Source organism: Vulpes lagopus, chromosome 24 (assembly GCF_018345385.1).
Source record: "Vulpes lagopus strain Blue_001 chromosome 24, ASM1834538v1, whole genome shotgun sequence".
NCBI lineage: Eukaryota > Metazoa > Chordata > Mammalia > Carnivora > Canidae > Vulpes > Vulpes lagopus.
Window position 1 is genome coordinate 53,720,050 of NC_054847.1, and position 144,179 is coordinate 53,864,228.

The window sequence follows — 144,179 nt, forward strand, 5'->3', positions numbered from 1 at the left end:
ATAATAGATAAATCAAACATGAAGTACAATACTGCATTAAATTTGAAATACATGCAGAAAAAAGGCACCATAAATAAATTGAAAAGCACAGATTGTGAGATGGTATTTGCAATGCGAATAAACCACAAAGTATTTTTGTAGAATATTCATAAGCAGCCCCTTCAAACCAATAAGAGACGGACAAACAACCCAAGGGAAAAACAGGCACAAATATGAGCAAGGCAAGAGGGAAAGGAAGGGAAGAGACTTGAATGACCAATAAGCATATGGGGGGAGAAAGATACTAGTGTAATCATCTGGGAAACGCAAGATAAAAGTGAGATACTTAAGACACCTGTCAGCTATGTAAAAATTTTAAATATGATAACTAGAAATATTCATTAGGATGTGGGAAATGGAATTATACTTTGTAAAATAATACCAACAGTTTTGGGCAACTTGACAGTACTAGCAAAGTTAAAGTTGACTTGTGATCCAGCAGTTCCACTTCTATGGGTCTCCCCTAGAGGAATTCTCACACATGTGCATGAAGAGACTCCTCCGCCAAAAAGTGAACACAACTTAATCTAACTCAGGAGGGGGATGGATCAAAAAAACCCATGATTTATTCAGTGAACCACTGCATAGTGGTTAAATTAAGGTACTAAACCTACAAGTATCAACATAGATTAATCTTAAAGACATTTTGTGATCAGAACAGAAAAGCCAAGTTGCAAAAGTACCATATATAGTACCATTTGTGTGAAAATTTCATACTCGGGTTTACATGAAAACTATATGGAGGGGATCCCTGGGTGGCGCAGCAGTTTGGCGCCTGCCTTTGACCCAGGGCGCGATCCTGGAGACCCGGGATCGAATCCCACGTCGGGCTCCCGGTGCATGGAGCCTGCTTCTCCCTCTGCCTATGTCTCTGCCTCTCTCTCTCTCTCTCTCTCTCTTTCTCTCTCTCTCTCTGTGTGACTATCATAAATAAAAATTTTTTAAAAAAGAAATCTATATTGGTACATAAACGTGTGATAAATATAGTAATTTGGAAGTAGGCTTAATACAAATCAATTTAAAAACAGTAATCGATTTTGGAGGAGAGCAAGCTAATGAGAACTGGTCACCCATTCAACAAGTGTGTATTAAGGACTTACTAAGTGCCACACACATAGGTATGAGGGATGCTGTGGAGAACAAGTCAAATTTAGGAAGTTTATATTCCAGGTCCAGGGATGTGAGAGAGACAAACAATAAATTTGCAATGATCTCAGTTGTTTATATATACAATAAAAAAAGAGGAGCTGAAGGAGAGAATTTCAGCAGCAGTGCAGGGGATCCATGTGGGAATGTCTCCCAGAGGACGTGCCATCAAGCAGGGATCTGAGGGAAGGAAGGGTGAGGGTTAGTGAAGATCTGGGGAATAAGCTAGCCAGACAGAAGAGCCCAGAGCAGGAATGAACTTGATGTGCTCAGGAAGCAGCAGCTAGGCCGGGGCTGGAGGGGGACAGGAGGCCAGACAGGCCACTGGTCTAGATCATGTTGGACCTTGGTAGCCACTGTGATGAATGTGGATCATTTCTGAATGTGATATGAGGAGTGTCTCGGTCTGTTCAGGCTGCTCTAATAAAATACCACAGACTATATGGCTTATAAACCACAGACATTTCTTTCTCACAGTTCCGGAGGCTGAGAGCCCAAGATCAAGTTGTGGGTAGATTCAGGGTCTGAAGAGAACCCCCTCCTAGATGGCCATCTTCTCCATATGTCCTCAAGTGGTGGAGGGATCTAGGGAGCTCTGTGGGTTCTCTCTTTAGGGCCCTAGTCTCATTCGTGAAGGCTCTGGCTTCATCCCCAAAGGCCCTACCTTGGGGATTAGGATTAAGCTTCAACATGAATTTTAAGGCACAGATGTTCAGTCCACAAGCTGGCAGTGAGATGATGTAATTTGCTCTTTAGGCAGCACTGGGTTTCTGTGTGACAGACTGACTGTAGAAGGTGAGTAGAAACAGGGGGGCAGCTGGGAGGCCACCAGTGAAATCTGGGGAGGGAGATGATGAAGCAGGGAGGTTATGGATTGGGAGAAATCTTGGATCAACTGGTGCACTGGGCAGGGGAAGGGAATACGAAGCAAAGACAGGAGTAAGGGAGAGATCTGATCATGCTAAGCAAGTGGGGGAATGTGGGCACCTTTTATAGAGATGGAGGAGTCTGAGGGATGAACATAACTTCGTCAGAAATCAGTTTTGTTTTATAAAGTTGATTGATCCGGGGTGAACGGTAGAGTCTCAGCCTAACCTGAAACACCTAGTTTCTTAATTTAAAAGTTATTGGGGAAATACCACAGGATAGTAAAACACGTTAAAAATCTCAGCAGTGGGGTCACGAGGGTTATTCAAACTATTTCATTTGGAACAAAAGGAATGGTTGAACTAACAATGGAGTGATGCTTTCCTGGTATGGGCAGCTGATTTACCCATGCCACGGAAAGGTGCATGAACCATAATGCCTTTTCTATCCAGGAATTAGGAAGAAGAGAAGGAGGCGGGAAGAGCAGAGAGGACGGCAAGTAGCCGAATGTGGCTACTCCACCTGGTGCAGTGGGCAGTGGCAAGGAAAGCACGTCAAAGCTGGCGGGCAGAGCTCCTCCACGTGTGCTCTTCAGGGCTACTGGGCAAGGCTTCAGCATGAAGCCTCTCTTGTCCCAGTGTCAGAAATCACACCATCCAGCCCCATGCTCATGACCCCTATAGACCCATCTGTAAAACCACAGGCCTCTGTTTCCGGTTCAGTCCTGGAGCAAGAAGCCTGACTTCTGCATGGCTCGGCCTTCTCATCTGGAGACAGACCTCGCTCCGAAGGGCTGCCACTGGGATGTGTGTGCCGTGAGCCCTCAGTAGGATGCCCCCCACCCCCACCCCGCCCAGAGGAAGCACTCAGAGAATGTCAGATGCAGGAACCATTGCCATGAATGATGCTGCATTTGCTGTGTCGCTCCCGTAGCCAACACCAGATCAATAAAATGGGAGAATTATGAGGCCATCTGACCTAAATGTGCCACCAAGCCGCCTCAGGAAAGCAGTCTCGTGGGATCACATCACGACATATTTACAGAGAAGGGGCCTTGAACTCAATTCTTGCTCTGTCTCTGCCAACTCTGTGATCCTGAACAGTCACTAACACGTTCTCAGAACCAGCTGCTTAATCCGAAAATGAAGATACAATCTGCCCCATCTCTTCTTGGGGCTTTGGGTATCAGGAGATAGGGGATATTAAAGCGTTTAAAGAACAAGTGGGAAAGCATGACTGCCTCCCCTGTCAGAGTTTGAGTTTTTGCGACAGAACACAGACAGGTGTGCCCAGAAGTGCCTCAAGCGCACCAACAGCCAGGTGCACACAGCACTGACTTGAGAATCAGTAGCTACAGGTCCAATTCCTGCCTTTCCACAGAAATCCCAACATGGCTTAGAAATGCCCTAAACTTCTATCTCCCCACCCCACACCCAGCATAGTGTTCTCTCTCTGCAAAAGAAAAAATGTAATTCTCAACATCATGACAATGCGAGGAGAAACCTGCAGCCATCGGCCCAATATGGCAGGAGCCAAACCTCCATAAATAAGAGGTTTGAGATAAGTTATCAATTGTTTCCAAATTCCATAAATGGGGAAAAGTGAAACTTCACATATAGGAGAGTTGGAGGTACTAAATATAATAGTTTGGGTGGATCGTTTTGGGTCATGTTTAACACGTACTAAGTTCACAATAAATGTGTGATCCCTTCTCCTGAAAGCCGATTGTGATACTGTCTCTTATCGTATTCCATAACCAGGGATTTCTCTTTTCTTTAGGTTAGGTAACCTAGCTCTGGGAATGCCTTCTTTAGAGATATAGATAGATGGTAGATAGAGATAGATAGAGATAGAGATAGAGATAGAGATAGAGATAGAGATAGAGAGAGATAGAGAGAGATAGAGAGAGATAGAGAGAGATAGAGGTATATGTGTTCGATTTGTCAACATATAGTATAACACCCAGTGCTCATCCCGTCAAGTGCTCCCTTCAGTGCCTGTCATCCAGTCACCCCATCCCCCCGCCTGCCTCCCCTTCTACTTCCCCTTGTTCGTTTCCAAGAGTTAGGAGTCTCTCGTATTTTGTCAGCCTCTCTAATTTTTCCCACTCATTTTCCCTCCTTTCCCCTATAATCCCTTTCACTATTTCTTATATTCCCCATATGAGTGAAACCATATAATGATTGTCCTTCTCTGACTGACTTACTTCACTAAGCATGATACCCAGTTCTAGCCACATTGAGGCAAATGGTGGGCATTCATCCTTTCTAATAGCTGAATAATATTCCAGTGTATATATACCACATCTTTTTAAAATCAAAGTGAAATTAAATGAAGCCAACACACACCTACTGGAACAGCTAAAACTGAAGAGCATGGTAACATCACTACCAACATAAAACAACGGGAACGTCGGTAAGAGTACTATTGATAAAACTGTTGAGAGATGACTCTCAGGAGAAGTATGAGGTCATCAGTACGCCATCAGTAAGCCATCTTAGCTTTCAACCTGTTTATCACATTCTTTTCTAGCATTTGCCATGGCTGGGGGCAAAAGCTGAAAGGAATGACGTTTGATGCTTTTGTAGTGAGGGTAAAAGTTCTTCTAGATGGAGCAAGAAAGGCTCAGATCACAGAGAAACAGATGGGTGAAGGGAAGAAATCCTTCATAGGTACCAAAGACAGGAGACAGCAGGTGGGGAGAAACATGAAAATGGGCATAGGCATCAAAAGGGAGGAGGTGAAAGCTGAGAAGGAAAGTACCCAACACCAACTTGACAACCCAGATGATCTATGACGCACCCCCAATTACAATGATAAGAAAATCAGTATGATACACATTCCTAGGTTGAAAATATTTTTTGTGCACAACCCAGAAAATAAATGACAATTTGAAGAGCTTAATTTACATATGCACAGTGCTTTACAGTTTACAAAGTATGGTGTACACTAATTTCTGAATGCTCTGAATAATGGTCATTAGTTCAGTTTCATAGATGAGGAAACTGGAGTTTCCGGGGCCCCGGTTACCCATGATCACAGAGTTAGTAAGTGGCAGATATACCCTCGAGCAACCTGCCAATCCTAAACCAGGGATTCTTTCTTCTGTGCCTTTGGTTCTCAACTGGGGGATGATATGGCACTGCAGGGGCCACTGGCAATGTCTGAAGACATTCCTGATTGCCACAACTGGGAAGGGGTGGTGAGTGATGTTACAGTCACCTGTAACAGGTGTAACAGGTGTAACTTGGCTGATGTTACAGCCAAGTTTGAGAAACCTTGCTTTATACAACACCTCGCTTCCCAAGTATATGTTGCAAAACTGGTATTATAAACTGCCTTTTCTCCAGCTTCCAAGCAAAAACAATAGAAGAATAACCAAAATATATGAATTTTTGCTTCTTCTTCCCTTTCTTATTGGTTTCACCATCACCCAGGACCAATGCTAATCTCTATTTTCTTCTACCTTTAAATCACAGCTAGTAGCTGCTGTGTGGTTGCACATACTCCCGTGGACTGTGAGTCAGCCCAATGGTCAAGATTAAATGGCAACAAAATAAAAAAACAAAAACTAAAGTAGTACAAAGATTAATTCCTCATTCACATTATATGTCCAAAACGTGTTGATGGGGTCCCCATTCCACAAATATTCAGGGACACAGGACATGAGAGGCTTCACCATCTGTAGCATATGGGTCCCTCAACTGCATGACAGGAGACAGCCTGAAGGCTGCACACTAGTCTTAAGACTTCGCAGCCCACCACCCAAAACTAAGAGAGTACAGGGAGACTGGAAATAAACACTGGGGGGCGCTCCCCTCTGATACAGTGAATACTTTAGACTCCTTTAGAGATGGAGTCAGAGCCCAGAGTGACACAAGGAAAGGATGTTCTCTCTGGGCCGAGGTGGGTTAACCCAGTGCGTGGGGGCACAGAATGAATCCTTGTCCCTTGTATGTCTATGGCTTGGCCCTCTGACCAACCAGCAATGGCTTGCACCTCACAGAAGTCGAATCTGTAGCTGTGCACTCAGGACAACATCGCTGAACACCCTGTGTGTACAAGGCAGTATGTGCTTCATAGGAACATACAAGGAACACGGGATCTCCATAAAGTACACGAAGGAACTGGAAGTTTACAACTGCATAGAAATGTGATGATGTGATTTTAGAATATGTGAATAATTGCAACAGGTAATTTAAGTAGGAGCTGGGCATTTCTCGGCAGAGAAATTTTAAGCACAGGAGTTCTAGAAGAGGATAAGAGCTGCAAACAGTTCTCAAATGCAATTCTGACTGCTGTAGAGGCTGCCTGGGGCCTTGTGCTAACAGGACTCTGAGGCTGTGCTCCAGACCAGCAGGTACCTGGACTCAAAGTCCAGTTAAGGGCACTGCCTTCCAGGCCACAACATCTGTCCAAGACTTCTGCCACCAGCCACAGGAGCTCAGCTTTCCCGCCGACAGCCTCCCTGCAGACCAGCTAGCTGCAAATTCAGGCATGCCCATGGACTCTCTCAGGTTTGATAATTTGCTAGAATGACTCACAGACTTCAGGAAAACACCGTACTCACAATCACAGGGGCTTTTTATAGCAAAGGGATAACAATCAGAGCCTGCCAGAGGAAGAGATGCTACAATAGACTGTACATCTGTGTCCCTCAAATTCATACATTGAACACTTAACCCCCAGTGAGATGGTATTAGGAGGGAAGCCTTTGGGAGATGACAAGGTCATGAGGGTTGAGTCCTTATGAATGGTTAAGTACTCTCATTAAAGAGGCCCCAGAAAGTTCCCTCACCCCTTTCACCGTGTGAGGACATGGCAAACATCTATGGTCCAGGAAGCTCTCACCAGATACCAAATTGCCAGTACCATGATCTTCGATTTCCCAGAGTCCAGGACTGGAAGAAATAAATTTCTGTTGTTATAAGCCACCCAGTCTATGGTATTTTTGTCATAGCAGCCTGAATGGACTAAGACACATAGGGGTTAGGAGAGTTCCATGCCCTCAGGGATGCCTCACCCTCCTGGCATCTAACTATGGCACTTTGCACACACAGCATTAACACCTGGGGTCCCACGAGTTCGGTGTCCATAGTCTGTGCTGGAGTTTCATTAGACAGACATGACTGAATCATTGCCCACGTGGCTATCCAAAGTGCCTTCCCTTAAATCACATGGCTGGCCTTTCTGGTTTGGCCAGCCCCCACCCTGAGTCATCTACTTAGCATGAGCCATCAAGTGTGGGCAAGGAGCCCACCATAAATCACGAAAATCCTCCTATCACTCTGATAATCCCACAGGTTAGAAGTTACCTCCAGGCACCAGGGATGAGCACCAGACATCCCTTTGGGTAGAGCTAATTCTTCACTAAGCAGCAGAAAGTACGAAGAATGTTAGTAAGGATTTTATTATTAATGAGTTCACATGTAAATAATTTCATGTAAATAAATTTCATTTATCAGTGATACAATTTATTAAGAGCAAATTATATGCCAGGTCCTGTGCTAAATATTTTATGCAGTGATTTCATTCACTCCTCAGAAAAACCTTCGAGATGGGATTATCTGCAAATGAGGAGACTTAGTTTTGTAGGGTAACTTGCCCACCTATTGTTAGAGGAGGAGTGGTCAAAGCCACAGGCCTGACTCCAGAACATGTGATCTTAACCACTCTGCTCTGCGGCCCTGACCAATGACCACTGTCCACCTCCGGCACAGGAGTGGCACACAGCTGCTGTGCCTCGGGCAGGTTTCTAGAAGGCAAGAAGTGGATGTGTGAGGCTCAGTGCCCAGGCTCACACCAGCCCCTTGTTTCCTTTCAACTCTGCAGTGAGTCTTCGTCCCGCGATCCCACAGTATCTCAGGAGGCAGCACAGCCCCTGCCCCCACCAGCTAACAGTCTAGACATGCTCAGAACTGAGGAGAAGGGGCTCTGAACTGTGTCACACAAGGCAGCCGCTTGGAGACTCCTTTTTCCTCTGTGCACATGGTCTGTAAACCTGGATCTTTCCACCTCTTTTTTACATGTCCCTGGAACCCCCACCCTAGTCAGTAGCTGGGGTCTGATTTCCTGGCTCATCTCCAGCCCCTTATCTTCTAAGTTCCATTTATCCTCCTCCCTTCATTCCAGGAATGCCCAGAGTGACCTACTCTAACAGAGGGACCTCCCCCCTTTCGAGAAGATTTTCCTCTACCCCAGAAGCAGTGCTCCCCCCCACTGCCAGGCTCAGCCACCACCCTGCTCACTGAATATCTCCCACTGAACTGAGTCTTCCCTGATGTCACCTGGACGTGATCTCTGCATGCTGCCCCTCCCCATGGCTGCAGTCTGCACGCTAGCTGTCTGTGCACTCCTGGTTGGTTTTCTCCTACCTATCCTTCCCTTACTCTCTCTGTGCCCTGAGTCTATGGCCTTTGCCTTCAGCTTGTACTGGATCTCCAGACATGCCAGGGTTTTGACCCCTTTGGAACAGAAGGTGGGTGAGAAAAAATTAAAAGATGAGAATGTTTTCAAATTCACTCCCAGTTTATGCCAGATGCTGGAAAATCATAACCATAACCATAATGGCCAAAGAATCAAAGGTCTCCTTAGACTTTCCAGCATGCCTATCTCCTAGTCCTGTGGGAGATTATGCACATCAGCTGGGCCCTCATTCTGCACAACTCTTTCTTCCACACTTACTTGCCTACCTTTAGACATGTGAGAGCCTACCTTGTAGGAGAGCAGGCTTTCCATGGACACACTCGGACCTCGCAATTTAATTCAGCAAAGAAACAAAAGATCATATCACAGCACATGGAAAAGAAAAAGGATGTTCATATTCTGACATTTTGCTCTAGTGAAATAATCTCCAAATGCACAGGATGGGTATGTTGGAGAAAAGAAGCCAAGAGTGGGCTCTATTGGGCCAAGGATTTCTTCTGTGCTCCCACACCTGTTCAGGGGGTTACCCATGTCATCAGGGATGAGTTTGAGAAATCAGCCCAGGCCACATTTGCCATTATCTTTGATCTTCAGAATTTTCTAGAGGTTGGCATTAGGGACCCTAAGTATTTCTGTCTAAGAGTTGAAGCACTTCTAAGAATCCCTCCTGGCTCAAGCAGCTATTTCAAATCTCCTAAAAGCAGCAAATTTGGCAACACTGTGAAACAGCCCGAGGTTAATTGTTTACTTTGGACAGATGCATCAAAGATTAATCCGGAGTGGCATTTATCTGTTGTTCATTGGACACTAGTGGTCAAATGTGCCCAAGATGGGCAAGATACCCACAAGGGGAAGAGATCCCAAAGACCACGAACCACAGTAATCCTCAAAAGAAAGCTATTTTCAGTCAAGACTCAAAAGTCTATCTTCCCATCCTATTTTTTAAATCATGATACGCATTTTAAAAGTTGTTCTTTCCTCAAACCCAGGCACAGCCTGAAAGCTGAAAGCACTCAGAAAATTGTGCTTTTGTTGTATCCCATCCATGGGGCTGCTCCCTTCCTCAGAATTTTTCTGATTATGAGAAACTGATTCAGTCATTCTTTCTCAGCATATTGTCAGAGTTTCTTGGAAATAGTCCTTTCCTGAATAACTAACATAAGAATAAAAATTGGCAAAGGTAAAAGATGGTAGGGAAGACAGTGGAAATGTGTCTGCCGTCAATTCACAGCCCTGTTCCAACTTGCACAAGACCTATTGCAATGAAGGTTATCTGGGTTTTCTATATCCAAGATAATGTATGACATGGCTTCACATTTAGTGTTCATTGGAAGAGTGGCAAAAGTCATGATAGAGGTCTGGTCTGGTCGACAATGTTCCCTTTGGATTAGAGGGAAGATTTCCATGGATGCTACTTTCAGTAGAAAGCTGTAAGAAACAGAATGGGGAGCCCTAGATTCAAAACTAGGGCTCTGAGCATCAGAATTAGGACCCAAGGAGGAGGGTGGCCTGGCAAGGAAGGAGTGAAGGGCAAGACAGAAGATGCAGCCCCACTTGGGAAGAGCGACTCATTGTTAGGAAGGCCTGGGTCTGAGTGTGTCTCGCATACCTGCCCTTCACACACTAGCTCCTCACGCAGCTCTGGGGAATTTGCCCCAAGCTCATAGTTGGCATTTCAACTGGAAGTGCCAGGCTCCTCTGTAGGAACACAAAAGCTAACTCAGGGGGCAGCTGGGGGGGCCCTGCAGGAAGATCCCTGGGTCAGTCAGAATTGGCCCTTTATTTCAGTAAATCCTGGGGGATCATGAATGCCTGCCTGAGAGCCCCCAGAGACAGAGACAGTAGCTGGGACAGTCAAGTCACCAGGTGTGCAGCTCAAGTCCTTCCAGAGAGAAGTTGGAAGGCTGGGGGGGGGGGGGGGTATTCCCTGGAGCAAGCAGAGGATGGGGAATCATGCAGACTGTCAACATCATTGGGGATGTCTGAGGTCTTTCTGCTCAGTGGAGGAGATTTCTCTCCAATGGCTAAGGGATCAATGATGGTAAGAAGTGGACTGAGCAAATGTGTGCACGGTGTGGCCAGGAAGGAATGGCACAACCACGGTGGTGGGAAAGCCTCCAGGCCCAAGGCTGAGTCCACCTCCTGGGACCCATGTGAGGGAGTGGGAGGGACAGGACAGCCCCAGGAATCCCACTGAATGTCTCCCACTGTCACAGCAAAGCTATTTCCCCAGGAGGGCCTCAGTTTGGAGACAGGGCTCATCAGGAATAAAGAGGACAGAATAAGGATCAGTTAGATCCCAGACAAGAGCTTTCTTTTGATATGACTCATTGTACATCTTTTATTTCTTTTCCCATGGGACGAAAGGGACACATTTAAAAACTACCATTTTATTATTTTATTTCCAATAGATACCTTTCATCATAAGCATCTGTAGTGGGTTGAGTTGTGCCTCCTACAAGGATGTGTCCAAGTTCAATCCCCGTGGAATCTCTGAATGTGATCGTATATGAAAATGGGATCTGGGATCCCTGGGTGGCTCAGCAGTTTAGTGCCTGCTTTCGGCCCAGGGCGTGATCCTGGAGTCCTGGGATAGAGTCCCACATCGGGCTCCCAGCATTGAGCCTGCTTCTCCCTCTGCCTGCGTCTCTGCCCCTCTCTCTTTCTGTCTCTCATGAATAAATAAATAAAATCTTTTTTAAAAAGAAAGAAAATGGGATCTTTGTAGATGTGATCAAGTTACAGTGAGGTTGCAGGAGCTTAGGGTGGGCCCCAATCCAGTGATTTTCCTGATAAGGGGAGAAGTTCAGGTGCAGAGACACACAAAGAAAAGACCTGGTGAAGGCCGAGACAGACTGGAGTGTTGGGTCTGTATGAAAGAGAATGCCAGGGTGGCCGGCAACCCCCAGAAGCTAAGAGAGGCATAGAAAGGATTCTCCGGAAGGAAGAAGCAACCTGCCTGACACTTTGATTTCAGATTTCAGCCTCCAGAACTGTGAGAGAATAAATTTCTGTTGTCTTAAGCCACCCAGTTTCTGATCATTTGTCATGGCAGCTCCAGCAAACTAATAAAATGTCATTTGCATTTTTCTCAAAACTCATAAATTATAGGGTTATGAAGCAGTGGTTAACTCAGTCATCACTTAGGTGAATTTAGTGCATGTACTTGTCACCCACCGTTTTGTCCATTACTTTACCTCTGTCCTCCGTAATTCCTGTCTCTGACCCAGCTGTCACCCCGGCCTGAGACATGGTACTTCCCTGTGTCTCTGTCTCTCTCTCTCTCCCTCTATCTCTCTGTTGCTGACTCTCTGTCTCTGTGTCTTTCTCCCTTCTCTGTGTCTCTGTCTCTGCCCCCTTCTGTCTCTCTCTCTCCCCCTCTCTGTCTCTGTCTCTCTTTCCCATCTCTCTATTTTTGTCTGTCTCTGTGTCTCTCTCCTTGCTCTGTGTTTGTCTCTGTCTCTCTCCCCCTCCGTGTCTCTGTCTCTCTTTCCAATCTCTCTGTTGCTATCTCTCTCCCTTCTATGTGTCTGTCTCTGTCTCTTTCCCACTCTGTTTCTCTGTCTCCCGGCCCCATGCTGCATGCTGAATGCAGGGGCATAAAAACAGGGGGCTCAGCTCAGCCCTCAAGCAGCCTATCCCTGGAAGTTCTTCCAAGCAATATCTCCATCTGTCAGGCCGGGGGTGGAGCATGAAAAAGTCATTCTGTCTTTATTTCCAAAACAGAAGAGAAAGCATATACATGACAGTCCTTTTATCAACAGGAAATAGATGCCAATCGCTATCTTTCTCTTAAGATAGCTCCTTTTTAAAAGAAGGCAGGTGAAGAAAGGTTCAGATGAGTAACAAAGGAGTAACACGGGTGTGGAAGCAGAAGCAGGGTTGGGCATGGCTGCTGTGGGCCACCAGCACCTCCCAAGTGTTTACTTGGAGTAGTTTACTGGGCACTGGGCCCAGAGGGAGGAGAGATTCCAAATAGATCAGAAAGTAGCTGATACTTACAAGAAAGTCACCACTAATACAGAAGGAAGAATTCCATCAAATTAAGTTTTTCTGAACTTGAGATGTCCTTGGGGACACAATAAACAAATGAAAAAGAGAACACATGAGAATACTCACAGGAGAAAACCAAAAATAAGCACAAATCAATATGTACAAACCCTTGCTGAGTCGGGCTAACTGAAAGGCCAATATTAATTAGTGAAAGGTCTGAAAGATAGAATCTCACCTAAAAATATCTGTTCATGGCTCTCAGGTTCACCAACCTGTGCCTGCCAATAACAGGAACCAGAAACCAGTATGCCCAGTGATCTACAAGTTTAACTGGATCTGGGTTCTAAAGAGTACATGAAGAGAGTGTGGGGTGGCCCTGGCAAGAACTCAGGGTCTAGACCGGAAGCACTGGGATTCCAACAGCAGGGCTCCAGGAACCTCACACGCCTCACAGAATGAACCAAAGCCATCAGGCAGTTGAGAGTCCAGGCCAGGAGGCTGAGGTGGGGTTCCAATCCCAGCTTCCTTGTAGCCAGCTGTGTAAATGTGGGCAAGTTGACTAACTGCTCTTTGCCTCAGTAGATGGCCATGATGGTAGCACCCTGGCCCATGGGGGTGCTGGGAGCCACACAGTAAAGTTAGCCACTTCAGCACCGGCTCTGTGACATCTTTGTAGCTGTGGCTGGACAAAGATATCCAGCCAGAGCAGTGACTGTAGTAACCCCACAGGCCTACTGTTCACAGCCCCCCTTGAGCCAACTGTGATCCCAAAGCCTCTCCATAGAACTGGACTTTCCCCCCACCCCTGGGACCCTCTCATCCAGTCTCCTGGCAGAGTAAGCAACCCACAGTTATCCCAACTAGGGCAAAGCTGGCCCACAGTGTACCATCTGCCGCCAAGTGGCTGGCCCCGAACAGAGGCCACCAGACAGCAGTGGTGGTGGTGTCTAAACCTGCCGTGGTGTGGGAGCCATGCTGACAGCTTGTGTCTGGCCATCATGCCCAATGCCCTGGACACTCCATTCACAGCCCACTCTAAAACATTGGAATCAAGGACAGAGGCTGGCTGACACCCATGGAGCAGGCCTCCTTCAGGACAGATGTCGTGTCCTCAGTGCTGTGTTCTTGGGCACCATCAGCATTTCACAAGGTGCTTACATATGTTTCTACTGCTATGAGACCACTGACATTCTCTTCCTTCTCTGGTGTGCCACCTGTCCTCATCCTTCGGGTCCTTCAACAATAGCCAAGCCTGACATGGGCTAGAAATTTGCAAACACACTAGTACCTGGAGCATATTCACTTCATCCAAAGGGGATGACTGAGTGCCCCACACTGCCCCTGACTCAGGCCCCAGTGTGGCCCATTCTCTTCTAGCTCCCCGGTATTAAGCCCACTATCTGGGAACTGGGCCCAGGTGTTTCTTAGCCACAGCTGTGAGCTGAGGTGTCTGTGCAACAGAGACACACAAGTGCACGAATGTGTTCATGTAACTGGGCCTCTAGACCTGCTTGGTAGTGATCTCCAAAGAAACCTTTTCAAGGTAGGATGTGATCCTACACCTGCCTGGCCCAGTGGCTTGACGGATCTGACAATACCCAGGCCCCCACAGACGCCTCCAGCCATGCTTTCAGACCAGCAACGTGGTGCCTTTCAAAGTGGAGAGTGACTCCCTGCTGCAGATGTGCTCTTGCTCCAGATCTTGAGGGGTCTGCACTGACTCTTCCGTTTGGGGATTCCCAGACCTCTACCCAGCACCTCCATCTACCATGGAGACCTCTTGAACCATCAGACTTGCTGAGTCATACACTATGATCAACAGAGCTGTTTGCACTGCAGCTGGACCTGCTGCAAACCTCAGTTTTGTTCTGGGAAAGTTTCAAAACTGCAAACATTTGAGTCACCTGATAAATGGGTTGAAACAAGACTCTGCTTCCAAATGCCAGAGAGTCTCACCCAGCAAGATGCCTCCTTCTTAATAGCAGGGAAGGTGAATGCAATCACTTGCCACTGTCATTTATCTGAAAGAGGATAAGGCGATATCCCCCCAGACAATGGGCCCCCTAAAGCTTCCTCGATGTGGCAGGCCACTGACTCCGCATGGGGTCCATCTCCTGCCTCATGCATTTGTGTCTTCTTGAGGTTTTGCAGGATTCTTAAAGCACCAGTGTTTGTCCGTCTTGCTTGGGTTCCCATACTACTTTATTGAAAGGTGTGTCCTCTGAGCCCATTCAAGGAACATAATTCTGATGATAGATTTTCTGCTCTCAAATAATCAACACATCCCCACATCTTTTCCACCCTGAGCCTCCCTTCTGCTCCCTTCTCAAGACTACACCTAGGCATTTGGAGATCTTTAGGTCAATGTCTGTAGTGCGTGATGTGTCTCAGCTTCAAGGGCATACTTAGCAGCACCGTGGGACCTGCCCCAGTGTCTGTGGAAGGATGCTAAATCACAAAGCAAGGCAAATGCTCTCATGCCTGTCATCGTCTCTTACCTGCAATTTATCCCAATTCCTTGTCAGCACAGCCTTAATCATTGTGATACATGTGATCCAGTTCTAGAACACCATCCCTACCACCACTTTCCCCTGGCCTTTTCCAGAAAGCATACCCAGAGACATACCTCAGTGCAGGTACTACTTGGAGACACATGATATCAGAAACAGAAGTGGGGGCTGAGAAGAACAGAACAGGGAAAGAAAACTAACACACAGCAGTGTTTTTGAGCTGTTCACCATTGTGGACATGAGCTCAATTCCGCTGGGACCCCCTGAAAAATGATGTGGAAAGTGCATCAGAACTGTGCAGAAAAAAGGAAAGCTTATCCACCAGCTCAGACTTCATTTGTCAGTTGTGACCCAATAGGTGTGAACCCCTATACTGTTGGGTTTGCACCTGAGTCCAGGTGTGAACCCCTCACACTGCCAGGTTTACATCTGTGCCCCACACCTCGCCTCAGATAAGCCATGGAGCAGAAAGAGTATGTCATGAATCCATGTGAAATTTCATTAGGTTACATTGTGTGGAGTCATTTCCAGCAATATGAATGGAGTAGAAGATAAGCAAACAGAGAGGATGTGAGGCACAAGCCATGTCTGAGCTAGGAGTATAGAAAATTAGATATAAGAAAATCAAAGAGGCAAAAAAGATAGTAATAGTTTTTTTTGTACCATCCAAGTCTCATAGCAGAAGGAATCTATTTGTGGACCTAGATACAGCAGGTTACCCTCATGTGCCATGAAAATTTGAGTCATGTGACTGACTCCCCTTGCTCTCAATTCCATGCTCACCATGCTCACTGTCTAAATATAATTTGGCCTCCATGTGACTCAGCTTCAGGAGAATGCACTAGAGAGAATGTGATTTTCTTGTCCTTATGGCAATTATAGTCTTCATTATAAATTAATTAGGGCAATAGGATTTGATACATCAGGCTCTTGTGAACTATGAGACTGAGTCAGCACTCTCAGGGCCAAGAACCACAAACAAGATTGACTTTTGAGACCAAAATGCTCTTGCTGTGAGCAGGGAGAGAAGGGGGAAGAAAAAATTTTCCAGGGGTCCAAGTTACTAAGGTTCTAATGAGCCTGGAGGAGAGGGACTGGTGAAATTGCATCATTTGACTTTATCTGGGTCGGTGGATTGTTAAATCTTAGAAAATCTCAAATTATAACAACCATACATAGTGACTCAGTTTGTCATTAGCTAAAAGCCTCCTTTGAACTCTGTAGGTAAGGCCCAAGAGAAGGTAGCATGCTGTATACAATGACTCCAGAGAAGAATTCTGTGCATGTGTGTGTGCAGAACACTTAACAGAAGATCTACTCTCTGAACAAATTCGTAAGTGTGCTCTACAGCTTTGTTAGCTACAAGGTGGAGCTCCAGGGCTTATTCATCAGGCATCACTAGCACTTTCTACCTGCTGGCAGTGACTTCCAGTTCCCTCGCCCAGGCCCCGTATCTACCAACCTACCCTCCTGTTTCGGTGAGTCTGACTACTTTCGATCCGTCACGTAAGAGGGACTGGGCTGTACTTGTGCTTCTGTGTCTGGCTTATTTCTCTTAGCACAATATCCTCCAGATTCATCTGTGTTCCTACAAACAGCAGGATTTCCATTTTTTAATCCCCTTTGCATGGATGTACCACATTCTCTTCATTCATTCATCTGTCCATGGATATTTGAGTTGTCCCCGTATCTCAGCTATAGAGAGCAGAGCTGCAAACATGAGAGTGCTAATATCTCTTCAAGGTCCTGATTTCAATTCTTTCAAATAACCAGATATGGAACTGCTGAATGATATGGTAGCTCTATTTTAATTTTTGAGGAACCTCCACATCTGTTTTCCACAGTGGTTTCACTATTGTACATTCCCCATCAGTGCACAAGGGTTTTAACTTCTCTACATTCTAACACTTGTTATCTTTTGCTGTTTTTTTTTAATGATAGCCATCCTAATTTGCATGAAATCATCTCTCATTGTGATGTTGGTTTGCATTTCCTGACAATTTTCCTGATGATACAGGACCATTGTTTCATATATGTGTTGTCCACTTATATATCTTCTTTGAAGAAATGTCTATTCAAGTCCTTTGCCCATTTTTAAATCAGGTTCTTTTTGCTGTTGAATTGTTGGATATTCACCTGTTATCAGATACATATGGTTTATAAAAAATCTCCCATTCCATAAATGGCTTTTTCACTCTGCCGTTTCCTTTGCTGTGCAGATTTTTAGTTTGATGCAGTCCCATATGCCTATTTTTGCTTTTGTTGCCTGTGTTTTTGATGACATATTCAGGAAACTTAATCATTGCCTAGACCAAAGTCATGAAGCTTTTCCCTAGATTTACTTGAAGAGTTTTATAGATTCCTTTAAAGCTTCAATCCATACTGAGTTGATTTTTGCATATGGTGTAAAAGAAGGGGAAAAAGAATTTCCTTCTTTTGCATGTGAATATCCAGTTTTCCCAACACCATTTGTTGACTATGGATGAGGATTCTTGAAGGCTAATACATTGGCCTCCCCTGGCCTTCAAGTGAGTCTTTTAATCGGTGTTTTTACAACCTGAGAATGTGCAAAAACAAGCCAGAAAGGAGTCAGAACTTATTATATGCAAAATACTACACATAAAAGAAGGAAAACACAAGAGCAGAGGGAAAGAAAAAATACACACTGTGAGGTGAAGATGTGAGTATGAACAGCATCATATTGGGGTTCCAGACATTCTGATTTATGTTCAGAATCCTAGGGCCATAGCACATCAGCCTTCAGAGTATAATTTGCAATTCATATAATAGCCATGAGAGCTTTAGATCCATCCTATCTCCCCTTGCTTTCACATTTCCTCCTGTTTCCATTACAAAAGAGTAGCCACCTTGGCCAGAAAAGAAAGAAAGGGGAAGGGAAGGGAAGGGAAGGGAAGGGAAGGGAAGGGAAGGGAAGGGAAGGGAAGGGAAGGAAAAGAACTCATTTCCCAGATCCTTATAAGAGGATTGAAGTTCTTTTGGTAAGTATAGATGTTTTGTCGCTACTACAGAAAAGGGTCCATTTGCCAGGAAAACGACCATGCCCCTCTGCTATCTACAAGCATCCTACACTTCTGGGTATTTGGGCATAAAGGGCTATTTAAACAAGCACTTCTATTGCTTTTAGGATGTGAAGCAATAAACAACAGCTGTGATTATTTAAATGCTGAAGTGGAACTGAATCAGTTTAATTAATCACAAAAGACATTTACTGCAAGTAAGCTGCAGAGGCAAAGACATGACTGTGATTATACCAAATGGGGGAAACCAGAGAACGTTGCCCTTAAATTCCTTGGAAGGGGTTTGAAAATACAGATGTATCTGCCCTTCTCATTTGCCCTGGTAATTTATTGTACATATTTCGAGAATATATTGAATGCAGTCAACAATGTTAACTGGGTAGGAATGAGTGAAAATCACAAGAATTTCACCAAGGTAGAGAGTTTCTTCCTCTATAATTCAAAACGAAGAGTAGAGATGAGCCTTCTTAGCGAAGATCTTGAGAAAAATTATGATGGTTAACCTGACAGAGGATGAAGCAGAGAGAAAAGAATCCTTATTGTCAAGATATTCTTAGACAAAGTGTCTCATAGAGTCTGTTTGGGTATTAGCTGTAGAGGTAGGATTGCTAGATAAACTTAAAATTTTAAGGGGCAAAACATGCTGTTTGTTGCTTATCTAAAATTTAAATTTAACTGGAAGTTCTGTATTTTTTCTGTGCTATACCTGGCAACCCGACTTAGAGGTCACTTAGTCTAACTGGATGACTCTCCCAATAAAAGATAACATGTACTGAAAGGGTTGGTACACTACTTTAGTATTTCGGCCACTTCCAAGAGTAACATGTGTCACAAAACAAGAAGGGAAATATTACATGTGCAGGGTAAATTAAGTGCATCCTGTGGAGCAGTAAATGGAGCGAACCTAGTGGAGTCACCTAATGTCCCTGTGTCTCTCTTAGCTGGAGGATCTTACGATAGTCAGGGTAAGTGGGTTACCCCTGATGTAGGAAGCAGGTGAGCGAGATGTTTACCTCTTATTCCTGGTCTTCATACTCTGGCTCCATAAAACACAACCTAACTGCAAAAAAGTCAGACTTGGGCAGTCTGGCCACATGCCCCTATGGGAGGCAAGCAGGTGACAGAGCAACAGAGAACCTAAGGTCACTCAGCATAAGCTGAGAAAGAGAAAGGAAGCTGGGTGCCACAAGAAAATGAGATGGTTCCCATGACATTTCATAGAATAGGCCTTGAAGCATGTCTGAGAAGTGCCCTCTGTTGCAGCAGAGTGAACAGTTTGCTGTGGAAGGATGTGCAGAGAACATCAAGGCTCTTCTTCCTTTGACCTCCTAAGACACGGGAACTTGGGGCTTATGATTATTCGCTTGATTCCCTTATAGCTTTGCAAGGAAAGCCTAGGGATCTCCATCTGAGAATCAAAGGCATAGGGCAGGGATAAGATGACTACTCCATGTGATGATGTGACATCTGGAAGAAGTCAGGAGATGAAAAGCAATGGGCCCATCCACAAGACCTCTTGTGACCAGGGAACATAAAGGGGCTTATTTGAAGACAGGCTCCCAAGTCCACGGTGAAAGCCAGTGAAGGCTTATGTTTAAGTGTATTTAACTAACTTCTGTTTCAGGAAATTGCTATACAAACATTTGAAATAGTCAGCCTCCTCGCCATAAAATCCCAGAGTTTGTTAAGGAATCCTGCAGCTACTGAACTCAAACTAGTCCCGCCCTGACACTCTACAAGCAATCCAGTCTCCCTCTGGCACATTCTCCACAGCTCATTTAATCCGAATATTGTCAGACATCGAGGACACCGTGGAGATTGGCCCAGCCCAGCCCCACTGCAGCCCTGTGCCCCTTCCTCACCCCTGGGAGAGCCAGGTGCCAGGCAGCGTAGGTTGGCTAAAACAGCTAGTCTTAATAGAGTCACAGCGGGGTGGGGGGAAAGGGAAAATACATTATGGAAAGACAGGTAGCTTGGCTTATTCATTTAATGAAGGAAAAATCAAGAAATGTGCCTAAAGGAGAAAATATGCTGAATGGCTGATTCTGTGCATCTTAACATGGAAAAACAGTCAAGGTTGTAGCCAACTTGCTAGCCTTGACTTAGAAGTCATTAAAAGGGCTATCCTTGATAAGGCTGGGATTCTCTGGCTTTGGCCACTCCATAAAAGGGCATCACCGTAGCCCTGGCTGTCTCTACTACTCGACAGGTCTTGTGAGCAGCCCCCCCCCGCCCCCCCAGTGAAAGACAGGCTCCTGTTACCACACCAACTAGAATCAGGCCCTCTCCAGCCTGTGCCAGCCAAGACTGCCCATCAGCTGACACGGCCTGTCTCAGAGTCCCCAGCTCGAACCTGCTGGCTGCAAATTGCTCACATGGCCCAGAACACCTCTGACAGGCACTGCGTCTGTGCTGCAGGTTTGGGGGGAAAAAAATAGGGCAGAAGTAATTCTAAAAAATGCTTGCAGCAATTGCCATAGAGTTGGAACTCAGTGTGGATCTGCCCCCCTCCCCTCTTTCTTAATGTGGTCATTATGGAGCTAATGGTCTAATTAGAACATTCATGTTGCCCAGCACTGTGCCCTCCTGGCATTGAGAACTCTAGGTTTGCAAAGCCATAACTTTCCAGAGTCTTAACTCAGCGTTAAATGTAAAGAAGGAGTAGCACAAACTTGACTTGGAAAGTCGGAAGGCAGCTCAGAGCATCACATGCATTTCGGTAACAATCCCTGTAACCTTGGAAGAGTCAGCAAATCCCCATGTCCCTCGCACCATATTGCAGCAGGGCCTTGAGTCAATAAGCGATGAGGTTAGTGATGCATCCTCCTGGGGAGGTTGCGGGCGAGGCATCCATCATGTCGCTCCCTCAGCCTGTTCCAAGGAGTGAGCCTCAGAGAGCTGGAAAGCTACTTCCCGAGGCCCATTAGGCTTCTGTCCCATGGAGAGGTAGCAGCTGTCATCCTGCACAGAGGCCAAGGTGGGGCAGAGGGAAAGGCGGGTACACAAGCTCATACCTGGAGGCGAGGCAGGGCCTGGGCCTCAGAGCACAGAGAGGCTAAGCCTTCCTCTGCTCCTCAGGATTGGCAGGTTAGAGTCAGCCCTGATCGGGGCTCCAGTCAGGTCCGGGGAGGCAGTGGTCATGTATGCAACCCCCTAAACCATACGGGGATGCTCCAGACACTGCTGCTGCATTTAGGGAATAACCCAGCCGAGTGCCCACTTTGTTTTACAAATAATGCACTTACAGGATACAAATTATATGATACGAATAGAAGACGAACAATATAGAGGAACAACACACGGAAAGTAAAGGTGCATGCCACTGCTTCCCTCTGGCTCCATTTCCTGAGGGGAACAGCTGTACTTTTGTGTTCATTTTTTTTCCAGACTTTTCTATGCCATCCAAGCACGCACACAAACATGTATCTACACAATTAATGGAGCCTTACTTTTTATATAAATGGTAACATGTCATCAACGCCATTCTGCATTTTTTTCCACTTCTTAGTTCTTGAATGTTGTTGAGAGATATATCAGTATATGGATGGTGTTTCGGCAAATATAAGTCATTGTAATCCATCTGTCTGAGTAACAGCACTGCATTCATTCCCTTGAATGCATACACCCTCATTCATTTAATCAATCTGTTGGTGGTAGACGTTTAGGTTAGGTTGCTTCTAGACTTTTGTTCTTACAAGTGATGTTGTAATAGAAAAATCTTCTCATGTGCCTTTGACTTCTGTGCAAGGATGCAGGTAGGTTAAATCCTTAGCCCTGAAATTGCTGGGTCAAAGGATAAGTGCTTTTTGAGTGCTTGCAGGTGCCTAGTTGCTCTGCAAAGAGTTCATACCTCCTCACATCTACCCATGATAGTGGCCACGCTCACTATTGAAGAGGTGCCTCTTCTGGCCAATAAAAGGGTCTGTATCAGTAAAACGTTAAATAAAGGCATTGAGAAGGTTGACAAACATGCCCTAACCAATAGCAACTGGCTAAATACCTGAATCAAAGCTTAGACTGGACAAGCTCTAAGCAGCAGTTATCTCGAGCAAAATGAAACATTTTGTAGGTTAGAGTAGGGAATGAGAGCAGGGCACATGGAGAGCGGTCCATGGTCTAATCTCAGGGTGTGTTTGCTTCACTGGGATCCAGAGATTCTGTGCTTTGTCTTTCAGCAATTGTATGCCACTGGCCCAATCATTATCCATCAATAAAAATGCTTGTTTAATGGGAGATAAGTGCTATACATTGAATATGTATTGAGCATCACAAATATACCCAGGCTGCTCATTGCCTCTATTACTAGGGAGATAATATCTTGCATGAAAAGTTTTTACTACCTTAAGCTTAAAGCCAAGCAGGATAGAGACCTCATGGGGAAGGTTGCATTCGTATATACAAGTGAAGACAACAAAGAATTATTCTTTCATTTCTTTAACTTCTCTTTTGCCTTCAGAAAAGTAGGAACTAGTCTAATTAAAAAGTAAATAAAATAAAGTGAAATAAATAAAATAAAATTCATGCCTAAATTTGAATCAGAAGTCTATGTCCTCCTAATATGCTTAACTAGAAATGTAATTAATTTTGTCCTGGACAGATAAGAAGCTGTCAGGCAGACATTTTATTCCCAAGATCTCTACCAAAGTTGTCAAAGAAGGCAAACAGTCATTACTTTATCCACAGACCCATCAAGAGCCCCATTATTTATTTCTTCAGTCATTTCGAAAGCTGAATGCAAATGCTTTCTCCAGTTGCTCCATCTAGCGGATCACGCGGACAATCGCAGCTCTGATTGCTCCCTTGAGGCAAAGCCCCAATACCAGAGAGCAATCTTGATCAGTGTAAAAATGACATCATTTGTTTAATTTTGATAAGTATTCAATAACAAAAGTTACAATCTCAGGTTGAACTAATACCCACCATGAAGATGAGTTTGCATTGCCCTTGGAGAGAAGAGAAATGTTGTTGTCAAGATAGCAAGAAAAAAGACTGCCTTAAGCTTGTGTGGTAACCAGAGTTCCCTAAAGAATCAATCAAGAATGTCATCAGAAAGTGAATATAAGATAGTTGGCATGGTAACTGGGACACTGAGGCAGCTCTTTGTCATCTGCACTCACATTCATTTAGAACCCACGAATCATCATCCCAGGCAAGCAGGAGGAAATGCTAATTAATAAAATGCCGTCCAAATATTATGTATTCCATAAGCACCATGGCTCGTGCTAGCTATACAAAGAGTGATGATTGGATAATTGCCCTGTTTTCTAATCGAATGATATTATGATCATTGCTGCGATTCCACAACCAACGTGTTCACTATTGTCTCCAAGTAGAACAAAATAACAAAATGGGGCAAGTTTGATAAACTCAAGCTACAGGGAAGAAGCAACAGGCTGCATTCCACTCGAAAGTCCTGACACAGTGGATCACAAATGAGATGCAAGCTTTAAGCACACAAGCAATCAAGCGTGCACAGCAGGAGTCTAATGATTCCCATAAATGGCAGTTTAATCAAATGCTTTATTCCTGCCTGGAGTGAACTCGTCCACAATTCACAAATCAAATTTCACCAGTTGCATTTTTTACCTGGTGCAGCAAGATCTTCACTCTCCTGCCCACTCGAGGCCTTGTCCCCATCAACCGGTGCACCCCCTGCAGAACTATTTTAAACAGGCAGCTGGACTGGGCCCCAAAATCACCACAAGGAGGATGGACCAAAAAGTCACTGCAGGTAAAAACCAAACGTGAAATGTCCTCTGTAGCTCAGTTTCTAACACAGAAGAATCATGGCATCAAAAATACAGACTCACAATCAGTTCTGACCGAAGAAACTTCCTGTTGCAAAAGCATACAGATGACAGCAAAAGGACACAAGAAAATAACCTCTTTCACTAGTGGCTGATACAACCCTGAGATGTACCTGCAGGCCCTGCTACAGAACAGGACAGAGGGAGAGCTTTCCATGTCTGCTAAAACATTTGTGTGCCCACCCTGATGAAACAAAAGAGAAGGCACCAGAAGATTGTTTAGATCAATATATGTCTATGTTTTTTACACTATTAAACTTGAGTTTCTGAGGCCTTGTACGACTAAGGATACTTGTCTGCATGTAGAATGATGAAGATAAGCAGAGGATGTGACTCGAAAATGCTCCTGAGCCATAGTATTAGCCTGGGAGAGGGGTCCTGCTGTTACAAAGTACCCCGGATTAGGCAGCTTGAAGGGCACACCCTTGTTCCATCACGGAGCTGGAGCCTGCAGGCCTGAGATCGAGGTGGCCACAGGGATCCTTCTAAGACCTTTTCTCCTGGCTTGCAGTCTTCACTCTGTGTCTTCATGTGGCCTTCCCTGGGTGTGTATCTGTCCTAATCCCCCTTGCAAGGACACCAGTTATGCTGGGTTAGGGCTGACAGTGTTCAGAAGATGCCACGTTAGTGTGTGAATTATTTTGAGTTAAAGGTGATGGGAAACCAGAAGACACAGAAAAAGCTCTTTACCTCCCCCTAACTGCTTAAAATAAAGCCTGTGTCTCCCCTTTTGTAAAGGAAATTTCCATTAGTCAAGGTGTCTGTTCCAGAAGGGGGACAACTCCCAGAGATAATTTTGTTACCTGAGAGACTCTCGTCTGCAAGGCAAGGTAAACTCTGTCATAATCTCCTCTCCCCCTACAAACTCCAAGCCCCTATTCTTCACAGTAGCTCAGGGTGGCATGTGTCTCAATCATCTGGCCACCTGCCTCCGAGTCGCATATTTTTGTGAAACTCCCATGAGTATGTGTATAATTTAAACTGATTTTTTTTCTCCTGCTCATCAGTTTTATGTCAACTTAGTTCTTGGACCAGCCACAGGATCAAAAAGAGTGGAAGAAGCCTTTTGCTTCGCCGGAAGGGCCCACCCTAAATTAATTACCACTCTAAAACTACTCTCTCCAAATACAGGTGTATTCTAAGGTCCTGGGGGTTAGGATTTCAACATAGGAATTGGAGGGGACATGACTGAGCCTATAGTCGTTCACTCACATGCCCTGGGAGTCTGGAAAATGGAGAGGGGAGCTAACTAAAGATGGTGTGGGGAAAGGATCCCTCCCCAGGAAATGTGGGGTGTAGGCACAGACCATCTGTCTCAGAGAGGGTCCTAGAAAGAAGACTCGGGGAATCTGAGTGGAGCATGTTAGCACCCTGTCCCCCGGTGCCTTAGATGCAGCCAGGGAAGAGAGGCACGCACAGATGGAAACATGAGGACCTCCTCCTAAGACTCCACAGGAGTCTGGCTTCTCTCTGCCAATAGGACCAGTACTCCCCCAGACGCTCCCCTATCCCTGGTTGGGGAAATAGAAATAAAAGCAAAATCTCCTCCCAACCCAGAAGCCCTCTCTGCAAAGGTAGAAAGGAAAGAAAACACCTATATTATTGAGTTAGCATGAAACCAGAATGTGATGCAGATCATAGCAATCCGCTAAGAGATCCCAAAAAGAGAAAGAAATCTCACCTGGAGCATGGCCAAGCAGATACAACACACTACATAAGTGTTCTCAAGGTAAACGATAACTAGTCCTCAGGTAGAGGTCTTGACAGTACCATGTGTCACACAGAGTTCCTCCTAGAGTCCCTGGCCCTGGGGTGACCATCTGTGTTAGGTAGGTGGCTCTAGTTCAGAGGAAGAACAAGCTTCTCATACTTTTATGACAGGAGGTAGCTTTGCAACTTGGAGCAAGCTCCTGCAGGAGTTAGACTCCTAGCCTCCCCCAGGAACTGGGAGATGGGGGTGCTTCTTCCCTTTCCAGTGCTCAAGAAAGGCAATCCTGGGAATTAATGCTGGCCAGAGACCTTTTTGGTCTGTGAAAGGATTTATACACACTTTAAAGAGAGGAGAAAGAATTTATAATGACATGTTTTCTAAGGTAACTGATCTAAAACAAAAAGAGGGGGGTATAAGTCTTTTCCCTTATTTTCAACAGGGAGGCTTAAACCTCTTCTTTATAATTTATATTTGTCCTTTGCCAAGTCCCCCCAGGAGGCTGTGGGGGCCATGGACGCTGGCTCCAGGTGTGTGTGTGGGGGGACGTGAGGCATGGGCAGGATCTGGTGGGGGTCAGCTGCACCCCTTGGAAAGCCCTCAGTGGGCACAGGTGGCAACACATCACTGCTTTCAGAAGCTTGAGTAGGAAAGAAAGATGTGACTTGATCAATGATTATTTTGATGTTCAGAGAAATGCCTGGAGTCATTAAATACCAAGTCTTATGCTGATCAATTTAGGGATGCTGAATAAAATAAAACTAGACGCGGTGTGGAGCCAGTGCTGCTGGGAGTCGGCCTCTATCCAGTCTGGTCTGGGCTCTCCCAGGTGTCTGCGGGGTCCTCCATCCATGTAAGGGGCTGCAAAGCTCCTTCTTCCCCAAGGCAGATGAGAGAGGGAGAAAGAGGTAGGGAGAGAGAGGGAGAGAGACAGAGGTGGAGAGAGAGAGAGAGGCAGAGATACAGAGACACAGAGAGATAGAGAGACAAAGAGAGACATAGTGAGAGAGAGAAGCCAGTAGATAAAACCAGGAATCAGCTAGAGCATCCTCAAGGACATCAGGGATTGACAAAAGGGTTGTGCTAAATCAAAGACATTCAGTGAAAATTACATATTCTTTTAAGATTGAAGAGGGAGCTTCTGTGGCTCACAAATGTAGCTTTCATTGTAAGCCCGTTGAATATATATACACTGGTGCCTAACGTATGTCTTATTCTCCAAACAGAAACCCAGACCCCACATACCTCTTTTAAAATGGTCTTTGCTACTTCTTGAGGATGTTTAAGATAGGAATCACAACTTCTAATTTATTTTGTGAAATGCATGAAAAATGTTTTGTTTTTAAATCAGATTATAAGTTTCTATAGAATAGAAATATAAGTTTCTATAAATAGAAGATATCTGCTTGTTCTCTCCCCAGCAAATTCCCACATATTTATCTTGGGACCCACGTAGCATGTTCAGGCAAAGCACTATCAGAAGACCCCATACCACAGCTAGGAGTGAGCTGATGGGCTTAGACCCCAGCTCTCTGCTCACGACCACAAGGCCCGGGTTGTGATGTCTTACCCAGCCTCAGTCTTCACAATCTCAGCTATGAGTCAGGATGACAACACAAATCATGAGGTTCTCAGGAGGACTGATTGAAATAGTACCTATTTTATGAATGGTGGGTACTGAAATTATAAATATCCTGTTTATAAAACGTCTAGTACAATTACATTAAACACATACATGAGCATTCTTTGAAAATGTGTTCGTTTACCCAAATCCTACCTCAGTGCTGTCTCCATAGATGCTGCTCAGTTTCTATAAGAATTGGAACAGACATACCTTGATGGTGGGGTTTGTTTTTGTCTTTTCTGAAAGTATGTTTTCTTTTCCGCAATTCCACATTTGTTGATCAAATCTCAAGTTTTCTCCTTGCTTTTCCTCTGACCCTCACCATGTATGGCAGTGTTCACTCACTCAAGCAACCACCGTTTATAGGCTTCTTTCTTTGAATCATCCCACGATTTCATGAATATCGAAATAACCTCATCTTCAAAGTACTGCGTGTTAAAATTGAATTCGGATAAACACAGCTACCTAAAATGTAGGTTAGAAAGAAAAGGGGATGATCAAAGGAAAAGTCCATGTATTCTGAAACCGTGACGTGGATTCTCTGAACCTCATTGGAAGTGCTTAGCCCTGGGGACAGACAAAACCATGGAGGAGTCTAAGAGATGGGCAGTAGGGTCTCACCCTCCCCTGACTTCCCACAGACTGGGATGTGAGCAAGGACATGAGGAGGGGCCACCAGTTAAAACATTTACAGGCTGATGCAACCAGAAGGCAGGGACTCTCTCCGGGTTTCCTGCAGCGCCTCCCTCTTTGTGAGGGGAGCCAGGCTCCATGATGAATGGCCAGGGAAACAACTTCTCAATCTTCTCTGGTAGAGACACCACACAAATACTTTTTCCCCATCTCCACTAGCCAACGGCAGATAAACAAAATGTCCCCTTTCAAGTCACCTCAATGGCTTCTGTTCACATAGACATGGTGGTTTAAGCTCCCACTGAAAAGTTCCCTCTTCTAATAAAACCTTGTCCACTTGAAATAAAAGAGTGTTGGTCCCCCCCCATGTTATAGGACATTTAAATAAGATATTATCTCAAAATGAATTATACACCTTAAATTAACAAAATATACTCACTGTTTTTCAAGCCAGCCATTGCATAGAAGGCATCAAGAGTAAAATCAACAGTGACCTTCCCTGAAAGCTTATCATCTGGAAGAGAAATAAGATGAACACACAAAAACTATGTCACAAATAGTTAGAGATAACCAAGGCTTTTGAGACCGAGAGACTAGGGAAATTGATCTCCCACTAATAACTACAGACAAATCAAAAGCAAAGCCTGTACTTTTGGACAGGAGAGGTGTAACAGGTTCCGTATTGGTGACACTGAGTTGTCCAGTCCACCAGAGATGTTTGCATGAATCCTAAGGAGAGTGCCTGGGACTCAGCAAAAGAGACCAGAGCAGAAACTCCTAGTTTTAGGACAAAGATTATAGATGGAGAAAGAGTTGACAAACAGTTCAAAGAACCAGTGAAATCTGGTGACCAACAAGTCAGTGAAGGAGAGAGCTTTAGGAAGACAGAGTAACCAACTATATGGGGGCAGTGGGGTGGGACTCTGCAGAAAACACTCCTATATTTAGTGATTGGGGTCTACAGTCTACACAAGATCCAATTCATGGCTTCTATCATCTCAGCGACATCCGCAGCCAAGTTACTGGTAAGTCCTGGTAAACAGAGATGGCTCAGCACAAAAAGAAATCCATAGAAGGAGCCGGGCACATACCCAGCCAGAATGAACCAGTTTGGCCATTCACAGACTGGGGAGGAAAGCTCGGTTTATAGCCAACCAATTTCAGGGTGAAAACATGTCACTAAACAGGGAATGGGGAAGAGACGCACAGTTGTCAACCATCACACAGCACTTCCACCATCCCGACATGAGAGGCTTGAACAACCTCACAAGCAAAGTAAGAGTTAAGTGTATTAAAATAAATGATGACCATCGAGTTTGGGGTATTTATCACTTGTGCGTATTTTTAATACAAGTTTACATTATTTAACATGTGATTAACTGCTGTGATTAAAAAACCAGCTCACAAAATTCCTGAAAAGGTAACAAGTGGTCCTCAAGCATTGGTACAAGCTGGTCCTTGCACTCCACTGAACAGGACAAAATTGACTGTCAAAAATCAATGTTTCCTTTTTCCTGAGTAAATAGCCACTGCCCCCCAGGGCTTCTCCAGCCCCTCTTAAGAAACTACTGGATGTTCCTTTGATTTACCGACTAAAGAGACAATTCTTGAGAAAGGAAGGGTGTCCCTCTCCAAGAGTGCCACTTGCGACGGTCCCCACTGAGTGTCCCTGGCCTCTGCACACTGATCACTACCTACCCTGAATGTCACCTTACATTGTGGGCATACACATCTGTGTTTGTGATGAGAGAAACCCTAAGTACAAGCTAAACACACAAAAACATTGTATTTTCATTTCCCAGCACTCACCTCCTGCTCTGTTTCCTTTAACTTGAAAAGTCCCCTGGCAGCTACTTTCATCGTCCAGAGCATTCCTTCCCAAAGACCACTGAGTTGTCACTGGAGTCTATTTCCTTATGCTGAGACCAGCTCTTAAAAGTGACAAAGGGAGGAAATAATTTTGAATGGTTTTGCTCAGAAATTCTGAATTCCCACAAATTCTATGTAAGGTACCAGCCAAGAAAATTGTCTCAAGCTACAATATCCGTGGGCCACCGTTAGTGCTGGCTAAGAAGAGTGTAAACAGTGGAGCGTGTCTCCTCGCTCCGGGGGTTCCAGCTTTATGGCCAAGCACCCAAGAAAACCAAACAAATCAGGCCAAAGAATGGTTGAAGAACCAGTGATAAAAATAATTAAAGTTCTTGGTACAGAAGAACTCAGTTATCAAGGGACATGAGTCAGTAGGAAGCTGAAGCCAAAAAAGAAAAAAAAAAATGTCTGCCTTGGGGCATTACTGGAATTCTTGCTTACTTCAGGAAAGTTCTCTTTTCAAAGAACATCTTGAATCTGTAAAAATTTGAGCAACAAGGAAATGCAGTAAAGAGATCGTTTTGCAAGGATCTCTACTCGTGATAGCCTCAGCAATACAGTGCAAGATGGAAGTCGGTAAGGGAGTAAGAAAGTGGTCAGTGGAGGGATATAATAAGATGGGGGTCTTGTTCTGGTTAAACTAGTGGCTGGCTGAGTAACCCCATGACAATCGCTTCTCAACTCTGGGCCTCATTTTTCTCAACTACCAAGAAGGAAAGGTGAAGATCCATAATGCAGTGCAGTGTTTATCTGCAATAGAAAATAGTTTTCATTATCTTTAGGATGGGTCCCCTACTGGCTTAAATGAAAGGTCTTGCAGTTTACTTGAGATCAAACAGATGAATCAAACAGGGCAAATTAAGCAAGTGAACACATCTATGTACATATCCTCCGATAACCAGTCCTAACTTAGCCTCGCAAGACTATATATATTTGAATTGCTCTAATAATGAGATACTTTATAAATATGCTTATAATAGAGAATATGAACAAGCAGGTAGGGGGAGCAAAGATCCAGCTGTGCAATCAGAAGCTGCTCTTCTCATTCCCAGAGACCAGCACCCCCTTGAACCACTGCAGACCCCTGCTTGGGAAGGCCTCCACCAGAACAGATCCCAGCCTCATATAGTCCACATTTTTATCACTTGTTCCAAACTATGTCAACCAGGTGGTGTCTCTAAACATCATGATTTGAAGGCATTAGCCCTACTTCACAAAGATTAAATACAACATAAAAGACTTAGTCCTACTTGGGATTTTTTTTTTTTCTGTTTCTTCATCCGGTGTCGTAATTTCATTGAGTTATCATCTTGAGGCCATAGAATGATGATCCTGCTAAGATTCTTCCATCATTTAGGGAAAGTCAGATTTCACCAAATAGACTTTTAAGAGTCCCTTTCTGTAAGCTTACTCATAAAAAATGCAATTAAATGAGAACAAATGGTCTGTTTGTTCTAAAACCCCTTCCCAATATCAGGTCCTGACAGTAGGTCCAAGGGCATAACCCAGAAGTCTAGTCACCGTACCTGGAGAGCTCTTTCCTGCGATGCCGCCCTCTACACCAGCTCAAGGTGAGCCGGGTCCTCCCTGTCTCCCCCCTGGCTCTGTGCTATGTGCTCCTGTAAAGGCCTGCTCCCACCTCAGGTGAATCTGGGATAACTGGTTGCAGCTGCACAAGCTGCAGGCAGGTGACCTTGACAACTTTGGTCGGAAAAGCAATGTTCCTGAAATAGTGCTGGGGAAGAGCTTTGGGGAAAGCTGTCTTCAGAAAATGATCCTGAAGCTAGTCATGAAGGAAATCCCTCTTTGCAACAATTTCTTCAAAGAGGCAGGATGGAGGTAAAGGGAGAAGAAAATTAGTCTCCATGCACTAAAGCCAATGAAACAGGTTTAAAAATCTTATACTTACAGCGTATGACTTCTGACGTGAAACTCCTGCTGATAATTCATGGAGAATCATTACTGGCTGAGAAGTAGTGCAAATTAGTTGTTTTCAAAGGAACTTTTTTTTTTGAAGTTGAGTGACTGCAAACTGATTAATATGATCCCTTATGTCTTTTTTTTTTTTTACCATTAATTCTCCTTAGATCTTCCTTCTGAAACTACGTTTTGAAAGACTAAGTCTGCAGATCACAGGCATCCTCCATTCTGAACAGATGGTCAGCCAGAAATCAAGTGCTAGAACATGGGTGTTCCTCCCGCATGTTGATGAGAGGACACACACCTCAACCTTTGGAAATGCTTCAAGCTTTCCAGAGCTTTAAGCAGGCAAATGACACTGATTCTCTAATAGGGTCGTGAGAACTATTAGACATTAAATTGGCTGACATTGGTAGACCAGACCAAGTGCACATATGGACCTGACACACAAGCACCCAGCACTTCACACTCTTCAAGAGTGCACAGATCGAGGTTGTATAGTAAATTTTCGAGCATGAGTTTTCCAGGTCTTTAAAAAAAAACTTTTAAGAAAAGTATATTGGGCTTTAAAAGTTTCAGAGAGGATAATATTAATCAGAAACTAAATGCCAGCATAGGTTTCCTGGGGAAATTTGGAAGCAACTCAAGCAGGTTGACATTTAATTTCATACACAAAGGCCTCATTCCAAATGTCTCAAAGCTCATCTCAATGTCAGTGCATGGTGGGAGTACGGGAGATGCCAGAAGATGCTGAAGAAGAAAGGGAAAAATTGCAAAAGGCTCATAAGGGAATGCCTATAACAATACATGCACTTATATAGTAAGTCACTGATACAAACTTTAGTACAAAATTCCCACTTTTAGAAGAGATTAGTATAATGTCTAACATATCTGAAGCTCATAAAGACTGAACAGCCAGCTGCCCGAAACCGTGGAACCAGAGGGGGTGCCCACCAGAGCTTAGGCTCCTCCCTTTGCCCTGGGCCATGACACCACCTGTAAGTGTCCAAGCACCCAGCCACCTGTCGTGAGTGGATAGCTGATGGCCGTGTGGTGGGTAGAACATTGGATCTGGAATTCTAGCACCAGGATCTAGACCTCAAGGCTGCTGCAAACCAGCTCTAACACTCTGTGAAGCACTTGACTTCTATGAGCTGAAGTCCCATTTAGAGAGTAGAGATGGCAAATGGTAGGCATGAGAGATGAAGAAGATCCGTATCCTGGCACAAGGTAGACACTCAATGTGCTTTAGGTTGATAGAATACCCATGTTCTTCTAGGAAGTCAGTTTTTGGCATTAGGGACAGGAATAGGCAAGATGTCATTGATGAAGAACTCTTTCTTCAAAGTACCTCCCAAGCAAAGTTCATCAGAGAAGTCCACAGGTGAGGAAATTGAGGCAGAGAGAAGATAAATAACTTGCTAAAGGTCACGCAAGAAGTAAGTGCAAAATCCAGGATTCAAACCCAGGAAGGCTGACTACAGGGTCTAACCTCTTGACCATAAAAAAGAGCAAATATTATCAAGGAAGTTTAAGATAACCACTCATACCCTCGTACTCAATGGTTTTATTTTTAGGTCAACTAAATTATAAATGGGAATTTGGGAAAAACTGGGAATTCTGATAGGAAACAAATGTGATAAATAAGGTATGATGCACTTTTGGAGTCTTTAGATAACTAGATATTCTTAAGAATCTTTTCCTGGAATTTAGCAGTTTGAGCAATTGCTCTGTACCTTTGACTATGAAAAGCTGTTGATTAACAGCTATTGGGGTCAGAGAAAGTAGGGGCAGCTGTGGACAGCAGGCCAGTGAAGTTGACTCATCACCAGCAGAGCACACCTCTTCTGTGGTGTGATATTTATTTTGCATCCAGTTCACTGGATCTTAGGGTGCCAGATATTTGGTTAAATATTATTTCTAGGTGTATCTGTGAGGGTGTTTCCAAATGAGATTGACATCTGAATCCAAAGATTGAGTAAAGAAGATTGCCCTCCCCAGCAAAGGAGATATCATCCAATATGTTGAAGGCCTGCCTAGAACAAGAACAGAGGAAGGGAGAATTTGCTCTCTCTGCCTGACTTCTTGACCTGGACATTGGTCTTCTGCCATTGGTCTAGGACTTACACCAGCAGCTTTTCTGGGTCTCTGGCTTGCAGATGGCATATTATGGAACTTCTCAGTGTCTGCAAACACGTGATCCATTCCTTATAATAAATCTCTCAGAAGAGAGAGAGAGAGAGCAAGGGAGAGCTATAGCTTGGTTTTGTTTCTCTGGAGAACCCTGACATGGACCTCCATACACATATTTTCTCTTGCCCACTTATAAAAGGACTTTAGAACATTAGTTCATTTACTATAATTCCTAATTGGGGCTGGGCTGGGGTGGGGTATGATGATAAGCATGTAAAATTGCTGATAATCAATTTTTTGGCCTTCAGAAAGTCATATTCATAAGGTTCAACTTGATTGAGGCTCTTTTTGAATTGATCTCTGCCCAGTGGAGTGGAAACATTCCCCAAGAGCTGAATTCAGCCTCCTCAGGCTCCCCTCCATCACCCAACAATCCCCCAGGAGGCTGCTATTTCTCAACACACCCCAGGCTCCAATATGACCCTTCCATCTGCCTGATTCAAAACCCCTAGTCCTGCCTGGTAACTGTTTCATAACCAGGAGGAGCAGAGCTTGCCAATGTCAATCTGAGAGGAAAAGCAATTTTCTATCCACATGTCTTAAAAAAATAATTCATTCCTTTCATTTTAGGTTTAGTTACCTGTTTTCTTACAGCTCTGTTGAAAATATCTGAGTTGTTTATATAGAAGAACTTCTGAGAACTTTTCACATTTGGTAAAAATGTGTCCCTTAACTACTGTCTATTCCTCTTCCATAAATCCCAAGTTCATTTTGTGCTGCACCCAGAGCCTCTCCCTCAGAGCAGTCTTGAGTACAGCCCCACCAACACTCGTTAGACAAGACACACTCATAGTCCACTCACCTATCCTTAGTTGGCTTGTTGCCTCTAGTTATTTTAGCTTCTCCCTCTTCATGTGTTAGAGTTCCAGACTGAAAATCTATGGCTAATAAAAATCTGTGAAGGAAGAATTTATTTTCATGAATATAACCTTAGTATTTTCTCTTGTGACAGAGGTATCAGCTCAGTACCCCTAAAGATACTGTCTAGGGAAACATTTGGTCCTCTGGCCTCTCATGTGAGATATATGCCAACAATTCTAGCAGCAGACAGAATGCCTTGCCCCATCCCACCTTGCTGGGGAATAATCCCCAGGCCTAAATATGAAATTGGTATTGATCTGATGCCATTGAATGTAAGTCTGCCATTTATGAGAGAAGAGCACTTGTTTCACGAGGCAGACAGTGATCTGTTTCACTTGAACAAGAAAGCAAAACCCAGCAGGTGAAATGAAAGATTTTATTTTCTATTTTTGAAATAAAAAATAGCACAGGGCTCTCTATTCCTTCCAGAATCATCTCTACTAGAGGGGGGGAAAAACAGAGGGGTAGATTTTCTAGATACAATGGGACTGGCTGGGGTGCAACCCAGGTGGTCCTATGGACAGGGATCACTATTACAAACTGACTTGAATACCTGAAGCCCAAGAAGTAGGCCACATAGGAAGGAAGCTGTCACAGACTGTGGTGAGACCCCACCCCATACCCAACATTGGGTCTGCTCTATTTATCCTATGAATGGAGATGAGGATAGTGTTATTGGTCCTTTTATCAATCTTCTTTATTCTTTCCCCATCTTGTCAATGGTTTGTTTGTTTGTTTGTTTTGGATTTACAAATGACATTTAATATCCACTTAAAGGACTCACAAAACTGCAGAAAACGAAATAAAAAATAAGAAGAAAACATGATAGCTATTATAGATTGAATAAGGTATATTGGGTCTTAACCCCCAGTATCTCCCAGTCTGACCTTACTTGGCTACAGGGTCTTGCAGAGGTAGTTGAGTTAAAATGAAATCATCAGTGTCAGTCTTTTTTTTTTTTTAAGATTTATTTATTTATTCATGAGGGACACAGAGAGAGAGGCAGAGACACAGGCAGAGGGAGAAGCAGGGTTAGCTTCGCAGGGAGCCTGATGTGGGACTCGATCCCAGGACCCCAGGATCATGCCCTGGGCTGAAGGCAGATGCTCAACCACTGACCCACACAGGCGTCCCAAGGGTGGATCTTAATCCACTATGACTGGTGTCCTTATAAGACAAGGAATCTGGACATAGACATACATAGAGTGAGAATTCCCCATGAAGATGAAGGCAGAGATGAGAGTGATGCTTCAAACAGAAAGAAACACCAAAGACTGCTAGCTAGCCACCAGAAGCTAGGAGAGAGAGAAACATGAAATATATTCTTTTTCACAGCCCCAGAAGGAACCAACCTTCTGGAACCTTGATCTTGGACTTCCTACCTCCAGAACGGAGACAATGATTTGCTATCCTTTGGACCAGCCAGTCTGTGGCACTTTGTTATGGCAGCCCTAGCAAATTAATAGAGTACCTATCATAAAATAAAAGGGGTATCCCTGGGTAGGCACATTCTCAATGGAGGAGATATAGTAGAGGGCAATGTATCTTATTCACTCATTGATCAAGAATTGGTTTTGTGTGCTAGGTTGTTGAATACAGCTATGAATAGGACGTCACAGGTCTTCCTTCCCGGAGCTTTCAATCAGTCATGGAAGATAAATATGAAACATGTGTGTACAATCCACTGCCTATGTCCAAAGAGTTAGTTTCAAAGCTTGCAAGTCATCCCAGGAAACACTGTGAATTTATGACAAATGGTGCCAAATTCCCTGCGTCCATCTTGAATATGAAAAAACAGAGATGATTATTTCAGGATTTAGAATATGATTTTCCTCAGAAACATGTGCCAGTAACTCTACAGCCCTATAATTTCAAGCAATCAAAAGTTATAATTAAGTGTCTGCACTTCCAATTCCAAGGGAGAAAAGTACACAGAGTTCTTGATTTAGTGGTGGAAGCCAGTTAAATGAGCCTCTGGTTTGCATTAAGAAGCTGAGCAGTGTGGCAGCCAGAACCCAGGTCTAGAAGCCCATTTTGTGTCCACCTTCATGGCTCCTGGGTCATGACCAAGGCATCTCACCTTCTGGAGTCTCAGTTTTCTTGTGTGTAAAAAAGAATTATAATTATCTTGAAGATTATATGCAAAACGTGCTAATAATTTTTTGTAAAAATATAAGCACTTTAATGCACACTTTATTTTTATGCTGTAAAGCAACAATTGACAAAGCATTCTCCAAGACATGAACTCATCCAGTCTTACCAGCAACTGTATGAAGACAGCCCCATCAACTATATTCTATGCAAGAAATCTATGGCCCCAATAAATGTCATCATTCACCCAAAGTCAAACAATAAACGCAAGAGAAGAAATCAAACCTAAGTGCCCCTACTTCACATTTCAATCAGGTTTCCTTCATCCTTCTCATCCAATCAGGTTTCCCTCAATCATTCATTCATTCATTCATTCATTCATTCAAGCATTCGTTATTTTTTGGTGCTTATTGCTAACCTACAGGGGCTTTTCCCACCATTCTCATGGTCACCCACCTAAAGAAACAGAATCAGGGCATATCGCTAATGATGGAGCCTGAGAGCTCATTGGAAAAATGCCAGTCTAACAAGAGATGGATACAAAAGAGGCATTAATCTTGGGAATGGAGCACAGGGAAGCAATAGTGACACAGGCCCTGGAGGCAGGAATTATCCAGAAAGGAGGCTGTTCTTGATAGCTGGAAGGGTTTTGCCTGGACACATCTGTTCTTTGGGCAGCATGTCCCACGACTGGCCACAGAGATGCAACCCCTCTCGCCAGCCTACTTGGTTGGGAGTGTTTCTTCACATTATTCTTCTCCTTGGCTCTAATATTTTTTTACTCATCAAGCAATCTTCAGATCTGTAATTTGGTCTCTTGAGTGAATTCTGGAAGGAGGCCTTGCAAATGTCTGATCATTTTATCCCTGATTAAAACCCTTCAATGCATCCATATCACCCCACAGAATGAAACATTCTCATCTCTCTTTCAAAGGCCATGATGATAAGACCCATCCTCTCTCTCCAGGCTGGTAGCTCCTCACACCCCATCACATGAAATCTATGCTCAGACACACTGAACACTACCATTCCTCCCAACGCACCATGTTCTCTTCAGACCCAGGTCTGGGGACACACTCTCTTCTCCACAGGGGCTCTCCTCTGGAACTTACCTCTCAACCCCACACCTCCTCTGAAGACCCACAACACCTGGACATTACTCCACGTTGCCTTTGGTTTATCTATCCCTCTGCCCCCCTGGAATGTATGCAACTTGAGGGGAAGAAGAAGGTCTTATTTATTCTTATATCCCCCACACACTTTGTCACCCAGTGTGTAACAGACACTATGCACAAGTGTTTGACAATGAGCAAGCCCTGAGCCAGATCCCTCTCCCACTGTGAATCAACAACCCATCCTAATCCCCCAGACTGCTACCCCCATACAGGCAGACTTCTGCCCTGGCATAACTCGGGAGCCCTGCGGTGGCCTGACAAAGACACAGACACACAAAATGTGAAGCTTGTCCCCAAGCATCCACAGCTGAGCTTCAAAATCAAACTACTGCAACAAGAAGAAATTAAAAACACAAACGGCACGACCCTCAGAAGCCCCTGTGACCACCACAACAGCCTCATATGCAATGTGGAAATGCCTGCTGAAGGTGGCACTGGTGTAGAGCCATCCAACTAGAGTGAGCGCAAGGGGCCCCCCAAGTTTACAGTGGGCACTGGCCACCGTTTCATGTTTGGGAGATCTGTGGCTCCTGACAGCAATTCCCCTTGGTGGAAGACAAAGGCAGCCTCTGCTCAGATGCCAGGGCACAGTGCATGTATGTCTCCCAGAGAACTCTGGGGCCTCATGAAGCCCTTTCCTCTTCAGAATACAACTGAAGGAAACACAATCTATCAACGTAATTCAGTTTTCTGACTCATGATACACTTGGATTTGTTTGCAGGATCTTCTACAAAATGATTTTTAGGGATGTGGCCAATGGAATGATTGAGTCTTTGCAAATTATTTTTTTAGATTGCTGTGTTGGTGCAACTATAAAATCTACTACAGTCATGTTTTTGCTCAAGTGCACACACACACAAATCTAAAACAGTTTAAGTTTCTTTTTTTTCACAGTTTAAGTTTCTACAAGTTAAATACATCTTGTAGTTGGGATGTCTGGGGGGCTCAGTCAGTTAAGCATCTGACCCTGGGCCACCCTGTTGCAGCAGGCATCTGCTGAGTGCTTGACAATTTTCACAGTGCCTCTCTCACCCTTGCAGCCATACTCCAGTGTCCTTATTTTACCAGTGAGACACATGGGAGTCAGGGGTTGGGTGACTTGTGGGATGTCCCAAGATGAGTCTGTGAAACCTTTGCCTTTGCTTTGGACTCCTGTATCTCCCACTCACCCTTCCCAAGTGTCCCCTTTGTCCCTGCCCCTTCTGCTCTCTACCCTCCTCTTCAGGTAGCCTGTGCTCACACACTGCACTGATGGGTTCTCAGGACCACAGAGTTGGGTTCTAAGCAGCACAGCATGGCCCAGCAAGGTTCCTGCCTCCAATCAGTGTCTCAGTCACCTCCTTACCGAGAGAAAAATGTCCCAGTCCCCTTCTCACCAAACCCTGCTTGCTGCCAAGTATATGCACACACACACATGCACATTACATATATGCACACATGCATGTATGTGTTGGAGTATATATTACTTTAGGTTTGAATCTTACTATTTTTATAATTTTATATTTATATTTGATGCCTAATGTTCAATATAAAATATGCTAAACATTGGGCATAGTTTCATATAATAAATTACAAGCTTAGTTATATTTATTATTGTGCCTTACACTTTATATTCTGCTGTTTTTATAAACCATAGGCTGGAACCATATACCAAGTCTATAGATAAGTGTAAAGTCTAGTTCCTGGAATCAAAATTAATCTGGATGGGGGAGATGTGAGTAAGAAGCAACATCTATGAAAAGATCCTGCAGTTCTAGTCAACTTCGTGCTTAAGATGAGTCAACGGTGCAAATGAACCCACCTCAGAGCTCAATGGTTGTAATCCAGTATTCACGAGAAGAAGGGAGTCCACTCTGGCCTGAGTAGGCCAGTCCCACCCTGATCACTACCCAGTTCTGGAAGCCATAGCATAGGTAGTAGGCAAGGGATGCCCACAAACTGGGGCACATCGAGGGCTAATCAGAGGAGTGTGACACGTCTGCAAAACGTTGAAGAAGTGACTGACAATACAAATAATTCAATGGAAAGGATAAGAAGTCAGTGGAGACCTCGTTAAAATACAGAACCATGAGGACATAAATGTATGGGTTCGTGGGAATCCAAAATGTGTTAATGGAAGCTTACCAAGATATAAAAAACTCAGCTAGCTAAAATCATTTCAACTGAACTTCTCATTTTGAAGGCTCTCCTTGATCTGATGTCAAGCCTTTTAAGAACAGTAACTTGACAAGACATTCTGTACCTAAAGTTCTTTGAGCCTAGGACAGCAAAACCATTGATGTAAACAGCAGACCTACAAAATTACTCACCCTAAAAAAGTGCCAATGCCACATAGAGCATCTCCACACTTGAGGAAGTGTGTGGGCATCCCAGATGGTATATGGAAGATCCATGAGAAAAAAAAATGACTTTTCTCAAGGGCATGTCATTGAAATGGTAAATGAATCCAATTCCTGTTTCTTCCCAAGCAAGTGTGTGTGTGTGTGTGTGTGTGTGTGTGTGTGTGCACATGCCCATGCATACGTGAGAGAGAAGACAGGAAATTTATGTTTGTAGAATTGGGTTTTGGTTCAAAGACAAGAATTTTGCTCCATCAGTGATCTTTCATATATTGCATTTATACTATTTGTTATACAAGTCCTTCTGAGATGTCACACCTGAAAGAGACAGAGAGAGAGAGAGAGAGAGAGAGAGAGAGAGAGAGAGAGAGAGAGAAGAAAGAAAGAAAGAAAGAAAGAAAGAAAGAAAGAAAGAAAGAAAGAAAAGAGAGAAAGAAAGAAAGAGAATGAGGCTGGTCTGAATTCTTCATCTTGTTCCTCAACATCCACCTCCTTTACATTTTCCTTCTTCTGATGAGAAGTGTCAACCATCTTCTCAAATTCCCCAGCCAGAATTCTGACCGTCACTCTGGACCCTCTACTTCCCTTGCCACGCCTACATCAAACTGATTATAGATCTTCCACTCACTCTCCTGAGTATCACTTAAATCCACATGGCCAGCACCTGAGCTTAGGCTTCTGACATCTCTCACCGAGGCTGCACTGATCCCCTGGCTTCCAGTATGACCCCTTTCATGCCATTCTCCTCTCTACCACCAAAGTAATGCTTCTAAAAGGCAAACCTAAACACACCATGGCTCTCATTAAGATCCCTCAACAGTTCCTGATAGTCCTCATGACAAAATCCCAGTTCCTTCCAACAGCAAGCAGGGCTGTGTATCAGTTCATCCCTACCCAACTCTCCAGCTGTGTCCCATCCCCACTCCCACCCCCTGCTCCAGGCAGACCTCACCACCTGCAGTGTGCCTGTCCAGAACTCCAGGTTTCCAGAAGTCTATCCCTCCCACACCTCCCTGCTTAACCCATTCATTGCTACACTCCAGACAGAGCATCTCAGTGCTGAGCACTTTCTCTAGAGTTTTGGGCCACAAGCACATGTCAATGAGCGATGGAGGCCATGGTCAAATCTTTGCACAGAGGTCGCAACCACTACTAGGGTAGCTATCTGGAAAGGTATAGAGACATGAAGTTGAAAGAAAAGGTTTCTGGAAGGCATCAGTCATCCAAGGAGAATGAGAAGAGAGGCAGTGGTAGGAGGCTGGTGGATGCCTGCATCTAATGTGCAGCAAACCTGAATGTCTCTCAGAAGCTGGGCAGAATGTGAATCAGGAAGGGGCCTTAACATCCGCAATCAGGCATTTGTGGGCAGCCTCTCAGAAATTAATTCCAACAGTATTGGAGGGTGTATTCTTTAATATTTTACTTCTCTTCCTTTACAAATAGCATTGTTAATGTCCCCAGTGTCTCTGACCTGTTCATTTCCACTGTTTGCTATACACTATTGCAACCTATTACTGAAGATATTTCCAAACAACCATACAATTTCTCGTAAACTCATCAGAAATAGAGAATTATCTACTTGGGCTCTCTAAATCATGATTTGGCATAATTTACCCAAAGACAGTCTTTCTAATCACCCAGATTATATCTGATTCCCTTTTTATTGCAGACAGTGCTGTTTATTCTTCATCACTGAAATATTTCTTAGGTATCTATCACATTCAGATGACTTCATGAACTTTCTTCCCCACTATTGCCTCTATTAGTTGCAATCTCATCCTGTAAATAAAATTCTACTGACAGTTGCTAACCACAACTTCCCTTATCATGATTTAAATTGACATTTGTGTTCCAAAACTCACAACTTTTCAGTCACTTTTGAAGACAGTTGTTTCTTTCCATTCATCTCTGCAACCAGGGCACTGTATCTCCTAGAGTCACCACTTGCATTTGAAGGCAATGACTAGTATTTGTGTTTGTTGGTTTTTTCCAGTGAGGTGGAATCACCACTGAGTTTCTCTGGCAGGGCTGAGCCTTTCTCCAACTAGTTCTTTAGAAGCTAAAGCATAGCACAAATGTCTTATTTTTATAAATTTCAATTGCCAAAAACATGTCTTACATTTATACATTGACTTGTTCAGAGCCCATAAGTACATATGATCTTGCTGGACAGTTCATGTGTGCCACGGTATTGGAAATGGTCCTTTAGTTGAGAGCCTTCTCTCTTATATCAGGACAAAATATTTTTTCCTTTTGTTTCCTTTTCTCATTCCTTGATTCCAACATTCTAGTCCTACTCTTGAGCTTTTCTGCATAGTCCCTGATGTCCACAACCCAGGAGCCCGTGTTTTTGAGCCCCAGGTCTTGCTGCACCTCCATGTCTGGTCTGCCTTCCCCTACCTTCTTCATTGTCTCTCCCTACCCACACTTGACATGATAGGCTGTCCCTCATGCACTCCCACACTTCTGCATTGCGTCTAGGGTCTTTTGACAAGACCGAGTGCCTCTGTCACTTGAGAGATTTTAGTCACACTACAGGATGGCTATTATCCCATGCTTACATCTCCTCCCTCAAGATCAGCTTTCCCCACTGGCTGAACTCAGGAACTTGAAATCCAGTATACTTTTGTGAATTTTAAATTGAGCTCTCGGGGGTTCTTCCAAGATGCTGGCAAACTTGCCTGTGGAAAGTAGTCTCTTTAAAACCTGCTTTAAATTCAGAGTTTTCTCCATATTGTTGTTTATTGCCTCAAACTATCTTTCAGCAAAGGCATTTTTCTTACATGAATAAAAATTTCAAACACTTTAATGGGAACATTAAATTCTGCTTCACTTGGTTCTCCCCAACTGCAGTAGGTCTTTCGTCAAAAGCCCTGACAGGACCACAACTCTTTTCACTTTTTTATAAGCAACTTGTTTATAAGAATCTGTGAAATGAAAGCTCCCCCCCCCCCCATCACCTGGGTCTTGTGGCCGAGGGTCACCTATATTTAACCATTTGGATTCAGGTTGTGAGACTGTGAGATTTGGGAACCATTCAGGCTCTATGAACCACTACAGCCCCTGATGTCCACAACCAGCTGTAACCAGCTGCTATGAATTCCAAGGTGAACTGGTACCGTGGAATAAGGGGTGAGGGGGCAAGGGGTTCATAATCCTTCTGATTGTGCTTGCAGAGAATAAACATTATTCTCACTTTATTTTGGAGTAAGTAGTTCATCATTTTACCTTTAGAGTTTACACTTATGGCCATTACAATTTCTTTTAATTCTAAAATATTAATCATGTCACCTCTAATTCCATTTAAGTGAAAAGTCACAGTTGCTAGAAGAAAAAAGAAAACCTCCTGGACTTCTCATAGAGGGTGATGGTAGAAGGATTTCTATAAGGAATGTTTTTGAAAGCGACTAGACGTCTTTAACTCTCCACACAGCCCTAGGAAAAGTGAGGGCCTTAGAAGGCACTTCCACGTGCCACATGCAGGGAGCAGGTTCAGCCCTCTTGTGTCCCATCAGACCAGAGGTGCTGCCTTTGGCTCTCCTGGGCATACAGCAGCCACATGCAGGTCCCAGAGAATCAGTGACTAGGGAAATGCGTCATGTGTCCTTCAGTTGATAGCACACATTGCAAAGTGGGTGGAGAGCCTAAATACTCAAGAAAATAAAACCTTTAGGTATTATTAACCTAACCTTGTTAGGTTCCACTTCAGCTTCTTCAGAAATTGTTTGGACTCAATTCTTTTTCTCTTTCTTTTCTAGGCACATCTGCCTACCCCTTGTATTATGTTCCATTCCTACTCCCTTTTGTGAAAGCTGAGAATTTATCTACTCTGGAGTTAAATTCTCTGGCGGGAAAGCCCATTGTGCAGTGGCTGACAATACTGCCAGTACACAAATACCACCGGTATATATCCCTTGAGGCCAGGAGCTCCTGAATGATGGTCTCAGGCTGCCTCGGCAATGCCTGTGGGTAGATCTACAGCCCTAAGATGAAAAGAGCCTTCACGGAATCACCATGACAACATTAGTATAACTTGAGGCACTGTTTTTCCCATGAACCATCAAAAAAAAAGTGGGTGCACACATTTTTTAAGCCATTAACTTCAGAGCTATAAAAGTAGTGAACATGTTTTCCTTTCTCCACCTCTCTTACTTTATCAGCTCAACATGATGGTTGAAATAAACCTGTCCACTAACTCCTGATGTGAAGCAAGAATAAATGTGACTTTTACAAGCTGTCAGAATTTAATGCTGTTCAGAAAATGTAGTCTGGTTTTTCAGGTGCAACGGTGATTACAGACAGCCTTGAAAAAATGTTCTTATTACCTTTTTAGAGTTGTGGCGTCCGTCAGATCTGATCTTTTGCGGCCGCCTATCTTCATGTCAGCTATGCAAATGCCCACAAATAAATGAAACTTCCTATGGACTCCTATCGAAGATAGCAATGCAGAAAAGCTACACACCCAAACATTGGAGTAACACAGCCGTATTTAGAGGACACGCTGTAACTAATAACGCTGAAGATAAATCAGAATGCATGAAAATGGCTACACTGTGGTTGTGCTGCAAGCAGACAGATGGCAATCACACATTTTAAGGAAGTTCTCAGAGATTCATTAATTGCCTAGAAAAGGACACAGAAAGATCATGTCACCATTGGACTAGAATCTTGTTTGAAATAGAGTTGAGAGGATATCTAAATTAGATCCATCAATGCCATCATGTTACAGATGTGGCTGATATTGGTGAATTCTAATTAATGGACTGTTTCTATGTAATAGCCATGCTCCACAGTTCCCAGTAAATTGTTTGAATGTTCATGCTATTTACTGACAGAAACTGAACATGTTTTCACAGGGTAGAAGTAGTCTTGATGTTATTTGATGTCAAAATCCACACCCGAATCTAAAAGCTGCCCTTTACATTAGGAAAGGCTGGACCATAAACCTTCCTCACCCCAGGGACCATGGCTTCTACTCCCTTAGTAACCTTCCACTGGATAAAGGACAGTCCCCCTTTCACAAGGTCACTTGATACCCCTGACTTACTCATTGGTTGAGGGATGACAAGAGTTAGTGGTGAAACAATAGGGTAAGGAAGAGGACTATGCACAGGGCAGGGGTGAAGGCATGACATGTCAAAAGCTCCACCCCTGACTGCTTGTAAATGTCATGTCATCGACCACAGCACCACAGTGGAATGAACTGTCCCACACTTACCTTAATTTGCTCATTTGTCTAACTTTAACAGAGCCCTCTAGTTCAACACTGAGGCACATTCGGGTGTTACTTGAGAGCTAAACATTTAACACCCACTGTAACCACTTTGGAATGCCACCATTTCCCTACTAGAGGAAAGCATTTGAAGTGTTATGTGACATGGAGCGGTAGATAATTCCTGAGAAGCTCATTGGGTGCAACTGACAAGTCTTCCATGAGAGGCAACATTGGTTTTAGAGCCAGAAGACATGACATCAAGTCCCAGCTGGCCCACTTATAAGCTATGTGGCCTTGGGAAAATCATAATCACACTTAGCACCCTTCCTTTTTTGTATGAAGGGATGGTCACTATACCAGCCCATAGTAAAGGGCTATTAGTAGGAGGATCAATGTGTAACTATGACTGCCCTGCAGGCCACAAAGGGATATGCAACATATATGTATGCTGTTTATCTTGCTACCCCCCACCACACACACACACACACACACACACACACACACACACTTATTCTGCATGGCAATAACAAGTCCACAGGTGTCCTCAACAGGTAAGGAAAGCAGTATCTAGTGGCTGAGAAGCAGGGACACAACCACCTGTCATGACCACCAGAGGGTTTCCCCATCTCCAGGATATGCCACCCACAGGACAAATCCAACCCTTGGGCAACTGCTCTGACTTTAGGAAGCCTAGAAGTGTAGAGAACACTATGGAGAACACTCCATAGTTAACACTAATGATGCTCTCTGCACATGTCCCAGAACTTTCACCTCTCCTTTCTCCAAAGCACACGTGTGTGTGAGGGTGGTGTGGTGTCATGTTTACCTAATTACATGAATTAAGTAACATTCTGTAGTCTATAATACTTCCAGGAGTGTACTCCCTGCTGGTAACAACTAGGTAGTCTTCTCGCAAGGAGCACTCAAATCAAATTACACAAAAGACAAAATTAGTCAAAGGGGTCCCTCAATAATCACGGCCTTCATGTGATCCAGGAGCTCACACCCTGACTGGGTCTTCTGAGGTGAACACCAAGGGGCAAACCTCTCCAGACCCTTTCTCAAAAGTATGTTTCAGTATGAGGAAGGCACAGCCTCTGAAACATGAGCTGTTACTATGTGCTGGGCACTGCAAGTGAGGCATTGAGAATGCAGACATATATTCCATCTGAAAGTGTTTACCATCTAGCACCTGCAGAGCACACAGGTGCGTGCACAATCAGAGGTGTGAACAGCTGAACAGGTGCTATGAGAGCACAGGAGGACAGGAAGAAATAAGGTTACCAGATCTGGAGGCTAGACAAGATTTCCCTGGAATAAACATTAGAGTTAATCCTTAAAGGGCCAAGGAAAGTTAGCCAAGGATAAGGATTTCTCTCAGCAGAGGGAATAGCATATATAAGACAAAAAGTGAGAAAGAACATGCTGGAAATACCAAGTACAAAGTGAAAAGTGGCAAAAGATGAGATAGGAGATGTAACAGGGACATGCCAAGGAGGATCTTATAGTCTATGGGAAGAAGCTGGAGGTCAGTCCTATAGATCAGTGACCTACCTTTGAAGATCTCAGAGCACCCTGATAATATGACAAAAAGCTCTCGTCCCCATCCCAAGTCAAATGGGTCAGACACTCAAGAACACTCACTTTGTCCCCTGCGTGCCTGCGAGCTGGTGGACCCTGACTGAGTATGGAGCTCTGCCCCTGGAAGCTATTGTGGGGCTTCTAGCGGGGTGTGGAATGCTCAGAGTTGTGTGATGGTAATGCTGGCTCGGGCCGAAGCTGAGGAGGTCATGTTATACTGAAGCAAGTCCAGGACCAGATAGCACAGAGACATTATTTCATCAAGAGATGGGGAGGATCTGAACAGAGTCCTGACAGGGCGTCTGGAGAGCCATAAACAGACCTGAGAACAAACATTCCAGGAGTGGCTGACAAAATACCTCCCGGAGGCGGGGAAGGAGAGGGTTCCCCTCAGGTTTTGCTCTTTGGGAGCAGCTCAGCTCAGCCTGAGTGTGTGTGTAGCTGGCAGTGGGAGCAAGGGATCCCCAGACACGTGCTGGTGGGGAGTCGGGTTGGGAGCTCCCGAGGTAACTCTGGGCTGTAAGACAGAAGTCTAGCTGGGACTAGTCAAGCCATGTGAGCAGATGAGCGTGGCCACTGGGGAAGTGTGCAGGAGCACTAAACCTGCAGTGATAAGCAGAGGGAGTACATCCATGGAGGAGAATGATTTAATTTTAGATTTTAGATATTTCTAGTACTTGCAAAACAGAAGCTGAGAGAAGGAAGGAACAGGTGGATGCATGTGGAAGAAGCAAGACAAGAGTCTGCAGTGGGGACAAAGCAACAGCAGAGGAACAGGGGGAGGAGGAGATGCTGGAGGAGGAGGAATAGAGTAAACATTAATCTGAAGGTCCCGAGAGTGAAGGTTTAGAGGCTGGAACATGCAGTAGATCAAAACCACGAATGCACCGGATGGTCTCAGGTGGCCAGCAAAGGGATTTCCCAAAGACTAAAAGAAGTGAGCGAAAACTCAATCTTGAAAATATTCTAAAGATACAAGACATGGAGAGGAGAGCAGATGGAAAAAGATACCCCCCTGTGTCTGCATTGTTCTTTACAGATTTCAAAATGATGCACCATCTCTAGTGGATAATATGAGATGCATATGCATCTATTAGATAATATTAGAATAATGTTATCGGATCATTGTGCCAATTTTATAAAATTGGAAACCCCCAGGGGCTAAGTGACTGGCCGGAGGTCACACGTGGCCGCAGGGCACAATCACACCGGGAGCCCTGCATCCCTGGGAGGTCATAGCGCATCCTGCTGCCTGCCAGTGGGGCGTGGAAACCAGACCGAAACAGTAGAAAAATGATGTGAAGGAGGTAAAACTCTTTCCCTTTCCCTTCCCCTTTGTAAGGACACACTTCAGTAAAACTTCTAACACTAAAGGAAAAATAAAATATTCTTTCTGCCACTGAATGAAACTGACCCCAGGAGATTAAATAAATACTTGAAGGAAAAGAGAGGAAAAAGAGATGTTTTTGTATTCAAAATCTTTATGTGGTTACACTTATTTTGTAGTGATGAAGAATATCAACTGTTGGTAAAGCACATTAAATATGCTAAGTGCTCGCCTATGCATAATAGCTCCGAGCTATCTGCCAGGGCTCAAATGAGATGTTGAATAATGATGGCACATCATGCCATGTACTGTCGCTGAAAATAAATCGCCATACACAGTCCTAATCAGAGGGATGTCATACAAGGTTTTGACAAAACAGTATTAACTCTCATAATTTGGACTCCATAAATAAACTTGCAACATGTCAGCTAGGTACTTATTGACTGAGACGAGTAGGGAAATAGTCTGCCCTTTTTTGGGGTTCCTGAAATACCCCACTCTGATTTTAAACCAGTGTCGTGGTGTTTCCATAAAGGAAGAGGTCAGAGACCGTCTGACTCAAAAAAAAAAAAAAAAAAAAAAAAAAAAAAAGAGCAAGCAACTTTGGGTAGCTTCCAGAGACCAACACTCTTTTCACATTACATGAAAATCAATGGTCGAATGTGTGCTCTCTGGTTTTGTTTTTGTGTTTCATCTGAAAGCTAGTCAAGGATTTCTTGATGAGAACCACAGGTACAGGAAACTCAGTCAGCATGTTCTCCATCTGGGAACAAGGCTCAGTGAATTAATCTCCACGTGCTAAGGGCTGTAATCAAAGAAAGTGTTCTTCACTAAAAAGTTAGCTTTGGCATAGGACTGAACAGAAGTATACTCTTTGGACTTGCGAGTGTTGTTTCCAAATAAAATCAGGAACTTTTAAAAAAATTTTAAACTCAATTTACCAACATATAGTATAACACTCAGTGCTCATCACATCACATGTCCTCCTTAAATGCCTGTCACCCAGTTATCCCATGCCCCCATCCACCTCCCCTCCAGCAACCTTCTGTGTGTTTCCCAGTATTAAGAGTCTCTCAGGGTTTGTCTTCCTCTCTGATTTTCTCCCACTCAGTTTCCCTCCTTTCCCTTATGGTCCTCTGAACTACTTCTTATATTCCACAAATGAGTGAGACCATATTATAATTGTCTTTCTTTGACTGACTTATTTCACTCAGCATCATACCCTCCAGTTCCATTCATGTCTATGTAAATGGTGAGGATTCGTCCTCTCTGATGGCTGAGTAATATTCCACTGGGTATATAGACCACATCTTCTTTATCCATTCATCTGTTGAAGGGCATCATGGCTCCTTCCACAGTGTGGCTGTTGTGGACATTGCTGCTATGAACATTGGGGTGCAGGTGTCCCGTTATTTCACTACATCTCTATCTTTGGGGTAAATATCCAGCAGTGCAATTGTTGGGTCATAGGGTAGCTCTACCATTACCTTCTTAAGGAGCCTCCACACTCATTTCCAGAGTGGCTGCACCAGCTTGCATTCCCACCAACAGTGCACAGGGTTTCCCCTTTCTCTACATCCTCTCCAACATTTGTGGTTTCCTGTGTTGTTAATTTTAACCACTCTTATTGGTGTGAGGTGGTATCTCATTGTGGTTTTGACTTGTATTTCCCTGATGATGAATGATGTGGAGCATTTTTTCATGTGCCTATTGGCCATGTGTAGATCTTATTTGGAGAAATGTCTGTTCAGGAACTCTTTATTGTGCTTTTTCTATGTGCAAAGCACTATGACACACACTATAGGTGATACAAAGAAGCAAAAGCTTCCATCTCTATCCTCAAAAAACTCATAAGCAGAAAACAGATGGATAGTTGCCAGAGGCGGGGTTGAAAGTGGGGGATGGGTGAAATGGATGAAGGTGGTCAAAAAGTACACACTTTCAGTTATAAAATAAGTCCTGGGATGTAATGTACAGCATGGCAACTAGAGTTAACAATACTCTACTGCATATTTGAAAGTCACTGAAAGAGTGTTTCTTGAAAGTTCTCATCATAAGAAAAGAAATTTTGAGGGAATCCCTGGGTGGCTCAGCGGTTTAGCGCCTGCCTTTGGCCCAGGGTGTGGTCCTGGAGTCCCGGGATTGAGTCCCACGTCGGGTTCCTTACATGGAGCCTGCTTCTGTCTCTCTGGTCTGTGTGTGTGTGTGTGCGTGTCTCTCATGAATAAATAAATAAAATCTTTAAAAAAAAAAAGAAAAGAAATTTTGTGACCCTGCATGGTGACCAATGGTCACTAGAATTATTGTGATGATCATTTCACAATATATACAAGTATTGAATCATTATGTCACACACTTGAAACTAATGTAATGTTATGTGTTGATAATATCTCAATAAAAGCAACCTTATGAGCATGTTGGAAAAGACATTTGGGTGATGGGAATTTAAGACATTATACCAGGTTCATGGAGAAATGAAACAGTGTGAGAAATTTCCAGTCATGTAACTGCTGAGCGTCTCTGCTCTATTTCCTTTGTGGTCCCACACATGTGTCCTGGCCTCAGTTTCTCAGCTCCTGGGAGTGGCTGCTGGGAAGTGTGGGTGCCATCACAGCTCCCACCATGGAGCCTGGTGCCCAGCGGGCCCTCCACGAATGGTAGTGTTTGTTCTTACTGCGCTGTGATTCCAACACTAGTAAGTATCAGATTCTGCTTGATTCCATGCCTCCCTAGCAGGGCCCTAACTGTAATCACATTTCCATCTTCTTCTCATTCTAAATTTTGGATGGAAGGATGATCGCTGAAGGAAAGAAAGGCAGCAAAGCTGATTCTGTCACCCATTTCATGCTCACAAAGCCAGATGCCCTTTGCTCCGAGCCCTGAGTCAGGAACTTGCCCATCCATGTCAGACTGTCACCCTTAATCCATTCATCAAATAGATTAGGAAAACATGCAAAACATGTGCAGAATTCTCTTGTACACTGCAAAACACTCTCACCAAATGTGAGGTGCAGTTTTAGCTGCTGCCATACAGAAAGTTAGCCTGGTGTAGCCCAAAGGACCCGGGACAAATCCCCCATTCTTCTCTGCATGAGCTGTGTGAAATGGGGCAAAGCTGCTTCATCTCAAACAGTATTTCCTTATATATAAATTGGGCTGATAATGTAATCATAAGGGTTAAATAGCAGAATGTTTGCAAAGCATCTAGCATAAAGCCTGGCATAATATAAGTTATCTGTTTTATATATATATATATATACTCTCTTATAGACCCTAGAGGCTTTTGCTCACAGACTTTCTGATTGTCAAAATGTGGCTTTCCAGATGATAGAGTCAGGACCAGTTTTATTTCAGGACCCACCCTTGATAGCACCAAAATAAACACAAAGTACTTTTTTATTAGGCATTGAGGAGCCTAACTGATCTCTACCTAGAAACATATAGAAGGCATCAAAATTAGCAAAGCCCTACCCTGCTCCTTGTGGATCCCACTCCTGTACCTACAGGATAGAATCTTTAGGATGGATATCTTCTTCCCCAACTTTGGCTATTTTTAAATGAAGAGATAGAAACTTCTGTACTCTGCCATTAGTGTGTGAACACCTTTACCATGTAAGAGCTAGAATCCCTTATCCTTCCCCTGTCTGCCATAGAGATGGATCTTCCTTCTTTGCCTTATCCTGCCCTATGAATGCTGGATCCTGAGAGCATATACATGGGTTTGAGTGCTACACTTGGTGCTAAGACATCAAGAATACCCGTGACAATCTGGGAACCTCTACAGTGTACAATACACACGTTTCTGAACATGCCAAGAGTACAGAGGAAGAGGATGAGAGCCTCAGTTGGGAACTGGAAAAACACCACCAAAAGGACTCCCTTTGTGGAATGTGTATTGGCGTGATGCAAGGTGGGGGGAAAGTTGAAAGGAGTCCTTAAAAGATACCGTGACATGCAAATGTATGCCTGCCTGTAGAAATGCCAAGAACATCTGAGCTGCTGAGCAGAATGTAAGACATGGTTGTTCTTCCTTTCGTGCATCCGAGGTCAGAAACAGTCCCTGGGACTATGAAACCCACTGCCACCCACCCCATGATCTAATTTGGAAACTTCATTCCTAATTACACACTAAATCAACTCCCCAACTAGAATGTCCGAGTGGCTCTGGAAAAAAAAAAAAAATATATATATATATATATATATATATATATATATATATATATATATATGCTGTGGAAATATTGCATATATTATACGTACAAATTTATGGACAAATGTAAATTGTGAATATATAATTAAAGAATCCCAAAACCAAAGTCTGGCTCTGGGAATAATCCAGTGGAGGTATGAAAATTTCAGTCAGTGTTTAATTTTGTACTTTGTAATCACGTGTCACCATGTATCTCTTTGCATAATTACTACTTTGTTTGTCTCTTATCATCACCACTGAAAGTCCCTATTCTTTAATTGGATATTAAACACATAGTCACAGTCCATGGAATGCATAAATGCTTTTCATAATGCCGGTCATCTGGAGCTCTGGCATATTAATTTTCGGCACAGCATTTGAGTTCGATTGAAACTATAGAAGCGACATTTGTATTTGGCTAACTTAAGGGGTTTGCAGGAGCAAGGACATTCGAAGTTCGCCTACAGCAATGAGCACTCAGCTGCCTTTCTCAGATGGGAGGCTCCAGGGCAGTCGGAGCCCATTTCAACAAAGTCTTAGCCATAATTTGGCTATTTCTGCAAACCAACAATAGTGGGTTAAAGGAATGAGCTAGAAACAAAACTCATTTGAGAACAAAAAATAATAATAATAATAAACTGACACATTCTATTGAATGTTTATAGTAAACTTATTTCTAAAACCTGGTTTAGGGGCACCTGAGGGGCTGTTGGTCAAGCATCCAACTCGAGATTTTGGCTCAGGTCATAATCTTAGGGTCATGGGATTGAGCCCCACGTCGGGCTCTGTGCTCTGTGCAGAGTCTGCTTGAGACTCTCTCCCTCTGCCCTCCCCCCAAGTAAATACGTTAAAAATCTTTAAAAAAAAAAAAAGAACGGTTTAGATGTGGTCACAGCACTCAAATGAAGTGTGGATTTGCATCCAGTGAAGTGGCAACAGGAAATAAAGATAGAGCTGGCATCCTTAAACAGAAAGGAAATTGAGCCATCCCTAATTACCAGGAGCTCAGAGGACAGTGGAGTCCAGTGAAGCAAAGCCAGCCCCACAGAACGAAGGAGGCAAGAGGCATCATTTCAGAACAGAGAGACCTGCTCACCGCTTTGCTGTCTGTGGAGGCTCTGACGTGTCAGGCACTAACAGAAATCTGCTTCAGGACCCTACACGTCATGATCTCAGGGTCATGGGATCAAGTCCCGCATATGGCTCCCTGCTCAGCGGGGAGTCCGCTTCTCCCTCTGCTTATGTTCTCTCTCTCTCTCTCTCTCTTTTTCTGTGTGTCAAATGAACAAATAAAAACCTCTAAAGTATAAATAAATAAAAAATAAAGGTTCTGCAAAAGCTTATGAGAGCAAAGACTTGCTCTGTTTTGGTCACAGCTGTATCCCTAGCTCTAGAAGAATTGATAGGCCCTCAAATAAATGTTTATTGCATCAATAAATAAAAGTATGAATGACCAAAAATGGGAAAAATACCAGAATATGATTATATAACATTAAGCAGTTTTCTTTCTATAAGTTTTCTCAGAGCCTGCTAATCCCTAAGGTACACACCACAATCTTTAAGAGGTAACCTGCTTGGCATGCTTCCCAAATATAATTTACCACAGAAACCTTTCTCTCAGATCATCTGAGACTCGTGTTAAATGGAGAACATGAGATTAGCAGTGTTTACACTCCAAGGACCGTTCTTCCTTAGGCAAGTACACACATCATTTTTAATAGTACTCAGTTTGCAGTAGTGATGATCAGTTCTAATGCTACGTGTTTCTGAAATAATATCCTCAAATTATCTCACACTGTACATAAGCAATCAATTCCAGTATGGTGTGAGCTATCAATCAATTGATTCATCAATCAACAGAGAGAGCTGCGATCTCGTGCAAGTGTGCATATCACGTGTGCCGCTGGCTCTCTGGGGCCTCTCTTTCCGGTGAGCGTCCTGTTTCCTGGCAAACAGTGTTGACCTATATTGGTTCGTGGGATGTTGTACAAGTGGCAACATTATACCTGCCACCAGAAAATAAAGGAATGGGTCCTATTGGCTATTCAAAAGCATGTCATTACCAGGGCTCAAGGAGCCTTCAAGATCCTGGTTGATGGGGTGGAAACAGTGGTTACTGAACGTGCTCAGATGATGTAGAAGGTATGTTAGGGCCACTCAGGCTGTGGCCTGATGGCAGCTGGCGGAAGTCCATGGTGACAGGGCCACGCCACAGGCTGAGCGGGATGGAGCCCTTCAAGATGGGACCTGCCCTCCTAGCTCCCACAGTATGCTGGCTCAGACCCCACCCAGGGGTCAACTATGGGGGGGTAGTTCCACCAGATGAGCACCCTGAGCAGGCCTTCCATGCCCAAGGCAAACCAGACGGCAGGACAGGGGAGATTGGTGGAAGTAAACAGCTCTTCCCAGTTTCCTCCCTCAAACTGCTTTTTGTTTTGTTTTGTTTTGTAAAGATTTTATTTATTTATTTGAGAGAGAGCACAAGCAGGGGGAGGGGCAGGCAGAGGGAGAGGGAGAAGCAGGCTCCTCGCTGAGCAGGGAGCCCGATGCAGGGCTCGATCCCAGGACCCTGAGATGATGAACTGAGCTGAAGGCAGATGCTTCACCGACAGAGCCACCCAGGTGCCCCCTCCCTCAAACCTCTGCCCTATTTCTCCAAATACCCGAGGAGGCCACCACGATGTCCCAAGCCTCTCCTGCGCTGCTACCAGCAGAGGCTCATGTTCCTGGTGCTTCTTGGTGCTTCTCCACGTATTTTCCAGGCCATGTGACTGCATGAGCAAATGAAAGATGACATCCAATGTCAGACCAAAATGCATCTTGAGAATAAAAGTACAGGAAAGTTCACCTGTTGTCAGGAATTTAACTGTGAGGAAAACTCTCCCGAAGGGTTTTTTGAGTAAAGACTTCACCCCGAAGGGCAAAGATGTGATTCGCTTCAAGGACAGGTTCCTGGGGTCCAGCAGCATGCTCATGGCAGGGCAGAGGCGTGAGTGTGAACAGGCCCAAGCTGGGCTGGCCGTTGGTCCTGGTGCTACAGGCAGGTTCCTGACACCACCAAGCAGACCCTCGGATTCTCCCTTACCAGAAAGATGAAAGTAACTAGCTCTTCTTTCCATGAAGAAGATGAGCAAGAACAGTGTGCGAAATTGTTTCATCTTGAGCAAGGTTTCCTTTCTCTTAAAACATCCCATGGTAAATACCAAATAATATGTAAGTATGGCATCTTGGCAGGTGGGTATTTAAAAGTCAGTAGTAAGCCTCATGTCTATTTAAAAGGGCAGCCCCTTCTGCTCGATGAAGATGTAAGGGAATTGAATTAGCAGTTGTCCATCTGCTGAAGTCAAGAGAATGGTTAGGAGGTGGGAACAGAGCCAAGAGGCAAGGCACACCCAGAGGTGGCAGGATGGGCGGACTCAGCACCCACATGGGCCCTGTGGCCCCAGGACGGAGCGGGAAGGCTGCATGCGAAGGCCCACTGGGAAGCTGGGGTGGCACCCGAGGCTGCCTGTCATTGTGCACTAATGATGAGCATCACACCTGCTCCTTTCATCCACTCCCTTTCCTGGAGTGACCTGGCCACGTGGCAGTGGCCTAGCCATCACCCTGCTCTGGCTCTGTGAGACCGAACTCTGATCATGGCTCCTCTTTGCCCCTCGGTGTCGCGACCTCGGGATATGACAGCCAGCTTTATGGGGTGATGGATTAACAGGGTCTTCCCCGAGTGGGAGCCACATTTCTGCCACCTCATTTGTCCAGACATAAAGGTCTCATGACTAGAACAATGAGACCCAGGCAGTCATTGATCACTCTAAGTTAGACAACATTCACGTGGGGATTTGGAGAAATGCACCTTCCTGGTCATGTTCACGTATCTTAAAAAACATTCCTAGAAATTATGAACCTTAACGTTTTCCCTCTGTTGCCTATTGATTCATATTTAAAAGACCGTTTTTAGCACTCACATTAATAATGCTTCTTGTTGTCATTTTTCTGGTGTAGCTGTAGATCCAGAGGTAGAGAAATTTAATTATTTTGCTTAAGGAGAGAGTGGACCTATGCCTGTATTAAAATACCCTGCTTATGCCAAAGAGGGGGAAAAGAATCTGTGCTGTGGAGGGCTTCTCCAGCCCCTCCCCAACACTCAGGACTCAAATCTTCACTTTGTACTAAGTGACCTGGGTTCAGAATGGAAACAAAGGTGCAGGCTTTGTGGTTGTTCCTTGCTGGGTGGCGCTCACTGTCCCAAATCAGATCAGATGTCAGGACTGCTGGCATTACACACACACCCAGCCTGGATAGAATTACCAGTCCTGTGATGAGACCTTCAGGGTGGCCAGGGGGCCCTCACAGCCTCTGAATCGGCCCCAAGGGGCTGGGCTTTCGCAGTGGTCGAGGTGTGGTCAGGGTGAGGGTCCCTCCTGTCACCGCTAGCACTAACAGCTCACTCACAGCCCTGGGACTGTCATCTGGCAATGCACTGACATTTAACGGACTTGAAGACAAAGATAGCTTACAATTCAAAGTGGGGCAGGAAGACAGCGGGGGTGATGCTGCAAGGTGTCTGCCATCCAGCAGGCTCTGCAGAGCTCATCTAAAGAGTCACCTCAAATGCCAGTTGTCACCAAAATACAACCATCAGACTCCCATCTCTCAGGCCAGATGTCTGACATGCTGCTGCACCAACTCAGTATGGCTCAGACCCCTCCACCTTGATGATCCCAACCTTGTCATGCGCTGATCACGGGCATGTGATGGATGTTCTGTTGGAACCACTTCTACCCTGGTACCACCAAGGCAATGCACATCTAGGTAATCAACCACAGGAATTCCTGCCATGGGAAGTGCCCCAGGAGGCCAGTGGCAGGTGGCGGGTGGGCAGGTGAACAGAGAGGGTGTACAGTGCAAAGAAAACCATCCCTCCCCATTTCTTCAAAAACGAGCTGCTCCACCCTCAGACTCCCAGTGAACAACACCCAGGCCTACCAACAAGGGTAGCTTCAAAGCATGTTGAAGAAGTTAGAACCAATGCCGCTGCCATGCATCTACTCCCTTTTAATTCGACCCATAGCGGTTAGGCCCGCAGTGCCCGGCAGTAGGCAGTACACAGGTGAAGGGATGAACCAAGATCCCCATGAGTCTACCTGAAAAGACAACCGTGCCAACAACACAGACAATGTTAGCACAGCCTGGCTTGCGCTGGGGTAGGTGAGCAGGGCGGCAGGATCTCAGAGGAGAGAGAAACAGGCAGCTGTGCTCAGAAAGGAGGGGCTCTGTCCTTGTGGAGAAGGTAATCTTGATGACAGAAAGGAGGAAGGAAGGCATGCTGCATAGAAGACACAGAGTGAACAGAGCTTTATGAAAAAATGACTTTTTGAAAAACAGACAGAAAGGTGGCATTGCTTTACATTTGCAAATTTCCTTAGTGCTGGGCCTGATGAAGAGAGCTATAGTCTCAGGTTTGCTGATGCTCAGTCTGGCACAACATCGTATGCCATGCAGCTTCTGGAAAATGCCACCATACACTCATGAGAGGATAAGTGGGAGAGGCAAATACCGTCTTATTATCATGACGAAATTAGTTTTAGACCCTGGAAGGTGGACCACTGCTAGTAGACATGAGATCCTGGCCGCAAGGAATAAGCCCAAGTCACCCATTAGGTCCCCAGACACACACGGTCACAGAGTAGGTACCCAGTGAACCAGTGGGTAGACTGATGTCCCAGCAGTTAACAGTATTTTGCATAAAAACAAGTTATAGTTTCATCTACTCTTTTAAAAACATTGAATACAAAATACCACAGCTGTAGTGATGTGACGAATTGTTCTGTTTCACTCCATTATGCCTTATAAGCCATCAAAAAAATAAAATAAAATAAATAAAATAATAAAATAAAATAAAATAAAAAACAGTGTCTACTAATGAGTAGTGACCAGAGCTTTAGAAATGTCTTCTTTTAAGCTACTGACCAAATGGCAGGATATATGGAGGTCATACAAAGAAAAGCATTGGGCTCAGAAGAAACTGGATTCCAACCCAGTTCTAACTGAGCCAGCTGCGCGGCCTGAGGAAAGTCACGCACAGTGTTTTATTCTCTCGGCTATAAAAGAAAGGAGTACTGCAGCCACTTGACCTCCACTCTTCTGCTGGTCTGACCACGGGTCCCTCCTTATAAGCCACATCTGTGATCAGACACGACCTCTTACCCCTCTGAAACCCCTGCTCTCAGGCACGCCAAGATTCTGATCAGAGTGATTTTTCTTCAGTAGAGTACCTGCCTGGAGAAAAAGTTTTGTCACATTTTCAAATGTATGTTTGAATCCCTTCAAAATTATCTATCTGAAGAAAATAGAGAAATATTTTTTCAATAGTTTTTAAAGTGAGTGTATCTACAGAGGATCTTCTTTAGAAACAAGGCGATAGCAATATTCTTTTCCTGCCAAATTCAAATGCCATTTTGAAGAGAACAGAGAGATTACCAGCTGAGTTCTCAAATTCATTTTTTACATATGAAAAGCCACTTATAAAAAAAATCGGAACTATCTTCAGCTAATTCAAATTTATGGAACCTGCACATTTCATATTTAAAAATCTAAATAAGTCACCCCCAAGAGGAAGCATACACAATGTCTGTACTTGCAATAATCTTAAGGATAACACATAATCATTTCATGGATTCATAACTGTATTAAAAGAAGCAATGTGGGCTGTGTACCAGCTTAAGATTTGGGACCCAGCAAACCGGCCTCATCCCTGGGGACAGAGGGCGCACGCCCGCCCAGCACTGCTGGTTGCTACAAGGGGCTTCCAGGTCACGGGCATAAACTCCCCACCTGGGGCTCTATTTGCTCCCACCTCACTTCTCTGGCTCGCCTTGCGTGTCCCTCTGTCGTGCTGGTTCTGACCTGGACATTCCACGTCTGCATCCCACCGGTCCGATGGACCCTGCTGCTGAGTCAGGGCCCTGCCAGGCTGGCCACCATTAACCACTGGAGGTTTTCTATTTTGATTGCTCTGTTACCAACCAGCCTTGTGAGGTCACTTGCCTTTGGCAAATCATAATCTCCCCAGGCTTTAACTTTGTCGTCCGTGAAGTGGGAATAAGAATCCACACGCTGACACAGACTGCCTGAAAGACTAAAATGCTTCATTGACAAGGTGACTTTCCATGTGCAAAGCCATGCCACATATCGAAATTATGGGTTTTCCTTCAATCCTTAAATAAGCCTTAAAGTAGCCCTCTCATTTAAGGAACTCCTAAGAACTGGGAAACGTGGTCTTTTCTCTTATTACTCAGAATGTCCTGGTTCTTTCCTACTACAAGGCCAGGTACGGAGGGCAGTGAATGTCATGTAAAACTCTGAGCATCAGTCCCCATAGCCTTCAGAAACTGAGGTAGCTTTGAGGTCACTCAAGGGCCTTGTGGACAGCCCTCTAGCAAATAGGGAGTTGGTGATGGATACGTTCCCTCTCAGGTCACACTGCTGGAAGCTGGGCACGAGGCACGGTGACAAGGTGCTGCAATGACCCTTCTTCTCAGCAGAAACTCTGCCAAGTGCTGAGACCCGCCAGGTTGGGAATTGCAGGTTACAGCAGTACCATAAAAGTCTGCAGTCGTCAGAAGCATTGCCCTTGCCTGGGGCCTGTCCTCACTGATTAAGAGATTGACAGTTCACTATGCATAATGTTTTTCAGACCAAGGGAGAAATCTCTGTATGTCCACTATTTTCCAACTTCTGCCACACTGAGGGCATTTAGAAGTCCCTGACACTGTTTGTAAACACCACTGCTATTAGATGAGGTGAATAAACCTGTCTACCAAGTTTTATTGAAAGACAAACTGTGGTTAGCTAAGTGAAAGAGCTAGGGCTGCAGCCATTTAGAAATCTACGTGCTACAGCTCTGAGTCTCCACCAGCACATGTGCCCCCTGGGACACATCTCCCGAGTGCACTGCCCAGGTTTAAGAGAACCTGTAACAGAAGTTACACAGCCTTTTAGTCTTTCAAAGCTCAGAACATTGTACTAATGCCAAGAGATATGGGACCTGGAGACCTGGAAACATTACAACCTCAGTCCCTAAAGGTCAGCCCTACCTCTGATCCCAAAAACTAGGAACTAAAGTTTTGCATATTGTTTGCTGCAATTATAATATGTACATTTCTTTTGTAAGGAAATTCTGGGGTCAAACTTATAAAGTTATAACATTGTTTTCCTTCAAACTTCTATGTAGTTTAAATAAAGCTAATAATCTCAGAATGCATCCTATGAAACCAGCTGATTTCACAGCATTGAATTATGTGTAGGACCACAGTATCAATATTGCTTTACATGTTCGTCATAAGTCATGACTTATAAGTTGCTTAAGGCTTCATTCTCTTCTCCTTTCAAACCTACAGTTTGAACTGCAGTGAATTTTGCATTTCAACTCAGAGTCTGGTATTTTGTTTTGTTCTGTTTTTATCCATCATTCCCTTGTGAACTTTGGGAAGATATGATGAAATAAAAAATAACTAGACATTTATGAATGAGTATGGTATGATGTCTGATCCTTGAAATGGTTGGTGATGATGGTATGATGATGACTGTAGTTTGCAGGTTACAAAAATCTGTGGGGGCAAATGTTTCTATAGTAAAAATCCAGTTGGATCAAAGTATAGAGTTTCAGTAGAGAAATTCTAATATGTTCAGGTGAAGCATCATCTATTGCATTGATTGCAACTAATTAAAACTCTTCATTAATTATGTTGCCATTTATATAAAACATGGAAATTTTCATTTTTGGCAGCAAAAAGATGTGAGGTCATAAGTGTTTGCTGTACATGTTCACTATAAATCACTATTAAAAAAATCATAAGTGATGTCATTGGTATTCCCAGTAATAAGAGCCAGGATTTACTGAACATCCTCCAGTTGTAAGGGTACCATGCTACATTCTCTATGGAGTGCAATGATGAACAAAACAGAAGCTTTGTCTTTGAGACCATTCTAGACTGGAAGATGGAAGAAAAGGTACAATGAAAAGAGTGCTAATGAGACACATCCGTTGTATTCGGGATGACAGAAGGGATAAATGAAATTTGACTCTGGTGTGGTAAGAAAATGTTTCAGATGAGGAGAGGACTTCCTGCCATGGAGGAAGGGAGGGAGAAACTGGTAGAGGGGCAGCTCACACAAATCACTCAGTGTGTGCGGGGAACACAAGAAGTCTGTTTTGCTGGAGTTTAGACCAGACTCAAGCTAAAAGGGAGAGTATAAAGTTTCAGTTATACAAGATGAATACACTCTTAAGATATGCTGCACAACACAGTGCCTATAGTTAACAATAGTGCACTGTGCACTTAAAAACTTAATAGAATAAATCTCATATTAAGAGTTCTTACCATATTGGAGCATTATTTACAATACTCAAATTATAGAAGCAGTCCAGGTATTCATCAATAGATGAATAAAGATGTGATATATATATATATATATATATATGTATATATATATATATTCCTATGTGATATATATATATCACATATATATTCCTATATATATATATATATATATGAGTATTATTCAGCCATTAAGAAAGAATGAAATCTTACCATTTGCAACAACATGGATGGAACTAGAGAGTATAATGCTGAGCAAACTTAAGTCAGTCAGAGAAAGACAAATACCATATGATTTCACTCATAAGTGGAATTTAAGTAACAAAACAAATGAGTAAAGGGGAAAAAAAAAAGAGAAACAAACCAAGAAACAAACTCTTAACTATAAAGAACAAACTGGGGCTCCTGGGTGGCTCACTTCATTAAGCATCTGACTCTTGATTTTGGCTCAGGTCATGATCTCAGGATTGTGAGATCGAGCCCCGAGTGGGGCTCTGCACCAGGTGTGGAGCCTACTTAAGGTTCTCTCTCTTCTTCTCCCTCCACTCCTCCCTGCCCCTCCCCCCGCCTGTCTAAAACAAAACAAAACAAAAACAAAGACAAAAAGTCTGTGGAGAACAAACAGAGGTTTATCAGAGGGGAGGTGGGGGGGGTGGGATGGGGGAAGTAGGTGTTGGGGATTAAGAGTACACTTGTCATGATGAGCACTGGGTGATGTATGGAATCGTTGAATCACTATATTATACACCTGAAACTAAAATAACACTGTATGTTAACTATATTGAAATGAAAAGTTTTAAAAATTTTTTAAAAGTTCTCATACAAAAATGAAAAGGACACAAGGAAAGTTACCTTGATTGTGGCAATGATTTCATGGTTCATGCATATGTACAAACTCATCAAACAGCATATGTTACGTATGTGCAATTTTATGTATATCGCCTATATACCTTTACTCTTAAAAAAGTAAAGAAAAACCCATGCCGGTTACATCGATCAGTTCTTCTCCAGACACAATGATTTGCTTAGTCACTGCATCTAAAGATGCTTCTAGTCTTAATATATATGAAAAACCAGCATGATGCAATTATAAGTGCCAGGAAAAAATATGAAATTAAGGGTAGTTTTAATTAGGTTAAAGCTTTATGTTCTGGTATACAAAGGAATCTCTTAAGAAAAATTTGCTCACAGAAAGTGGACAGTTGTCCCTTATTGAGCAAGTATTTAGGGAATGCCCACTCACAGGGGTCCATTTGGGGCACCTGCTACATGGCACAGCTCCAGGCCCAGAGCAAAGGGCACCCCAGATGCAACAGTGCCTACTCTCCTGATCCCTCCTCACGTGGGACCCTTTCTTCTGAATTAGGGCAGTTCTATTCAGGAAAGAATTCCTCCATGTTGTTGTGACCCCAAATCAGTAAAGGGTAGATCAGAGAAAAAAACCCTGCCTTCTTCCCTTTTTGTTGCCCTGTATAGCAGAAAAAAAAATGGTGGTGGGGGGAGCACAGACTAAGAAAGTACTCCTGTAGAGTGGGGACAGGACCCCAGCCTGCCCTTCCAGGTGGCTTCACTGCTGGTGATGTGCCAGGATCAGCACTACAGTCAGCCCGCTCAGACCTGCCTTCTCAGAAGGGCACCTGTGCGTCATGACAGCCTTGGTGTGTCTCCCAGGCCAAGTTCCCTCGGCCAGTGGGTGCTGAGGTTTACAGCTCATGGTTAAAGTCTCTCTACTTCCAGCATCAATGTATTCTTTGCCTATTTTACTTTTCCTATAGTTCCTTCCATTTCTTCTAGGAGTGTTTGAATGGCAGCTCTTGGTGTCCATCTTTTCCAGAATACAGTTTGATCCTGGAAAATCAAGCTTGATGTCGGGTTCTGTCGTGGTCTGTCCCTGTTCTGAGGACTGATCAGATGAGAAGGTTTAAATCAGAGGGGCTCTCAGGGCTCTAGAATTAGTGCCTTCTAAGACCTGCCTCTTGCTTGTATGCTGTGTGTCAAGCACTAGGTGACACCCCAGGGAGACACACTGGGTTATTTTCATAACAGGGGAGGTGGATTTGCACCAAGCTGCCCCAACTTACACACCCCTGGGACAAACAGCACCCATCCCGAGAGCAGAGCAGCAGCCCCTGCAGCAGCCAAGTGATCCAAGAGGAAGGTTCCAGGGGCTTCTCTCCCACCACCCACACCTTTCTTTTCACCTAAAAGTAAATGTTTAATGATAGGACAGAGAGACAGAACATATTTTAAGCACTATTAGAACAAAGAAGCAATCTAAAGGAATCCTATAATTTTAAACCAAGATACAAGAAGAAAACCTAAATGTTTTATTTTCAGACATTACAAATTACTATCATATTTAGGAGCCAGAGGTAAGAATTTACGGTGATTGTTTTATTCGAAACCAGCGGGTAAAGCAGTCAACATCTGCACTCCCTCCACAACTTTCTAAGAATAACACACCTCGAGTTCTATGCATTGCGATGTGTCACAGCACCATGAGGGCCAGAGCTGCTGGAAGTATTATGTTTTGATCTCGATCCTTGGTGGTAGGGATGAGTGTACTTGCGATAGGAGGACCAGCTGCCACCGCCACCCCAGCACTGGCGGAGCCTTCCAGAATGGGAGCTGTGTCTTCTTCCCCCCCCCTGGTCTCTGGCAAGCACTGGGAGAGTGCAGCAGGGCACGGACCAGGCCCAGCAGGCCCTGGCGTCATTATTTCCTGTGACTTTATAAACTCACATGACTAATTTAAAAATTTTTTTTTTTTTACTTTTTCTTAAATAATACTGTTAAACCCTATTTAGCTTTTTTTGAAGGGTAAGGTAAATACATACAATGAAATGTTATTTGGCCTAAATGAAGAAGACAGTCGTGCTCCATGGGCAACGTGGATGAATGTGAAGGACACTTTGCTAAGGGACATAAGCTGGTTCTGGAGGGACAAGCACTGCACACGTCCATTCACGCGAGGTAAAGGAAACAGACACAGAGACTAGGGAGTCCAGTGTGGTCGCCAGAGACTGTGGGATGGAAAGCAGAGGTTGCTAATCGATGGGCAGAAAGCCTCATTACACAAGATGAAGATGAATACGGTCTGGACGTCTGCTGTATGACACAGTACCTAATATTTAATGATGCTTGCTCATTCGCTTCAAAAGTTATTAAGAGAGAAAATCTCAGGGCACCTGGGTGGCTCAGTGGTTGAACGTCTGCCTTTGGCTCACGGTGTGATCCCAGGGATCGAGTCCCTCATCAGGCTACCTGCGGGGAGCCTGCTTCTCCATCTACTTATGTCTCTGCCTCTCCTCTGTATCTCTCGTGAATAAATAAATAAAATCTTTAAAAAAGAGAGTGAGAGTAGATCTCATGTTGTGTTCTTATCACAGTAATATGAAATAAAATAGAAAGTGTAAGGTGTTATCCTATTAGAGAATGAATGGATACAAACTCTGTGGAAGTTATCTACCCCATGCCTGTTAGGTGGGGGGGCCCTCAGCCCTAGACCCCTGAGCTCTGCTAGGTTTATTTAGCACTGTGGTAAACCATGTATATGTGTTTTTGCCCCTCACACAAATGAAGGGGACACTCTTTAAAGCTGGCTTCACAAGAAGTCAGGGAAAAAACCATTTGGCAGGCGTTGTCCACAGAGTGAAAGCAGCAACTGCTCCTGCCCTGCCCATCCTAAGCCAATCCCTTCTTTTCAAGGCATGGAACACTTTGGGTCGTTGCCCCTGGAACTTGCCCAAAGCCACCAGTTATGAGGTTAAAAAAAAATGTGCCAAGTTAAAAAAGTAGATGAAAGAAAATTATACTAGAAATCACAAATTGAGATAAATCACTGCAATGGAATATAAACTTTAATTCAGAATTGGCTGATCGTCAGAATCAAAAGAGAAACCTGCAAATCATTGCAAATTATTGTCTGGTAAGAGAAAGTAAGCAATTCATGGAAAGGCAAACATTTTCCATCTTACTCATTATTTTGTTTAGCACATACTCGATGTGGCCATGTGATGATATGCCATGTGATAGGCAGTATTCCAGAAGCTACCTGCCTAAAACCAAAGCTGGTCCCTAGGTTCACAAAATGAGTTGGTAGGTGGGGGAGGGGGAGTCTGAGGGAAAATTCCAACCAGATGAGCCAGTGAGCAAAGCTGTGTGACCCTGGACAAATTACCCAACTTCTCTGAGCCTCCACTGCCTGTTGCTAAAACAGGCATAGCAAGATCTACTCTCCATCAGATCTTAAGAAGTGAAATAAAATGAAATGAAAGGAAGATCTGAAGAAATGAACTAGGGCACTGAGTGCAATGCATAAACCACAGTAGGCAGGCATGCTTTACGTTAGTTGCCTTTTTTTTTTTTTTTTTTTTTGGTACTTTCACTATTGTCACTATTAGCATTCATTTACCATTGTAACAGGAAAGGATATTCTAGAAGATAACTGGGTGCAGGTTTTAACAAGGGAAGAAAAGTTCAGAACAACAACAGACTTACCTCCTCACACTTTTGACTAAGGCCAGCTTGTTTGCTGAACAAGCACAGGCTTCTTTTGCTAGTTCTAGTAAATACTACAAAGCAAACAGGGACTCCCTGTTTCTAGGGCACCTGAGCTCATGTAGGGGCCACTCCCGACACCTGGCCTTGCAAACCCTCCAGTTGAAGCTTCACATGCAGTGCTGACCCACCGACAAACATGAGAGGTTCTAAGTTCCTTGGTGGGTGGGGGGAGGGAAGAGTCAGCCCCTCTTTTTTGTGACTCTGCTGGGATGATCATCAGTTACCCACACACCTGACCCCTGACAAGAGCAGCTTTCCATCCCCAGCCCCCCGTTCTCAAAACACAGGCAAGAGGGGGTTTCCCTGACTACAGAGCATCATTGGCTCCCAATGATGCACGTTGTCACTTTGCTTGTAAGTGGAGAACACTTGCCCTAAGGAACAGTAGCTGAATGCCAGCCCTCTAAGACAGAAGATCTTCGGGAATGGAGATGGGCAACAGGATGGGACCCGGGAGTCATTTACTTCTTGCTCTGAAACCCTTCCCGACACCGCCCACCCCACCACCTCTCCCACAGCACCTGGAGTACGTGGATTCTGGTAAAGCACTCGTGACCTCACTTGGTTAATATGTTCTTACATCCTTGAATCTTCACATCCACAATTCCTCCTTGTGGGGAGAAAAATATAAGATGAATCCCATCACGCCAAGTGCTCTACACAAAGCTCATCACAAAATCGGTCCTAACTCCTTCCTAGAATATGCGAGTGGACATCTGTGGACAGTTCCATATCCAGTTCTTGTACCCACTCCCTGTAGGCTTCCAAATTCAACTCATTATAGGGTTCTTTTAAACACTTATTCTTTAAAATTATATTCTATAAAATCATTTGAATAAGTGGTTTCCAAAAAATGGTTGGAATTTATAACCATGACTGGTATTAATACCTAAAGGGTAATTTACCCTCTACAGTTTGTTTTTTTTTTTTTTAAAGCGATTAACTTCAGGGGATCCCTGGGTGGCTTAGCGGTTTAGCGCCTGCCTTTGGCCCAGGGTGTGATCCTGGAGACCCGGGATCGAGTCCTGCATCAGGCTTCCTGCATGGAGCCTGCTTCTCCCTCTGCCTGTGTCTCTCCCTCTCTCTCTCTCTCTATGTCTATCATGAATAAATAAAAAATCTTTAAAAAAAAAGCAATTAACTTCAACTTTTCATTTTTCCATTTTCCTTTTCCTAAATTTCTGCTCATTTCATTTGCTTCCCTATGTCATTCCTAAATCAACAGTGTTCTGACAACCACTGAATGCAAGTTCATTGTACGGGACATCTTGTGTGCTCCACTTCCCACGCCCACAGCCCACCTCTGCAGTCATGGGTGTGGTAAGTGTATTCACATGGGTGTAGACTGAGGGCAGACGCAGAGCCTTCCTCCAGCTGCCCCTACACATGGCTTGCTTTCTGAAAGTGTCAGGTTTGCTGAAACCCACCCTTGACCAACAGCCCATGGGGCCAGCAGACACATGATCCTTTTACATATTTCAGGCTGATTCATTTTGAGGCACATCATCCAAGGCTTCTCAATGAATCTAGCTCTAGTTGTCCTCAACAGTGACCAACATGGTAAAACACCCTGGGACTGGTTTTCCCACCTTCCGCATGCCACATCCCAGGCCCTCTCTCCCAGGAATCACTCTCTATAGCAAGCCACCTGTAAGCCCATCCTTGGCTCTGCTCTGCTTCCTGTGGAGAACCCAGGCGAAGACCCTCAGCAACTAGTGAGCTGAATCTCACCCCATTGGGACACAAGTTGCTCCTGCCTTCCTTTTATTTAACAACTTCAGGGCAATTTTTCAATCAAACTCCATTATAAATATCCTTCAGGTAACTTCTCAAGACTTCTTTCTTCCCGATCCTTTCTCACACATCTGGAGTCTCAGTGTAAATTATTTGTGATATAGAAGAAAAAAAAAACCTATCCTGCCATAAATAAGAAAGAAAGTTGAGAGCTGAGAAGAGACAAGGTATGTTCAGTAGATGATAGAGCAGCAGATCTTGCACTTGAGTGTTAGAAAAATAAAGGAAGTTGAGAATTAAAAATAAATAAATAAATAAAAAGCCACTGGCCATGACCCTATAGCCTGATTGCTGTCTATTAGGGGAAGGGAGGAAGGCACACTAGAGTTGTCTGCTGCATTTCTCCCAGCTCAGCATGGAAGGAACATTCTGCAGCCCTGCCTGCTGCGCCAGCACCTAGAAAAGCCTCCGGGAGCTTGCACAGACTCCTATCAGGTAGGATGACCTAAGCTGCATCGTATCACCCAGTGTATTGTCTAAGGAAAACACCAACCTTGCTCTGTGCTTCCAAGGCCATGTCTCCCAGATAAAGGAAACTAAAGCACAGGGAAAAGAGAAAGTGGAGACAGAGTCCAACAGAGATACGAACACTGGGTGGTAGAGCCAAGGCTGTGGACCAGGTCTGGATCCCAGAACAGAATAAAACATGAAGAGCTAGAAATACTCTCACCCTAAACAACCCTTCAGATACCTCCTGGGCTTCTCTGGAGCCAAGTGGGAATGGAATCAAGCCTCTGAAGGAGAAAGAGCAGGCAGAGTCACTCCTGTGGGTCGCAGGGTCTGGGGCAGGCCGGGTACCCCATCCAGGGCGCATCTAGCCCACAGCAGACAGCGCTCTGTGGGGTCCCCATGCCCTGGTCCAATAGGATTGCTGGTTATCACTATCCAGTGCAGAAACAAGTCCCCGAAGCCATCAGGTATAGACCAGCCCCCTCCCAGAAAGAGAGCTCTACATACAGTCAATTTCTGTGTTTAAAGGACTCATGTTCCAAAGAAACTTTTAAAAATGAGGCAGTTTTACAGAAACCTGAGCATTCCTTTTAGTATTATTATCCCTTTCAGTACATGTGTTGTTTTCTCCATTTTTCTCAGAACACTGTCTTGAAACAGGGGCAATAGATGTGGATTTACTGCTCACAAAAACAATTATACACTTGGAGTATGAGGGATGTCATGGCAATAAAGAAATGACAGGCTCATCTAATCGGCTCCCTACTCTTCGTTCCACCGTTAAGCTAAGGGGGAAAAAAAAGGAAAGAAAACCAATCCAGTTATTTCCCCACAAATCTAAGGAAAATGGGTCTACTTCAAGGCTATTATGTGTTTTCTGTCCTTTCTGGTACTCAGACCCCACAAATGGTGCTGTGCTATAAAGAATTCAGAAGAATAAGTGATGGTCTTCCTATTTATCACCAATTTTCATAACTGAGTTGAGAATAAGAAAGCCACAAAGCATCCTATGTCTTTGCATTTTTCCCTGCTGCCATGTTCACTGAACGGGTATGGTTTGATAATGACAAAAAGTAATCATACATAATCTAAGTTTTTTTCCAAAATGATGATATTACAAATGTAAAGACTAGTAGTTTTCAATTTTTAACATGTTTTCCATCTACTAACTCTGTTCTTCTTAAAGCCCGATACATTTTTCAAAACTATCTGTAATCTGGGACCTGATCACCAATACAGAAATCCTAATTTTCTTAATGACAAACAGTCTTTGATTTCAACACTCATAATCCGCTGTTTTAATTAATGAACAGGGAATATAAATAAGCCTGTTAATGTGATTTCCTTCATTTAAATAAATGATGGTAAAATCTACCAGGAGGAGACACTTGGAAAGTAACATTTACTGCATTTCAACATAGACCAAGCACCACATGAAGATAGAAGAAGAATGTAGGATTTTACAGTCAAGCAGGAAAAAAAAAAAAAAGACAATCAGGTATAATGAAAATATGATGATCATTATGTGATGGAAATCCCATCTTTAATGCTATGAATTTCTAAACTAACTGAATTAAAACGCTTAGGGACAAATCTCAGTTGCTAATGGCCAGAGGGAGTGTTTAATCCTGGTGCCCAAAGAGTATCAAGAGCATCAGTAACTTCTGTGTAATAGGAAACCTTTCCCCGTGCTGCACCACCTCCGTGGCAAAAGGCAGAGCAGACACATGAGCTCTCCCACCCCGAGGCTGAGGAAGGACCCTCGGTTCAAAGAGAGCCACCACTCTGTACAGATGGAGAGGCATTCTTGTGGAATAAACAATCATAGACCAACTGGCATTCAATGCCCTGATGCAAACAAATAATTACTCCATAATATAATTGCTGTGAACAAAGGGAAGATGAATAGAGAACCCAGAGCTGAAATGATAAAGAAAAATCAACTAGCCTTGGACTAAAATGGATGGTTTTCTCTAGTTTCAGATTTGGGAGGAACTGGAAATTAGTATCAGATCCCCATGACAGCACAAGCCTCTTCAGAGCACCTACTACACAGCAGTGGTTGTGTAAGAGTTAAAGCCACTTGTCTTGGATACATACACACACACACTCGTACATGTGCATTTAGCTAGTCATGCCTGGGCTAACCGAGTAAGTGTCTCTACGTCTCTCTAATCCTAGAGTAGGCTTTCAGTTCACCTCAAGAACACTTTGGTCATCTTTATAGTACTCCAAGTAAAGAATCTCCTTCAGTCTCTGTTTTAGCCATTTTTATGATCTTCACAAATGTAGATTAATATTAGTAATAAAGATTAGTTTTTCTTTATTTTTAGAGAGAGAGTTCAAGAGAGGGTGATGGACAGAGGGAGACAGAAAGAATCTTAAGCAGGCTCCATGCCCAGCACAAAGCCTGACATGGGACTCAATCTCACAACCCTGAGATCATGACCTGAGCTGAAATAAAAAATCAGACACTTAACCAACTGGGTCACCCAGGTGCCCCAGTAATAAAAGTCCTAATAAATAGCACTTTTTTTTTTTTTTTACAAATTTCAATGTAAAGACTTATTTCATTCCTGAAGGTCCCACCATCCATATAGGAAGAAAGCAAAATCTAAATTAGCATGTGGTTATGAAGATTTGATTTGAAAAACTCACGCTGTGGGCACGTCTCCATTTAAAGCCAGGAAGTAGCAACTGAGGGTCCCCTGAATTCCCTTCGAGCTCCATCAGCCTTACAACTGTGGATCGTTGTCTGGATCCTTCGCCAAGTTTTTATGTCACTTTCAGGAACTCCACCAGTTCCCCTTCAAAACCTGGTGAGCAAGTATCGGCAGACATTTACAATACGACAATCCACTTATAGCCATGATAGGAAATATCTGACCAAAAGTCATTCCCCATACTAATAATCTAAAATTGTAGAATATTATGGAATTGCTGTCAGATTTTTAACTAAAGCAAAGAAAGCACACAATATTATACCATTTTGTTCCTGAGGGGTTATTGGTTTTCTGAAGGGCAGCTGGTGCCTTTCAACACTCACAGAATGAATGACAGAGTACCTCCTATGCCATTCCGGCGATTTGTCCCTTTGTCCTGTGATGCATGTATTCACAAGATAGCAGCCCCGGGAAACCCACGAGCACTGACTGGGGAGTACATGTTGCTGCCATCAGCAAGGAGAGAATAAAAGATATAAATATGAATGTCAAAACCCTAAGAAATAGGGCATTACCCAGATTCATTATGCTTCCTGACCAAGGGCTTCTGTCTAGAAATGAATTCAATATTGATAACCGTGTTCAGACAGGAAAGCATTTTCAGAAGCGACAGGTTAATTTTTTTTCTAACCAGAGCCAGAGGTTGAATGCCCACAATCATGCCCAGAAGGATGTAGATTCTATTTTTTTTTTGTTTTTTTTTTTATAAATTTATTTTTTATTGGTGTTCAATTTGCCAACATATAGAATAACACCCAGTGTTCATCCCATCAAGTGCCCCCTCAGTGCCCGTCACCCAGTCACCCCCACCCCCCGCCCACCTTCCCTTCCACCACCCCTAGTTCGTTTCCCAGAGTTAGGAGTCTCTCATGTTCTGTCTCCTTTTCTGATATTTCCCACTCATTTTTTCTCTTTTCCCCTTTATTCCCTTTCACTATTTTTTTATATTCCCCAAATGAATGAGACCATATAATGTTTGTCCTTCTCCGATTGACTTATTTCACTCAACATAATACCCCCCAGGTCCATCCACCTCGAAGCAAATGGTGGGTATTTGTCGTTTCTAATGGCTGAGGAATATTCCATTGTATGCAGAGACCACATCTTCTTTATCCATTCATCTTTCGATGGACACCGAGGCTCCTTCCACAGTTTGGCTATTGTGGACATTGCTGAACTATTGGGACTTCATCAAGATAAGAAGCTTTTGCACAGCAAAGGATACAGTCAACAAAACTCAAAGACAACCTACAGAATGGGAGAAGATATTTGCAAATGACCTATCAGATAAAGGGCTAGTTTCCAAGATCTATAAAGAACTTATTAAACTCAACAGCAAAGAAACAAACAATCCAATCATGAAATGGGCAAAAGACATGAACAGAAATTTCACCAAAGAAGACATAGACATGGCCAACATGCACATGCAAAAATGCTCCGCATCACTGGCCCTCAGGGAAATACAAATCAAAACCACAATGAAATACCACCTCACACTAGTGAGAATGGTAAATATTAACAACACAGGAAACAAAAAATGTTGGAGAGGATGTGGGGAAAGGGGAACCCTCTTGCACCGCTGGTGGGAATATGAACTGGTGCAGCCACTCTGGAAAACTGTGTGGAGGTCCCTCAAAGAGTTGAAAATAGACCTGCCCTACAACCTAGCAATTGCACTGCTGGGGATTTACCCCAAAGATACAGATGCAGTGAAATGCCGGGACACCTTCACCCCAATGTTTTTGTTGTTGTTGTTTTTAAGAAAAAAGCTTCTTGCTAGATTTATAGATTGAACATAACCATGATAAAGTGTTTTAGCAGTACATGAAAGTTTGAGTAAGTACGAGTCACCTAAAATACCATTGTCCTAAAAGAACCACCATTAACACTTGGTGAACATATCTCACACATCTTTCTGCACACACACAAATGTCCGTGCACATACATGCACACAAATGGAATTATATCATATCTGATGATGTCACCTTTAATTGCTTTCCCTCCCCCAAACTCAGTTGTTTATATCTTAAGCAAAAGACAGAACCTGCTTTGCAAGTGTTTTCCTAAGCCATCGTCTGTTTATGTTGTTTATGTGGTATCCTCATTGTACAGCTTCTGGATTTCTTGTTTCCTTAGAAAGGCATCCTTAATTCCCAGTCATCTAAACCATCTTTTAAGATGTGGGGTTTTTTTTCCACTTAGTTTTTTAATTCATCTGTTGGTGTATGAGGTAAGAGTCTAATTTTCTTTCCTTCTTGATAGCAACATTAAAAAAATATAAAACAACTGACTTGAAATACTAAATTTGCTTCATATTAAATTCCCATATATCTGAGATCTTGTTTATGATTCTTTTTTCTTTTTTATAACTTTTATTCTATTTGGGACTGTGTATTACCTTTTGATATCTAGCATTCTCTTGCTTATTCTCAGGTATTTGTCTTCTATAGGGGATTTTGATCTAATCCAAAATGTGGGGTTTTTTTAAGATTTTATTTATTTATTCATGAGAGATGCAAAAAGAGAGAGAGGCAGAGACATAGGCAGAGGGAGAAGCAGACTCCATGCAGGGAGCCGGATGTGGGACTCGACCTCAGGACTCCAGGATCATGCCCAGAGCCGAACGCAGACGCTTAACCACTGAGTCACCCAGGCGTCCCCCAAAATGTGGTTCTATTTAGGATTTAATTATATATAATATGTAAATTTTAGAGGCATTTATTAATGGCTTTCAGTAATTAAACGTTTCCATCCATGGTCAGGTATACCCTTGTGCTACTTGAAAAAAAATATTTCTTAATCCCTCAAAAAATCATATAATTTCTTTGAATGTAGATTCCTTATTAAAGTCATTGCCAAATAATTCATAGCTTTTGTTGCTATTGTGAATTAAGTTTTCCATATTTCTGTGTTTAGCTGGTAATTGCCAACAGTTAAGAAACTATTGATTTTTATATGTTAATCTTATATGCATCTTTTAAAGTCAATCCTTCTGGGTTTTCCTTTTATGAAATCATATCTCCAGGTAAACGAAGTAGTTTGCTTTTTCTTTCCATTATTCAAGAAGCAGGAGTGACCCTGATACTCATTCTAGGGTGTCCCCCTTTTGATAGGAAGCCAAGCTGCACTCAGACTCAGCTGAGACCTTCTCCCACTGGCTGAAGTCACTGCATCACCCCATGGCTCCCAAGGTCCATACTGTCACCCAGATCCGCAGGTGTAAGGCAGTTGAAGTTCCCAGAAACTATTAGAAATCTCTACCATTGCACAGAAGGTTTCAGTCTTTGTGACCTGCTTCAAAGCTCCTTTCTCATGTTCATCCTCCAGAAGAGAGATTGACAGAAGAGTGGCATCCTTCTAGGACCATGGAACACAGGCCATGTTCAGAAACACCCAGACCCAGGTCAGCTCTCCAGGATGACTTCACTGGGGGACTCCCACATCTCCATCTATAAAATCTGGTCTTTGAATTTTCCTTTTTATCAATAAAACCTATTCTTTACCCAGGACCCTGGGACACTGTGGAATTTACCCTGACTTCCTCCATGACAGGAGGCAGCCCAGAAGGGATCCTTCTGTGAAGATGCTTTATTTTCCAACCTTTATAGCAAATTGTTTCATTTTCTTCTCCTGTGAACTTTAGAATAATCTGCAAAATAATTTAAGTGATTGTTTTTACTTATTCATTCATTCATTTCCAATTATCCATTAAAAAATAAATGATTTGGTCTCTGTTTAGAAATCACTCTACGATTTTACATTTTAGTTATTGACAATAATTTTTGAAAATAGATTTCAATAGGGAATTTTAGAAATCACTCTACGATTTTACATTTTAGTTATTGACAATAATTTTTGAAAATAAATTTCAATAGGGGATGGGGATGAATGAGTGCACTTGTGATGAATACCAGCTGATGTTTGGAATTGTCAGATCACTATATTGTACACCTGAAGCTAATATAACCCTGTATGTTAACTATACTAGTGTTAAAAGAAGAAAAGAAATTTTAATATATATAAGTAGTTTTTATTTATTTATATATTACTTTGTGTTTTTATTTTAACAATACAATGAAAATGTCCAAGCATCTTTATTGCATTAAATCAAATACTTTTGATACCTCCCAACATGACCACATTGGTTTTCCCCTCCACTTTTTCATGTATTATGTTAATATATTTCCTGATATTGAACTTTCCTTGCTTTCCTTGAATAAACCTGACTTACATTATAAACCTGACAGTGTATTATCCTATTTATTCTATTTGTTGACATTTTATTTAAAATGTTCATATCTCTTCAAAAGTGACACTGACTGATCTATATTATTTTCTTTGTACCACCTCTGCATGTTTTGGTATTTAATTTTTACAGGCTTCAAAAACTGAGTTGGGAATCCTCCCACCTTTACATATAATCTGGGTTAACTTGAGAATTATCCTTTAAGTGTTATATAGAACTTGGATATCAAACTATCAATTCTTGGGGCTTTTTTAATAATATATTTTAATCCTATTTCTAATACCTTATAAGGTCTATTTGAACTTCCTATGTCTTCATTTCAACTTGGGTAATTTATGGTTCACCATAAAATCATCAACTCCCTCTAGTTTCCAAATTTGATGCCAAGGAGTACACAGAGTATTATTATAGTTATCTTCATTTCTTCTGTTCCTAAGTCTTGTACAATTTTTATCATTTTCCATCAAGGGCTTACATATTTATTGGGCTTTTCAAAAGATAAACTACTTTTCATTTATCTTAAGTACATACTTTCACATATATTTCAACTTTCAGTTGGGCTAATTCTGTTTTCCTACTTTCTTTTCTTAATTTTGTTCTAGGGATCCCTGGGTGGCGCAGCGGTTTGGCGCCTGCCTTTGGCCCAGGGCGCGATCCTGGAGACCCGGGATCGAATCCCACGTCGGGCTCCCGGTGCATGGAGCCTGCTTCTCCCTCTGCCTATGTCTCTGCCTCTCTCTCTCTCTCTCTCTCTCTCTCTCTCTCTGTGACCATCATAAATAAATAAATAAAATTTAAAAAAAAAATAAAATGTTTAAAAAAAAATTTTGTTCTATTTTAATTTCTCAAAAGAGCATAAATTCCTATGTTCTTGGCCTGTACTCTTATTAATTAAAGCATTGAGGACCAACTTTCACTTATCCCATATATTTTTGTGAGACATATCCTTTCAATTCTTTCTTAGGTTTCTCCACTGATCTCATATTATGACTATTTCCAAATGAGTGGGAAATATCAGAAAGGGAGACAGAACATGAAAGACTCCTAACTCTGGGAAATGAACTAGGGGTGGTGGAAGGGGAGGTGGGTGGGGGGTGGGGGTGACTGGGTGACGGGCACTGAGGGGGACACTTGACAGGATGAGCACTGGGTGTTATTCTATATGTTGGCAAATTGAACACCAATAAAAAATAAATTTATAAAAAAAAGACTATTTCTTATTTTTGTTATCTATTTATAATTTCATTTTTTATCAGAGGATGTGTCCTGTAAAGGATCTTGGTTATTTTGCTAAGGTTTTCCTCGTGGCCATGGAAAAAATTGGCATGACCAATTTTTTAATATTTCACTAAGTATAAAGAAGAAAGAGAAATTATGTTCTTAATCCAAAAATATAAATTACATATTCAAATTTATTTATTATGTTACTCAATTTCTTTCTGCCTATAGCGGCTGGTGTGAATACACTCATAAAACTTCTTTTCAATGAGTGGGTGTTTTGTGCTCTGCTATGTCAAGTGCTTACATTTCACCTCATCTAAGACTGTTGTCAGTCTCGCTCTTCTGTTTCCATCATTGTCCATTTTCTCATCCTATTTTCTCATCCTTTTACTTCTAATTTTGTCTTTATTCCTTCCATCTTGCATTCATTTTACTTTCTGGTTTTCCCTTTTTCTTTTGTTTCAGTCACTGGTTTGGTCAAGTAAACACTCATGTCCCTATTGATTAGTGTTTATGTAAAAGGTTCTCCTGTCCCCTGACACTTTCCCACGAGTCAGCTGTCGTAAAACTCATTATCAAACATACATTTGTCCTGCCCTGTATGGAAGACAGCCATCATGGATCTCCTCCACCAGACATTCTATCCTCCTTTCTTCCTCTGCCTCTGCCCCTGTGGCTGTCAGAGGAAATCTTTGGAGTATTTCTGCCCTCTCCTCTTCTAAATGAGAGCCTTCACTTGTTCCTTCTCTTCCTGTACCATCACTCCCAACACTGACTCCCAAATAATGATAAAATTTAATTCTTTAAATGCTTTCATTTCTAGGCTGTTAGATTTAAAAAAAAAACTTGAATGTAATTATTTATTTTAAATTCAATTTTATTTTATTTTAAATTCTGGTGTAGTTAACATATACTGTTATATTAGATTTGGGTGTACAATATAGTGATTCAACACTTCCATACATCACATGGTGCTCATCACAGGTGCATTCCCTCATGCCCATCACCTGTTTCTCCTCTTCCCCCACCCACCTCCCCTCTGGTGACCATCAGTTTCTTTCTCTATAGTTAAGAGTCTGTTTCTTTCTCTCTCTCTCTATTTCCTTTGCTTGTACTTTTCTAATAACTGCTGCAGGATTGTTCTTGCTAACTTCTGCTTTCTCCTCCTTTTAATCCTCTCCCACATGAATGTCTGTAGTGGTTCATCGATTGTTTAGCTAGAGTATGTTTTTGTGTATTGTCTACAGATGGGGTTTATGGATGATACAATCTCTGAATCCTGAATATTTGTAAACTTCACTCACCCTGGCAGGTGATTCTTGGAAGTCTATGCATGTTATCTGGCAAGCATCCAGAACTGCAGATAAGCCATTTCTAATCTTTTGTTTTTCCTTCATAAGTAACCTGCTCATTTTTTCTCAGAATATAAAGGTTTTTCTCTTTATTCCTGAGCATCAGAAAGCTAACTGGAACATGTCCATGTGTCTTGTTTATAACAGTCTTTGATGAGCCTCAGGAACACATTTAACTCTTCAGACTCAAGTCCTACTTCACTCAGGGAAGTATTCCACTATTACTTGCTTAATTATTGCACTTCCTCCAGAAGGTTCTTTCACAATAGATGTTTTTTTGTGTGTTACATTGCCAGGATCTGTCCTCTTCATCTTTCTTTATATTTTTGTTCTATGGTTTGAGATACTCCTTCCTTAGTCTTCCCAGCACTAATTCTATCCTCACCAGAATTTTTTCTTTAATAGCACACTTTTAGTTCTGAAAGTCTTGTGTGCTATAATAAATATTTTTATATGCTCTAATTATTTACATCATTTCACTTGTCATCAATTCTTCCTTTCCCTGCTTGTTTGTCACTTTGTTTTTGTCCATTCACTAGGGCTCAGATAAAGCTGCTGAGAAGCTTCAATTGAGAGCAACCACTTCTATAACTGAGTAGGTGCATGGATGTGTGCGTGCATGCGTGTGTGTGTGTGTGCAGAAATCCAGGTCTTCCTCAGTCAGGAGGGAGGTAAGCTGAAGTCTCTTGTCTTTGGTACCAGGAAGAAGCATCTCCCCTCCCTGGTCTCTAAGCTTAGTCCCTTGCCTAGCAAAGGGTGAATGGAATAGAGTTGACCCATACATTCAATAATTCTGCTTTCTAAAAGTGTAACAGAGGGGCCCTGGGCAGCTTAGTCAGTTAAGCTTCTAACTCTTCATTTCAGCTTGGGTCATGATCTCAGCATCTTGAGATCAAGCCCCATGTGGGGCTCCTTGCTCAGTGGGGAGTCTGGATGAGATTCTTTCTCCCTCTCCCGCTGCCCCTCCCCCTGCTCACTCTCTCCTTCTCTCAAATAAATAAATCTTTTAAAAATAAAATAATTAAAATAAAAAGTGTAGCAGATCTTCTTAGGGATTCTTGCACATGGGAAAATTCAAACCATCTCTCGAGTAATTCACAAGTCATTAAAAGCTAAGACTTCCCCATGATCTACCAAATTCCCATTCCAGTGATCTCTGCTTTTTAATCCCCAGACCCTAAAATGGAACTGTTTAGGCCCTGGCAGAGCCTGAGACTCACTCATATCTTTTGGGCCACTCCTTCTGATAAACCCATCTCTGTTTAGCTTGAGACAGGTGGTCTATAGTGAATAGTTAAGAAAAGAAGAAATTCAAACTTCCTTCCCAGAATCTTCACAGTGTGTGCTTCTACAAGCACTGTTGTATAGTTAGAGACAGATAAGACAATTAGAGACAGATAGACAAAAGCAAAAATAGAGACAGATTTAGCAAAAGCAAAAATAGATTTAGCAAAAGCAAAAATAGAGACAGTCTCTGTTAGAGACAGATAAGACTAAAGCAAAAATATAAAAGGTCCCAGAAAGATAGTACATATATGTTGAACTATAGAGAGAATATTATAAAAGGGAGGGCAAACATAAAGATAAAAAACCTTTATGAATTACCCAGAACAATTAGGGAAGAAATGTTTAAAAACACATAACTAAATTTTAAAAACCTCTGTAGACTTTGCATCGTCCCATTTGTTTACGCTCCAGTAAGCCATTGTGAGTGTCTGAAATATTGCAAAGCTATGACATATATATCAAGCCTCAAATTTGTAGTGTATTTTATTCAGTGCTTTTAATATTATAGGTGGTTTTTAATTTAGGTCTAAAATGTCAATTTCTCGAAAGGCTAAAATTTGGCTAATAATTGCTAGCAGAACACTTCTCATTATCTAACTTGCAAGAAGACAGGAAAGTCCGGAATGTTGTCAGAATGTTTGTTTTTGCTAAGAGACCTCATTTCACTCCTTAATTCTATCCATCATGTCTAAGTGCTTTTTTTATGAGACAAAAGAGTCAACATTTACCTGGAGCTGAAGAACACCTTTTGATTTTCACCTGGAATTGCAAGAGAAGTCATTTGTCATGAAGAATAATTGAAAAATTAATCAATTCAAGATTTCTCACACTTTTTAAGGTTTGAGCTGACATTTTTCCTTCAAATATATGGAATAAAACCCTAGAAATACCGGTTGCAAATGATATTTTATGACTTTTAATAAAAAAAATTCAGCCCTAGAAGACAACAGCTGATAATAAAAGTGACCTGTCTCCATTTCCATTATTATCTTGATGAGAGCTACCTTTCAGCCCATAGGAATCAAATAGCCGGAAAGCTTTTTTTCAGATATTCATTTAAATTTTTAAAAACTGAGAACATTTTCATTATTCATAATAAAACAGGGTTCTTTTTTTACTTGGAAAATAAATCCAAGGACATTCAGCAGAAACCAGAGCAGAACAACATGGTCCCTGAACTTAACAGAGCATCAACAGATTCGGTCAGGGTAGGAGGAGGTGTGGTCAGGCCATAAAGAGCTGAGGAGGTCAAGATTATAATGTAACCAAAAATATCAGTGGCTTGACCAGTGTGATGGGGTCCTGATCAAGAGTGAAAGCAAAATGGATTGCAACTAGGTTGATCACCAAAGCCCAAGAAAAGTGACCAGGAAGTCAATGGAGTGAGCACCATGGACAGCTGAGCTCTCCTTTCAAGACCGCGTCTTGGCCTGACCAGCAGCAAAGCCCAAGAATTATTTCCTCTCTCAGGAGCAAGTATTGCTTCACAATGAAGGACCTATGCCTTATCCACAAACAGTCTTCAGCTGACAAGTTGGACGGCTGGTTTCTGGCCCAAGAGTTGATGCCATGGTTCTGTCCCTGTCTAGGGCTGTGTCATGGGTCTGTGTGAGGCTCCTGCTCTGTTTTCTTTTTGAACAACAAAGAAGCTCATCCAAAAAATGAATGCACAGAAAATTCTGATAAAATCAGAAAATATAGGAAATTGAAGAAATCACAATTGTGAATAATAAACAAAAGAAATTCAGAGGAAAAAGATATATCAAAGCACTTTTCCGCCTTTAAAATATGGTCTTTACAACAAAGGGGTGCTCTCTCCTATGTTCATCATGACCCAAGACCTTTTTCTCCTTGTTCATCATGACCCAAGACCCATGCCTTTGTGTAAAGAACCAATAGACTGCAATGTGTGGGAGGGATAAGAGCCTTATGAAACCCACATGGCTGCCCTGGGAGGTGTCAGAACCTGTTATTACCCCCCATACTCTATCTGCTGAAACCCAAGGTCTTGCTTGCTTCATCTCATCTATCTCAAGAGCAAGAAACAGTCATGATGAAGACTGGCAATATTTAGGATCCTGTGTCACTGGGGGTTCTGCCCCAAGCCCTTTATTTTGTATGGTGTGGTAAGCATTCATCCCTTCCCAGATAGTGCCATACTACAGTGTTTGTACATGCTGTTGCCTCTGTATGAGTAACCCCTTCTTCAGCCTCCTCTCTACTCATTCCTGGATGACTCTTATTGGTGTAGAAGCCACTTCCTCTCAGGAAGTCTGTCTTGGTAGGTGCCTCTCTTATGTGTTCCTCATTTGAATATAGGGTAACCTGCCCCACTAGACTGCAAAGTCCTTGAAAGTAAGAATTATACCTTGTTCACTGCTCTCCTCTGAGTACCTTACATTATACCTGGCTAATTGGTATTTACATTTATTGAAGGAATGAACCTGTCTACCTTAAATAATCTTCCTTTCCAAATTAATCATCATTTTATATCCTGTCAGTAGTCCCTAGGCAGAAAATGGCAACGAATTTGGCTTCAAATTAAGAGTTGAAGTGAGATTTAGTGGCTAGGACTTTAGTAGATAAAACACATTTGTTGCTGTGGTACTTGGATGCCATCATAATGAGGATTTCTCTACCTACAGCATATTCTATTGCTTTAGCATATTCTAAAAGTTCATATCCCAAATCGATTCCTTCATATCACCTTGACCTCTTTAAATGTTCTCACAATGGTCTTGAAAATACTATGTACCTTAAGCAAAGCCAAGAAAAGCTCTGAAAAATCTCTAATGGGTCTTTCAGGAAGCACTGACTTTGGAAAGGTAATGTTTTGTGTACCTAAAGGTTTTTTAAATTAAAAAACTTTTCATTTCAGATTTATTATGACATAAATAATTGTCCTCAATTGTAGAGTATTTGTTATCCGAAGCACACTATTAGATTAAATGGTTCAGCAAGATCCTCCATGATGTACAGTGAACCCTTGGACAATGTAGAGGTTAGGGCTGCCAACCCCTGTGCAGTCGAAAATTTGCATATAACTTTTGACTCCCTGAAAACTTAACTACTAATAGCCCACTGTTGAAAAAGCCTTATCAATAACATATACAGTGGATTAACACATATTTTGCATGTTATATGGATTATATGTTGTATTCTTACAATAAGGTAAGCTAGAAAAAAAGAAATGTTAGGAAAATCACAAATATACTACATTTATAGAAATCCCCATATAAGAAGACCTGTGCAGTTCAAACTTGTATTGTTCTACGGTCAACTATACTGTAGTATCTCATTCCTCCAAGGACGTATTTCAATCTTTAGCCCACTTTTAAGTATAGGTAATACTTCTGAGAAACTCTGTGATACACACATAACAAATCTCTAGACCATCTGCTATTTTCCTCTTGAGCCTCAATCCATCCTCAGAGCCTAACAAGTCCTCTGGGATGTATCAACATACAAGTATTAGATAAAATTGGGGTCCCTGGGTGACTCAGTCAGTTAAACATCTGCCTTCAGCTCAGGTCATAATCTCAGGGTCTTGGGATCAAGCTCCAAATCAGGCTCCATGCTCAGTGGAGAGTCTTGTTTCTCCCTCTCCCTCTACTCCTCTCCTGCTCATGCTCTCTCTCATATAAATAAATAATCTTTAAAAAAAAGAAACAGAGAAAACCAAGTGACATATTGTGGATGCTAAATTCTGCTGGCGAGTCTCTTTGGATTGTAAGTGGGGACAACCAGAAAAACTGGAAATTGACATGAGAGAAAAGGATGCATATGAGGTACAGACCGTTGTAGTCATGATAAGCTTCACTGAGAATTATCCTCGCCATAAACACAAGTCCAAAATTAGATAAAACTGAATAAATAGTAAGTTTAAAATAATGCCTATATATCCTTGATGTGACAGTTTCTACAAACATGAATCAAAGTCCTTCCTTTCCCAAACTTTCTGAGGAAAAGAGCCTCAGTATTAAAATCTGTTTGCTGACTGTAAAGAAACAATTTGTTAAGCCAATAACCAGCCTTTGTGGGGGCTTCTGTAATACTTAGGGTCTCATTAAGCAATAACACCTCCACTTGTCTGACCTCCCTGGTTTTTTTTGGACTTTTCATTAAAAAAGACAATGTATAATAACATGAGAATGGAAAGCTCCAATGCACGTATAGTTGACCTCTCCTTTTGGGAAAGTCTCAGAGGAACCTCAGGCCTGAGCACAATAGCCCCCTGTGCATCACCATAAATCCAGCCCTGTTCTCCGTTCAAGTCTGCCATCCCTGGAGCCAGAGTGTCCTCCAAAATACAAATCTGGCCGTGTCACCTCCATGATGATCCCTGGCTTATCAGACAAAGACATATCTTGAGTGTGGCCTGCTAGGCCCTCCATTCTTGGCGTTGCCCCCTGCCCTTCGGCTTCACCTCCTCTCGACTCTGACCTTGGTACCTTCCCACATGGACCTCTCTTGGCCTGGGTGCACTCACAGACTCAGCATGAGGCTGCTGCATGTGCTGCTCCCCTGGGCTCCTTCTCACATACCTCTGTCTGTTTCTTGGCTTGGTCATTGTTTCATCAGACAACCCTGTCTGCTCTTCTCCACTAGACCAAACAGCTCTCCAGGGTCTCATAAAATCATGTTCTCTCTTGGGGTTCTTGTCACTTATGTGTTCATGTGACTGTTTGACTGCCTAACCCATTAAACAATAAACCTCATGGGGATCAGAGACTATTTTTGTTGTTCATCATGAACGCTCAACAGCTAACACTGCCTGGGATGTAGTAGGTGCTCAGTGAATACTTCTTCAATTAAAAAAAGAATGGGGAAACAGAAAAGAAGAACAAGAAAGGAGGGAAAGAAGATACCAGATTTATTCAGTGAAACTGGAATTTAGGGTGAAATTGATGAGCACTGGAGGGAAGCCCCAATATTCCAAGCCTGCTATTGTCTATTAACTGACCACACAGGTCATCCACCCTCTTGGGAATCAGGCTGCCTCCTTGGCGGTTCTTTTACGAAGGAAGAAGACCTACATTCCTTCCTCAATGGCTGTATCAAAACCGAGCAATGGAGCTGCCAGCGAACCCACTGAAGTTGGCCCTGATGCATTTCCGAGCCAGGAGGTGGGTGCCGTTCACGGCTCAGGATCTCAGCTCTAGGGAACTGAGCACTTCCAAGTGGGTCATAGTAAGTCAGCAACACGCTCTCCCCGATCCTCCCTACCCCTCCTCTACCTTCTGTGTTGATGTTTAATGCTTTATTAATCAGTCTCCCAATCAGTATTATTGACCACTTTTGCAGAGTATCTAGCCACCTCTGGGAACCAGAGGCAGGAAGGTACCCTCACTTAGACTGTAGAATCAGTTCTGTCACCAATAAACCATGGAAAAACATTGTGCACACTCTACTGTGTGATAGCTTGTTGAGTAACCGTAATGAAAATTAATTATTTGCACATAAACATCTTAGAGCAGTGCCTGGTACATAGTAAGTGCTCAGTACATGCTAGCTGTGTATTTACTTACAAGGACTTCAGAAATTCTGTCTCTGAGAAAGCGATGGCCTTCTTATAAGGATTTTTACTTCTTTTCTCAGCTCAGCTGCTCAAGACATACTACGTTAATTAAAGTACCCTTTCTGTGTTCTAGTTTGGCCATTCTTGCCCTGGTGTCCCATGGGATGAAAGTGGCCATGCCTTACACACCCACACCTTCTTCTGAGGTGCTAACCAGGGCATAAACCCCAGCAGCAAGTCAATGACTTCAGCTATTTCTGAGGTTGGAGACAGGGTGTGCTTAGTTTCCTGGGTGCTCTTGATGTGTGTGCCAGGATGGGGAGACCTCCATTCAGCTCCACATACTCACCCATTCCCTCTGTGTCTCCTCCTCAGTCTGATGGCACATGCTCACGCCCTGTGGGCAGATGTCCTGCCATCACTTCATCCCAGCACTTCCAGGTGTTCAACACAGGATCTTGAATGACTGGATCAGTGAATAAAAATATTAGGAGGGTTTCTGTTTCCCAGATGTGTTCATTAGGTGTCCACATTTTTAAAATGTCTGCTTTTCAGTATTAACTTCCTCAAGGCATGCTGTTACAATGACTTTTTCTGGTAGACTAACCCACCAAACTTCCAAGACCTAACAAACTCTGGGTCACATAAATTTGAGCTAAAAACAAAAATAAATAATAATAATATCTCATGTGTGCCCCCTGGCTTCTGTGGCTCCTTCACAGATAAGGCCCTGCTCATTTAAGCATTTTGGCTCACACTCTTACCTCTGGCCTCAAGCTGAAGACATGTGCAGCCAATCGAACTCATAGGTGCTAGTGGAGAGTTTATTTGCCTCTCAACGTGAAAAGAGGGTTTAGATACAAAGTTATAAAAGCAAAGAAAAGAATCAAGGGGTTTTCATTCTTAGGTAACTAAAAATAAACGTATACGTTTTAAGATACTTTCAAAATATAAAAAATAGTTAAGGAGAGAAAATGAGTGGGAAAAATCAGAGAGGAAGACAGAACATGAGAGACTCCTAACTCTGGGAAATGAACAAGGGGTAGTGGAAGGGGAGATAGGAAGGAGGATGGGGGGGACTGGGTGACTGGCACTGAAGGGGCACTTGACCGGATGAGCACTGAGTGTTATGCTATATGTTGGCAAATCAAACTCCAATAAAAATATATACAAAAAAAAAAAAAAAAAAAACTCCCTCATCCTTGTGATCAAGTCTCTACAATTATCAGGAGAAATTATGGATTTAAATAAATTTAGAGAAGTTAATAAATGAAAAACTGTATTCCTTTTTTTAAAAAAAGATTTTATTTATTTATTCATGAGAGACACAGAGAGAGGCAGAGTCACAGGCAGAGGGAGAAGCAGGCTCCATGCAGGGAGCCCGATGGGGGACTCGATCCCGGGACTCTAGGATCACGCCCTGGGCCGAAGGCAGGCACTAAACTACCTGAGCCACCCAGGGATCCCTGAGAAACTGTATTCCAAATAAGATCTCTCCACAAACAGAAATAAGATATGAAGGGCCAAATATTATATGGTGTTAAAGTATTACAGGTCACGCACATTCATTTTGTGTAAAATAAAAACTATTTGTAACAAGGGAGAAATGTTCCCTAAGAGTTGTCCTATGTAAGGAGGATCTGAAGCAACCTATATTTTAAAGCCCAGTGCAAACAAAACCAAAACAGACCAAGTTCCTACCTAAATTACACAGACAATAATGCACAGGCCCATAAGAGGATATTTACAATTACTTGTACTATGTAAAGCCAGGGTTAATTATTCAGAGTGTAAACTGAGGTAGGTATACATTGATAGAAACCATACCTTACAGAGGCCATTCTATTGCTAACTAGTGATAGAGTCATTATACATCCACAGAAAATTTGACATAGACACACACAAAACTGGGTGGGGATGCAGATGAGATTTATTTGGGAAGCACTCTGAAACAGTGAACAACAGCCAAAAAGTAAGACCAAAAAATGCATGAGTATCATCACAGAAAGCAGTAACAAACAGAAAACCTAAGCAATAGATGGAGTCGGTACCAGGGGAAATAAAGCTGCGTGCTCAGAACTCAGGTCAGATCAGGACTGTAAAACCAATTTTGTATTAAAAATGTTCTCCTGGGGATCCCTGGGTGGCGCAGCGGTTTAGCGCCTGCCTTTGGCCCAGGGCGTGATCCTGGAGACCCGGGATCGAATCCCACATCAGGCTCCCGGTGCATGGAGCCTGCTTCTCCCTCTGCCTGTGTCTCTGCCTCTCTCTCTCCCTCTCTCTGTGACTATCATACGTAAATAAAAAAAAAAAAATGTTCTCCTGAACCATTTATTCTTTATACATACATCCGCATGAGTAATTAGATAATAAGGCTATGTACGCCATTTTGGTAGATGGGAAGTTAATGGTTAAAAATCACAGGATAAGTTAGAGGAAAATGCATTTGAAACAGTGTCACTACAGAAAGCAGAAACATTTATTCTAATGTCTCCCCCACAACCACCAAAAAGTTTGAATAGATAGATAGATATAGATTATATATATTGATATTGATATATATATTGATTGTATATTTTACATATATATATATAATCAATTATCAGAATTAACTGGGTGGAGGGTCAGGGGGTCTCTATCACAAAGAAGTTGGTAATTCCACATCTGCTCCACGAGATGGAAACTCTGCCCCTTGGGGATAGCTACCAAGACCACAGGGCTCTCTCCCCTGAGATCCTAGTCTAGGCCCTGGGGTATTTGAGAGGGAGCCTGAGATACATGAAGTGAAAAAGACAGAACTGAAGGGAGAAATAGAGCATTCGTGGTAGCCATGGGAGACTTCAATACCCCAATATTGGATGGAGTAATGGACAGTGGATGGAAGAACCAGGTGATGACTGACAAGGAAACTGAAGATTTGAGCAGCACTGTAACCAGCCAGATGTAACACATCCATACAGCACTGCACACAGCGCCCACTGATATACTTTCTCCCCCAGTGCACCTGGACCTTCCTCCAGGATAAACCACATATGAGGTCATAAAAACGATCCCCCCCACCCCAAATTTGAAGGATTGAAATTATATAAACTATGTCTTCTGACCACAATGGAATGTGATTAGAAATGAATAAAGGATTTTTGGGAAAATCACCGATACTTGAAAATTAAACACTCTCTCCTTATGGCGATGGAAATATTCAAACACTGATTGTGGTGATTGTTGCATAACTCTGCAAACATACTGAAAACTATTGAATTGTAGACGTTAAATGGATGAGCTGCAGGCCATGTGAATTATGGCTCAAAAAAGCTGTTGATTAAAAAAGAATATCTACTTCAACATGCACATACACATACCTATAGTAATTTAGGTAGATATGTGAAACGGAAATGTCATAAAATAAAAAGTTTGGACAAACTGATTTGCTCCAAAATATTATTTTAGTTAGTGAGCTCCTTTATACATTCAAAATAATTCTATTCACATATTTCATAACATTTCTGTGACGGATATGCGTGTCCTAAATGTTCCAAGGTGTTTCATTAAGATTATGGAAATCTTAAAAAAGATTCATTCCCATCCAAGTTCATTTCATTTATCCCTTCCCTGTCTAATAGTAGGATAAAAAAAAAAAAGGCCTCTAAACAAAGCTGTGATTCAGAAGAGGAGCCCCAATAACTTGAAAAAATTAAGTTGTTCCTAAGTAGATAGTGAAGATTTTTTCTACATCTCAGAAACTCTCAATCTGTGAGCCTGTTATTAGTTAGTTACGGCCGTAATAACAGAGCAATTTAAAGCATCATTTTTGCATTTTCTCCTATCAGTATTTTTAAGATTATCATAAAATTTAAGCAGAAATCTATGCACAAATAAACTCTAAACAGCAATGTCTAATCTCTTCCAAAAAAGGGCTCCATACACACCAAGCTGTTTCCATTTAAAATCCTTTAAAATACCAATGACGATAGGCAGAAAGCATATAACCATAACAATGTAACAGCTGCCATTTATCGAACACTTTCTGCAGGCCAGGCGCTAAGCTCCCATTTTTCACTCATTATCTCGTTTCACCTTTAGGGTAACTTTACAAAGTCTGCATTACTAATGTCCCTACTTTCCAGATGAAGGAATTGCAAGTCAGAGAGGTAAGACAATTTGTTCAAGGCCAAACTTTGGTCAAGATCAAAAGCAGGTCTTTCTGTGGGGCAGGCAGCCCATATTGATGGCTACACCCATCAGTGAAACATTGAAATCATGTTGTGCTGGTTGGTAAACAACCACTTCCCCCCAATCCCCTATCCTCCAGTGCCCCTGCCCACTGTCCTAGTCACCCTGACATCTTTCCAGGAGACTCCTGCCTTCCCCCCAACCCAGAACTGAAGACTTGGCCCTGCTCCATCTGTACCTTCTGAACGGCTGTGCCCAAGCCCCTGTCTTAACTGTTGTTAAATATTTAATATTACCCCCTCCTGTCAGCCTCCAGAGTCCATGCACCTACACACTTTCCATCCAGAAACCCTGGGAGAACACAGTGGGTGACTGAGCACCCCTGGATTTCAGCCTAAGTCAGTTCCCTCTGGGTGTGGTCGTCCTTACACATCAGCAATGCCGACGGCTGTCATAGCAGGATCCCAGCTCCCATTACCGCACAACACAAACTCAACATGCCCCTCAGCACTAAATGGTACCTGTCCTTTCCTTCAGACCTGCACAAGCTAGGAAGTAAAATGAAGGCCTCAGTAAAACTACTTCCCACTAAGGTGTCTCCAATATAATTATTGTCAAAACTGTCATCAGCAGCAGGCACTTACAAAGACTCTTCACTTTCTTTTAAGATTTTATTTATCCATTCATGAGAGACACAGAGACAGGCAGAGACACAGGCAGAGGGAGAAACAGGCTCCATGCAGGGAGCCTGTCATAGGACTTGATCCCCAGTCTCCAGGATCACGCCCTGGGCTGAGGGCGGCACTAAGCCACTGAGCCACCCAGGCAGCCCAGCTCTTTACTTTTAACTAAGCCATGGAGCTCCTATTCCTTTTTCTCACAAAAATCACATGAAATAGGTTAACATTGCTCATTATAACAGAGAAAGGCCTGAAAACCGCAGTAGGTGAGTGACATTTCCAAGGCATCTGGCAAACTAGAAGAAACTAATCTTAAGTGCTTTCTTTCGCCTGGAAATCCTGCTGCCTTTCTTTATTTGATTTGCAAAAGGAAAGTGAAGTAGTTGCTTCAAATATTTCAATTTAAGAAATGGTTTGGCTTGGAGTTAACAATTGAGGGGAAAAAAGGAATTTTATTTGGTTAATTTAGTTATAACTAGTCTATTGTCCTCCTTACTGTGTTAACTTGTGGTTACAACAGTGTCATAAAAAGGATCATGCACACACAAAAAGCTATGAGAACAAACAAATTCAAGAAAGTTGCATGAGACAAAATCAACATACAAGAATTAGTTGAATTTTTTCACCAACAACATGCTTGAAAACGAAAATGAAACCAAGAAAATGATCCCATATCCAATTGCATCCAAAAGAATATAATACGTAGGAAAAAAATTTAACCAAAGAGGTGGAAGAGCTGTACACTGGACACTATAAATCACTGATAAAAGAAATTGAAGACATAAAGAAATGGAAAGATGCCATGTTCATAGATAGAAAGTATTAATATGTTAAAATGCCCATACTATCCAAAGCAATATACAGATTTAGTGCAATGCTTACAAAAAATCCAATGACATTTTTCACAGAAATAGAACAAAATAATTCTAAAATTCTAATGGAACTACAAAAGACCCTGAACAGTCAAAGCAATCTTGAGAAAGAAGAACAGAGTTAAAAGCAACACAGTCCTAATTTAAAATTATTTTGTAAAACTATAGTAATCAAAACAGTGTGGTACTGACATAAAAATAGGCCCCACAGACCAATGGAATAGAAGAAAGAGCCCCAAAATAAACCCCTGCACATACAGTCAAAAAGTATTTGACAGAAGATCCAAGAATACTCAATGGAGAAAGGATAATCACTTCCATAAATAGTGTTGGAAAAACTGGCTATCCACATTGAAAAGGATGAACTGGACCTTTATCTTATACCATACACAAAAATAAACTCAAAATGACTTAAAGACATATACATAGGACCTAAAAGCATAACTCCTAGAAGAAAACATAGAGAAAAAGCTTTTTGACTTTGGCCTCGGCAATGATTTTTTGTTTGTGGCACCAAAAATTCCACCAACAAAAGCAAAAATAAACAAGTTGACTCATCAAAGTAAAAAGCTTCCACAAAGAAAAAGAAAAAAAAAATGAAAAAGTGACCTAAGGATTGAGAGAAAATATTTGCAAATCATATATCTGATGAGTTAATATCCAAAAATATATAACAAACTCGTACAACTATATAACAATAGAAAAAAAAAGATTTAAAAGGGGGCAGAGAACCCTAATAGACATTTTTCCAAAGAATACATAAAAATAGCCAACAGGTGTCTGAAAAGGTGTTCAACATCACTGCTCATCAGGGAAATGCAAATCAAAACTGCAACGAAGTATCACCTCACATCTGTTAGATTGACTATTATCAAAAAAAAGAAACATCAGTGTTGGCAAAAGTGTGGAGAAAAAGAAACTCTTGTACTGTGTTGATGAGAATATAAATTAGTACAGCCATTATGGAAAACAGTATGAACTTCAAAAAATTAAACATAGAAATACATTGTGACCCAGAAATCTCTCTTTCGGGCCAATAACCAAAGGAAGTGAAATTAGTACCTGAGAGAGATACTGTGCCTGCATGCTCACTGCAGCATTATTCACAGTCACCAAGGTACATAAACAACCTAATTGTCAAAGAATTAATGGAAAAAGGAAATGTTGTCTATACATACCATGGAATATTTTTCAGTCTTAAGAAAGATCCTGCCATTTGCAACAACATGGATGAACGTCGAGGTCATTTGCTAAGTGAAATAAGCTAGGCACAGAAAGAAAAATCCCTGAATGTTCTCACTTACATGCAGAAACTTGAAAAAGGTAAATAAATACATAGATGCAGTTACCAGGAGTGGGAGGTGGAGTAAATAGGAAGATGTTGGTAAAGTGTAAAAAGTTACAGTTATATAGGATGAGTAAGTCTAGAGATCTAGTGTACAGCCTGATGATTATAGATACAGTTAACAATACAGTTAGAATTAATAATAATACAGTTAATAATACAGCTAATATTGAATACTGGAAATTTGCTAAGAGTAGATTTCAGCTGCTCTTACCACATACATACAAAATGGTAGCCATGCGAAAAGAAAGCAGTGATCTTTTCATTATGTATATGTACATGGAATCATCACATCGTGCACTTTAAACATATACAATCTTCATTGAAAAAATTAAATGAAATAAAAAGGAGGAGGTACAGTAAATATAGCAGAGAATCAAGGTTAAAAATAAACAAATATAGGAGCCTGGAAAATCTTTCACACAGACACACACACACGCCTAAAATATGTTTCTTTTTTTTTTTTTTAAAGATTTTATTTATTTATTTATTTATAAGAGACACAGAGAGACACAGACAGAGAAAGTGCCAAAGGTAGGCGCTAAACTGCTGAGCCACCCTGGGATCCCCTAAAATATGTTTCACGTCATTACAAGTGTGCCACTTACTCTACGTGGTTGGATATGACTCCACAAGCAACACCTCGCATTGCACGAGGCATGTGGGATTATTCCCACTGTGTAGCAGAGGATGCTGAGGCTGAAAAGGGCAATGACTTGCTTCAGAACACTCCAACCAGCAATGGTGAAGCCACGACCAGTGTACCCACAGTGGGTGCTGGAAGGGAAAGAGGAAAGCTAATGCCATGATTTCCAAGAGCCCCCACCCCCCACTTCCTTTCCAATCCACTGCCAGTTATAACTGTCCCATCAAGGCCTTTGGTAGCATGGACCCAGCTTTCTAGACCTCACTGTGCAGAGTCCTTCCCATTACATTACAGGAACCTCCAAGATGCCCTCCCTTTCTTACCCAGAGTTTAAATTCTAAACCCCAAGAGTGACTACTTCAGACTCCATCCTAACTGTACCAAGAAACTGAGAGTTATTTCACTGTTGGCTTTGAGCATGTCTCCCTCAGTGTCCTGATTCACAATCTTGCCCAGCGTGTTATTCCCCTCACCAGAGCTTTATGACTCCCATCCCATAACTTGATAGAACCGGAGCCCATCTGGGATGTCACCGCCCTACACTGACTCACTTGAGAAGAAACAAGCCAGCAGATAATGTGAAACGGATATGGGAGCCGGGTCCAGGATCACAAAGGCTGTGTGCATATTTTGATTTTACTCAGCAGAGGTGCCAAGGTAGCTCAGTGTTCAACCTTTGTCTTTGGTGTCCAAAAAAGCATTTGAAGATTAATTTAAACATCAAAGGTAGATCACTGAAGACAGTGCTTCCCATTTCTGCCAACTATTATGATTTTTTAAACCCTGAATCAGTATTTCAACTGAATTCACATTTAGGATTAACTGGCCTGCCCTTCTTCAAATTCTTTAAATCTCTGTTAGAAAACTCTAAGCTGTTTAAACCTTTAAATCAAAACAGGGTTGACTTTTAAATACCTGAAGCTAAAGTAAGCTCTGAAGAATTTAGAAAAACCTCTGGTAGCACATAGCTTAGGCTTAGTTTTCATTGGAGCTTCCAAATTTTTCATTAAATTATCAACTGGCTTTTTCTCCAGAGTCTTTGTGATACATTTCCTGGATAAAAGCCTAAACCTTAAATTCAGATTTATTGAAGCTTATGTATAGCTATCTCAACAAATACACACATGCACACACAAACACACAGAGAAGTCCACAGTCATGTTCAAATTCTTAGCCATGGTTTTAATGAAAATGTATGGCTTTGATTCTACTATATCTGTATACATATTTAATATTCTTTTTTTGAATTTTATTTATTTGAGAGAGATTGAGAGAGAGCATGAGCAGTGGTGAAGGGGAGAGGGAGAAGCAGGCTCCTCACTAAGCAGGGAGCTGGGACTCAGGTCTCCATCCCAGGACTCTGCGAGATCATAACCTGAGCCAAAGGCAGATGCTTCACCAACTGAGCCACTCAGGTGCACCCACATTTAATATTCTTAAATATACTACATAATTGGGCACACATTCAAGTAAGGGCAATAAATACTGCTTTAACTTTAGTTTCAGTCATCTTGATCAAAATAAGATTATGCAATAACTTCTAAAAATTTAATGTCCCTTTCCTCAGATGATCTCCTTGAGATCACTAAATTATTTAATCTTGTATTTTAATCTTCTTTTCTTCCTAAACTCCTGGATTAAACTATTATTTCTTTAATAACACAGAAATTATTCTGTTGTTCTGTTCTCAAAGCAGGACTGCATGAAGCATCTGTCTGTATCTGAATGCCTAACACAGTGCCTGGCTGAGAGTACACATTCAGTAAATGAATGATTGCAAAACAAATAAACAACTTTAAAGGACTGGTCTTGGTTGGGGGGTGGGAATAAGAAGTTCTTTCAAATGAAACTATATAATAAAAGAGCTTCAAGTCACTTTTCTGATGCGTATGTAAGAAACTATATGTTTAATGGAAAACATGTAGATATAAAAACATGTGCCAACTTATTTAGCTTATGTATCTGGTACAGATCAATGATAAGAAAATATTTTTTGAGTAGTGGATATGCTGCCTTACCCTTCAATATCTTCAAACGTCAAACAAGCAAAAACCAGGAAGTGGAGATTGAAAATCTGGGAGCATGTGAAAGCATTGAGTTGGCAGGGTGAGCTTGAGGTGGTTGAAAGGAGATCACATTTTCTGAAATAAAAAATACAATCCCCAAAAAACAATAGCAGCACTGATGCTATTGCAGGAGTATTTTCAAAAGCAGCGGTTTATTGTCAATTATGGCATGAAATTGCTGGTGATCGGTGAAGGTCCGGTGTATTCATTTGATATGAAATTGGTCAATTATCGCCCTCTCATTTTGCAATATTGAGCTCAGATCCTGTAGGGAGATAAGGAGCCCTTCATTTCACTCTTGAATGATTTCTTTGATCATTCAAAAGAAAGATGGTGTGCTCTAGAAAGAGACAGGAGTTGGTCCTCTCAAGGAGGCAGGCTGACGGTCCACACACTCCACGTTCCTCAAATTGCCCAGCTCTGTCTCCTTGCTCCATCCCATCCTTTCCCACCAAAGGAGACAAAAATCAGTGAAGGCTGTCAAAGAAATCTCCCAGATTCCAGTGTCGGCCACTAATCCCAGAGCCACATAGCCCACACCAGCCAACCAGGCCCAGACCTGCAGAAGCCAGCCATTGCCTGCTGTCTCCTCAAAGACACTGTGATTCAGAATCTGTAGCATTGTCTCCGTGGCCTGGGCAGGAATGAAGCTCTCAGCACAGCACCTGGCAGGAAAGTGACATGTAGTATTGAACCTTGTGTCCCTGCTGTAAGTAAACACTGCACTTCCCTTTGAGAAAGAAGAGTAATAAAAAAATTTTTTTTTAATTAAAATTCTTTTAAAAAGCCAAACATGCACAGCCCCCATGAGAAGGATGGGTCTTTGTTTCCCTGGAGACCGTGAGACAAGTGTTGAAAGGTGATGAAGTGGGGAATAGGACCCAAAAGGCAGACTGGGCCCGGCAGGGTCTGCGGGCGGTTTGGCAGCCCTCTCCTCAAGAATCCGAAGTGACTCCCGAGGGCCACTCCTGACAGCTGCAGGCTCTCGGGTCTGCAGGACCCCCCGAGGCAGAGGCAGCGCATCCTGGGAAGGGCCGGGTCTACAATCCACCCGTGTTCTGGACACCCTCGGCTCAGGGCTGAGGTGCCCCAGGCAGGCAGCGGGGAGCCCTTCCAGCATGTGCTTGGCTGGGCTCGGCTGCCCGGCACCGGGAACCTGCGGCTGGCCCTCGTTATCGGGGTACTCCTGAAGTGCTTCTGCCTTCGGGATGCGCTCCTCTCAAGAGTTACTTGGTGCAATGGTTTGAAAATGGCCCCTTGGAGATTTAGAATAGATCTGAAGGATCTTAAAAGTTCTGCAATAAAGGAACTTGTTTTACTTTGTTCAACAGAGCATGTTCCAAGTGTCTCTAACCACAGAGCTGTTTTAAATCCCAATACCTATTAACATCCCACAAAACTCCATTTTGTGAATACCTAAGGAGGCTGCGGATAGAACATATCGGGGCCTTCAGATGGGAAAAGTTCATGTCTTTATTTCACTCACCGCTAAGGAAAATTTAGCATTTACTCCCATGATTAGTGCAGGCAGCCCACCCAGGTGAGGACCCCCGCACTGTTTCATTTTACATAGGATCGCTGCAAATGTCATTCATCACTGCTTCTAATTATCTTAGTCATCGATGCACATCAGATGTCCTTTCATTCATTAATCAAGTACCTAAGTTAACGTATCACAAATTCATTCTTTCACAGTAGATAACTGCATTTTTATATGATTTGTTTCCTTTGTAAACATAGTGCTTTGCACATTTAGAAATGTTATTCTAAGAGGGGGTCCATGGACTTCACCACATGGACTAAGGTCCAGGGACAGAGAAGGGAAAATACCTATTCCACATGCCTTTGTACAGGCTGGCTAGGCAGGCCAGGTTGGCCGTGAGGTACTATTTTCTTAAGAGTCTAAGGCTATGTCACAAGCTGCCCATGGAAACATGAGACCAGAATGTGACTAGTAAACAATGACACTGGGGCTGTAAAGAGCTAGGAGGTTCCCATGTGATGAAGGAAGGGCATGCCATCTGGATGGAGCTCAGAGACCACACTGTTCCCTCCACTGCTATTGCCAAGAGCGCCTTGGAGGCCCCAAGGTTCAGAGCTGGGATGCTGACAGCTACTGGCTACCATATCCTGCATGAAAAGAAAATGTGCAGAATCTGGAAAGGAGGGGAGGAGCCCTTCTTAGATTGCATTTTTTTTTCTATGACCAATTCTAAGTCAAACAGAACAGTAAGGTGCTCAAGGAACATCTGAGAGCAATTGTTAGAAATGCGTGATTATGGCATTCACACCAGGGAATGTATGAGATGGCCGGGCCACTGGCTGCAGTGAGATTTTCCTTCTGTGGCTTGCAGGGCAAATGCAAATGTCTGGCACGAAGGGACTTGGGTTCAAGTTCTCCTATGGTATTGGCAGGTTAAACCTTACAGTCATTTTATCCCTGAAGATGAAATTGTCATGAATGTGATGGAAACACAGGATATAAAGTCACCAAAACATCATGTAATCACGTGACAAATAATTGTTGAGAAGTGATTATTACATAAATCTGGCATAAGGTGGAGAAGACAGCTGGCAATAACCACAGTTATTACACTAAATATATCCACTGGAAGAAGGAGAGAAAATTCCTCATCCCAACGCAATGGTTTTTCTTTTGAAAATAGGTATTTTTTTTTAAATCACCAATGTCTGGTCCACCAACACAGAGCAATTGAGTTAGAAAGGTTCAGGATTCTCAGATTTGTCAAAGTTCCCAGGAGATTTTAATTCATAGCCAGGAAATCATGCCCTCAACTTACTATTAGCTCAACCCACTGATGGTGAGCAGGATTCTCAGTTCAGAGGCACCATGAGAGCCAGGACGCCAAACAAGTGAACCAGCCCGTAATGAAGGAGTTTGTGTTTAATCCGGCCATTCATTTAGCAGCTAAGTTGTCTTTACCAATAGGAGTATACAAACTATTTAACTTCACCCTTGTCCACCTACCTGCTCACACTTGCTTCCAAGAGTCCGACTACTGATCATGCTGTACCCCAGCCCAGTGTACCCTGGGAGCAACATTTGCTGATGGAGGAAAAATCCTCCTGGAAGGGCCCTGGGAAAGGAGTCCAGGGTCCAGAGATCCAAAGGGCAGATTTCCATTTTAAGTATGGAACTTGGGACTCCTCTTCCCCTAACTTCTCGGGGCCTATTTCTTCATTTACAAAACAGAAATGATGAAACCAACAATGTTGGGTGGGGAAGATTAAATTAGCACATTGTGAGAGGTATATTTTCTAGTAAGAAGCTCTTTCTCATCTATTGATTTTTGCTATAACTGAAGCCAATTTCGATGTAGATTATATTTGCTGAAAATTGGGAATATTTCAAAAAAAATAAAAAAAAAAATTGGGAATATTTCAACCTAAGAGTTTACAGTTACATGCATCAGGGACTAAGTACACTGCTCTCTGGGAAAAGGAACTGAGATGCAGAGGCCCGAGCTCCCACAGCCAGATTCTCCTTTACTCAGCACCACTTCCAAGACAGTCCTAGGTGGACTTGTGTCTTGATGCCCATATCCGTTATTTCACTAGGTCATCACAGATACCTAAAGTATAATGTGCTGTGGCTTCACAACATAATTACTCAAGTTAGGAGGAAAAAATAGTCACACCTGGAAAACCACAATTTCATACTTAATGCCATGTGGTATATTTCATTTTTTCCCTAATTATATTCACTTAGTGACTTAGAGCAAAATAATTCCCTTAACAAATAGTTCTTTTTCCCGAACTATATCTGTATGTAATGAGGATAGAATAAAAATAAAAGTTCTCTTCCAATTTATTCTATTATTATCAAATGCTAATTGAGAAAGATAAATTTGCATATTTTAAAAGACTACTAAATGAATTAGCTAATGATAAAGTGCTTTCAAATTTAAAAACTAAATAATATTAAGAGGGAGTAGAAAGTACGTTAACAATTTTCTGCTTCATATTGTCAACCCGATGGGAGGGAGATAAATGAAAGAACATGAGGGTTATCCATTAAAAACAGAAGTAATGGCAGCGTCACAACAGATTCCTGACGCTCCTCCACTCTTTGCTTATAGAAATTATGCTAATGACCGAAATCTGTGATGTTGATATGGTAAATAATCAATTATTGAACCACTCTACCTTCAAAAAGTGTTTTGTTCCAGCTATCTATTGTTGTGTTCAAACTATCCCAAAAGTAGGGACTTAAAACAACCATTTCATTTTGCTCATCGTTTTGTGGGTTGAGAATTCAGGAAGGGCTTGTGTAGGCAGTGGGTTCCTCAGTGTGTGCATGTGATCCCTCCTCTCTCTCTCTCTCTATCTCTCTCTCTCTCTCTCTCTCTCAACACACACACACACACACACACACACACACACACACCTTCCAGAGCCTCTCCACCTCTCATATGCCTCCATGGCAGCCTCAGGGCAATGAGATTTCTCACCTAGTGGCCCAGAGCTCCAAGGTCAAGTCTCAGAAGGCTCATGACATCACTTCTGCAGTATACTTTTGGTTAAAGTGATCACAGATTTAAGGGAACACAGACTTTCTCGCGTCTCAAAAAAGTAGAACCAAAGAATTTGTGGCCATGTTTAATCTACCACAAATCTCTAGGGCAGTGTGGCTCTCAATCAAAGCAAAGCAAATTTGTCCCTTCGGGGCTAGTTCATTATATGGACACATTTTTAGTTATCACAACCAGGGAGGCAGGTGGTGCTACTGGCACCTAGTGGACAGAGGCTGAGAACGTTATTAAACACCCTGCCACTCACAGGACATTGCCCAACAAGAATAATCTGACCCAAGACATCAACAGTACCAAAACTGAGAAGCAACACTTTAAGGTGTTTCTGCAGAATAAAAGTGAGAAGTTATTGTTATGCATCCCTCTCTCCAAATGCCCCTGGGATTTTTCTAATCCCTATAGTTGGGATCAGAACAGAGATAGCACCCATAGGAAGGGCAGCATTACTCTATGATTTCAGTTCAGCGGAAGCTCTGACCCTGATGTATGCTAGGTGCAACATGGAAGCCAGAGCTCAGTAAGACCTGGATGCCTGACCTCAGGAAAAGTATAATCCATGGTGAGGCAAGTGGAGAACAGCAGGACAGGTGCATATATTATTATCTGCAATAAAGGGAAGAGTGAAAGTAATACTCAACAGGATGTAAGCTCCCCAAATTCAGGAACTTCGGCTTATTTTCTATTGCCAAAACTTTGATCAGTTTCAGACACACTACAGTGGATCAATAAGTATTTGTTGCATGAATAAATGGAACTGAGTTCCTAGATAAGGAGTAGAATTTGAGAAAATATCCAGCAGAGCTCCTTGTTGGAAAGGTCAAGTGCACTTAGTGTTACCCAATGCAAGGTGCCACTTGTCTTCCCAAGCAAAGAAACATGACATTTCTGTCTTTGTCCCCTGAGAGCGGAATCAAAGCAGCTTAGGGTGTGGAGGATAGGAGAGGCACATACAGGAGCATGGGACTCAATGGGAAACTGGGACCCAGGGTCACAGGCCACTGCTTGGAAGGCTGCATAGCTTCCCTTTGTCCACAGTCTGGGTGAGTGCTTGGCTATTTCCCCACCAGGAAGCAGTCTAACTCATGTAAAAGAACAGCAAGGAAGGGGAGATTCGACAAAACCTACTCCTGAGTAGCCAAATGATGAGGCAGAGGAGAAGAAAAGGGGAAAGAACTCAGAAGAGCATCCAAACTGAGGGTACCTGAATTGTACTGGGAAGTAGCTTCAAATTGGGAAGCTGAGGTCCTGAGGTCTCAAACAAGGGGATGAAGGGCCCATTTGCACTCAGAAAAGAGTTTGCAGTGTCCTTGAAGGAGGACATACCTTCTTTGGATTAGATCAGACACCCCATGCTGCCTGGATAGCTGACTTGGTAAAGGAAACCTGGACAGAATTTTCAATAAATAGGGAATCAGTTTGGGTCAACGTTGATTGTTTCCTTCTTAGGTAGATTCAATTTTTCATCATAAATATTAAAGTCCTATAATTAGTAGAAGGAAATATAGATGAATATTCCCATACCTTTGTGGAGAACTGTTGTTTAATTCTGATAAAAACACAGAGGAGAAGAAGATGGAGAGCCTGAATTCCTGAAACATACTGACCACATACAAGGACAGCCCCTGTGGGTAAAGTCCTTATAGTCAGACACCAGAAAGAGAACTGGAATAAGTCTATAAAAGGTATGCTGTACAAATAATCAATATGCTTCATATATGTTTTAAAAGTGCTTAGAAATAAATAATACTACAGATGACTACCCTGAGGAAAACATAGGTAAAGAATGTGAATAGACTAATTATAAAAGAATTTCCAGGGAGGATGTGAAAAAATGTTCTCCACTAATAAACAGTACAAACCAAAACCAAGAGAATGCAATAATTATCTACTGAATTGCTAAATAGTAATAAATACAGAATACAAATTGCTAGACATTTTTAGAGCAATTTAGCAAAGGCTTTAATAATATACAACTTTTTAACCCCAAAATTTCAGTTATAAAAATTCATCCTAAGCAAATTACCACATAGTAAACAAAGACCATAGATGTATATCATGCCATTTATAAAAAGAAAAATTATAAGCAACTTCAATGTCCAAAACTGGCAATTAGTTGAGTAAATTATGGACAACCTAAGTCACAACTATATTTTCATCTATAATGATAACAAATATGTATATTTATTGAAATGAAAAAATGTTTATGATACATTAATTGTGAAGAGGAGGATACGGGAAAGTCTTTATAATATGACCCTGAATTGATTTTTGAATTGTTAGTTTTTGAATTGTTTTTGAATTGTTAGTTGTTTTGAATTGTTTTTGAATTGATAGTTGGAGAGAAAACTGTAGTCTGAAACGTCCAGAAACTTAATCACTGTTCTGATTAGTGAGTGAGATTATGAGGGAATTTTGTTGACTTATCTGAATTGTCTCCACAAACATTACTTACGTAATTTTTTAAGAGCTTTAAAGGAAAAAAGAATCCTGATTATATTTTAAAGGTACAGAAGATGTGCATTTTAAGATTGTTAATGTCAAAAATAGATACTGAAGATTATAATACCAGTTAAAGATGGCTTTGTTCAGGAATAAAAGAGAATAGAAGTCCAGGACAAACAAGCTGCTGCAAAACCGCAGGCGAGCCAAGGGAATGGAGGAGAGGCAGGCTCTTTTGAGTAGGAAAAGGGCTAAGTTGGGAGGACTGTTATAAACCGAAGTCCTTTGGAGGGAACTGAGAACAAGCTGTTGTTGAGGGTGGGAAGAGGATGAGGAGTATCTATGTCCAAGGTCAAATCTCTATAAGGTCAAGTCTAGCTCTTCCTGTTGGGTCTACAATTGACTGCTGATGTTTCTCATCACTAATTTTCACAAGATTCTAAGCACTGAAGGAAAACCAAGAGCAGGTAAGAACCTGTGCCGACCTATGACTATGGATCCCTAGAGGGGAGAAAGCAAATCCTTTCCTTCTGTCCTTCTAGATTCTCAGCTGGGATTCCTGTGACAGCAGACGGATCAACAAGAGAAAAACAAACTGGGGTTTATTAACGGGTGTATCTCCCATAAACCTAGGAGAAATAACTCAAAAAGGTGACTAGAGCTTGGGCTTCGGTACCACCCTCAGCTAAATCAAAGGAAGAAGAGTGTGGGAGTGGGGAGTTATAGGAAGGTGACCAGAAAAAGTATGGTAAACAAGGGTAAAGTTTGTTGTGTAGATTTAAGCCACTCCATTCTCCACTGGTCTTCTTTCCAGATTAGAGACTTCCTCCTCCTCCTGGGAGGAATTGAGCTTTCCTGTGTAAATGTAAGTTTCCCTTTCAAAAAGGTAACTTCTACTCTCTTCTGAGTTTCCTCTGTGTCCGCTGTTTCTCAAAATAATCCTTATGCCAAAAAAGGCCTATTTAGGGTGACAGAGTCTGGTCACCCACACTGGTGCTCCTTTAATAAGCCAAGATTAAGGTTCAGTATAACACATCCCTGTCACTTTGGGTTCCAACCACAGGGATACTTTAGTACAGATGAGTGTTAACATTTATAATTTCTAACATTAACTGAGCTAAAAACACATTTCTCAAGATAAACATTTGGTTTGTGACAATCTAAGCCATTAGTTGATCTTGATTTTTATATGCACAAACTGTCAGTCATAGTCCCCAAGGACAGTCTAGAAAGAAGGTAAAACAATAGCAAGTTTTATATATATTTTTTCCAGAGGGTATTCGGTTGTTGAGTTTTGTTGGGTTTTTTTATTTGAAAAATTCTACAATTTATTTGTCATCCTTCATGGCACCATGTTGAAAATTCAACAGGGATAATGCTGACCTCTTTTCCTTTGCAAGGAGCTTAATAAAAACTAAATAAAATTCACATTTTAACAGCAATAATGTCTTAGCATCAGAAAACGACTATCTTCTAAATCTGCAAAATCCACCTGGGTATTTTTTGGCTTTTATTTCTAACTGGATTCAATATTTGAGAACTCATCCAATGCCTCAAAAAATTTAAAATTCTTGTTAAATAATTGAAATGGGTCATGAATTATATAATTCTCTCCCACTCTTCGAAGGTGATGATGCCTGATAGGTGGCTGAATTAGGAGTTTAGGAGATCTAAGAGCTCTCTCATGGGATTCCTGTGATGCCTCCTTGAGATTCTTACCTCCTTCCCAGCTTCATGTGTTTAATTTGAACAATGGGGAAAAACAATTTCCACTTCTTTCCCGACATATAAGGATTAACTGGATAATTCATCAACAGCAAAATTGAGAATATGGACATTTGTAGAGTCAGCTTTCCATAGATAGTAAATGAGCAAATTGAATTAAAAGTACGACCTGGTGTTTAGGGAAGGGCAAAGCCTCTAGGGAAGCTCCTAGTACAGAGGCCACTTCCTACCCCTCTCATGGATTGGAAAAGTCAAGCGAGGCAACCTTCTCAAGGCCATGTTTTAACATAAAGCCATGTCTAATAAGGTACCATGTTTTAGTTTTTTGTTTTTGTTTTTTTTTTATGATAGTCACAGAGAGAGAGAGAGAGAGAGAGAGAGGGAGAGAGGCAGAGACACAGGCAGAGGGAGAAGCTGGTTCCATGCACCGGGAGCCTGACGTGGGATTCGATCCCGGGTCTCCAGGATCGCGCCCTGGGCCAAAGGCAGGCGCCAAACTGCTGCGCCACCCAGGGATCCCTGTTTTAGTTTTTTAAATGCCATTTACCCATTGCTTGTGACTAGTACCTTGACAACGATGGACCCAAACCTAGAGGATGCTGCGGGGCGGGGGTGGGGGGGGGGGGTAGGTAACTTCCTGCAACAGGAAATGAAAACAGCTATGGAAATGAAAACAGCTATTAAACTCCTCCTAACACTAGTTTAAGGCCTAGTTCCTGCCTCCAGGGAGCTTGCAGTTTTGTCAGACACATGTAGTTTAAACAAAGGAGCACAGAGAGAATGGTCCATCAGCTCTGCATATTGAAGGGCCCACGCATCATCCTGCACTTCTCCAGGACTACCCAAAAAGGCAGAAACAAGATCAAAGGTTGTAACCCCCAAACTGAAAAACTGCCTTCCCACGTATTTTACCTTTTCCTCCAAGGAACAATTTTCCACTAATATACCTTGCCCAACCTACACTGAAGAACAAGTGGATTTGAAATCTGTGCGCGCACACTTGGGCACACACGTTCTATAGGAATTGCACAAAAGGCCAAAAGAGAAGCAATCCATCTGAGTTTACATTTATTGTTTCTTTGTTTTCTTAAATATTTTATTAATGCCTTGTGACTTGCTAAATGCAAATATATGAAAGGAAGGCGCTCATAGGAGAGGAAATGTTTGGTTCAAATAAACTATGACTTCAATCTATCATTTATTGCATTTGAATAAACAGAAAAACCATCTAAACCTTTTGAATTTTAATCCTTTTTTATGGCCTCTTTATATTCATCCAAAGTGCCTCCTTACTTATATAATATAATGAACTACCCACCTGATTCAAATTCTTTCATTGCCTAGTTAGGGGTGGAATTTGAGTTAGCAGACCAGCTGGATAGAATAATAGCAGCTGTTGTAAATTCAAATGCATTTTATAGGAAAAGATACAAACTTCATACTGGATACTTTATTATGTTGTTTATTGCACACCTGGGGACTGAGTTTCATTACCTGCCCACATTGGTCAGAAATAGAAGAAATTGTCCATGAATCAATTTGTGTGAAGGAGGCATTTGATTTGTATCTTGGTTGGGGAGGACCCGCTATTTGTACAATTAGTTCAATCTGAGCAGTGCACTAAAAGGCTAGCTGAAACAGAGCCCTCCCTTCACTGGGTAGCACCAATTCCCCAAAGCAAACACTTTTTACTTTCCCCACGTTGCCTGGGAAAGTGCTGTGAAACAGGGGGGCTGGCGGCCAGGGACTGGATGACATTGTCAGTGCCAAATCTGATGGACAAGTGGGAGGCTGAGTTTGGTTCTAATAATAGAAAGAATTTTAGAGAGCCTCTAAAAGAGATCACAGTAGCATTTCCTGAAAGAAAAACACAAGAGCAATGTGTCTTCCACACTTTTAGAGATTATTTTAAGAATATGTTGAAAGCTAAAAGCTGTGCCTTTCAAGGACACCCTGCAGAGTGTCCTGACCCAGGTTAAGTTAAGCTGTGTGAAGGGCGACAGTCACTTCTGATGGACCCATGAAGCCCCCCGCCCTCATTTTAAGTACAGTGCAGAAACTCCTACTGAAAGTAGCTTTGATGACCTCAAATTTATATCTTTCTATCTTCTGAATAATCCTTATTATAACCATGCAATGGGTATTATTACCCCCACCTCAGGACGGAGCAAACAGGCTGAGAGACAGTGATTCTGTATTGGTTCTTTTTTTCTTTCTTTCTTTCTTTCTTTCTTTCTTTCTTTCTTTCTTTCTTTCTTTCAAGATTTTATTTATTCATGAGAGAGACAGAGAAAGAGAGTGAGGCAGAGACACAGGCAGAGGGAGAAGCAGGCTCCATGTAGGGAGCCCGACGTGGGACTCGATCCCAGGGCTCCAGGATCAGGCCCTGGGCTGAAGGCGGGGCTAAACCGCTGAGCCACCTGGGCTGCCCTCTGTATTGGTTCTTGATGCACAGCTGGGAAATGACAGGAAACCTACTTCAGAGGCCATGGTGAGGTGGCACTCTCCGTGATGCATAGAGTAGAAGGTGGTTCTTACTTTGGCTTGGATGATGAAGGAACATAATTTCAATGAATCCAGCTAGCAAAATAGTGGCTGTAAGTACATGGTGAGCCCTGGGCCTCTGACCCCACTGAGGCTGAGACCGTGAGTCTCAGGACACCTCCCTCAGGGAATGCACCCTGGACCCTGCACACCCCATGGAGATGCAGTTCTGGGCCTCAAACCCCTCCTGGCCAAGTCTTTACAGCATGATTTAGTACCTGCCCTCACTCTCTTGGCCATAAATGTAACAGGGAGTGGGAAGATACAGTTTTCATAAGCATCTGGGGACAAAGAAATACTTGATTCTCAGTTATTTTGAACAAATAACCAAATCCATTATTCACATTCTATTTACATATGGTCCAGAAATAACTGAAGGCAACTGTCCAGGTTTACTAATTCAACCCCTGGAAAGATTTTTGATAGTTTTGTTTTTATTAACCAGGTTGGCACTCTCGACAGCCTAAAGTTATAGCATGATTTTTATGCCTCATCATTCAGTTTGGATCATGTGAGCCTACAACCTGCGAATGAAACAAGTATATAAGTAATTTATGGGAGCAAAGAGAAGTAGCCAAGAGGTGGTGTGAGTCATGGGTGAGGTGTTAGGCAGAAATCCTGTGGCCAGGCTTGCTAATGGCACAGTTTAAGACATCTGCGCGCGCGTGTGTGCGCGCGCGCGTGTGTGTGTGTGTGTGTGTGTGTGTGTGTGTGTGTGTGTCTGCGTGCAGGTGTATGTTTTATTTTTTTTTTTCAGGTGTATGTTTTAATTAGGCTCCTTGAGTCTGCAGGAACAAGAGCAGAATTTACAATGGGAAATGAAATTTGCCAGAAAAATAGAGAAATAAGGACCCATGGGCAATCCCTCTGCAGGTAGACAAGGAGACCCCTGAAGAAATGGGATCTAGTTCAGGACACATAGCGATCTCCCAGCTTCCATGCTCTGTTTTCCTTTGTGATTGTACCTCCTCTGGCACCTCTGTGGTCTCTGACTGTCTGGAACATTCTGGCTGGTTAAAGGTCTAAATTTCAGAGATGCCAGTCCACTCAGTTTATCGGGGAGAGCCCTCCTCACCAGGCTCCTTCAGAAACTACAACAAATGGACTAGGAATGTACTAGACAACATCTTCAGTCAGGCCCTGCCCTGCCAACCCACAGCAGGGAGTATGTTCCCTAGAAGCCACTTCTCCGTAGGTTCCAGGAGAGGAAGCACCTCGAAACACTAACCATACAGTTACCATATGACCCAGCAACTCCTAGGTATGCACCCCAAAGAACTGCCAACAGGAACCCAATAACCTGCATGCCAGTGGTTGTTGTAGAATTATTCACAGCAGCCAAATGGTGCAAACAATCCAAACATCCACCATGCATGACTGGATAAAGAAAATGTGGTTATCCATGCAGCAGAGTGTTATTCAGTCATGACAAGACCTGAAATACTGACAAGTGCTACAAATGAGTGAACTTTGAAGGAGTATGCCACGACAAAAGCCAGACATTAAAGTCACATAGTGTAAGATTCCACTTACATGAAAGTCTGATTTGGCAAGTTCATCGAAACAGAAGTTGATTGGAGGTGACCAGGAGCAGGAGAAGGTGAAGGGGAGTCACTGCCTCATGGTTAGTTTCTGTTTGGGGTCAAACGAGAGGTTTCAGGAACAGATAGAAAGTGATGGCTGTACGACAACATGTGAATGTGTAAATGCCACTGAGTTATACCCTAGCAGTAGTTCAAATGGCAAAAGGTACATTCTATTATGTCACCAGGAGGAGAACTCATATGATTGGACAATGGACAGTTGGCAGAAGTCACCACTGCTAAGATGCTGTTGCCATCACAGGGGGCCAGGGACTGCAGAGGTGCTGGGGGCCTGATGGTCCTCGCTCTGCCGCCAGCCATTGTCAGGCCCATCTTCCTGACTGACTAGCAGGGCTCCACAGTCCCCGGGGGGAGGCCCCCACAGTCCCTGGTGGAGAGGCCCCCACAGTCCCTGGTGAGGAGGCCCCCACAGTCCCTGGTGAGGAGGCCCCCACAGAGGTGTGCTCGTTTCCGCACAGCCCCACTTGGACTGCAGTCCTGCAGCTGGCCACACAGCCTCCTGCAGGCTGCCACCAGCTCTGGCCTGGCTATGTGCCCCGGGGGTGATGCTTTCCAGATCCTTCCCTCCCAGTCCCTCCTGAGCTGGGTAAGCTCCAGCACCCACATTTGAGGGCTGACTCCCAGAACACACGGAGGGGCTCTCTTCCTGGAGAAGAGAATCTAAAGTTTGCCTTCCGGGGGAACGGCTGATGAGGGAACTTCCCAGGGGGTGACGTCCACCACCGTCTAAGGAACACTTCAGGTGGGAAGCATTTTCCACATCTCATCTCATCTGCACAGCTGACAGTGAGGCATGTTCTCACTTTGAGAAAAGGAAGCAAATTAAGAATTACTAAGAGGTGGGGGGGGCAGGCCTGCCTGCTTTTCCCTGGGGTGTCCAGTCGTTTCTCTAGCGACACCAGGCCCAGCAGTGCTTCTCGGTGACCCACACAGGTGGCCCTGTCCACTCCCACCCCAATTTCCATGCTCAGCCTTCCTGGGCATTCAGGATGCATATCACTCCAGCCCCCTCCGCCCCAGGAAGCCTGCAAAGTTGGGACGTGTGTTACTAGCGGCTATTATTGAGCTCATTAGTGTTATCCTATCTGTCTTTCACTGTGATTATTGATTTTCGGACTCACCCATCACAGAACATCTGGCACAAGCCCAAGACAGATGCTTAATTAAACTCTGAGCATCCCCACTTTTGTTCACACACACACTGGTCCCTGGATAACAACCCGGACGAATGCCAAGGCAGTCAGAAGGCCCTGGGATCATGTGTGGTAAAAGTGGCCAAGCTCCAATAGGTACCTCTGACTTGGAAAGCTCGCCGCTGAGTCCCCCTCATGTCCCTTCAGCGTTCGGTGACCACCGTGAAAGCCGGGCCCCAGAGCACTGGGCCTCCCACCTCCTTGGACCTGCAGAAACACATGGCATCACCAGGGAGGGAAGGCCCTTGTTCCAGAACAGAGTTACTGGTTTTTTGGCCAGACCAACGGGTGCATTAACCCCAGGTCCATGGTACAAAAGTCACTGTTTAAGCTGAGAGGCCACTGTGCAAGGCTGACATTGAGCTGGTACTTTATCATGTTCCACAGGGCTCTGGAAGGTTCCATGCAGATGCAGGGCTCCTGAGGGCAGCAGCATGAAAGTGTGCCCAATTTCTGTCCGTACGTGGTGGCTGATTCCCCAGCCTCCCCCCGTGGAAAGGTAGCGTATCAATCCACCTTTCCCAAGGGTATAAATCTCACTCAGGGTCAAACTTATGACTGGAATAGAGCCCCTCACCAGCAGCTACCACCAAGGGACATTTGGCAACGACGTTTTGGGGAAATTCAGAGCTGGAAGGTGTGGCTACGGGCATCTAGTGGGCAGAGGGCTGGGATGCCAACCATCCTATTTGGCCCAGGCAGCTCCAGAACAATGAGTCATCTAACCAAACAGTCAGCAGAACCCAGCACTAGAGAACTCCTACTGCGTACTTACTGTTCTAAAGACTTCTACAGGGTTAAGATAATCACATTTGCACCTCTTCATCCATTTGGGCTGCTATGACAAAATACAAAAGACTGAGTGGCTTATAAACAGCACACATTTACTTCTAACAGCTCTGGAGGCTAGAGGCCAAGGTCCAGGTGACAGTGGATTTGGTGTCTGGTGCAGACCTGCCTCCTGGTTCACGGAGAGCCACCCTCTTGCTGTGTCCTCATGTGGCAGAGGAACAAGGGAGCTCTCTGAGGTCCCTCTGTAAGACATCAACCCCATTCCTGAGGGCTCCACCCTCAGGACCTGATCATCTCCCAAAGGCCCCATTTCCAAGACCCATCACACTGGGGATTTGGCTTCAACATATGAATTTGGAAGCATGCAAACTATCAGGCCATAGTTTATAGGTCGATCATCCTTATTTGAACCTTCAAAATAATCTGTTTATCAGCACAGATATAATCTCCAATATATTTAAAGATATTTTTTATTTACGTGAGGTTTTAAATATTTTCTTCCTTATTGGGACACCGGGAAGCTAGTCACTATTTGTGCATAACTGCATTCCCGAGGGGCACCTGGTAGACAGAATATGCTTTTTCTCCCAACAAGGACCAAGCCTCCTCCCTTCGGGAGTGTGCAAGTGCATCTGCACATGGAAATGACATGTGTGTGCAAAGATATCTGCTCTCTCACCAAGTAGACAGCCAGAGCCATCAGCACATAGAAATCATGATGGGCTGAAGGAAGACTGCCCTGGGGTGGTCTGACTTGGTTTGGACCCTCAGGGAAAGGTTGGGGCTGGCAGGAGAATAGGACCACACACAGCACCGAAGGCTTTGCTAAGCAAACCTAATTCGGGTCAAGAGAACAGAGTGGCATAGGACTCCTACTGGGAGAACCAGAGCTTAAATGTGGAAAGTAGGTTGGGAACCAGATTACAATCTGCCATGAACCCCAGGCTCAGGCTACTACAGAAGATTTTTGACCAACAGATCTATAACATGAAAGAAGTGTTTTCATAAACCTAATTGATTGCTTTGATGAAGTGAGAGCAGACATCAGACCAACAACCAGGAGATACTGCAGGATGTCCGAAGCCAAGAAAAAGGCCTTGATTAGGAGTTGTTTGTGCTGTTATCATGAAGGAGAGGTCACCAAAGGTGACAAGGGACAAAGGAACAAGGGAGGGATGAAGGACTGTGAAAAGCCCTTTGGGGAAGGAAGAAGCAGAGGATGCGATCTGTATCGCTTCTGAACTTTCAGTAATTTCTCGCCTCTCTACACCTGCTTCTGCTTCCATCTCTTCATTGAGACTGTTCCTAATATAGAAGTCATGCTGACCTCATCATTGGCCAATCGAGTTGCTTATTTTTTCAACCATTATCCTACTTGATTTGCCCATGGATTTTCAGCTACTTGAACATTTTCATTTTTTAATGCACATTCAATGTGCATTGTCTTTAATTTGTTTTGATGCAAATGGTTTTAAGCACATTCATGGAGTGTTAAGCTTCAGGGGTAAGATGAACATGATTCCTTCTCTCCATAAACTTATAGCCCAGTGGGAAATAGCTATTAAACAAGTAATTTTGCATATATCCCTGGCACAAATGTAATTGTGGTAAGTGCTACCAAAAAAAAAAAAAAAGAGAGAGAGAGAGAGAGAGAGAGAGATGCTCTAAGAGTTCATCCTATGGAACCTCCCTTGTCCTGGAATAAAGGAAAACCTCCCTGAAGAAATATTTTGGCGGAGACTTGAGGGGCATGTAGGAGTTGGCCGAGTAGGACATGCAGAGGAAGCCACGTGCACACGCCACAGCCCAGGAGGGAAGGAGTCCGGCATGGCCCCATTCACGTGGGATGACCAAGGGAGAGTGACAGGTAGTGTGGAAGCGTTGGTAACATTAGACCATGCCCCCCGACAATCATGATTTTGAATCCAGGGTCACAACAAACCACTGACAAGGGAATCAGGGCTGCATTTTTACAATACGTTCTTCAGCATGGATGGTGGGCTGCCGGTGAGCAAACGTGCTGGGCGGAGGGAGGTGGGGTAAAACCAATTCGGAAGCTGTTTCAGGAGCTCCTCCTCAAGTCAGGGTGATGGCAAGGAGAGGGCTGGGGGTTTATCTAAGAAAGAGGCCGAGAGGCCTTGGTGAGTGACTGGATGTGAAGGGGTCCCGGTGAGGGAGGAAGATTCAGTTTGGCCCCAGGAAGCTGAGCTGTCCTGCAGATGAGCTCAGAATCAGTCTGGGGCAGGACATGGTCTTGCCCTGCCTGCTACATGCTCTTTCCCTCCTCCCTCTCTGAATATCCCTCCCCAGGCTCCTCTTGGGCCTCCTTCCCCTCCAACGTCCTCACCCAGCAGCAGACCCCCTCCCCAGGCCCCTGTCCTGCTGATCTCTTCCTCACTGGGGTAGCTGCCCTCACACCCGTCTGCAGTTCTGTCCAAATGCCAGGCCCCCAAATCTCCATCATGTTCTCCTGCAGCCCAGACCCACAGTATGTCTATCCCCCTGCTGCCTCCTCTCTGAGTTCTTGCCGGTACCATAAGCTTAACAAACATATACCTGAGCTGGGAGAGAGGGAGGAAGGAAGGGAGCCCTCCTCCTCTGTGTCCAGCCTCTGTTAATGGCAGTACCCTACTCAATGCCCAGCCCCAAAATATAGGAGCCAGCCTCCTTTGCTCCTGAAAAACAGTCATTCATAAAAATGTGTTAATTCCCTTTGAGAGCCCAGCCTGCCCAGTCCTCCACCCTCCCCTTCCCGTTACCTGGAACCCCATCACCTCGCTGACCTCAAGGATGCCAACCCCAGCAGAGCCCTCACATCATGCCAGGGGCGTTATTTTAGCACAAAGAACTGACCCCAACACCGCCTGGCTGTGCAGCCTCCTATGTGAGGACACGCACCTGAGCCTGGCCCCCCTCCTGCTCCCAGAGGCTCCTTCTGTCCATCCACTGCAACCGTCTCCCTGTAGCCCTTCCCTTCTCCCGCCACGTGCTGCCTGGTACCTCCCTAGGTACCGCACCTGCTGCACCTGCTGCTCCTTCCACTAAATGGCTCTTCCCTGAAAAAGCCTTGAGCTCCTCCAATGCCCCAGCTCCTGGGGCTGCCCTGCTCTCCCCAGGGGGTGCTGTGCATTCCTACCTCTGGGCTTCCACAAGCAGCATTCACAGATTTGTTGCCACATATATCTCGGTGTTCGTGGAACTTACCCATTTGGCTCTCTCTAGTTACAAAAGTCCCAGTCCCTCCTGGGAATCATTAGGATGAGAGAAGCCAAGGGTTTAGCCACAGGTCAGTTCCAGTTCACTGTCCTGAATCCTGCCTGCATGAGGGAGCCATCTGGCACATATCTTAGACACGGCCCTGCCTGGGCACCATCCCGATGGGGGGTGCAGGGGGGGCAAGGACTCGACCAGGAGAGGGCCTGCAGGTGAGGATACCTGCTGCCCAAGCTGAGAGCCTGAGAGGCGGGGAAGTCACAGGCAAAGCTTGTGCCATGGAAGAGGAATTTAGAAAACGTGAAAGAGGGGAAGGGGCAGGAAGACACCCCCACACTCACGCTCACACTCACACTCACACTCACACTGTACGGGAGGCTAGTCCAGTCCACGGGCCGGGTGGCGCTGCCAGGCAAGCTAGCAGGAGATCCTGCTACATGTCTCAGGGGCTGCGATTCGCCTAGATGTGCTCAGACCAGATGGAGGAATGGGAGGTTAAAGGACCACGTAGTGAGCAAGGACAGGGACGGGAAAGGTGACACAAATTCTCCTCCCACTGAAGCCTGCTCCCAGGATCCACAGGCAGGAAGGCGCGGGTCGTGTGAAGTATGGTGCACCCCTAACCTAACCCCTAACCATGCTGAGGCCCCGGGTTAGCAGCTCACACCAAGGGCCCCGGTGGAGCTGCTCAGCTGCTCCCGGTGCCAGGTGACCTCATGCATTCTGTCCTGGGGACAGATTCCCCGTGGACTCTCTTCCAAAGCAAACCGATCCGTCAGTGGGTAAACAGTGGTCTCTGCCTTCCTGGGGTGGAAACGGCTCCGGGCTGGCGCGGCGGCCACGGGGGGCCCCCACCCGGCCCCCCGGAGCCACCGCCGGGAGCCACTTGCCATCCTCACCCGCGGGAAACGTGCGTGCGTGTGCCAGCAGAGGATGACATTTGGGAGAGAACAAAATAGCACAACATGTAGGAAGTTGCGAGAGAAGATTATTTAATCCTCTTCCGAAATGCTGGCGGGGCTCCAAGAGCAGTAGGCAGAAGACCAGTTTAGAAAACCGAAAGCCAATCTGAATAATGATGAGAGAGCTTGTGTCAGGAACCGGCCCAGCAAACTCATTTATAGCCTCGAAAATGAGGGAATAATTGAATCTTCCGGGGGAAATGAACACGGTGCAGAAAAAAAAAAAATCAAATTGGCTTTCTCTCCCCAAGTCCTCAGACTCATGTTCCTGCCCTGTGCAGCAGGTGAGCAAGCACATCACCAAAGAGGAGAGTATCCGCCGACTTTGTGGCCCTTACAGCGAAGACACGAAATTCGGTTCTACAGAGCGGAGTCCACTTAAACCAGTTCCAGGTTGTGTGGTCTACACCCAATTTTTTTAAGTCCTAACATAATGCGGCCTCTGAAGTCACGTTCTGGAAGATCTAGTCTTTCGCCAGAAGCAGAAAGAATGGGTAGCCTTCTTTAAAACTATCTCTCAGGTAGTGAGAGGCTGAAGGGAGAAGCCTGGGTACCTGTGCCCAGGTGAGCTGGCCTGGCCCAGAAGCACACGCCCGGCCTTCCTGCCTCGGCAGAAAATGGCACAACCGGGAGGAGCACGGGGATCTGGGTCTGGCCACTTTGCTGGGACACTGCTGAGAGCTGTTCCTACATCCAGGAGAAGGGGTTGCACCCAGGGCTGGGGAAGCAAGGGGTCTGGGCTCCTGGGTCCCGCGTGTCTGGCAGGCAGCGGGAGGCCTCGCAGGGGGTGGCGGGCCAGCTCAAACCCCAATAACCTGGCTGGTTTCACTGTCAGACTTGGTCTTTCCTCCCCTCCTCTACTGCCTTTGCCCCAAAATACTGTTTTACAACTGAAATAGCTCACTTGTCTCAGCACCCCCATAAGAAACTGACAGGCGCTGTGTAAATAAAATACACAGAAATTATTTGTAACCAGAAAAAAAAAAAAAACACCCAAGCCTCAAAAACCATCAAACTGAAAATAAGAAAAGTGCGGGATCAGGGTTTCTAAATCTGGACACTGGTCATCACATGGGTTTTCTATGAAACCAAAGTTTGCTCCCAGGGTTAGTATCATGGTGATAATCATCCCAGTGTTGCCACCACTTGTTCCTCTAAGGCCACAATGGGGTGGGAACTGCACTTTGTGGGGAGTTGCTGAGGCATAGAGAGGTTACTCGTTTTATTCGTGATCACACAGCTTGTAAACATCGGAACTAAGACAGGAAGTCAGGCAACCCAAGGCCACAGAGCATCCACCTAGCCACTGTGCTATGTTGATATTTATTAGTACTTCATGAGCCAAAAACTGCACTGGACTTTTTATAGACACCATTACATTTGGGGCACACTCACTACAACCTCCCAAGGTGGATGGATATTTGCAACCCCAATCTACAGATGGGGCAAATGAGGAACAGTGGGATTTAGGGCAATACTGACTCCAACACCCAGGCATTTAACTCCAGGCATTGGAGGGCAGAAGCACCAAGGTGACCCCCCTGGTGTAAAAGTTCTTTGTGAAGCTCTCACACCCCAGAGTCTGCACCACAGGTCATTGCTGCTACATGTGAATCGTTCCAGGCTCTCTCCAATCTGTGACTTGGTAAGCATCCCCCCAACACATGTTACTGCCCCTCCACAGTCCTTCTCAAGACTCTGAAAATCCATGTCACTTCAAAATGTGGCCTGTGTACACATTCTCCAGGACATCAGTTGTATAGGCCCATCATACATGCCTGAGCACACAAGTGTGCACATGCACCTGGAGGGACCCACAGAGGTGCACGTACCCACGCGGGACACACATAGACTGATCATTTGCCCACTTTAGAAGTTTAATACACCATACCAGATGACAGGCACATACTCTAACCATACTCTTTACCAGGCAAGTCATGAACACATACCCTATACCACACACCCACCTGGTGACAAGCACATACTCTACAGCATACACTGTTCCAGGTGATGTGTTAGGTTTGCTGATGCAAAAAGAGAAGAAAAGAAACAAACAAACATGGTACCCTCCGCTTGCGGCGCTTGGTGTCATGAGGAAGAATGATTGTATCCAATACTGTAAACAAAGACTCAGAGCACTGTGAGCTCTCTAGCAGGGTGACCTAGCTAGCCTGGAGGATAGGAGAGGTTTTCCTGAGGAGGAGAACCTGAGCAGAGCCTGGATAGCTGAACAAGAGTTAATGAGGATAAGGAGTGCAAGAGCTTCCCCTGCTGGGGCCAGAACCAATACAATTCCCAGACGCCAGGGAGCTCTGCAGATGACAGGGACACTGGGGGTAACCGCTCCACTGGGAGTGAAAGTAGGCACGCAAGCCGTGGTGAAGATTTTTCTTCTCATCTACGAGTAATGGAAATGACTCAAGTTTTAAGCAAGTTTCCTTGCACAGAATGGAAGAGATGAAGGGAAAAAAAAGGCCTGTATGGCCCAGTGAAAAATGGAAGTAAATTGGAGACAAACGCTGAATAATTGTTGTCACCAAAACCCACAGAACTTTGAGCAGAGCTTATGTTTTGCTTAAAAGCCCCTAAGGACAAGAAAAGCAGTGAGGGGGTTCCTATCCCATTCATCCCTCTCTTTAGTGCTTCAGACTTGAGTTTCTTGTCCATCTGAAGGTCCATCTGTAAGGTCTAAGGTCTGCCGATCATGGCAGCTCCACTCCACTTAACGAGCTGCACCACGTCCAGTTTAGTCTAACAGCTACAAAGTGTTCATTTTTCTCCTTGGAGTTTCTTGTTTCAGTTCCTCCAATCGAAGAGATCACCTCTTGCTGACATTGAAGGTTACCTCCATCTACCAGAATGCCATTAGCTGTTGCTCACAGGATACACAGGCTCCCTACGCACACTATGTCCTTACTCAAACACATCTCTGCACACCCCCAGGTGGCGGGGTCCGCTTCATCCCCCATCACCGTTGTTGGCTCTGCTACCCCCGCCCTGGGCACAGGCTGACAGATGCCCAGAAGAAATAAAGCCTTCTACACCATTACTACTTCCATTCTCTGCCACTTTCTTGTCCTCCCTTCATTAATCACTTGCTCTGCCTTGCAAAATGCCCGTGTTTGTTGACCCCAACAGAGAAATAACTTCATAAACTTTAATATACATTCCAAAGCTTCCTCCCTGCACACCTCCCCCTGAAATCATTCCCTGCATTGGCTCCCCATCAAGCAACCTCCTCCACAGACATTTTCAGAACAAATGAATACACACAGCCTTTTTTCTTTTCTTCTCTCTCTCCCTCTCTCTCTCTCTCTCTGTTCTTCTCTTTTTTGGCCTAGGCAGAGCACAGATCCTTAAAATAGAAGAAAATATATTCACTAAAGAACATCGAATCCAAGATATATAACTTATAATGTAAGGCTGGACACTAAACTGAGAAGTAATCTTGCCATAAGCAGAAATGATGACTGTCTTTCCCAAATGGAAAGGCCCCGACAGGGAGACTATAAAAATCATATTACTATTGTTACATATTCATGTGACTAGAAGTGCATCAATAAATAGATATGCAAGAGGCCATAGATTCTGTACATATGGAGACCATATGCCTCAGGTTTTCTGGGAAAGAAATATTATGTCCTGTGTACCCATATGTATAGTCATCCCGGCTGGCCATGTGTCCCAAATTTTGGCTAAGAAAATGTGGCCACCGTGGCTCACGTACACAGTTACGGTGAAACTCAAGCAATGTCACGAGTGATGTGTGTGGCCACACAACTGTGTGTTGTGTGTGTGTGGGGGGGGGGGTGGTTGTTGACAGAACGTGAGGCATCAGAAGCAACTCTAGGGTTAGAAGGTGCAAGGAGAGAGTCTCTCCCAATTACCGCAGGATGTGGAAGAGCCAACAGTGTATTTTATAAACTCGTCAACTATAGCAGCACAGACAAGAGACAATTAGAAGCAGTCACAGGCATTTTGCGGAAAGATGTTTTGTAACAAGCATTTTCCAATCCATATGCATTGGAGGGAAGTCTCACCCTGGCAATGTGGAATTGGCAGTTAGAGAACAGAATGCGCTAGAACATTAGACATAAATGAGGGCTCTCGTGGCTGAACACAGAGCAGGTGCGGCCACAGGCTGCATGGAGTCACAGACTGGCAAGTGTGGCCGAAGAGGGGGCATTCCCTCGTCATTCTAGAGAGGAGAGGCGGCTCCTTAAGACCAGGATTATGCTGATGGCTTATTTGACCATGATTTGTTTGGTATCATGTATAGTTATGCCTAAATTAACCATTTCATCAAGTACAGAGGACTTTTTCCTGGATATATACCTTTGGAAGAAATTGTAGTTAAGATATAGCCTCTGGAGTTATATTCTGCGGCTGGCTTCGGGACCCAGTTTCCCCAGTTACACACTGTTACTTACCTGTTTTAAGTTTTAGTTTTCTCATCTGTAAAATGAAACATAATTGCAGTAGCTGCCTGGCCCAAAAGTCAGGCCTGGGGCGACAGCTCCTGGGGACAGTCTCTTGTCCTGCGAATCTACTGCCTGACAAAAGTGTCTATGTTTCCCTGGGGGCTGGGGGAAGGTTCTCGGGTCACACAGGAAAGTCTGACAGTGTGATTTAAGGAGAGGGCTTTGTCTCACAGGTATCAGTTCATGCTTGAGGGGCTGGAGACTCAGGTCAGCAGCATGGGCTGTTGGTCAGGCCTACGTGATCAAGCCCCAGGTAAAACTCCAGACCCCCAAGCTTAGGTGAGCTTTCCCTGGTTGGGAATACTCTGGGCACACTGTCACCCAACACCGTGGGAGAGGCTGGCGCTGTCTGTGACTCCACTGGGAGAGGACGACCGGAAGCCCTGCATTCAGGCTTGCCTGGACTCACCCTGTATGCCTCCTCTCCTTTGCTAGTCTAACCCATGACCATGAGTATAACAGCTTCCAGTGAATCTGTGAACCTGAAGGTGGGATCTTGACTACATCAGAAGCTGCAGTCAGAGTCCGAAGGGGCTGGTCCCCAGCTTTACACCATCTCCTTCATTTGTTGTGAGGAATAAGTGAGACAATCCATACAAAGTGCTAAGGACGGAGCCTGCCACCAAATAATTCTTAACCTTTACTGGGTTTTCATTGTTGTTCTTAAAATCCACGACTGGGCCACGTGCACACATTGTTAAAGAAAGCAGTCTCCCAGGGGTCAGACCTACACAGCATGTCTCATTCTGATCCCCATTCCCCTCAAAGAGACCAAGAGAGCCTTACAGTTCCCCTACACTTCCAATGGTGACTTACTCTGATTTTAGGCATTGGCATTCCTCATAAGATTTCCCTTGAAGAAAGCATTCCATAGGTAAAAATTATCATAAGAACCATTCTTCTAATTGAATCCTGCTCAGAGCGGGCCGACTCGGTTTTGCACAACCAAATTCTGTAACCTAGTGTTGATGCATATAGACGAGAGTACTGATGCCTTTGATAAACAACCAGATAGACCTTCACCTTCCATAGCTCAAACTGCTTTAGAGGGAAATAAGCCAACACAACACCAGTAGGTGAGTCCGGTTCCTGATCCAAAACACCTTGCTGCAATTTGAATGAAGACCCAAAGATAGGAGGACAGTGTAAACTGACCTGCCAGTCTGGGCAGCCTGTCTCTCCTGCCAATTCCCTGTAGAGAGTACAAAGGAATTTTAATGTGAAAATAGTGAAATGAAATGTAGCCATTAAATCTGCTGAATCACCAAACCCAGCACATTACAGACCAAATAAAAAATTATCTAGCACTGACTCCCTCCCAAGTACTGGATGATCAAGAATCACACACACACATACACACACACACACACACACACCACCCACAACATCTGTGATAAAAGCACAGCATGAGGTGCCATTTGGCACAGGTGCTTCAGCATCATGGGCTTGATGGTGGATGTCAGGAAAACTTCAGGTGGGAGGTAATCCATGCATCACTCTAAGCAGAGAATTTCTGACTGCAAATTCAGGATGTTCTATAAAAATCCCTCTGACCTGAGCTGACCCGGCTGACCTGCAGACAGCTCTCACCAGATAAAGCATTTTGCAGTTGTCTTTAGAAAAACACATAAGTGCTGCAGGAAAGGCACAGCTATGTGAATTTTTTAGCTAGATCAAAAGAAATGTTAGTGATGAAACCTTTGCATTTAGGCAGGGGAAATGTTCCATAAAGACTATGCTTTGAACAATTTCAGGTAGAAAAACTGCTACTTCTGTAATCAGAATACCAGCCACAAGCAAAGAACTCCATAGTTGACTATGTTTGAGAAATGCCCCCTTGTGTATTGTCCTCTTGGAAGGTCATCATGTAGGCAGAGTCCAGCTCCTGGCCAAAATCCTATGTGTGAGTTTTGGGGCTTGACCATGGGCAAATCCAAAGGTTTTAGTTTCACAGGGGTGAGATGCCAGTGTGCTGCAGTCTCTGGTGGGAGTTACCTATCAAGGACTCACCCCCAAGGCCAGCCAAGCCCATGTGCACATCTGCATTCCTAGCCCAGGTCCCTCCTTTCAGAGTATCTTTACTGGGGCCTTCAACAGAAGCCATCAATCTCTGGGAGGTTGGCTTTTAGGGGGTCAGGGGAGGGAGCCTCAAAGACCTTTTCTCTGCCAGACTCAGCCATGAGAACCCTTCAACTCCCACCTTTTCCCCTCTGATTCCTCTTAGCCCCAAGTGCTCAAAACTGCCAGGGTCTTTGTTTGGGGTTCCCTCAGCAATGACATCTGATGGATCTGTGCTGACCCACTTGACCCTTGGGCAGTTCCCCTTCCATGATGGGAAATGGAACAGGAATGAGTCACACCGTCTCTGGTTTGGCCTCTTGTTTGTGCCATTGTAGTAAGTGAGTAAAGGCTTGACTGTTACTTTCATTTTGGCTGGTTGTCTTAATCAGCTGGCAGCCCAGTTCTCAACGCTGCTGAGCCGCTGTCACCACATATAATAGTATTAGAGGCTCTAAGAAATCCCACAGTAAAGAAATTTATCTAACTAGGCATTTTATGAGCCTATTTGTATGGAGGACTCTTGTTATATGGCGCCTACCAATAACATTCTTGGTGAAATATGTAATTTTAATATAAACTCAAATATAAGGAAATGGCTGTCCCATGACTTGTTGCAGACCGGCATAGGCCACAGAGAGACATTCAGAACAACAAACAAAAATACATATCAAAATAGAAACTGCCTAAAACATCCCTGGCTATGTAGTTTATAAGTAATTTAATTTGAAAGGATGAGTTTCAATACCAGGACACATTAAAGTTAACTATCCTTGTATATTACTATAATCAGCTCTATCCTTGAGTATATCATTAAAGAACTATACAGTTAATTACAAAGTATGGATTAATGCTGTTGACAAATACTTGAGTGGTTTGTATGGAGTCCAGAATCAAAATAGCCCTTCAGATTCTAGACTCGATCTAAAAAGTAGGGTAACTAGTAGTGTAATTGGTGATCAGATCAGAATACCAGGCCAATGTCCCCTTAACTGAATCCAGAGTCAATGGGAACTCTTTCTGGTGGATATGCTTCTCTTTTTAATTATACAGTGAAGCCTAAGAAGGAACAAGATGCCCTGCACTCTGACACTCAGGCCAGTGTCTACTGACAGTGCTCATTGCTGTGGGAGGTGCGAGAAGGGTTTTAAGTGTAAGTGGCAGACCCTCTCATGACAGAATGTGAAGTCCTGGTGTGCACACAGAGCATTCATACATGAGATGTCAAAACATATGAACAGGAATCAGACTGGAAAGTACCAAGTGAATGGCCCAGACACTAGTGCGGGTTCAAAGAGACAGATGTCATCATGGCCTGGAACATGTTTCTAAAATAGTGTTGTGGGATCCCTGGGTGGCTCAGTGGCTTAGTGCCTGCCTTTGGCCTAGGGTATGATCCTGGAGACCCAGGATCAAGTCCCACATCGGTCTCCCTGCGTGGAGCCTGCTTCGCCCTCTGCCTGTGTCTCTGCCTCTCTCTCTCTCTCTCTGTCTCTCATGAATAAATAAATAAAAATCATAAATAAATAAATAAATAAATAAATAAATAAATAAATAAATAAAATAGAGCATTGTGCCTTCAAATCTATGGAGAATGGAAACTCCATGAGATCGCAAAAGGAAGGATATCTATGTATTTAGCCCTGAAATTCCTTCTTGAAACCAACACCCCAGCGTGGCATAACAGGAAATGGTTCTGGGGTGAATACTGTGTTTCAGAAAAGATCCAGATGCCAGGTCCCCATACCACAGAGATGAGAGCCATTGGAATAGGTGTAAGTGCATCATTAAAATGACAGCATAAGAGATTTAGTAGCAACCACATAAAATGCAAGATAAAAGTTTATTGAGACTATTAAACTTCATAGCCAAAAGGGAAAAAGAGCTGGAACCAGAGTTTATAAGAAGGGAAGTGAAGGAAGGCATGTGTGCTCACTGGCTGAGACCGAGATGAAGGAGGGGTGCTGACAAAAGCACCCTCCCTCATGTTGGAATATGAAGGAACTAATGATTTATTAAAGAATTATGTGGTATAATGAGGACACACAGCCGTAAAGCTAGCTAAAATGTATAGTGGACAACCTGCTAACTTTGGTATCCAGTACCTGTCAAGGGTCCACTACGGACAAGGTGTGTGGTGGGTGTTGGCTCAGGAGAGACAGTGTGTGCATACAATGTTCCTTACCAAACACTTCTGCTATAATCTTTGCTGAATTGGTAATTTCTCTTAGTTTATGAAGTTCCTCAGAACACAAGTCTCCCGTTGGTCACAGACCTAAGCGTGTCCTCTAAAGCCTTCTCTACAATTAAGTTAGAGTGCAAATGCAAATACTCCTGGGAAGGCAGAGAATAAAATGTGCTCAGTCCACAAACAGAGGGTCATGCCAGCCCTAGCTTTAGTCCTCAAAATGCTGAGGACCATGGGTACTTCTCTCCATTTGCTCCATTCTCATACGAATTGGTGCTCACCTACCTCCTTCCCAGGAATTTGGGGAACATTTCTATAATAGTAGCTATGAAGGGTTTGAGTTCCTCAGAGGAATTTTATACAGTCAAGGAAAGACAAAAACACTCCTCAGTATCCTTTCAGTGTCATGAACACCCTGAGCAGCAGTGAATGGAGTTGAGAGTGCATTTGCACCCAGCAAGAGATGCCCTAAGAAGGTGTTTCCTACAGCCTGAAACATACCTCCTTATGGAAACCCTGCACTCACAGTTTCCCAAAAAGCTCAACTGTAGATTCCTGAGCTGTAACTGGCCGACAAGACTTGCCCACATCTATCGGATGGTTGCCTCTTCCCGTAGGGCTGCTCTGTGAGGCAGCATAATGGGCTGCAGAGGAAGGCTGAATTGGATTTGAAGCCTAACACTGCCACTAAGTAATTATCCAAGTTCATGAAGTTTACCTCAGGTTCCCAGTTGAGTAGACACAAAACAACATTTTTCAGAGTTGTTCTGAATATGAAATAAGATAATACGTTTATGCATTATTCCTTGAACCCTGTTTATTGAGTGGTTTTAGACACTGGAGATGCACAGGAGTTCAAGGTTGGAGTCAATCTAGAACCTCATCCCCCCCAGACCTCTGTCTCTGTGTTGGGGGTCTTCTGCAGGAGGATACTCTGCACCTGTCCCTGATCCCTCATTTTCCTGACAGGGACCAGCAGCTTACCTGGTGGGTGAGCTAGAGAGGAGAAACTGCCATGAGCTCAGTGCTCTCTCTGCAAGCTCCTGGGGGAAACTCAGGTCCTACAGGAGAGCTACGGATAATCCTGCTGATTGAGAGCAAATGAAATGGGAGGGGTCCCACATTCCCCACTTGCACTGGATCTGCTCAATGCTGATATTTGATCCATCTGCTCAGGATCGATTATCATGTCCAAACCCCCAGCCTAGGTCAGGTCCCCATACTCACAGAGTTGGCATTCCAGGAAAGTGAGGAAGAAAATAAACAAGCAAGACGTGAAATGAATGTGAATGTTTCAGATAGTGGTAAATTCCATGATGAGAATAGAACCAGGACAGAGAGGGGTGGATAAGGGCTACTATTTTAGACAAGGTAAAGGACCTGCCCTACAGAGGCATTGGCCCAACATGGGTCTCACTGGGTGAAATCCAGGTGTTTGCAAGTCCGAATTCCTTTCTGGAGTCTCTTAGGGAGAAACTGCATCCCTGACTTCTCCAGTCTCCAGAGGCCACTTGCAATCCTTGGCTCATAGCCCCCTACCTCCATCGTCAAGAAGCCAGCAACAGCAGGTTGAGTCCCTCTCGTGCTGCATCATCCTGACCTCTTCTGCCTCCCCTTTTCCACTTTGAAGGACCATCATGATTACACCAGTTCCACCCAGATAATCCAGGATATTGTCATCTCAAAAGCCTTACCCTAATCACATCAGCAAAATCCCTTTACCACGTAAAATAACATATTCACAGGTTCCTGGAATTAAGAAATGGACATTTTGAGGGGACAATCCTGCCTAACACTCGTGGACCCATGGAACTTCATGTTCATGAGAAATCTGCTATCTGATGTTTCTGGGCCAACTCAGCTCAGCCTGGTTGAACCTGGTTGGCACTGCAGGAGGAGGCCTGGCCCTTTGGTTGTGTGTCACTGCCGGAGGAGGGCATGCATGGGCTTCCTCTTAGGAACAGCAGGGAGGGGATCCCTGGGTGGCGCAGTGGTTTGGCGCTTGCCTTTGGCCCAGGGCGCGATCCTGGAGACCCGGGATCGAATCCCACATCAGGCTCCCGGTGCATGGAGCCTGCTTCTCCCTCTGCCTATGTCTCTGCCTCTCTCTCTCTCTCTCTGTGACTATCATAAATAAATAAAAATTAAAAAAAAAAAAAAAGGAACAGCAGGGAGAATGGAGGTGCTTGCTGAGCTCATATTTGCGGCAGGAGGAGATCACAGTAAATTAAAGTAGAAATCCTGCATCATTATCCTTTATCAAATCGATCTGTTAGCCTAAACTGACTTCTCAACACATAGGATTTAAGCTCAGGATTCTAGTTAGCATTCATGAGTGAAACTTACATGGCTAATTCATTACATAAAATATTTACTCCTTGAGGTTCTTATTACCTTAATTGTCATTACGCATAAATTATGCTATTGCGGATTTATTAGTGAATCATTCATAGTTCTAAAGGGTGAGCCAGAGTAATTACCATCAACCACTCTGTGGCCCTGGCGGGAAGCATTAGAACACTTGTTTTGTACAGTTGTGTCTGCCCCGCTGTCTCAAATTTCGTGATCAACAAATGAAGTTCCCAGAGTGAAAATAATCATTATTTGACCCCAAAAGTCAGTTATGGGATGAACAGAACATAAATTAAAAAGTCCACATTTTGACTGGGACTCTGAAATGAGGAGGGAAAATACCCATATGGTCTTAGCTAAGGTGAAAGTCTCTGCTGGATGAGAAAAGCTAGGAGTCTTACTCCTTCAGAGCCTGTGCTATACCAATCACACCCAAAATCCCAATTTGCCAGAACATAGATGGAGCTCAGAAATCAAAAGGGTCCAGATGGGAAAGGTGCCTGACCACAGGCCATGCTATCGTTGTGTATGTCCCTTCCTGACCATAACTGCACATTCGGCTCACATTTTTCCACCAGCAGAACAAAAGAATTAGACTGGAGAAGACTGGAGAAGGCCTCTGCAGCCATCACTCTGGGTATAATGTTTCTAACGGTTCATGTGTGCTTCTGTTCTGGGCATTCACAGTGGACCCTCAGCCCTGGAGATGCATCCCAAGGGATCTCTGTACTGATGGTCATGTTGCTTGCACTCCTCCACTCTGTCTTTTCCTCTCCTCTTTCTCACATCTCTTGATCCAGTTTACTGAGCAGCTAATGAGAGTCTGAGGGGAATTAAGTACCCCAAACACCCCTTGACAAATAGCCATAGAGGTCTCCATGGGTTTGCTGTGCTGTTTTGCATTTAGCTTCTCTTGCTTTCCCTCCCTTAGTATATGCGGTTCTGTGCTCTGAAATCTGTGTGGATTCCATTCATCCTCATCTTCCCAACTGAGTTTATTGGCCTCTGAATCTGTGAGTTTGAATTATTTTCTTTTCCTCATTTGGGAAACTTTCCAGACAGAACTGTTGAATCCTTCCTGCTTCTCCAAGTCTATTCCTCTCTCTTACAAACAATTCTATTTCTGGACTATCTCCTTTTCCTAGAACAAATTTCTAGCATCTTCTAGGAACATGTGGCTGAGAAGTAGACTTCATATCAACCTTAGGACTGTCCCAAGAGAAGCATAGCAGGATTCACAGGTATGTCACTTGGGAAAACATTCATGAACGGCTTCTAAATTAGCAAGAGTCAGCTGGCCTCAGCACCGATAACAATAGACCCAAATCTCAGTGATCCAACAGCTCACTGAAGAAATTTCTCTCCCACTCACACAACAGAGGGACTTCAGGGTGCCTCCCCACATGCCACTCAGGATCTAGGCTGCACTTCAGTCAATGTGTGGCACCTGTGTTGCTCCTATAGGGAAAAGAACCTACAACACTTGGACATGCTCTTAAGCACCTCCCACTAGGAGATCCCTGTGTCACTACCGTCACCCCCCACCCATGCTCCATTGTCTAGAACCAGCCACAGGCCCCATGCCAAATCACTGGAAAAAGCAGGGCCTTGGTGAACACAAGCCATCTGCTGCCTTAGAGTAAGAAAGGAAAGTGGTAATGACAGCTCCGACAGGAAGACAACTTGACCTTCCCCCAGCACACAACTTCAAGGTGGTTTTGTATGTGAATGTGGCCATGAGAGCAGGCCAAGAAGACCAGCACAGAGCGGAGAACATGAAGACACAGTCAGAGCCCTTGGGCAGTAGAAGGGCTGTGAGTGATCTAGGAAGGGAGCCCACAGCAAGGCAAGGTAGGGGGCAGGGGCAGAAGACATAAGGCAGAGGAGGAGCAAAAAGCCAAGAGAGCAAGGCACCCCACTTTCTGACACTTTGAGCAAAGTAAAAGACATGCAAACTGGGCCCTCAGAGGGGAGGCATGTGTGCAGACCCCAGACACCATCCACGGACTTCATGCTCATATCAACTTTGGTTAATTTAGCTTTTTCATAGTCCTATATTATAATCACTGCTAAGTAGTATGAGAACCTCTCTGTTTGTCCCATTTTCTCTGAGATGTCCCATTTTCTCTGGTACTCTGAAAGGGAAGTGCCACCCAGGTGGTCTTCTCATAAGTGAGAGTCTGTTCTGCTCTAGACCTTTGAAATAGAGCCATTCTACCAAGTAGCATGCCACAGGGGAACAGGTAGAGGTTGCACCTGGGCAACAGCCAAGAGCACAATCAGACCAACAGCCCAGCTGGGAATTACAACAGGGCCCTGGGGGAGGCTGCACTTCTCACTACTGCCAGGCAGCAGGAGAGCAACTTGCCAGCCACTGTGGATTTGGCCACCCAGTTCACTGTGCTCCTTTATGTGCAACATGCCTATATGGAGCACACCTCTGTTTTCCTGCACCTTCTGCCACAGAAGTATCTTGTCAAAAAGGATAACTAGAAGCATCTTAGGACAACCTCCAGTTCACCAAAGAACAGAACAAGGTAGTGAGAAAGAACCTTGTGGTCTTCTTTCAAATATATTGGTACAACTCAACTGTGTCGAAAGCTAGACATCCTCCACCTGTCTATGTGTGGGCAGTAAAATAGGAATTGTCCCTATCAGCCTGAAGAACTCTTGCTTCTTTCTTCAGCAAGAACTGAGGCCCAGGACAGTGGGTTGTACTGGTTGGATGCCCACTGGATTAGAATACCTCTAACGTAAGGTTTGAGAAACCACCACAGGTGGCTGGTGCCATTAGACCAGCCCATGGATGGTTCCTTCTAGCTGATGCAGCCACCCCAAGTCAACAGTAGCAGCTGGGTTTGCCTACATAACCAAGCAATAATTACAAAAATAACAAAAAAAAAATTTAAGAGATCAGCCATCACTAAAAAGTTATTATGTGTGTAGTGGTTTCTGAAGCTTGATGCACTCAACCTTGACCCACCCAACAGATTGAGGTAATGTGCCAGATGCCCAGGAAGGAAATTAACTGCCATACAGAGAACATGGTCCCTGCCTTCAGGGTCTTCCATACCTCCCCTTTCACCAGCTGAATAGTTTTCTATTCATTAATGAGATGACTATAAATTCACATTCACCCACATCCAACTGATAAATCTACCAACAGCATGCTTATTCAAATTATTTGTTTCCATTTGTGTCAGGATGCATTAAAATTATAATTAATCTCCCCAGTATTATTCTTCAGAATATGTCCTAAGAAAGGACATGTCATCATTACTACCAAGACACAGACCATTTCTTGCTCCTAAATGACACCCCGTTCTTCTATGTGGACCTGTTCTCTGAACCCAGAGCAAATCTCCCTATTCTCTGAAGCCTTCTCAGACCAGCCAGATGGTCTTTCCTCTGAACTCTGACAACATGGACTTCTGTAGTATGTCCTAGCCTTCCTTTTCTGTGATTATATCTTACCATGCTTATTGGAATATAAAATTCTCAGTGGCAAGAAGAAAACATACCTATCCATAGAACCTACCATAACAATTTACCAAGAGCAGTTTCTTTGAATTGAATGTTTGTCCCCCCCCCCAATCTATACATTGAAGCCCTACCCCCACCCCTATGTGATGATACTGGGACAGGACCTTGGAGAGGTGATGGGATTGGTGCTCTTATTAAAAGAAACCAAAGACTTCTCTCCCACTCCTGCCATCCGTGTACCATCCCCGCACCCGGAGGCCATATGAGGACACAGCAAGAAGGCAACCACATGTAAGCCAGGAAGAAGGCCTTCACCAGAGCCTGACCACACTGGCACCTTATCTCAACTTCCAGACTCTCAAATGGTGAACAATTCCTGTTGCTTAAGCCACACAGCCTATGGTATTTTGTCATAGCAGTCCAAGCAAACTAAGACAGTAGTGCTCAAAGTATCGTTGTCAGTTAACTGAATCAATTAGGAGGAATCTATGGCCATTAGCAACTATATGGTTACTAGCAATACCAGGATGGAACAGGAGAGACTAGAGTTCAATATTAGGTCTTCCATTCACCAGTGTGACCTTCGGCAAGTGAACCTCTTAATTCCACACTTACAGAAAACAAATAATAACATCTATGTAAGGGTAGCTTCAAAGGTCATATAGATACTAACATTTTTAAAGATGCTAGTAGTTACCTAATCCATATTTATTCTCCTTCCTGGCAAAACCCCAGTTTTGTTCACTATAACAAGACACTTGGTTCTAGCTAATGAGACATAAGCCGAGGGTCGATAGGTATTTCTGAATTTTTTTTTATGTTTCTGAAATGGATACTGCTCATTTCCTCTTCCTCCATCTTCCCCTCTTTCTCCTCCCAAGTGAAATAAGGAGCATAGCCGTTAGCCAAGAGTGAGTAGTCGAACAAGGTGTCAAGAGGTTTGAGGAGAAAGTGGGACTGTGAGGTAAAGTCACATGCTGAGTGTGGTAACACATATAGTCAAGGATCTGGAACTTTAGTGACCTCACAGAGCCACCATACCAGGTGTAAGCCATGAACTCTAGACTTCTTGTTCATGTGAAAAAACACAGAACTCTCATTTAGCACTTAAATTTCATTTGCCCATAGCCCAGTGAAATATCTTATACCACTATGAAGTTTTTGGCACAGCGCCCGTGTGTGCCACATCTGGAACAGCAAGGGCTTAATAATGTTTGGTTGTGGGGGTCTTTAATCTGGTCAACACTAACTGATACATAAAAGCAGCATTATCATGGTTCTAAACAAAGGCAAATAACTTAATAAAAATTTTGAAGAGTCTGAGATTTTACCCTACTTAAAAGCTGGCAAAGACACAGGACTCCCAGTCAAAATCAAAGGATGTTATTGCTCATGGATTGAGCAGTAGCCAGAACTTCCTAGTCTCATTGGTTCCTGTGCCCCATGTCCCATACAGGTGACAACTGGCCTAGATAAATCTTTCACATTGTGGAAGATTGTGGAAAACCAATGCCCAGTACTTTTGGAACAAATAGAAATACTTCAACAAAAAACAAACAAGCCAGTCCCCCATCCTCTGGGGAGTAAGCAATGGACTCCACCTCCTAGGTGACTAGCTCTAGAAATGGAGACAGATAAGTCTTGCAGTCCAGCATGCTCAGCAAGAATGTGCAGAACACTCAGGGCTCTTGGCCAACTGCCTCCTCCAACACTCTCTCAGATGTAAATTATTTTAATATTATCATATTAGATATTCCAGAAACCTCTAGATACTAAGGCATATCCAGCCAAACGGCAATTATGGGGTTTGTTTAGTGAACCAAGCTCAACGTGCAGCAATGTTATGATATCGACAAAAGATTTACGCTTCTTCAAGACGCTGTCAGAGTTAACCAACTATCTTGCTGCTAACTGACGCCCAGAACCAGCTCTACTCATGACTTGGAATTATCTGAACCATTCATTAAGTTGTATTACAGCCAGATGCTTGCCTTTCTGAAAAAAACAAGACACTTTTGCTGAGTCAGGACATGCTAAATGTGTCACTCAATGCTCATGAGGTGCAACTTGTTCCTGGTTGCTTATTAATATTTCTAAGAAAAGTGCATAATGCTAAACAATATTAGAGCCAGTATAAAATGTCAGTAAGGCTTAGAAATAAAACACACTGTCAGTTTCCAAACTTAGAGCCAAGACCAACAGAATTCAGAGTGCTGAATCATAAGAGAAATCCCATGTTTTTTTTCCTAATCTTTGACCCCTATGTTTATTTACTTATTTATTGTTTTATTTAAATTCAAGTTAGTTAACATATATTATTAGTTTCAGGGGTAGAATTCAGGGATTCATCAGTTGTATATAATACCTAATGCCCATTACATCATGTGCCATCCTTAATGTCCATCACCCAGTTATCCCATCCCCCCATCCACCTTCCCTCCAGAGACCCTCAGTTTGTTCTCTATAGTTAAAAGTCTCATGGTTTATCTCCATCTTTATCTTTATCCTATTTTATTTTTCCTTTCCTTCCCTGTGTTCATCAGTTTTGTTCTTAAATTCCACATATGAGTGAAATCATATGGTACTTGTCTTTCTCTGACTAACTTATTTCGCTTAGCATAGGACCCTCTAGTTCCATTCATGTCATTGCAAATGGCAAGATTTCATTCTTTTTGATGACTAAGGTATCTACCTATCTATCTGTATATATATATACAGATGAATGAATAAAGAAGAGGATACCAGATGTGCATCAACAGATGAATGGATATACTCTTCTTTATTCATTCATCTGTTGATGCACATCTGGTCTCTTTTCATAGTTTGGCTATTGTGGACATTGCTGCTATAAATGTTGGGGTGCATGTGCCCTTCCAATCAGTATTTTTTGGATCCTTTGGATAAATACCTAGTAGTACAATTGCTGGGTGCTAAAGTAGTTCCATTTTTAACTTTTTTTAATAATAAATTTATTTTTTATTGGTGTTCAATTTGCCAACATACAGAATAATACCCAGTGCTCATCCCCTCAAGTGCCCACCTCAGTGCCCACCACCCAGTCACCCTCACCCCCTGCCCTCTTCCCCTTCTACCACCCCTAGTTCGTTTCCCAGAGTTAGGAGTCTTCCATGTTCTGTCTCCCTTTCTGATATTTCCCACTTATTTTTTCTCCTTTCCCCTTATTCCCTTTCACTATTATTTATATTCTCCAAATGAATGAGACCATATAATGTTTGTCCTTCTCCGATTGATTTTTAACTTTTTGAGGAAGCTCCATTCTGTTTTCCAAAGTAGCTGCACCAGTTTGCATTCCCATTAACAGTGTAAGAAGGTACTTGATGGGATGAGCACTGGGTGTTATGCTATATGTTGGCAAATTGAACTCCAATTAAAAAAAAAAAAACAGTGTAAGAAGGTTACCCCTTTCTTGCATCCTCATCAACACCTGTTGTTTCCTGAGTTGTTAATTTTAGTAATTCTGACTGGTGTAAGATGGTATATCATTATGGTTTTATTTGTATTTCCCTGATGCTGAGTGATGTTGAGCATTTTTTCACATGTCTGTTGACCACTTGTATGTCTTCCTTGGAGAAATGTCTGTTAATGCCTTCTGCCCATTTCTTTACTGAATTTTTTGGTTTGGGGATGTTGAGTTTGACAAGTTCTTTATAGATTTTGGATATTAACCCTTTATCCAAGATGTCATTTATGAATATCTTCTCCCATTCCATAAGTTGCCTTTAGTTTTGTTGATGTTGCACATCCTTTGATGTGCAGAAGCTTTTTATCTTGATGAAGTCCCACTAGTTCATTTTTGCTTTTGTTTCCCTTGCCTCTGGAGACCTATTTAGCAAGAACTTTCTGCAGCTGAGGTGAAAGAGGTTGCTGCCTGTGTTCTCCTCTAGGATTTTGATGGATTCCTGTCTCATATTTAGGTCTTTCGTCCATTTTGAATTTATTTTTGTATATGGTGTAGGAAAGTGGTCCAGTTTCCTTCTTCTGTATGTGGCTGTACAGTTTTCCCAACTCTCTTTATTGAAGAGACTGTCTTTTTTCCATTGGATATCCCTTCCTGCTTTGTCTAAGATTAGTTAAGCATAGATTTGAGGTCCATTTCTGGGTTCAGTATTTAAGAATATTTCCCAAGCCCTATGGAAAAGATTCAGCAGTATTCATAGGTAGAGATAAATGAGTCATGATGAAGCACTGTCTTCCATTCTTGAACATACTTTGTACATGAAAAATAAATTATCTTGTTCATGACTATCATAAATATGTAACAATGTATGGCAACATATTTAAAAAGTTGATAGAAAAAGCAATAGTTATTTGGAGCAAGATTTAAAGGAATATTATCACAGAAATACAGTGGGAGGGTTAGTGGTTGAGTCAGGGTTGGACCAGAGAGGCAAAAGCAGGAGGATGTATATAACAAGAAATTGACTTACACACTTATGGACACTGGCTGAGAAGCCTGAAGCCCACAGGACAGGCAGTCAGGAAGGGAAATCACAAAGAGGCTGGACCTCATGAGCATTAGCTGAAGCTTTCAGTCCAGAGGCAGACAGGCAAAAAGAAAAGATCAGGGCAGGCTAGAAGCCCACAAGCACAACCGGAGCCTGGAATCTCCGACTCCAGGGAAAGCCTAGTTCCTCTATAAGGGGTTTCCATCTGACTAGGTCAGCCCATACAGGATAATCTTCCTTTTTATTAACTCAAAGCTAATTGATGAAAGACTCTAACTACATCTACAAATCTCTTCACAGCAGCACTGAATAGTGTTTGATTGACTGGATGAAGGTAGTAGTTCTACAAACTAGCTACCTCCTCCCTTACAGCCCACACTACCTGGAAACACACTAGCTCAGCAATTCTGGGGAGTGAGGTTCAGCTCAGCCAAGTTGACATGCCTCAGCCACATCACAGTATGGAAGGCACAGGTTCAAATCCCAGATATGTGTAAATTTGGAAGGTACCTGAGTACAGTCACTTCATCCACAAACTGCAATAATGACACAGCCAGTTATTTGTGAGGATTAGAGTTATTTTCTGAATAACTTTATCTCAATGTATGGTAACCATAAAAAAAATGCTCCATAAGGCAAGACTAACACTGTGTGTGTGTGCATGACCGCACATGCCTCTCAAAAAGCATCTCCCTTATTTAACTTCAAACTAGTTGTCTTGTTTATCTTCTGGGATAACTCTTAGAAATTCAAGAATCAGCATGCCCAGGGCCACCTGGGTGGCTCAGTGGTTGAGTGTTTGCCTTTGACTCAGGTCATGATCTCGGGGTTCTGGGATCAAATCCCGTATCAGGGAGCCTCCTTCTCCCTCTGCCTATGTCTCTGCCTCTCTCTGTATCTCTCATGAATAAATAAATAAAATATTTTTTTAAAAATAAAGAATTAGCATTCCCAAACCACTTCATAAAGATACTTACTTAAATTTCAACATGAAAAGCCCTTCCAGATATATTTCCCTAACACTTTAATTATACCCATGTTCTATTATCCATCCATAACCTGATCGAGGTCATACAGTTCCATCCATTTAGGTTTTGGTGACACTTTCATCTCTACTCAGCCCCTCCAAAGAGAAGCTTGGTTCTTTGTATCTTTTCACTTACAGAGAGTACAAACAGAAAATTCCAGGCAAATCATGAGTTCTTCTAAGATTCACCTTCCAAAAAAAAAAAGATTCACCTTCCAGTCAGAATGTTTACCTGAATAAGCAACTTACTAAAATGATATACTTTTACTCACTGCTCCCTTTGCAACTTTTCTAAAGAATGATTCTCAACATAAAATAAAAAAGTTCTACCACTTGTATGCCATATAGTAGTGGTAACTATTTACTAAACAAAAATCTATATTCATAATTGTACAGTAATTTGGTTTTAAATTGTGCTTATGCTAAAATTTGTTAAATATATAACATTAAATCATAGTCATTACAAATACAATAGAATGACGCAAATTACCTCAAACTTTAGTGTTTTATGACCTTTTAATGGAACCCTTAGAACGTATTAATGCAGTTATTGTCTTATAGCTTGAACGTACACATTGTGTGAAATTCAGCAAAGACGGAAACTCAACATACATTTATAAAAATCTAATGTGCTATAAGAGAACCTCAGAGCATAATCTTTGACCTTGAGAAACTCAGTAAGATATATATACAAATGCAATAGTCAAAGAGAAAAACAATGTTTAAAAAGAGAAAGGGTAGAAAGATGTTAGGTCTCTGTAATTAGTCTCGTGTGTAAAGTTACTAAGGTATTGATCATAATGTGAGCTGGATCCTCCAGTTCCAGAAATCTTCTCAATGCTACACAGATACTTTTTCATGGAAATTTTATAAACCTAACAAAAAGTTTAGTGGAGGAAACAATGTCACATTATTAAATTAACCACTCACTATTTATTCACAGTTAGCATTAGACCCAATATTTTGGCAAATAACAACAAATATAGAGGCATGAACTAGCAAGGCTCAGAGTCAGAAAGACTTGGGTTTAAAATTAGCCCTGCTTTGAGTTTGTGGCTTTGCTTCATTACATCTCAGAAAAATATATTTAATAAACATGGCTCTATTACATGGGTTGCATGAAAATTCAGTGTATTTCAAGTGCCTAATGCTTAGTGCATATGTTGTCCTTCCATGTGGCAGAGGAGAAGCTAGGAGCCATGTTTCTCTGTAAAAGGTTCCTGAGGAGAAGCAGAGAGTGATAGCGGGGAAGGCCAGTGTTCCTGGGGCTGATAGTGGCCACCCGCAAGGGCAGCTCCAGGTTGATTAAGGCTTCTTGGGTTGCCTTGAGCCCACCAAGGCATTGCAGTGAGAACCAGTTGGTGGGAACTCTCCCAGGATCTTCCTGCCTAAGTTCTGAAAAGCAGCTACCTTGGTTCTTCTGGCTGAGGTCTTCAGTGACTATTTCCCAAACTTCTGGATATACCCTTAACTGCCCTTAACTCCCCAATTCTTCCCACATTTGTGTAAACAGAAATCCTATACTAAACACACATGTATTAAATGGCTCTATTTTCCTGTCCAAACCCAGGTTGACACTGTAGGTATCTGGCAAACTGGCACCTTGCTTCCATTCTGCCTCTCCATGAAGCACTGGCCAAGCTCTTAGGAATTGCTAGGATAATGTCCCTAATTCTGACCTTCCTCCAGATATTCTTCTTAACCATTTTATCACTCATGGACTTGTCCCTTTGGTTTCCCCAAGCTGGTCCAAGCTAGTCCATTCCAGGTTTGTTGCCTGAACTGATGTGCTCGTTCTAGAGAGCTGTCCATTATGAGCTGCTCAGAGTTTATCACTTTAATTAAAGACCTCCCACTTAAACCAAACATTATTCACCTGTAAGTCTCCTGTTTTCTGCTATTTCAATATTTTAAGAGTTCCCAGTATAAATCCACACAATCCAGGAAGTACAGGAGAAACTTCAGGAAACAGGCTTTAGTCAAGTGTGGTTCACATGCCTCTTTCTGTAGGTTTTATTAATTCTCATGACCAACTTGTGAAACAGGTACTATTCTCACTTCACAGCTGAGGAAATTAAAACTTAATGAGGGGGAAGATGGTGCAGAAAGAGGGTCCTGGGCTCACCTCATCCCATGGATACACCTAGCAAACACCCACACCAGTGTAAGCAACCCAGAACATGACCCAAAGACTGGCAGAACAGATTCTCCTCAGCTAAATGTAGAGAAAAGGCCACATCAAGGAGGGTAGGAAGGGTGAAAACACAGTCAAGAGCCATGTGGAAAGGGAGGAGTGGAGCAGAGAGTGCGGAGAGGAGAGAGGAGCAAAACCCCAAGCCAGGCACCCCAAGCACACCAGGCATGGGGAAGCTGCACTGGGAAGATGAATCCGTATAACATTTGGCTTTGAAAACAAGGGGGCAAATGGTGGGTATTTATCATTTCTAACGGCTGAGTAATATCCCATTGTATATATAGACCACATCTTCTTTATCCATTCATCTTTCAATGGACACCGAGTCTCACAGTTTGGCTATTGTGGACATTGCTGCTATAAACATCGGGGTGCAGGTGTCCTGGCGTTTCACTGTATCTGTATCTTTGGGGTAAATACCCACTAGTGCAATTGCTGGGTCATAGGGTAGCTCTATTTTTAACTCTTTGAGGAACCTCCACACAGTTTTCCAGAGTGACTGTACTAGTTCACATTCCCACCAACAGTGCAAGAGGGTTCCCTTTTCTCCACATCCTCTCCAACATTTGTTGTTTCCTGTCTTGTTAATTTTCACCATTCTCACTGGTGTGAGGTGGTGTCTCATTGTGGTTTTGATTTGCATTTCCCTGATGGCAAGTGATGTGGAGCACTTTCTCATGTGCATGTTGGCCATGTCTATGTCTTCTTTGGTAAAATCTCTGTTCATGTCTTTTGCTTATTTCATGATTGGATTGTTTGTTTCTTTCTGTTAAGTCTAATAAGTTCTTTATAGATCTTGGATACTAGCCTTTATCTGATATGTCATTTGCAAATATCTTCTCCCATTCTGTAGGTTGTCTTTTAGTTTTGTTTGACTGTTTCTTTTGCTGTGCAGAAGCTTTTTATCTTGCTGAGTGAAGTAAGTCAATTAGAGAAGGACAAGTATTATATGGTTTCATTCACTAGGGGAAAGGAGAGAAAATGAGTGGGAAATATCAGAGAGAATGACAGAACATGAGAGACTCCTAACTCTGGGAAACGAACAAGGGGTAGTGGAAGGGAAGGTGGGCAGGGGGATGGTGTGATGGGCACTGAGGGGAGCACTTGATGGGATGAGCATTGGGTGTTATATTATATGTTGGCAAATTGAACTCCAATAAAAAATATACAAAAAAAAAAAAGAAAAGAAAACAAGGGGGGCCTAACTTCTAGAGTTATTACAATCAGTGGAGCTTAACATCTGGAACTTTTAAATCAGTGAACATGGCTCTGGGAGAGCCGGTAGGGCAAAGGGAAACTAAATCCCCACCCTTACAGAAATAACATTAACAAACAACCCCACGAAGATATAGCATATAAGTAGCAGTTTGAAAAATGACTGGGGTAAACAGGAGGGAGACTTATCTACTAATCTCAGAGATGTACTGGAGGGACAGGGATCTTTGGGAAACTTCTCCAAGAATATAAGGGCTGGCAGGCACCATTTCCCTCCCTTGCCCCACAGCCTAAACATACGGATGCCTGCAGGAACTAGTGCAACATGAACACTCTCTACCTATCTTGCTAACAGCACACACCACTCCCATGTTCTTCTGTTGATCCATCCTCCTGCAGACCCACTCTAAGCAAAAGCCCATCCAAACTGGAGCCACAAATGGCAGTGTGCAAACAGCCCCAGCAGGGGCCATTACCACCCTAAAGTTAATCCTGCTTTGAGGAGAGGGGAAGATAATCACAGACATCAATCTGACTGAAACCCCATCAGTGAATTGGGAGCAGACAGCTGGTCTGCCTACAGGCCCCACCACCAATGAAAGCTTGTCAGGGGATAACATAAGGAAAGCATGCTATGGTTTCATGGCACTACATCTCTGGCAAGCACCTGGTCTGACTCATCTCAAGCCCAAAGCAACCCAAGACTGGCCTACTAACAACATAGGAACCAAGCCCTGCCCACAACACATGAAGAGAGCCATTGCAGACAATGAAGACTGAAGGCAAAGGTGACTCAGCCACAAACACAACACACATAGCAGACATCTATAAGTGCTAGGTTCTGGTGAACAGGGGACACTGCAGTACAGGGCACTACAGGGCTTCTTCATTAAGTCACCACTTTCCACAGCAGGAGACATAGCTGGCTTTCCTATCACATAGAAACAGATACAGAGAGATACAAAATGAAGAGACAGAGGAATATGTCCCAAAAGAAAGATCAGGACAAAATCACAGCAAGAGAGCTAAATGAAACAGAGATAAATAATATATCTGATAGAGCATTTAAATAATGGCCAAAAAGACTCAAGAAAAGAGTAGAGGACCACAGTGGGATCCTCAACAAAGAGCCAGAAAACATAAAAAAAGAACCAATCATAGATGAAGAACTCAATAACTGAAATTAAAAATACACTATGGGGGGGAGGGGCACCTAGGTGACTCAATCAGTTAAGCATTTTTCTTTGGCTCAGGTCATGATCTAGGGTTCTGGGATCAAGCCCCATGTCAGGCTCCCTGCTCAGCAGAGAAGTCTGCCTCTCTCTCTCCAACTGCGTCTCCTCATGCTCATGCTCTCTCTCATTGTCTAATTCTCTCTCTCTCTCAAAAATAAATAAAATCTTTTTAAAATACACTACAGGGAATAAAAATAGACAAGAAGAAGCAGAAGAATGGATCAGTGACCTGAAGGACAAAAAAAATGGAAAGTAATCAAGCTGAACAAGAGAAAGAAAAACGACTAATAAAAAAAATTTTTAAGCATAAATGACATCAAGCATTATAAATTTGTATGATAGAAATCCCAGAAAGTGAAGAGAGAGAAAAGGAGGTAGAAAATTTATTTGAAGAAATAATAGCTGAAACCTTCCCAAGTCTGATGATGGAAATAGAAATCCTGATCCGGAAAAAAAAATAAAAAAATAAAAAATAAAAAAAAAAGAAATCCTGATCCGGGAGGCATAGAAAGCTCCCAATAAAATCAACCCAAGGTGGTCCACACCAAGACACACAGTAATTACAATAACAAAAAGTAGTAATAAAGAAAGAATTTTAAAAGCAGCAAAAGAAAGCCATTACATCCAAGGGAAACCCCCATGATATTATCAGCTGATTTTTCAGCAGAAACTTTGCAGGCCAGAAGAGAATGGCATATATATATATATTCAAGGTGCTGAAAGAAAGAAAAAAATCTACAACAAAGAATGTTGAATCCAGCAAGGAAAAATATCCTATCCCTCAGGATAGGAGATAAAGAGTATTTCTAGACAAATAAAAGTTAAAGGGATTAATTCATCATCACTAAACCAGCCTTACAAAAAAATGTTAAAGAGGACTCTCAGTGCAGAGGAAAGAACATAAGCAAGAGTAAGAACAGTAGGAAGCAGAAAAGCAGTAAAAATCAAGTATATTATAAAAATCACCAATGGATTCACAACACAAAAGGATATAAAGTATGACACTATATATCTAAAATGTAGGGGGAAGAGGAGTAAAAATTTAGTGCCTTTAGAATGGATTAACACTTAAGCAACCATCAACTTAATATAGAATCCTCTAGGCATAAGATGTTTTATATAAACCTAATGGTAACCAAAAATTGGAAACGAGCAATATATATGCAAAATATAATGAGAAAAGAAACCAAGTATACCACTAAAGATAGCCAGCACACCGTGAGAGAAGATATCAAGAGAAGAAAGGAACAGAAAAGAACTACAAAAACAACAATAAAACAAGTAACAAAATGGCAAGACATAGGGTGACAGAATGGATAAAACAGCAATATTCATCTATGTGCTGCCTACAAGAGACTTTTCAGACCTAAAGATACCTGCAGATTGAAAGTGAAGGGATCAAAAAACATTTATCACGCAAATGGAAGTGAAAAGAAAGCTAGGGTAGAAATACTTATTTCAGACAAAATGGACTTTAAAACAAAGATTGTAACAAAAGACAAGGACATTACACAATAATAGTAGGAACCATATAACAAGAAGATAAACAATTGTCAATATTTATGCACCCAACATGGGAGCAACCAAATACATAAAGCAACTAATAACAAACATAAAGGAAGTAATCAACAATAATACAATAGTAGTAGGAGATTGTAATACACCACTTACACCAATGGATAGATAATCCAAATAGAAAACCAGTGAGAGAAGAGTAACTTTCAATAACACATTGGACTAGATGGATCTCACAGATATATTCAGAACATTCTATCCTAAAATAGCAGAATACACATTCTCTCAAGTGCACATGGGACATTCTCCAGAAAAGATCACATGTTAGGCCATAAAGTCTCAACAAATTAAAAACCACTGAAGTCATACCATGTATCTTTTCGACCCACAATGCTATGAAACTAGAAATCAACCACAGCAAAAAATCTGGAAAGAACATAAGTATATGGAGGTTAAATAACATGCTACTAAACAATGAATGGGTCAACCAAGAAATCAAAGAAGAAATAAAAAAAATCATGGAGACAAATAAAAACAAAAACACAACAGTCTAAAATCTTTGGGATGCAGCAAAAGCTGTTCTAAGAGGGAAGTTCATATTAATACATGTCTACCTCAAAAAGCAAGCAAAATATCATATAAACAACCTAACCTTACACCTAAAGTACCCAGTCTGAAACTTTGCGTCTTTTAATGGCATCATTTAGCCCATTCACATTTAGAGTAACTATTGAAAGATATGAATTTAGTGTCATTGTAATACCTATTCACTCCCTGTTTTTATGGATTATTTCTTTGGGCTTCCTCTTTCTTTTACGTGGTCCCCCTTAATATTTCCTGCAGAGATGTTTGGTGGTCAGAAGTAGATAGAAAAATAACAACAAACAAAACCTAAAACCAGCAGAAGAAAGGAAATAATAAAGATTAGAACAGAAATAAATGAAATAGATACTAACAAAAAACAATAGAACAGATCAATGAAAATAGGATTTGATTCTTTAAAAAGATAAACAAAATCAATAAACCTTTGGCCAGATTCATAAAAGGAAGAGAGGGTGGGGAGACTCAGACAAAATCAGATGATAAAGGAGAATGAACAAACACCACCACAGAAATATAAAAGATTATAAGAGAATATTATGAAAAATTATATGCCAACAAATTGGACAACCTCGAAGAAATGGATGAATTTCTAGAAACATATAACCTCCCAAAACTGAATCAGGAAGAAGTAGAAAATTTGAACAGTAAAATTACCAGCAATAAAAAAAAATCAGTAATCAGAAGCTCCCACTGAACAAAAAAGTCCAGGACAAGGCATCTTCACAGGTCAATTCTACCAAATATTTAAAGGATAGAGCCCAGATGTCCACTGACAGATGAATGGATAAAGAAGATGTGGTCTATATATACAATGGAATAGTACTCAGGCATTAGAAAGAAATCTTCCCATTTGCAACAACGTGTATGGAACCAGAGGGTGTTACGCTAAGCGAAATCAGTCAGTCAGAGAGAGACAAATACAATATGGTTTCACTCATATGTGGAATTTAAAAAACAAAACAGATGAACATAGGGGAAGGCAAGACAAAATAAAAGAAGATATAAACAAGAGGGAGGCAAACCATAAGAGACTCTTAACTATAGAAAACAAACGAGATTGCTGAAGGGGAGGCAGGCGGGGGGGATGAGTAATTGGATGATGGACATTAAGGAGAGCACTTGATGTAATGAGCACTGGGTGTTATATGCAACTGATGAATCCCTAAATTCTACCTCTGAAATTAATAATACACCTTATGTTAACTAAATTGAACTTATTTTTTAAATTAATACTTATTTTTTTCAAACTATTCAAAAAAATAGAAGAGGAAGAAAAGCTTCCAAATTCATTCTATGAGGCCAGGATTACCCTGATACCAAAACCAGAGAAAAACCCTTTAAAAAAAAAAAAAAAGGAAACTACAGGCCAATATTTATCATGAACAAAGATGCAAAAATCCTCAACAAAATATTAGAAAACCAAATCCAACAGTACACAGATATGTCTCCTAAGGCAAGGGAAATAAAAATAAAAATAAACCATTGGGACTACGTCAAAGTAAAAAGCTTGTGCACAGCAAAGGAAACAATCAACAAAACTAAAAGACAACCTACTGAATGGGAGAAGATATTTGCAAATGACACTTTCAAAAAAGAGTTAGTATCTAAAATATATAAAGAACTTATACAACTCAACATAAAAAAACCCTGAGGAAACAAATAATCCAATTTTAAAAAGGGCAGAATTCATGAGCAGACATTTCTTCAAAGAAGACATACAGATGGCCACTAGACCATGAAAGAATGCTCGACATTTCTCATCATCAGGGAAATGTAAATCAAAGCCACAATAAGATATCACCTCACACCTGTCAGAATAGCAAAATCAAAAACAAAAGAAACACTTATTGGCGAGGATGTGGAAAAAAAGGAATACTCGTGGAATGTTAGTGAGAATGCAAACTGGGTGCAGCCACCTTGGAAAACACTATGGAAAAAAATTAAAAGAATTATCATATGAGCTAATAATTCCACTACTGGGTATTTACCCAAGAACACCAAAACCCTAATTTGAAAAGATATATGCACACTTATGTTTACTGCAGCATTATGTACAATAGCCAAAGTATGGAAGCCACACAAGTATCCACTCATTGACAAATGAATAAAGCAGATGTGATATATACATATAATGAATACTACTCAGGCATAAAAAAGAGTGAAATCCTGCTATTTTCAACAACATGGGTGTATCTAGAGGTATGATGCTGTTAAATAAGTACGTCAGAGAAAGACAAATACCCATATGTGGAATTTAAGAGCTAAACCAAATGAACAAAGGGGACAAAAACCCAAAAAACAGACTGTTGCTTACCAGAGGGGAGCTGGGTGGGGGGAATGGGTGAAATAGGGGAAGGGGATTAAGAGCAAATTTATGATGAGCATTGAGTAATGGATAGGAATCGTTGTATTACTATATTGTACACCTGAAACTAATATAACATTGTATGTCAACTATACTTGAATTAAATTTTTTTAAAAAACTTAATGAGTTTAAGTAACTAACATATGACAGCATCACAATCTGGGGCTGGCTTCTGACTTCCATTCTTTTGAGAGCATAATGGCATTTCTCCCTCAACATGACACACACCACAATGACTGAAATGGAAAAGACTGCCGTTATCTAGTGCTGGCAAGGATGCGAGCAGCCTGACTTCCATGCACTGCTGGTGGGAGTGGACGGTGGTTCCACTGCTTTGGAAAACTATGTCAGTCTCTTATCAAGTCAAACATAAGGGTATGTGGGTGTCTCAGCCAGTTAAGTCTCTTACTCTTGATTTCAGCTCAGGTCATGATCTCAGGGTTGTGACGATGAACCCCAAGTTGGGCTCTTAGCATGGTCTGCTTGAGATTCTCTCCTTCTCCCTCTGCTTCTCTCCCTGCTCATGCTCGTACTCTCCCTCTTAAATAAATAAATCTTAAAAGATAAAATTATACACTTACTATATGGTCTCAACAATTTCATTTCTCGGCATTCACTAAAAGGAAAACATATGTGCACAAAAAGACTCGCACATGAATGTTTCATACTGGTTTTATTCATCGGAGCCCCAAACTGACAACAACCCAAATGTCCATCAACATGTGAATGGATAACCAAATTATATTATTATACAATGACATACCACTCACTGATTTTTTTTTTAAGAAAGAGTATGTTACAGAGAACACAGATGAATCTGACAACCACTGTGAGGCAAAGCCATACACAAAAGAGTACATCCTCTACGTTCCATTTATGTAAAGCTTTACAATTACACAAAATGTAAGTGGTTGTTTCAGGTGGGGTGTCAATGGGCTGGAAAGGAACGTGAGGGAACTTTCCAGAGTTCTGAAAATATTTTATATGTTGACAGGATGGTTTAAAAACTCCTCAAACTTACACTTTAAAATCTGTATATTTTATTATGTACAAATTATACTTTTAGAAGCCCAATGTGCTATCCATTGCTCAACAGAGCCACCTCAA